Source organism: Puma concolor, chromosome B1, assembly GCF_028749965.1.
Source record: "Puma concolor isolate L17-30 chromosome B1, mPumCon1.1.hap2, whole genome shotgun sequence".
Classification (NCBI taxonomy): Eukaryota; Metazoa; Chordata; class Mammalia; order Carnivora; family Felidae; genus Puma; species Puma concolor.
Window position 1 is genome coordinate 207,291,327 of NC_141670.1, and position 108,251 is coordinate 207,399,577.

The window sequence follows — 108,251 nt, forward strand, 5'->3', positions numbered from 1 at the left end:
GTTAGAAAGAGTCACGGCCAAAAGTAACGTTAACATGTGTGCGTCCCAAGCAACTAGAAGAAGAATGGTGAGGAAAAGTTTAAAGTCATAGAGGGGCAGGAAGAAGAAGCTCAAGACAGGAATCAATCATGTGCAAAAGCACCGACAAATTTAACAGCAGGTCCTTTGAGAAACTTCATAGAATCGATCAGTCTGCCAGACGAAGGCAGTGAGGCTGCGTGTGAGTGTAGGCGTGCAGCCCCCGGGGTCACTCACGACAGGATCCGACGAGCAGCTTCACACTGAAGACGCAGAAGAGATGAAAAGCCACTCGCCAAAACCGACACGGGATGTGAACGGTCCGGATAGCTCTGTGACCTTGAAGAAATTGCATCGTAGGTACTTCCTCGAAGAAAGTTACAAATCTAGGAAGATGGCTTCCTTCGTTAGCGTCGAGAAGTAACTGCTCTCGCACAGACTTGCCAGGACGTTGGGGACGCCCCTCCCAACGCAGTTGATGAGGTTGGCTCTCACTCCAAAGACCCCGACTGGAATCGCCCCGAAGAGTGCTCCCCACTGGGGTGAACTTGCTCAGCAGGGCGGCGTGCGGTGCCGTCCCCCCGGGACCGCGTCCCCCTGGGACCGGGGCGCGGCTGTGTCTGCTCCGAGACCCGGGCGCCATTCCCCAGCCGCAGAAGTAATGTCTGCTCAGGGCTCGAGCCGGGTACTCTCTGGGCGTTGTCCCCGGCCCTGGAGAGCGGACTGTCCCAGGGAAGCTTCCCTGCTGACGTCGTGGTACAAAGATCTGACCTTTTAGCTCCAGGAGACAGTTTTGAAGGTCTGTGCCAGCTCTGAGCGCCCGTGGGCCCGCTGTGCGGAAACACCCGTTTCCCAGGAAGGCTGAGTCGGACGCTGAGCCAGCGTTCCTGCCCCGGCGGCGTCCCCAGCGCAGACGCGGATGTGCGGTGACCGACGTGAGCAGGAGCGTGTGCAGTGGCTTCCGTCATGGGGATCGTGACGACCAGAGACTGGAGACATCCTCTCCTCGGATGCTCTTTCACAACGAAACACGCCGCAGCAATGGAAGGGACCGGAATATGAGCCCCCAACAGCACGAGGAGGGGCCAGCTGCGGCGTGTGTGCTCACGGTGCCCTCATGCGGAGCGCACGTGGGCAAGACCGCTCTGTGGTGTTTGCATCCGGACGAGGGGTCTAGTCACCGGCCTTTAAAGTGAGCCCCCTGTCCCCATCTCCTTGCCTTTAGCCCTGTCCCTGGTCACAGGAGGGTGTAGGTGCCGGCCCCTGAGGACAGCACCCCACCTCTGCACAGGTCACTGGAGGTGTGGCCAGTGGCCCAGGCTCTCAGGGCCAACCCCGTGGGTGGTCCCTGCCTCGCTGTGCTTGGGTCCACTGCCCCTGGCCTCGCCCAGCAGGTGGATGCTGCCCAGCCCATCTCTGTCCCAAGGGCCCGTCCTGTGAGGCCTCCTCAGGCCGCCTCGGAAGAGACACGCTGCTGCCTCACCTAGCTGTCCCCCCCCCCCCCCCCCCGCCCATTGGCTCCAGGGCCCAGACCGGGAGCCCAAGGTCCCCAGACCCCATGTTCCCCACACCCCCACCAGGTCCTGTGGATCCCTTGCCCGAGCCCACGGCATCCGCTCAGGCCCCCACCCCCCCAGCTGCCAGAGGAGCCTTGGCCCCGCGGGCGCACAGGTGGCCCAGCCCTCAGCGGGAAGTGGGGGGGCCTTCTGGATGCGTTTGGAGGAAACGGCTGCCAGTTAGCTGGTGCCGGGCTGTGCGTGTGGGCGGAGGGGCAGTGAGGATGACTCCCTGGCAGGGTCTGGGGTGCGAGCCCGAGGAGGGGTTCTGCGGGGGCTGCAGAGGGCACGGGCCTGGGGCGGGCACGGCGGCCCTGGGGCAGGGCCTGGCCTGGGGGCGGGAGGCAGAGGGCACGTGCCCTGGATGGTCAGTTCCGGGCCCTTCCGTTCCGTTTCCGTGAGGTGCGGCACGTGGCCTGCCCCGACCAGAACCAGGACGCCTGCTGCGCTCGCCGGCCACAAGCCTGAAGCACGGGCACACCGGCCTCCCCGGCGAACCCCGAAACCCCGAACAGCCACAGATCGTGTCGTGGGGGTGGGGGGGAGATTAACAGCATAAAGGAGGTCTTCTCCAAATTAGCACAGAAGTTCATTACAGTTCCGGCCAAAATTCCACCTACTTGTTGTTTAGGGAGAAAGTGGGTGCCAGCAGGGGCGGGGCAGAGGGAGAGGGAGAGAGAGAATCCCAGGCAAGCTCCGCACTCAGCACAGAGCCTGACATGGGGCTCAAACCCACGACCCCGGGGCCCTGACCTGAGCCAAAATCAAAAGCCAGATGCTCAACCGACTGAGCCACCCGGGTGCCCCTCCTCCTGTTTATTTTTAACAAATTTAACCACCTTATCCCCAAACGTCTGTGGGACAGCAGTGATCTGGGGTTTGGGATTGTAACACCGCCTTCCAAAAGTTCGTGTCCACCATTTCTTTTGGGAAAACTCCCTTAATCCAGTGAAGGCCTTTTTCGTAAACACGGAGAGCCCTCTCTGCATTTCTTTCTGCTAGCGAGAACAGGCGCTGACGAGGCCTTTTGTAAAGTGGCACAACGGGAACTTTCGGAGAGTGGGGGACACGCCTCACTCTGGGTGGCCTCAGCGTACAGGGGTCTTCTCGGGGACGCTGTGACAGCAGAGCGCGAGCTGCCGTGACCTCGGATGGGTCTGCAAGGAAGAGAGAGCCCAGAGCGGGTGTGGCGGCTGTGTGCACACACGTGGGCGTGCACACTCAAGATGTGATCCGGGGGCCCGAGTCCGTGCAGAAGGACGGACCTGTAGCGGGTGAAACGGCGCGGCTCCCGGGGCAGAAGGGCAGCTCCCCGTGGCCAGGGCGCAGAGAGCGGCGTCTCCGTTAGGACCGTTGAGGACAAACCACGCAGCAGAAAACCCAGATTTCCGGACCCCGGGACGGGCTCCCGTCTAGGAAGGGCTGAGGGACAGGGCACACCCCGCTAGAGGTGAGGTCTGCCGCCAGAGGGTAGAGGTGGCCGGCGGGGTGGGGGAGGTGGGGTGGGGGGGCGGCGGGGGAGGGGTCAGACCACACATCGGCTCCACCCAGGCCGCCGGCCACAGCTGCCGTCTGATGCGGCGGCTGGAAGGGGAGGGCTGGGGTGCTGCCCTGGGGGCTCAAGACGGTGGGTGGGCACCCTGCGAGGGGTCTGTGGATGCCGGCTGGGCCCTTGGCAGGACGTGGGGGCACGTCGTCCTGGGGGTGGCCTGCGCCAGGGCCAGGGCAGGGGGTGATCTCAGGCCTCACGCGGGCCGCCCACCCCTGCCCCTGCCTCCCCTCGCTTCAGGCCCAGAGGAGGCAGGAAGGGGAGGGCCGGGTCCACATCTGCCGCGGTGTCGGCCGCGTTGCCCCCAGCTGCTCCCGGCCAGCGCCAGCTGGGTTTGCAGAATTGATTTTTTAGCAAAAAACAACATGAAGGAGAAAAGCTGAGACTGGGGCCAGCTGCGGGGCTGTTCCGGGCTCTGTGCCCTGGCGGCCGGTGCTCTCTGCGTGAGGAGAGGCATGTGGCCCTCGGGGCCAGGGCTCGTGCCAAACACCCGGAGGAGGAGCCGGGGTCGCCGTGACCGGCGCCCCATGCCCGTGCCCCTGCAGACTCCCCGCGGCACAGAGCGTGCAGACAAGCCTGGGCCGCGGGCACGGAGTCCCTGCCACCCCACGGGGCAGCCCCGGCAGGCCCACTCCGGCCCGGCCAGCTTGCCCACCCGCTGCCACTACGGTCCGCCGTCCGGGGACAGCCGGGGGGCTTCGTGCGCCCAACTGAGACGTCTCTGACAGTCACCCCCCACCTCGGCACGGAAATGCCGCAGGGGTGACGTCTCGAGACCCCCGGGCAGCCACCGCCAGCAGCCGACGGCCCCTGGTCTCCTCTCCACGTGCTCTTACGCACAGGAGCCTGGGCTTCCGGCACCCTCCCCGCCCCCGAGGGCAGCACTGGGGGTCTGTGCAGGATCCCACTATGGGGACCAGTCACTGCTCATTCACCCGGGCCCTCCTCGCCCCTTCCGCGGCCCAGCCTGTGGCCTGTCCTTGGGCGGGGGTCTTGGGGGAACAGATTCTTTCTCAAGTGGATTCCCGGGAGTGGAACTGCTAAGTCAAGATGTGTACATGTGTAATTGGGGGAGACGGTCCCAAATTGCATGCTGTACGGATTAACCAGCTCCCCACAGTGTATAAGAATGCCTGTTTCGGGGTGCCCGGGTGGCTCAGTTGGTTGAGCGTCCAACTTTGGCTCAGGTCATGATCTCTCGGTTCATGAGTTCGAGCCCTACTTTGGGCTCTATGCTGACAGCTCAGCAGGCTGGAACCTGCTTCCGATTCTGGGTCTCCCTCTCTCTCTTCTTGTGCTCTGTGTCTCTCTCTCTCTCTCTCAAAAATAAATAGACGTTAAAACTAATAAGGGGCACCTCAGCCACTCGGTTAAGTGTCTCACTTCGGCTCGGGTCATGATCTCATGGTTCGTGGGTTTGAGCCCATGTTGGGCTCCGTGCTGACAGCCTGGAGCCTGTTAGGATTCTCTCTCTCCCTCTCTTCCTGTCCCTCCCCCACCTGCACACACACTCATTCTCTCTCTCTCTCTCTCAAAATAAATAAACACTTAACAAAGTGCTGTTTCCCCAAAGCTACCCAGGCATTATGAGTTCTTACACTTCATAATCCACGGCAAGTGAGATATCGTGCCTTTGTGCAGTTGTATTTGCTTTTCTCCTAGTACTCGTGAGATTGCACACTGCTCGTGTCTGCACGTCCTATGAATTCTCTGTTCAAACTCTATTTTCTATTTGGAAAGTTACAACTGGTCTTTTTCTTATCGATTTGCAAGAGCTCTTTATATATTGAGGAAATTAGACTTTTATCTATAACATGAGTTGTAAATACAGTTTCCTCATTTATTGTTTATTTAATTGTTCACATGCACATTTATGATCTTTCTTTGCCACTAGATGGACAGCCGCCAGGAGGGCAAGGAATGTCCAATTGCCCCAGCACAGTGTCTCCTTCACCCAGGAGCCTGCCCTGGGCTCTCAGCTAATTCTGTGTCTCCAGGGCACAGGCAGTTCCATGGCAGCCGGGTCAACTCTGGGCTCCTGTCCAGCCAGTGCCCCCTCCCCTAGGTAGACAGTACTACCTGGCTGTCCCAGGGTGTCCTCCCCAAACCCACATACACGCAGTGTCCCCATGTGAAAGCAACTATCCCCCCCCGCCCCCGCCCCCTGTCGCTTGTCTCCTCATGGCCCTGTTCCAGGAGGTGGTCCCTCCCCACTCCTCCCCCTCACCTGCCTCTGGCGCGGGGCTGACCACGCACCCAGTGCCACAGCTCAGTGGGAGCCAGAACAGGAGCTGGTCCTGCCCCCTCCCGCCCTCCCGCCCAGGCACAGGAAGGCCGGGGCTGGGTGGGCAGGGGGCAAGCAGAGGGGGTCCCGTGGTGGGGGCCGGGCTCAGCCCTTGAGGAGGGAGAGACTCCATCCTGTTGGTGGGACTCAAGGGTTCCGGGAGCTAGACCCCAAAGCATCTATCCCTGCCTTCTGCAAGTTTCCAGCCTTGGTGTCCCCATCAAGGAAGGGAGCAGTCATTGCCCCCAGGGCCACTGCCATCTGCTCCGTGCACCAGCCCCTGTCGCTGCCCTGGGGGCCTGGTAACCGGTTGCGGGGGCGTCAGCAGCAGCCCACGCTCTGGACCGGGGGCCAGCTTCCCAATAAAAGTGGAGTGTTTTTAACAGATGGGAGATTCTGGAAATTGCTAAGGAAAAAATAGTCCTTGGGCCCAGCCAGGCTTGGCCAGGAAGACCAGCGAGGGGGAAGTAGCCCTCAGCGCCCTCGCCTCACCAGCGAAGGGGGGCAGGCCCTGGTGGCCTCGGCGGGGAGAGAGGTGGCCAGGCCCCTGGCCGAGGCCACTTTGTGGGCACTGGCTTTCTTTGGAGTGGAATGCGGGTCCTGGAAGCTGCAGTCCCTGGCCCCCGGCCCTACCAGAGCTGGTGGGGGTGGGGCGGGGACGTGCCCCGAGGCCGCGGGGGCCGCTCACGTCGCTGGCCCCCCGGGCCTCCTTAGGAGAGCCCGAGGTAGCAGGTCTGGTCCACTCTCCGATGTGCTTACGGCTCAGGGCCCACCCACCCCAGCTCTGTGGCCACTCAGGCCACGGCAGCCTCTGCCCGTCATCCTCACTGCCCGCCAGGCACCTCTCTGCCCCTCACCTGGCCTCTCCTTCAACTTCACCTGCCCTCCCCCGCCCAGCAGTGATTCCAGCCCCTCATACACACGTACCCGAGGTCGGGCTTGGCAGGATGTGGGGGGGGGGGCTCTTCTGCCCCCCGACGGAGACCCCCTAGGCAGGCCCACTCCCCCCCAGAGGACCCGTCCCCCTCGTCTCTCCCAGAGCTGGGCCAAGCGCCGAGCCCCGAGGGGCTCCTATTCCGAGGGCGCCGTGAATGCGTGCTGGCCTCATTGCCACTACTGGGGGTCCGGAGGGGCAAGACCTCTCCTGCTCGGGGGGCCTGCTGCCCTGCTGGCACCAGGGTACCCTCTCCCCGAGGAGGCTTGCTGGGTCCCCGTGTCCTGGCTGAGCCCAGCGCCCTGTGCAGAGGGGTGTGGAGGCTACCCCGGGGCTGGGGTGTCTGCTATGGGTCAGCCCCTGTGCTCTGTCACCACACCCACTTCCCTGCACAGCGGCTGTGGTCCCCGTGTCGGGGTCGGCGGGGGTGACGCTCGGGTCTCTCTGGTCACTGCTGTGGTCACTCTTGGTGGCGAAAGTGAATGGGTGGGTGAGTGTGGCCGGCAGTCGGTGGGGGCGGGGGCGGCCACCTGACCCACGGGCCACACACCGGCCAAGTAGCAGCCCTGCACGGGGCTGGTGGTCCGACCAGGGGTGCAAGGGCCTGGGTGGCGTGGATACGCTGGGGGGTCTGCAGCCAGGACCCTCCACGGGAAAGTGGGTGGCCAGTGCTTGTCCCCGCCCGGGCTGGGCTCTTTCTGGCTCCAGAGGCCTGGCCAGACCAGCCCCCAGCCCAACACACCCTGCGAGGCGGCCGAGGCTGGGCTGCTGCCCAGCTCACGTGGAGGGGCATGGGGACGTGGGAGCGAGGCGTCCTCAGGGCCCTGTGATGGCCGTGGGCAGGGCAGGGTCACCCTGCTGACCCCCGGCTCAGGGGATCCAGGAGGAAGGACCACCACACCCAAACGAGAACCGCATGCTGGGGGCCTGGGCTGGTCAGCAGGGCAGGGCCTGGCCCCGGCCCCCACTCTCTTTGTTCCCAGACCTTCCTTGGCTGGGGTGTCCCCGAGAGAGCTCAAGGTAGGAGGTCGCGGACCAGGTCCTGGCCCCTGGGGCCTGGAACCTAGGAGACCCCCAATCCCTGCTGGCCACCGAGCCCGGAGCCTCCCCACCCGTGGGCACATTTCGTAAAGACAGGGAGGTGCGCCCTGGGGTGCGGCTCCGAGGAGGGCCAATTTGGGGGCACCTCCCAGGTGATGCCAGCACAGGCCCCAGGCCTCCTGTGGCCACAGCTGCGTTTGGTGCCCCAGTCCCCCACGTACGGAGGCGTGTCTGTGTGTCCCCCCGGGACCAGGCCCAGAGCCCGGCCTGGCAGCACTGGAGGGCACGGGGGCGCCCGGCCGCGTCTCCTCAGGGACAGGGGACCTGCCTCGGCCACAGGATCGGGCCAGGCCTCACCCGGCCAGGAGCCCCAGAGAGAGCCCAGGACACATGCTGAGCTGTGACTTTGTGCCTAGAAACAGCCAGAAAGGGGGGCGCCTGGGGGGCTCCGTCGGTAGAGCGTCCGACTTCGGCCCGGATCACGATCTCACGGTTTGTGGGTTCGGGGCCCGCGTCGGGCTCTGTGCTGACGACTCAGACACTTCAGGTTCTGTGTCTCCCTCTCTCTCTGCCCCTCCCCAGCTTGGGCTCACGCTCGCTTGCTCTCTCTCTCTCTCTCTCAAAAATGAATAAACATTAAAAATATATTTTTATTTTTTTCTTCAACGTTTTTTTTTTTTTTTTTTTTTTTTTATTTATTTTTGGGACAGAGAGAGACAGAGCATGAACAGGGGAGGGGCAGAGAGAGAGGGAGACACAGAATCGGAAACAGGCTCCAGGCTCCGAGCCATCAGCCCAGAGCCCGACGCGGGGCTCGAACTCACGGACCGCGAGATCGTGACCTGGCTGAAGTCGGACGCTTAACTGACTGCGCCACCCAGGCGCCCCTAAAAATATATTTTTAAAAGAAAGAAAGAAAGAGTCAGAAGCCACAGGTGAGTGCAGGGAGGCAGCTGTGCACAAAATTTATGTTCAGAAACCAACATCTTTCAAATTCAAGCCGTTTCCAAGAAGAGATGATAAAGAGAAGGCAGTGTTTGTAACAGAAGTAAAAGTTATAAATTATCTAGGCACAAGCTTCGCCTACTTCCTGTGTACATGGAACCATCCTGAGAAGCTCCTGAGGGACATCTTCTAGCACCTTCCAGAAAGGCACTTTCCGGAAGAGGAGTGAGCCTCACAGTGATGTCACCTCGTCCTGAGCTAATCTGAGCGAGACAGTCCCTGGAAAGCACCTGAGAATTTCTCTGCAACCAGGTCAGTTGATTATAAGGTTACTATTGAACAAACGTGGACAAACAGTAACTAAGAAAGTTCTGGAGTAGAAGAGCACCAAGGAAGCCACGTGTTCCTGAAGCTAACCGGAGTTCATGGCCGTGGCCACGTCTCGGTCAGCGGGAGGCAGGGCACGAGATGGCGGCTGGCCAGGGGCAGGAGCAGGGCCGGGCGGTGGCACGCGGGAGAGCGAGAACGGTTCCACAAAAAACCACGGCTGAGTCGAAGAACGAGCAAAGCAGCTGAACAGACGCTTTTCCGAGTAATTCCCACAAAGGGCAACGGGCCCGTGACGTGTGCCAACATCACGAGCGCTCGGGGAGGTGTAAACCCCAGCGAGGGGCGCCTCCTGGCCACCGGGCCACAATAGCCACGTGGCGTGACCGCTACCCCCACAACGGCCCGGATGGCGTCACCCGACGACCGATAAACACACGGCGTCCGCTCGTGCGACGGGCTCCCGTCCCGCCGTGGAAGGAACTCGGCACCGGCATGTTCGTGAACGTGGATGAAGCTTGAAAACACGTGAAGTAAAAGGAAAAAACCACAGGCCACCTAGCACGTGACTCTGTCTACGTGACGTGTCTGGAACGGGAGAGTCCCAGGCACAGGAGGCAGCCGAGTGGTGGCCAGGGGCTGGGAGGGGGACACGTGGGACAGGAGGGGCCGCTAACGGGGGCAGGACCCCTTTGGGAGTGGTGGAATGTTCTGGAAGTAGACATGATGGTTGCACAACCTCGTGAATAAACTAAAAACCACCGAATTATACACTCGAAAAGGTGAATTTCATGTCAAGTGAATTGTATCTCGATAAGGCCTTTTTTCAAGAAATGTCCTTGCTCCATCCGTGGGGGCCTGTATGGAGAGGGCAGCACGGGCAGGATGGAAGATGTGTGAGTCTCACGTGTGGCAGACCCTCCCCTGGTGTCACAGGGCAGGGCAGCTCCCCCGGGAATACGAGGTTCTGACCTTCCTCTGACCTCTCCTCTAAGGGACGCCGAGCTCCCATGCGGCTTTGCAGGGCTGACCCCCAGAACGCCCTGTCCCTGCACGACCCCTGGACTGCTGAGCACCGTTGGAAGAACACAGCCCCGCCCAGGCCTTCGCTGGGGCCCGTGGAGGGGGCGCTTTGGGCTGGAAAGGGCCAAGCCAGGACGTCCAGTGGAGTAGTCAGGGACCCCTGCTCACCCCGGCTTGAGTCAGTGCTGCCCCTCACCCGGCGGGAGCCCCACCCTTTGCGCCTAGACCGCATCCCAAGTGAAGGGGGGGGGGGGCTGGGGGAACAGGGGAATCACCAGCAGGGACTGGGTCCCAGCTGGACCGGAGGCAGGGGTGCCCTGGGCAGGGTCCAGCCACGAAGCCTCCCGGGGCAGATCTCACAGGGGTGGGGGCTCAGCCCCGGGCTTGCACAGAAGGAAATGGAGAACCAGGGAGGGGCCGGGCCACACAGGAACCTCTGAATCATCCAGAACGTTCTGGCCTGTAGATGGGCTGCTGCAACCCACCAGGAAGCTGGGATGCTTGGGCTGGGGGTGAAGCAGCACCCCGGGGGGCCCGGTCAGTGGACTCGGGGGGGTCCGTTCATGAGTAAGGACTCGAGCTGCATCCTGCCGGGGGGGCGGTGCCGAGGGTCCCCAGTGGGCGGGTCCCCACACGCCTCCACAGCAGGTGCCAGCCCGAGCCCGGGGGTGTGACGTCCACGCAGGTAGAAGGCCCCCTCCCAGCCCCGGCCCTGCCCGCCTTCCCCGCGGGTCTGGAGCCGGAGCCCGTCTCAAGCGGGGGTGGCGCGGTGGCCACAGGGGGTGTCCGCACCTGGCCTGCAGTTGGGCGGCCTCGGGCTTCCCGCTGGAAAACAAGGGCAGCGAGCGCCAGGCGGCCGGCGCTGCCCTGATGGGGAACAGCTGTCAGCTGCGGGGCCGCCAGCGGAAACCACATTCCCCAAGCCGTTAGCTCATGGTTTACATTCTCGGCAGGCGGGTGATATGTCATGGGAGCCGGACGGATGCTGGTGCGGGGCCAGCTGGCCGCCCAGAACCTCCCGTTCAGGCCCCGGGGTCCCGGCCTGCGTGGCCCGGCCGCTTCCTCTCAGGCCCGGCCCCTCCTCCCGGGCGGGGTCCCGCGGCTCGTGGCCCCAGCCCTCCTGGGACCCCCCCCTCCGCCCCCAGGAGCCCCACCCCGGGTCCCGGAGGCCGCTCCTCGCCCTGCTGCTCCCGGCATCGTTCCTTGATGACTTACGCCGCCGTTGTCCCCAGGCCCCAGTGACGTTAAGCCCGCTCTGCTCTGTCACTCGGGACCTCCTCACGTGCTCCGGAATCCAGTTCTGGGCTCTGTTTGGGGGCACGGATGATTTACTGTCTGTGTCGATAGCACACAGGTTGGGTTTTGGTGGTTTTCGGGGATGTTCTGATACCTGCAAATGCCACTCAGCTGAGCAGACACTTGTCACACGTCAAATCCCTCGCCGTAACAACTCTCAAGTAACGGATGTGGAAACCGAGGCACGGCGGGGGCTAAGTCACCACCGAAACCACAGGGCTGGCAACAGGCAGAGCCAGGATGGGGACCAGGGTCCTTCTTTCGGCCCACGTACATACCCTTCTGGGGAAACTTCAAGGTGGCTTCATCCCACGTGTCTCCGACTGTTATCCCAGAGCCGCTGGGGTTCGCCGCGTCTACCCTGCCGCTCACGGCTCGCTCTGCACTGAGCGGTTCTGCTCCCGTCAGCTCCTGGACACTTTCCGTCGGGCCCAGATCGCCGCTGCCCACCAGGCTGGCCCTGTGTGCGACAGGGTGCACCCCCGGTGCGGTGAGAGCGCCTCCCTGCTGTGCCTGGGCCACAGCCCGTCATGCGGGGACCACGAGAGTGCACGCGGGGAGACGTGGGTGGCTCCCAAGATGCTGCCTTGCGAAAGGTGGCGGCCGCAAGTCCACGCTCCCGCCTCGGCGGGCCCGGGCCGCCCGGCCTGGAGGTGGAAGCCGCGGGTGGCCCACCGCCCAACCCAGGCATCGCTCCAGCCCTTCACCTCGGCCACAGTTCCTGCTGGGACCAAGTGTCCCCGTGCTTCCGTTCTTAGGTGCTCATTGCCAAGAAGCGAGAAGTCACTTGCTTTCGTATATTTATCTCGTATCAGATTTTCTTTTTTTTTTTTTAATTTTTTTTTTCAACATTTATTTATTTTTGGGACAGAGAGAGACAGAGCATGAACGGGGGAGGGGCAGAGAGAGAGGGAGACACAGAATCGGAAACAGGCTCCAGGCTCCGAGCCATCAGCCCAGAGCCCGACGTGGGGCTCGAACTCACGGACCGCGAGATCGTGACCTGGCTGAAGTCGGACGCTTAACCGACCGCGCCACCCAGGCGCCCCTAGCTGTGGGTTTTTCATATATGGTCTTTACTATGTTGAGGTGTGTTCTCTTTATACCTACTTTGTTGAGTTTTTAATGAATGGATGTTGTATTTTGTCAAATGCTTTTTTGGCATCTATCGATATGATCTTATGTTTTTTATCCTTTCTTTTGTTAATGTGATGTATCATGTTGATTGATTTGAGAATTTTTTTTTTTTTAACGTTTTTATTTATTTTTGGGACAGAGAGAGACAGAGCATGAACGAAGGAGGGGCAGAGAGAGAGGGAGACACAGAATCGGAAACAGGCTCCAGGCTCCGAGCCATCAGCCCAGAGCCTGACGCGGGGCTCGAACTCCCGGACCGCGAGATCGTGACCTGGCTGAAGTCGGACGCTTAACCGACTGCGCCACCCAGGCGCCCCTCGTATCAGATTTTCTTACTGATTTTTAAGTTTTTGAACTACGGTACAATAGGGGCCGTCCCTCAGTCGTATCTCATCTATTTTTTTCTGATGCTTACATCATTTATTTGATTTTCTTATCTCACTGCAGTTGCTAGAACCTCTGAGAAAATGTTGAATAGTGACGGCAGGGGCAAGAGACACTGTTCATACCTGCATTTGTTCAAAGTTTTGTGTTTTCCATGCAGATTGATCTCAGCCACTATCGTGTGCAAAGCCTTTTTCGTTTTCTTTTTTAATGTTTTGTCTTTATTTTGAGAGAGAGAGACAGAGCGTGAGTAGGGCAGGGGCAGAGAGAGGGGGAGACACAGAATCCGAAGCAGGCTCCGGGCTCCGAGCTGTCAGCACAGAGCCCGACGCGGGGCTCGAACTCACAAACCGTGAGAGCGTGACCTGAGCCGAAGTTGGACGCTTAACCGACTGAGCCCCCCAGGTGCCCCCAAAGTCTTTTTCTATTTTCTATTATGAATAATAATTATTATTATCATGATATTATAGTGAATTATACAGATTTAATAATATCATGATAGGGCACCTGGGTGGCTCAGTCAGTTAAGCATCTGACTTTGGCTCTGGTCATAATCTTGTGGTCTGTGAGTTCGAGCCCCACGTCGGGCTCTGTGCTGACACCTCGGAGCCCGGAGCCTGTTTCGGATTCTGTCTCCCTCTCTCTCTGCCCCTCCCCTGCTCACACTCTCTCTGTCTCTGTCTCTTCCTCAAAAGTAAATAAACATTAAAAAATTTGTTTCTAAATAGTATCATGATAGATTATTATATAGATTGATACCCTATAGTATTAATGATTGCTGGATTTTGTCATATTTCCTTTCAGTACTTATCGATCTGGTTCTATGAATTTTCTGTGCTATTTTGTCAATAAAATTATTTAACTCAATCATTGAGCCACCCTTAGAAGCCTGGCCTAGATCTGCTAAGTTACAGTATGTAATTCTGCAGATAATTTATTGGATTCTTTTTGTTATTCTCTTACTTAGATTTTTTTTTCTCATCATTTATAAGTGATATGCGTCTGTAGTTTTCTTTTTCTTTTTTTTTAACATCAGGTTTTTGTATTAAATTATACTGGTTTTATGAGATGAATTACAGAGTTTTCCATCCTTTTATGTGTCTTGGAAAAGTTAAAATAACACTGGAATGACTTTTCCTCTGACTTACGGTTAGCGCATACTCAGCCGTGAACGTCTGTCCCTGGTGCTTTCCTTCAGTCTTCATTTTTAAACCACCTCTCCACTGTCTTACATTCGTCTGTCCGTGTTTCCCCCTATTCTAAGTTATTTTGATAATTGGTATTCACTAGAAAATCACCTGTTTGCTCTAGCCGCGCCCCTCCACCGTCCTTCCCGCCTCCCTCCCCGGCTCTCCTTCCCACTCCCAGTTGCGCGTGGGTTTCTACATCTCAACGTACACGAATATTCTAGACAGAGACTGTCATCCTCAATCAGGCTTTTAGGCAGCACTAGCGGGTTCTAGTTTATTTTCTATTGGGGGAAGAAAAAGCACTTTATCATCTCTCCTTTTTACTGATTTCTGTTCTACTTAATTAATTTGTTTTTCTCCCCGTAATTGCCTCTTTTGACTTTTTAAGATGTACTTTGTTGTTTTCATTGTGATTTCCTAAAATGGGCACAAGATCCCTCACTCGTATTCTTTCCTCTGAGCATCTGAGTGATGTGTCCGCTGGGCCTCTGGGCTCTGCTGAGATGTGTTTACATTTTCATAGCTTTCCCGAGACCTTGCATGTTCAGATTCGATTTCCTGTTTTATCTGAGGGTTCCCTGGGAATGTGTTTCTTGGTTTCCGAGGGGTTGAAATTGGGAGTACGTACGTGACTTTTTGTTATTCGCTTTAAATTTTGTTAGATTATCATAAGATCGTTTTCATTGGTCTACTTTTTCTTTTTTTTTTTTTAATTTTTTTTTTCAACGTTTTTTATTTATTTTTGGGACAGAGAGAGACAGAGCATGAACGGGGGAGGGGCAGAGAGAGAGGGAGACACAGAATCGGAAACAGGCTCCAGGCTCCGAGCCATCAGCCCAGAGCCCGACGCGGGGCTCGAACTCACGGACCGCGAGATCGTGACCTGGCTGAAGTCGGACGCTTAACCGACTGCGCCACCCAGGCGCCCCTCATTGGTCTACTTTTTCATTCATCAAGGTTTTCTGTGCGTGTGAGGACATAATGTCATGGGAAGTACTTACTCTGCCCTCCGAGGACGGTGGAGATCATTACCTACGTCCACCTCCGTTTGCATCTTTCAGCCGTTACTAAAGTGATGATGAAGGGAGCCGGGGAGAGTTGCTGTGTCCGCACCCTCGATCCTTCTTTCACCCTTCGGGTTGGCTTTAGGGGTTTGGATCCTATCGGTTGGCACATACAGTTGACGACTTGAACTTCGATCCTTCCCGATACGTGCTCGCTTACTTAACGCATACGTCACCGTGTGCCAGCGTTTGCACTCAGGATCTTGTCCTCTTAGCTCTGTCTTGACATCAGTCTTGTATCCTCTGTTCTCGGTCGAGGTCAGTTTTCTGGTCTTTTTCTGGCGTTCTCCTTGAATAGGGTATATGGACGACATACGCACTGACACTTTCACGCTCACGGTGACTGCTTCTGGGCTAGTATGAGAGGCCGGGGGTGGAGTCCTTCTCTCTCCGTGACCCATGGATGACACTTCACCGTCCTCTGCTTCCAACGTCGCAGATGAGAACACCAGGCCTTGTTAATATTTTCTCTCTTGAAGTAACATGTTCTTCGTGTCAGTAAACGTGCAACTCTCCCCACCCCGCCTGTCCCATCCGCCCACAAGGTTTCGGGGCTTCACGGGTTTGTGAGGGTGAGGGGCAAGGGCGGTCAGGGGCCTCAGCGGACTGCGTGGGTGACCGGAGGCCTTAGGCCCCCCTGGTGTGCTCCCCACGCACTCCTGAGGTCTTGGTCAGGAGCGTTTTACTAGAACACAGCCATGCACACTCTCCCGGTGTAACAGCAGAGGTGAGAGGTAAGCCGGACCCCCCACGCCGCTTTACAGACCGGCAGACCCTGTGCTACCGGGCCCCACGAGGCCAAAGGACCTCCCTGAGGTCACTCAGCAGGCGGGAAAAGGAGCTGGAATCCCCCCGGCCCCTCGGAGCCCAAGCACTGGCCTCCTTCCGTTGCTGGTACCAGGGAAGAGAAGGCGGAGGGCCCGTCTGGGTGGAGGGGAGTGGCTTAGCTGGGGGCCCTCCAGCCTCCCGAGGACCCACACGGTGCCCGGCCCTGCTGAACCCAAGGGTGGGTATTCCCGTCCGGGCACCTGCTTCCCCAGGGTGGGCTGCCCCCTGGGACGCCGGACCCAGGGGCTGAGCCGGAACACTCACCACCTGTCACACTCCCAGACCCATGGGCCCTGACCGGTGGCTGCGGTCACGACATCTGGGGCCTCAGGTGTTCTGATGGCCAGCGCCTCCTCTTGGAGGCGGGAAGGGCCCAGAGACGGGAGAAGGGAGGCAGGACCGGGTGGGTTGCCGGCCGAGAAGCCACGGAAGCGAGGCCGTGGCCTCCCTCATTTCAGACGGTGACCGGGGCTTGCCCCCGAGGGGCCTGTGCCCCGCTGGGCGTCTCCTGCAGGCGGCTGGCTCGGGGGACTCGTGGCCCGGGGCTCGACGTACGGTCAACACGCACGACCCCTGACGTGACCCTGAGGACACACACCCTCCTCCTGCGGGATTCCCGCCCAGACCAGCCCCGGGAAGAGGGTCGGCAGACACACCCACACGTGGGGCACCACGTGGGGCACCGTACACGGAGCAGTGCCCTCCAACCGCACCCGCCCCTGCTCTCCCCTCCCACTTTCAGGTGGTCGGGGGGAAAGGGAGGGCTGATCGTTTCTTTGAGTAGTTGAGATCAGGGGCTCCGGGGTTTTCTAGGGGTTTAAGGTCTTTGGGAATCCCCAGGAGGCAGGGAGGCAGGCAGCTCGTGGAATGCAGCGCCCAGCAACCACGGGGGATCCTGGGCTCTCCCCTGCACACCTCCCGGCCCACCCCTGCACGCCTCCACCTCTGCACGTCGCCCGGCCCACCGCCAGGTGCGCTGTCCATGGTCTGAGCAGGAGGGAGGGTCCTGACATGGGGGCTGCGGCAGGCACAACTCCAGGGTGCCCCCCTGAATTGGGGGTACCTGGCCCCTCGCGAGCAGGGCCCCCGGAGTGTTGTGGAGTATCAGGGCCACCCACGGGCAGCTCCGGGGTGCTGCAGACTCTGGGAGGTGGTACAGACAGCGGGGGCGGGGTGAAGGCGCCAGGCTCCGGGCACCGGTGGGCGGGGGGGGGGGGGGGGGCCTGTAGGTCAGCTCGCTGGGTGCAGTCTATAGGGGCGTCCGCCAGGGGGTGGGCTCAGTCCAGCTGCCTCTGGGGGAGAAGCAGACCCAGGACAGTGCAGGGTCTTCCTTTCCTGACAGGCCATCCAACTCCCACACGCCGGTCCGACCCAGGAGTGAAGGCGTGCGGATGAGGGGCTGGACGGCCCGGCCCCCTCCGCTCCCGCCTGCCGAGCAGCATGAAGGTGGTGAGGGGGTAGGGGTGCCGCCGGGGGGGTGGGGGGGCGGTGGCTATGGGGCTGGCCCTGCCAAGCAGCCCCCAGTCTGTGATTTCCTTCCATTGGTCCTGGTCCCAGGCCAGCTGAGCAAACGCTGACCCACATTTCCACTGAGCCCGGGCGGAAAGTAGGCCACCAGCGAGGCTGGAGCCGGGGCGGCCAGCCGCAAGGCTCAGGGCCGCCAGCGCCTGCTCAGAATTTCCAGGCCCGGAAGACGGAGAGGAAGGCCTTCCCCTGGTCCGTGGGGACTGCTGGCCTCACCGGGCTGGGGGGCGGGCAGAGCCCTGGTTCACTGGCTCTGTCGAGGAGTCTGACCCTCGGCCTGCACCTCCCACGCTCCCAGGGTGGGGGACAGCCTGGGCAGGGGACAGAGACAGAGCTGCCGGACTGGGTGACACAGCCCCTTCCCACGGGTGCTGGCTGTGCCTCTGTAAGGGGCCCCCTCCCTGGGACCCCTTCACTCCCTACCACCCTGGCGGGGGCAAAGCTGCACCACCTTCCTAACCGGACACAACACCACAGACCCCAGAAAGAGCCAGTCCCTGTCTTGGGGGGACGGCGGAGGCAGGCCAGAGGGGCAGGACTTGGGAGGGGTCTTGTCCTTCCGTGGGCCCTGCCCCCCATGCTCAAAGCCCAGGCTGCCTGGAGCCCTGACTCTTTGGCCCCTAGATCCCCGCTCGGGAGGCTGTGCTAGACCCCCTGTGGTGCTCAGCACCGTGGCAGGTGAGGGCCCAGAACCACGGCTGGGCCACCAGGGCCTCGCGGTCCCACTCACCAGACCCAAGATGGGGCCACAGGGACCGGGGGGTCCTGGGGAAAGGGCCAGGTGAGGGCACTCTCTCTGCTCCAGGGGTGCGGGACCTCACGGGGCCTCTTGCTTTGCCTGGGTGCACCCCTTTGTTGGACACCCCTTTTTCTGTGCACCGTCTGCTGAGTGACCCCAGGGGCGTCCTTGGAAGGTGCTTTTCCTGAGGAAGTGGATCCTCGCCTTATAGCCTATCAGAGTGTGGCCTCCCGTCCGGGGTCAGCAAACGGCGTCCCCAGCGCTGTGAAGAGAGAACACAAACCCACTGGGAAGGAGAAAACTGAAGGCCAAGGCAGACATCCCCGAGTCCGAACCCACTCCCCGGGTCCACAGCCAGCCTGGCCACCGGCGAGGCCTGACTCAGAGCTTGGACAGGGCTGCGTTCACAGCACCGCGGCTTGGCTGGCCTGTGGGGTCATGAGGAAAGGGGTGACCTCAGTGCTAAGGCATGTGGGGGCCGGAGGGCCATCTGGTGAGCCTGGTCCCATCCCACACCCTGCGGAGGGAGAAACTGAGGCCCCAAGGAGGTGTGGCCCGCACGGGGTCAGGACACGGGGAGCCACGGGAGGGCCCGGTAAACAGCTTTGCCCAGACTCCGGCTCCAGGCTTCCTCAGCCCGCCTGCCCGCCTCCCCCCGCCCCCCGCCACCCTGCGCACCTTGTGCCTCCTCCCCTGCCCACCCACCACGGCCCCGGGCCTCCTCCCTGGTGCTGGGCTCCTGCTGCCCCATCGGAGCCCAGGAAACCTGGAAAGGGGACCGTGCGGTGTGAGGCCCACGGGCCCAGAGGGAAGGGGCCGCTGTCTCGGGGGCCCCTGCACCCTCCTAACCTCCACTGGGAATGTGAGCTGGGCAGGTGGGCGCACGGGGCCTCGGCAGCCCCTCTGGGCAGCTCACACAGCACACGCCTCTCACCGTGCTTGGCCTCGGCCGGCGGGATGGGACATCCTGCCACCCTCCGGGCCCTCCCTGAGGATTTCAGAGCCAGTCCCCGAAGCCCAGCGTGTGGGACAGGGTCCCGCCGAGTGTGGGAGAGGTGGCCCGTGTGCCCCTGGGAAGAGGTGCCCTGGGTGGGTGTCAGGCGAGGGCCCAGGACACACCCCCCCCCCCCCCCCCCGCCCCCAGTGCGGGATCTTTCGGCGAGGAGATCCCTCAGCGCGGCCTGCGTCCACAGCCAGGCCGGGGCTGTGGGGGGCACACGTGCACGGGGACCCGACATGGAGGGGCAGCCCCAGCCCTCTGGGAAAACTTGCTGACAAACCTTCACTTGCTCTCTCAGCCCCCCAACCCGGGGCGAATCTGGAGCGGTTTCCCCAGAAGCAGGCGAACATGGGCCCCGTCAGCTAGTTACAAGGCAAGGTCACTTGAAGCCCAGCTGATCGGTGGCTTGCATGGGGACCGGGGGCTGTGAACAAACGGGGGCTCTTGAGCCCCTGGGTGTGGGCGCAGCAGCCCCCGGGGCCGGCACGTCCCTGCAGGGACCCGGGGGCTCCCGTGGGGCACCGGCGTGGCTCGCCCGGCCCCAGGGTGTGAGCTCGGCACCCACACCTGCCCCGTGAGCTGCTGCGAAGGCCCGAGGGTACCCCCCCGACCCCGTCCGGCCCCACGTCCTGTGGAGCCACGCCACTCCCCTGAGCAGGTGGGGTCTGGTCACCTTCCCGGGAACCTGGGCGGCCCCGTGACTGGCGAGGCAGGTCAGGAACAACCAGGCAGCCTCACTGGCTCGCCCTCCGGGTGCTGCCCGGGGGACCCGCCGCCACGCCGGGAGCAAGTGCAGGCCACGCGCAGGGGCCCCGCCCCGCGCGAACCCCTGGCACTGAGTGAAGGGGCCTCCGGTGACTCTGGGCACAGCCTGCCGGCCACCCAGCGGCACCGGGGGGACCCGGGACCGGCTGCCTCCGGGCCTGCGCCTGGTGCGGCTTCTCTGGCTTCCGAGGCACCGGGTCTCGGGTGCCGGGTCAGGTGCTGAAAGGTAACCGCAGCGGAATCCACACAGGGTCCCGGGTGCTGCCTGCCGGCCGGCGGCTGGGCCTCCTTCCGGCACCCACGTCCCCGGTCGCACCGCGTCCCAGGGAGCTCCGGGACAGAGGCTTAGGCCAACTTTCTTCCTGTTACTGATTTCAAATTCATTCCGCTTTGCTGGGAGGACCTACGTGCGTGGTTTCCATCGCTTGAAATTTGTTGGACTAGTTTTATCACACAGTCCATCGTGGCGACGTCCCTCCCCTGGGCCCCCAAGAGCGGGCGGCGTGTTCCACAGACGTCCGCGAGATCCTGCCGGTTCGCAGCGTCATTCCAGCATTCTCTTTCCTTCTGACTGTTCTCCTTCTTCTGTTTCCTGTCTTGCTACCCTGCCCATTATTAAAACGAGCTACTGAAACAGAAAGTCTCCGACTACGTTCGACCCTCGAGCAACACAGGTTCGCACGCTGTGCGTCCACTTCTACGTGGATTCTTTTTACAGATACGGGACGGCACTGTCCGCGTATTTTCTTCTCCTTGTGGTTTTCTTCGTAACCCGTTTGCTCGAGCTCACACTGTTGTAAGAAAACAGCGCGTAGCACGTTTAACGACACGCAAAACGTGTGCTTCTCGCCTGTTACGTCAACTGCAGGCTGTTGGTCGTTAAGTTCCGGCGGGGAGGGGGGTGCAGGACCATGTGTGGGTTTTCAGTGCTGCGCCTGTGTGCTCGTGAGGGGCCTAGCTCCCTTTGGATTTGCCCTTCGTCGTTCCAAAGTGTCCCCCGTCCCCAGTCGCAGTTTCGTCCTAAGGTCTCTGCAGCCCGTGTGTTTGCCGTTCGCACGGGGCCTTCCACCCTCACGCTTCAACACGTTCTCGTGTCTGCGCCTGACGCCTGTGTCCTGCAGGCCGTGGGCGGGGAGGCCGCGCCTCACTCTCGTGCGCTCTGCCACCGGCCGCCTTTCCACCGGAGGGTTCAGTCGACACTCAGTTTGTATTGAATCTTTAACTCATAGGGTAGGACTTGCTCTGCGTTTTACCCGTTTTCTATACGTATGAGATCTTTTTTGTTCCGCCGTCCTTTCATATGGACTTCTTTTGTACTAAACAGGTGTCTTTTAGGGTCCCATTTTAGTTCCTCATTTCTTTTACTGAGTTTTTATTTTATTTCATTTTTTTTTTTATTTGAGAGAGAATGCGTGCATGTGAGCGAGGGAGGGGCAGGAGGAGAGGGAGAGAGAGAACCCCAAGCGGGTGCCATGCTCGGCGCTGAGCCCAACGTGGGGCTTGACCCCACCATCCCGAGATCGTGACCTGAGCCGAAATCAAAAGTCGGATGCTCAACCGACTGAACCTCAGGCGCCCCTCTTTCACTGTGTTTTTAAAATTTATTTTCTTAGTGGTTTCCCTAGGAACTATCATGGATATCTTAATTTATAACAAACCCATTCCTGACCACTTTAATCTCAATAGTGCACCAGAAACTGTGCTTGTACACGGCGCTGTTCCCTCCTCCCTTAGTGCTATCATCGTCGTATAAATCACACGCGTACACATCATTTGCCCATCAAGGAATGTAGCTGTTTTAACCGTTGACCTCTGCAGTTGTCCGCGAAATCAGATAGGAGGAAGGGAAGCCCTATAGACTATAATTATACCGTCTTCTGTCCTGCCCTCGGCCGCCGTCCGTCCAGGCATGCGTATGAGCCACAGTCCGCACCCCTTTCGTTTTGGTCTGACTCCTCTAGTATTTCTGGAGGCCAGGTTTCCTGGTGACGAATTCTGGTTTTATTTACCCAGGAATGTCTTCATTTCTCCTTCATTTAAAAAAAAAATTAACATTTATTTATTTTTGAGTGACAGAGAGAGACAGAGCACGAGCAGGGGAGGGGCAGAGAGAGAGGGAGACACAGAATCCAAAGCAGGCTCCGGGCTCTGAGCCGTCAGCGCGGAGCCCGACGCGGGGCTCGAACTCACGGACCACGGAGATCATGACCTGATCCGAGGTCGGACACTTGACCCACTGAGCCGCCCAGGCGCCCCTCTCCTTGATGTTGGAAATGCAGTCTTCACGCGTAGACCCCTTGGTTGCCACCGTTTTCTTTCAGCACCTTGAGCGGGCCATCCTGCTGCCTCTGATCTCTGCAGTTGCTGTTTGGAAAGGAGTCAGCTGGGAACCCGCCTGGGGACCCCTCCTAGGTGGGACGCGCTTCTCTCTTGCTGCCTTCGAGGTTCCCTGTCTCTGGCTCACGGCGGCGGTTTGATTAGGACGCACCTGGGTGTGCAGCTCTCAACACCCCCCCCCCCCACAGTCAGTGGGCTCTTGGCCGCACCCCCCCCACCGGAGTCAGAGAGCTCTTGGCTGCGCCTTCCCTCTCCGCCCCCCCCCCCCAGAGTCAGCGGGTTCTTGGCCGCACCCCTCCCCCCAGAGTCAGCGGGTTCTTGGCTGCCCACATCACTGTCTTCATCAGCGTGGGGAAGTCTGGTTGTTACTTCCTCCAGTCCTGCTTCTGCCCGCGTCTCCCTTCTCTCCCGGGACTTGGGTCATGCACAGCGGGCATGTTTGCTGGGTCTCTGAGCCTCTGTTCAGCTTTCTTCACTGTTTCTCAGGTTGGGCAATCCCGGTCGACCTATTTCTTCTGGCTGATTCTTTATGCCGCCTGCTCACCCGCCGTGGACCAGCTCCGGCAAATTCTCGGTCCGGTCCGTGCCCTTCTCAGCTCCAGAACGTGGATTTGGTTCTAAGTTCTGTTCGTTCCCGGGAATCTCCGTTTGGTGAAACAGCGTTCTCAAACTTTACTTCTCCAGGCATCATTCAGTTCTTTGAACGCACCGAAGGCTGTCTACGCTCGTGTCTGGCAAGTCCAGCCCTGGGATTCGTCAGGGACGCTTTCCATTAACCGCCTTCCCCCCAGCGTACGGGCCATGGTTTCACGTGTCTTCTCATGTCTCATAAATTTTTGATGAAAGCTGAACATTTCAAATAATATAATGTGGCGATCGTGAAGTCGAACTCTAGCCGCTCCTCAGAGTTTGTTGCCTGTTTAGTGACTTTTCTGAATTAATTCTGTAAAATCTGTATTTTTGCCACACGTGGCCACTAAGTCGCTGCTTCATTAGCTTAGCGGCCAGGTAATAACTGGACAGAGACTCCGTTAACTGTCCGGGACCGTGCTGTCGTGTTGCATCCTGTTCTGTGCGGTGCTGGCCGTGGTGGCCCTCAGTGCGACGGGTGACTACTTATGCGGACCCTCGAGGCTGCTCACAGGTCTGGGGCCTTCTCAGGCCCTTCCTGATCATGTCCCACCCTAGGAATCTGTGTGGCCTTCTAGATCCCTGGGGATGCACTGGCGTTTTCCATAGCTCCCTGGGGACATCCCATCTCTCAGATGTTCCTCTTCTGCGTTTTGCTTAGTGTCCTGTTATCCACCGCCCCAGGCAAATGCAAAGTTCTTTAATTGCCTGGACTTGTCTTCAACCTTCACCTCTGGGGAAAAGACTTTTCTTACTGGGTCAGCTCTGAGTCGAGTTAGATGCAGACAGCCCTGTGGGGTCTCCCTGGAAACCAACAGGCAGGTGCGATGACACTTTTCTAGGAACGCCGCCTTGAAAGGGCTCCACCCGGGGGGCTGGGTTTCACCACGAGCGAGCGTGGGCTGTTCATTTTCAGGCTACTCGAGCTGAAGTGGGGGGCGGGCAAGTTAAAACACCTCAGCCTGGTGAAGACACAGGAAACTGGGAGCCTGTGCACCGTCGGTGGGGATGGAAACTGGTGCAGCCGCCGTGGAAAACAGCGTGAGGGCTCCTCAAAATATTAAACACAGAATCGCCGCATGACCCAGCGATTCCATTTCCGGGCATACCGCACCCAACAGAACTGAGAGCAGGGTCTCGAAGAGGTGTCTGCACCCCACGGTCGGGTCAGCAGCCACGGCCCCGGCCCCTCAAGAAAGCGGGCCTGCAGGTGTCACCGTGAAGTCCCCAGGGACCCCTGGGCACGCTGGCCTCCTGCAAGTCAGGCTTGGTCACCAGGGGTCTGGTTTGCAGGGCCCCCACCAGACAAGGCCCCCTCTGGCTCTGCGAGAGGGAAGAGCAGGCCCGGGGGCTGTGGGTGTGGGGCTCAGCTGCCGAGCACCTACCCCTTCCGGGGCCTTCTGCAAAGCTCAACCCAGGACCCAGGATTCCCAGAGAGATTCGGGCTGTGCGTACAGGAAGTGCTTGGAGAAATCTGGATCCAGAACGGAGCTCAGCGGGAGGAGGGAGGCTGGTGGGCTCAGGTCCCCAGGCGGGTGGGGCGTGGGACGGGCCACGGGTCAGCGGCGCGGCCCTGGAAGTCACTCCTCGAAGCTCAGCGACTGCCTTCCTCGCTGCTCTGGAAGCCAGGCCCTGCGGTGCATCCCCGCCTGCTTGCATCAGTCAGACTTTCCCTGCAGGGGCCCTGATTAAACACAAAGCCGGGATGTGACGGGGTGAGACAGAGCTCCACTGGGCCGGGAAGCCAGGAGGTGTCCCCTGGGACTTACACACAGGGAGGAGTCTTTCAGGTAGTGGGAGCTGCCAGTGCAAAGGCCCTGAGGCGGAATGAGCTGGGAGTGTCCAGCACGGTGGGGAGAACCCCTGGACTACCGGGCCGTTGCCGGGATATTCGGCCATCCAGGACCGAGGCAGCCATCGGAAAGGATGTGTGTTCAGAGTCTGTGGTGTCTGGCCGGAACAAGGCCCTTGGTAACTGTCTGGTGAGCGGGCAAACGAGCAAACAAATGTGTGCCTGTGTGACTGGCGGGATCCCCCTGGGGAGCCAGACACCAGCTCCCGGTCTGTGTGCTCGGGTGGAGACAGCCCGTCCCCGGGTGGGGTTCCAGGCGGGCCTGCGCCACACCCGGCAAAGGCCCTGAAAGAGTCCTTGTTGCATCAGGCGTCGAGAGCTCCTCAGCCAGAATCCAATTGGAAAGCTGACGAAGCCCGCGGGGGCATCCCGGGCTCTGGGACCCTGTGGCAGGGCCACAGCTCGGTGGGGGACAGAGGATGATGAGGACACCGAGCTTGCCCAGCCCTCCGCTGCCAGCCGGGCCCGTCCTCGCGCAAACACAGACTTCTGGGAGCCCCTCACATCCCTCGAGGGCCAGTGGGAGCCGCACAAACCGCGGCCCCCACCCCGGCTGCAAAGGGCTTCACATCTGCCCCAAGTCAACCCTCAGCAGGGAGGTCCCCCTGGACTGTCCGTCCCGTGCTCTAGGCCAGCTTGAGCTACAACAGGCACCTGAGGTGGGGGTCAGGGGATAAGGTGAGCCTGCTGCAGCCATTTAGAGTGGAGGACAGACAGGCCTGGGGAGTCAGGTGCACAGAAGACCACCCCGCCCCTGGGGCAAGCGAGGGCGACCACAGAGAGCACAGGAGGTGCACACAAGGACCGGGAGGGGTTGAGCGGTGCAGACAAGGAGGGGGAGGGGTGCAGGCAGGGAGGGGAGGGGTGGAGACAGGGAGGGGAGGGGTGGAGACAGGGAGGGGAGGGGTGGAGACAGGGAGGATGGGGGTGCAGACAAGGAGGGTGGGGGGTGCAGACAGGGAGGGGAGTGGGGTGCACACAAGGAGGGGGAGGGGTGCAGACAGGGAGGGGAGGGGTGCACACAAGGAGGGGGAGGGGTGCAGACAGGGAGGGGAGGGGTGCAGACAGGGAGGGGAGGGGTGTAGACAGGGAGGGTGGGGGGTGCAGACAGGGAGGGGAGGGGTGCAGACAAGGAGGGGGAGGGGGGTGCAGACAAGGAGGGGGAGGGGTGCAGACAAGGAGGGGGAGGGGGGTGCAGACAAGGAGGGGGAGGGGTGCAGACAAGGAGGGGGAGGGGTGCAGACAAGGAGGGGGAGGGGTGCAGACAGGGAGGGGAGGGGTGCAGACAAGGAGGGGGAGGGGGGTGCAGACAAGGAGGGGGAGGGGTGCAGACAAGGAGGGGGAGGGGTGCAGACAAGGAGGGGGAGGGGTGCAGACAAGGAGGGGGAGGGGTGCAGACAGGGAGGGGAGGGGTGCAGACAGGGAGGGTGGGAGATGCAGACAAGGAGGGGGAGGGGTGCAGACAGGGAGGATGGGGGTGCAGACAAGGAGGGGGAGGGGTGCAGACAAGGGGGGGGAGGGGGGTGCAGACAAGGAGGGGGAGGGGTGCAGACAAGGAGGGGGAGGGGTGCAGACAAGGAGGGGGAGGGGTGCAGACAAGGAGGGTGGGGGGTGCAGACAGGGAAGGGAAGGTGTAGACAGGGAGGGGGAGGGGGGTGCAGACACAGAGGGGAGGGATGCAGACAAGAAGAGGGGGAGTGCAGACAGGGAGGGTCAAAGTGTGGAGACCTGACCAATAGCCATAGTCCTGAGCCCCACTGCCCTGAACCAGTTAAGGAGTGACTGACAGGGAAGGACCCTGCATTAGTGTCAACCAATTAACCAATCCCTCACCTAGTAACAGAATCGGATCTACAGAGGTATCCTGTCTGCCCCGCCCCCGCATCCTTGGGGAGTTGGGCTTTGTCATCAGAGTCATTTCTGTGCCCCCAGTACTGTGACGGTGGAGGTGCCCTTCCAGCGCTCACGAATGGATGACTCTTCCTTGGTAAGGGTGGGGTGGGGCTGCCTCAGCAGGGGTATCCGTCGAGGGGTCTGTAGGGGCATCTCCGGAGAAAAGGGACACAGGGTGCCCGGGTTTTCAGAGGAAGAGTCTGGCAGCAGAGGGCCCTGCAGCTGACTCCCTACAGGCCGGGTTCCCCCCCAGGCCCCACGGAGGCCAAGGGGCCTCAGGTCATCTATCCTCAGCCTTCTTCTATGCCCCTTCCCACATGTCCCATCGTGCTCTTGGGAGGCAGGCCACTGCAGAGGGAGGGAGGCCCTCCCAGCAAGCCAGCCGGGGCCCCGGAGCCCTCGGGTCGGGTCTCCCCGCTGCACATCCCCGGGGTGGGGCGGGGGATCCCTGGGTTGCAGAGGCCTTCCACGTGGCGCGGGGGTGCTGGGACAGGAGGGCAAGCCCGAGGCCACCGCCACCGCTGGACAGCGCGTGAGCAAACCACAGCAGGAGAGACGCGACCCTGCGCTGTCTGTGGCTTCCTCTCCTGGAACAGGCCGCTGCTTCTCAACCCGACCTTGGATTCGGTTCCGTCCCACAGGTGCAGGACCCTCCCGAGGCTACAGGGCCTGTCCTCGCCCAGCCGGGCTCTGCACAGAGCCACCCAGCACCGTGCGTCCGGTCAGCGGAGCGGGGACACGTGCAGCAGGCCAGCTGTCCTGCAGGAGAGCCAGGCGCAAGAGGGTCTGTGCCAACGGAGAACCAGGCTGCTCTTCGCAAGCAGGTTCTCCTTGTGGAAAGTAGAGTCGTTTTCCAGGAAACGTCATGCCCTTTACGTTAATGTACTTCATCTGTACTCGAATTAATGCAGACTGTGAACCTTTTGGATGAGTTCAAACGCGGTAAGCACGGACAGATACAACCCACGCAGAAAGCAGCTCTCTGGGTTCTCAGCATTTTTAAGAGCGGAGGGGGTCCCGAGACCAAACAGTCTGAAAACCAGAATTAGAATCTGTCTTTGGCCTGAGGACCTCCATTTTCCGTGGGCATCGGGCTGCCTCTCTGTGGCTGTGTTATTTACTTGAAATACAGGTTAGGTCATTCGTTTTTGTTTGCATTCTATTCTGGTTGATTCTATTTATTCCATCCCTCCCCACATGTGTGAAATATTAACAAGCTTCCAAAAAGCTCTCTGTTGGAGCTCAGACGCCCCCTGGGCGTCCCCGCAATGCTGGCTCCCCTTCTGCTCCCAGGCCCCTGACGAGGGCTCTACTTTCCTGACAGCGGGCAGTGACCACCTTCAGAGTCTGTTAGCCAGGCACCCCCGTGGGCCGCCTCCCTGCCCCAGCCAGTCTTTCTGGAAGTGGGACCACCCTTCCCACGGGGTTGACTCCCCTCTGGAGGGAGGGCATCAGGAGGCCCCCCGCCAGCGGCGTGGACAGCGGCCTCCTACTCTGACGGGCTGTGTTCACCAAAACGCAGCGCCCCAAGGCCAGGGATCCCCGAGCTGGGAGCCCCCACTTCTCCAGCCCCTCTCCGGCAGGCACGTGGACTAATGTGGGGCCAGGAATGCGGTCCCTCAGGTCCCCACCCTGCCCTGAGGGTGGCCACCCTCACGCTGGCCACCCCCGCCCCCCACCTCCACCTCCAGGGAGACACTAAGGAGGGTGTGTTGGGAAGGGGGAGCGGGAGGGAGAGGAGAGGAGGGCGGGGAGGCGGGAGGGAAAGACAAAGAAAGGGGTGCGGCAAGTGGCAGGCGCCCGCGGGAGGAGAGTGACCTCAGCGCCAGAGAAGCATCTGCTCAGCCTCAGAGCGAGGGCGGGCCGAGGTCGAGGCGCCCCCTCTCCCCTCTCCCCTCTCCGCGGCAGATCTCTCCGCGGCTCCGCAGCTGCGGTGCAGGGCCCGGGCCTCACCGGCCAGCCGGGCGCTGTCCTGCGTGTGAACTGCAGCTCGGGGCCCCTGCCGCGACCATCCGCTGCCCGCACCCCCGCCACCCGCCCTCCGGCCGCGCCTGCTGGGTGAGTACTGCGTGCGCGTGCGCCTCTGTCCCCATCCGGAGACGCCGGGCCTCCGGGCTCCTCCCCGGGTGCAGCAGCTAGCAGCACCCCAAGACGGAGGCGTGAGTTTGCTGTATAGTTCTGGGCGCAGCGAGCCCAAAGTTTCCCCTCCCGGCTCCCGGGACTCCCTCTGACGGCAGCCCTGAGGAGTGGCGCTCGGGGATCCCCGCGGCTGCAGAGCGGGCTGCTGGCGCAACCCAGCCCGGGCTCCAAACCTGCCAGGCGCCCGGCCTCCCGTAGGGGCGCCCGGAATCCGCCTGTAACCGGACACAGCTGCTTTCGGGGATGGGGTCTGAGCCTGAGCCCGAGCCCCGGGGTGGGGCAGCGGGCAGGGATACTGGGGGGGGGGGGGGGGACGGGGGGGGGGGGCGCTGCACTCCGGAGGTCCCTGCTCCCGGGACCAGCGGGACCGGAGTGCCGGGTTCTCCCTCCGCTCCTAGGTCATGGGAGCCCCAAGTCAGGCCACCACCTGGGGCAGGGCCCTCTGGGCTCTCCTCCTGGCCACACTGGGGTCCGCGGCGAGCCAGCCGCTGGGGGCGGAGTCTGTCTGCACAGCCCGACCGCTGGCCAAGTACAGCCTCACCTTCACGGGCAAGTGGAGCCAGACGGCCTTCCCCAAGCAGTACCCCCTGTTCCGGCCCCCCGCACAGTGGTCGTCCCTGCTGGGTAAGCGCAGCCCCCGCCGCCCGTTCCTGCCTGTCCAGCAGCGGCCCCCCTCCTGGAGGGGCCGGTCACACGACAGCTGCACCACACTTCGCAGCTGGGGGGGGGGGGGGCACTCCCATCCCATTGCCTTCAGCGCCGGGCCGACTGCTGGATGGCGGGGCCCGGGGGGGGCGGCAGGGGGGGCGGCCAGAGTGGCCCCTGCGCGGTGCCCCGGTGGCCCGGCGTCGGCTCACCCCGCCGGCCGCACGCGCAGGGGCGGCGCACAGCTCGGACTACAGCATGTGGAGAAAGAACCAGTACGTGAGCGACGGGCTGAGGGACTTCGCCGAGCGGGGCGAGGCCTGGGCGCTGATGCGGGAGCTGGAGGCGGCGGGAGAGAAGCTGCAGAGCGTGCACGAGGTGTTCTCGGCGCCCGCCGTGCCCAGCGGCACCGGGCACACGTCCGCCGAGCTGGAGGCCCACGCCAGGCACTCGCTGGTGAGCCGGCGGCCGCGGGGAGCGGGGGGGGGGGGGGGGGGCTCGCTGAGCGCCCGCCCCGCCCCCCAGGGTGTCCTTCGTGGCGGTGGGGGCTCGCTAAGCGCCCGCCCCGCCCCCCCAGGTGTCCTTCGTGGTCCCGGGGGGCCGGGGCGGGGCTGCGGGGGAGGGGGTCGCTAAGCGCCCTCCCCCGTCCCCCCCACCCCGCCCCTGCAGGTTTCCTTCGTGGTCCGAATCGTGCCCAGCCCCGACTGGTTCGTGGGCGTGGACAGTCTGGACCTGTGTGACGGGGACCGCTGGAGGGAGCAGGTCGAGGTCGACCTGTACCCCTACGACGCTGGCACGGACAGCGGCTTCACCTTCTCCTCCCCCAACTTCGCCACCATCCCGCAGGACACGGTGACGGAGGTGAGGAGGTGAGGGACGGGACGAGAGCCCTGCTGGCCCTGGACACCCCCCCCCCCCCCCACTAGAAGACGGCCCCGTCTGCAGGGGGCCCGCAGGTCGGGGAGGAGGGCCCAGCCCTTCCTGGTTGATTCCCAGCCTGCGGCCTCCCACCCCCCTTCCACACAGCCTGCGGCCTCGCACCCCCAGAGCCTGTGCCCCGCCCCCGGTCCACGCAGCCTGCGCCACCCCTCGGAGCCTACGCAGCCTGAGGCCACGCGCCCCGCCCCCAGGAGCCAGCGGCCTTCGGAGGGGGCGGGGTTTCCTGACCCCGCCCCACCCGACGCTCCAGCGCCTGGGCCCGCCCACTGCAAGCGTGTGCTGCGCGTTCTCCTGTGCTGAGACCCCTGCTCTCCCCACAGATAACGTCCTCCTCTCCCAGCCACCCGGCAAACTCCTTCTACTACCCCCGGCTGAAGTCCCTGCCCCCCATCGCCAGAGTGACCCTGGTGCGACTCCGGCAGAATCCCAGGACCTTCGTGCTGCCCCCCCCAGGCCCGCTGGGCGGGGGCAATGAGATCACGGACAGCCTCTCAGGTGAGCCTGCAGGTGCCCGGCCGGCGCGCCCGTGATCCCGGGTGCGAGTGCTCCGACTCCGGGGGGGGGGGCCCTGACGTCCCACTGGCTGCACAGGGCGGAAGCACCATTCAGGTGTGCGGGTCACGCAGGGACCGTGACCAGGCAGCCGCCAATATGGAGCCCCAAGCGTGAGGCCCTTAGGTCTCAGCTGCGGAATAACCCTTAATGGTGAGTGGCCACCGGGTACAAACAGCAAAGTGTCCTAAGGGGCTAGAAACCGCCCAAGAGTCACCATCTGTGACTCGGCAGCGACAACACCTCAACACGAGCTACTTCCCAAGGCCACGCCGGTCACCTGCACGCAACCCCTGGAGGGCCGGTAATCCAGGGACTAGGCCCCGCTGTGTGCCCAGCCCACAGGACACACCCCGGAAGTCCCAACTTGAGATGAGGCGACAGGATGGAGAAAGGTGCTGAATTGGAAGCCGGATTCCTGGGGGTGATGTGCCCTTAGCCAGGTGGGGCCAGGCCACCCATGGGGTGCACAGGGGTGCAGGGGACGGAGTCAGACCAGGTCACTGCTCAGATGGGCTTAGGGTGCCCCACTCTGAGTCATATGAGCCACTGTCTGTGAGCAAACTCAAACACCAGGGTTTGAGCACTCAGTGTAGGACGACGTGGGTCCCAGGGGTTCCGTGCATCGAGCACAAGATGACGTGGGTCTGGGGGCTCAGAGTGTCCAGTACAAGATTACAGGGGGTCAGAGCATTCAGTACAAGATAACAGATGGGGTTCTGGGGGTTCTGCGCATTTGGTGCAGGACAGTGGGGGTTCTGAGAGATTTGGGATTTAGTTGATTCAAACTCTAGACTAAAGATTTAACTCTTGCCCAACATTTGCAAGGGAAAGCCTTTGACACTCGTGACCGAGACCCCTGTCAGTGTTGTGCCTGTGTGTGGCCCATGTCACAGCTGACAGGGCAGGACATTCCACTAAAGGGATCTCTCTGCGCCCTCCCTGGCGAAGGGGATGGTGTGGGTGGTGAAGGGGAGCCCCCACCGCAGTCGCCTTCTGAAAGCCAGCACCGCGGGCAGCGGAGACCCCGGCCAGCCTGTGCTGCCTTCAGAACATCTCTCAACACGGGGTCCCCCCTGCCCCCAGGGGCCAGAGTTGGCCTCCCAGAGTCCCGGACAGTGGACGCAGAAATGCTCCCTCGAGGCATCTTTTTTTTCTTTTTTTAAAATTTTTTTTTCAACGTTTATTTATTTTTGGGACAGAGAGAGACAGAGCATGAATGGGGGAGGGGCAGAGAGAGAGGGAGACACAGAGTCGGAAACAGGCTCCAGGCTCCGAGCCATCAGCCCAGAGCCCGACGCGGGGCTCGAACTCACGGACCGCGAGATGGTGACCTGGCTGAAGTCGGACGCTTAACCGACTGCGCCACCCAGGCGCCCCCTACTCCCTCGAGGCATCTTAGTGGTTTTCCCTGGGCGGTGCGATCGGTGGGTTTGTAACCTGCTCTAAACCACGCCGATAAAATCGAGCACCCCTCACGACTCTGAAGGTGGGAGCTGGTCTTGTGCACCGAACACACGCCCGGGGGTCCCCTTCTGCCACAAAGCACCTCACACGCATGCTCACGGCCTCTCCTGTGCTCGGTCCAGGTCCAGAAACGCCGCTGGACTGCGAAGTCTCCTTGTGGTCGTCCTGGGGGCTGTGTGGGGGTCCCTGCGGGAAGCTGGGGGCCAAGAGCAGGACTCGCTACGTCCGCGTGCAGCCTGCCAACCACGGGACGCCCTGCCCCGAGCTGGAGGAGGAGGCGGAGTGCGTCCCCGACAACTGCGTCTGAGACCAGAGCCCCGGGCCCCTCGACCCCACGTGGTGGCCCAGCCTGGTTGTGCAGCGGGCCAGGCGGGGCTTCGTCCATCACCCCTCTGAGCTCCACCGCTGACACACGTGCCTCGGGCTGCTGGAGCAGGACGGCGAGAGAGGCGCCTCCTTTCCGCAAGCTTTCCTCTCTGGCGCCCGGTCCTGAGGTCCCCTCTCGTGGGTGAGTCTCTGCTGTAAACCGTGTCCTGCCCTGTTCACCATAGTTCAAGGCCATCTTGCACGCAGACGACTTGTACATGGTGCCCACTGGGCCACCTGCAGGAGAGCCACGCACCCCAGGCCCAGAGCCCCAAGCCACACGTGCATGACATACCTCGGACCTGCCCTCCCAGGCGCCCACACCCCTGCCTGCCCCTCTCAGCCAGGCTGCCTCGGCAGGCCACGCAGGTCAGGTGCATAAAGGAGAGCAGGCGCTGACCCCTCACCTTGGCGTTGTCGTATGACCGATCTCCCTGCACTTGAATAAAGACTGTTTCATGACCGCAGGGGCCCTCGTCTCACATTTCCGGGAAGGGCCCTGGGAAGGGCACCGTGAGCAGGTACGGGGCCGTGCTCCTGCCCCCAGAGTAGGGCCCCCCCACTCCCCGAGACTTCACAAGGGCAGCACTGCGTGCCCCTGCCGGCAGCTTGTCCCTGCCCCGGACACTCACCACCAAGGCCCATGGCCTCCCGGAGATGCCCTCAGGGCTCACTGGGCACCCTCCTGAACCCTCGACTGAGGTCGCACGTCCCAACCTCATCCTACTGGCACGGATCCTCGGTGGGTCCCTGAGCCCTGGGGCTGGGCTAGTCCCTCAAGGAACAGCCAGGAAATGGGGAAGGCCGGCTCTCCATTCCTTGGGACCAGAACATTTTTCCTCTTGCTTGGACACATGCGGAATCGGATCCAATAACCACCCACCTCCTCTCTTCTTCCCCCCTCCTGTCTATCCATCACTCTCCCTCCCTTCCTCCTACCTCCTGCCCACACCCCCCTCCTCCCCCTCCCTTCCCACCATCCTGTCTGTCCATCGCCCTCCCCCCTCCCCCCTCCCATCTACCTCCCTCCCCTCCTCCCCCCTCCCCCCTCCCATCCACCTCCCTCCCCTCCTCCCACCTCTCCCATCCACCTCCCTCTCCTCCTCCCCCCTCCCCCTCCCATCCCCCTCCCTCCCCTCCTCCCACCTCTCCCATCCACCTCCCTCCCCTCCTCCCACCTCCCCCCTCCCCTCCCGTCCACCTCCCTCCCCTCCTCCCCCCTCCCCCTCCCATCTACCTCCCTCCCCTCCTCCCCCCTCCCCCCATCCACCTCCCTCCCCTCCTCCCCCTCCCCCCTCCCATCCACCTCCCTCCCCTCCTCCCCCCTCCCCCCATCCACCTCCCTCCCCTCCTCCCCCCTCCCCCCTCCCATCTACCTCCCTCCCCTCCTCCCCCCTCCCCCTCCCGTCCACCTCCCTCCCCTCCTCCCACCTCTCCCATCCACCTCCCTCCCCTCCTCCCCCCTCCCCCTCCAGTCCACCTCCCTCCCCTCCTCCCACCTCTCCCATCCACCTCCCTCTCCTCCTCACCCCTCCCCCTCCCGTCCCCCTCCCTCCCCTCCTCCCACCTCTCCCATCCACCTCCCTCCCCTCCTCCCACCTCCCCCCTCCCGTCCCCCTCCCGTCCACCTCCCTCCCCTCCTCCCACCTCTCCCATCCACCTCCCTCCCCTCCTCCCCCCTCCCCCTTCCTGTCCACCTCCCTCCCCTCCTCCCCCTCCCCCCTCCCGTCCACCTCCCTCCCCTCCTCCCCCTCCCCCCTCCCGTCCACCTCCCTCCCGTCCACCTCCCTCCCCTCCTCCCCCTCCCCCCTCCCATCCACCTCCCTCCCCTCCTCCCTCTCCCCCTCCCGTCCACCTCCCTCCCCTCCTCCCACCTCTCCCATCCACCTCCCTCCCCCCTCCCCCCTCCCATCCACCCCCCTCCCCCCTCCCATCCACCCCCCTCCCCTCCTCCCCCCTCCCCCCTCCTGTCCACCTCCCTCCCCTCCTCCCACCTCCCCCTCCCTCCCCTCCTCCCCCCTCCCCCTCCCGTCCACCTCCCTCCCCTCCTCCCACCTCCCCCTCCCCCTCCCTCCCCCCTCCTCCCCCCTCCCCCTCCCGTCCACCTCCCTCCCCTCCTCCCCCCTCCCATCCACCTCCCTCCCCTCCTCCCCCCTCCCCCCATCCACCTCCCTCCCCTCCTCCCCCCTCCCCCATCCCGTCCACCTCCCTCCCCTCCTCCCACCTCCCCACTCTTGTCCCTGCCCCCTCAATGCTCCTGCCAGTTCTTGGTCACTACACTTCCATGTAGAAACCCTTCTCACCTCTGTCTCTCCATTTTATCAAGATCACACCTTCCGGCTGCCACCTCCCCTGTCCACTCTGTCTCAGTGGCAGTCTTGGACCCCCACATGCCCAGACCTCCCGCTGACGAGCCACCCACACCCCATAGGAGTACCTAGTGTGGGACACCACACCCAGCCTTGCACTCACTCGGTGCCAACCCTGCAAACGCTCTCCTCTTGTCCCCTACTCGGTCACGCTTGGCAGCCGAGGTCTCTCTCCCATCCCGAGGGTGTTTCTCGTGGCCTCCCCTCCTCACTGAGACCTCCTGCTCCTGTGTGCCCTGCGTAGCCACATGCCTAGACAGGATTCTCCCCGTTTCCCGCTCCCAGCGTTCCTTCCGCATGGGAGACCCCCTCCGCTGCTGGCGTGGGCTCCATGTCTACCGTGCTATGGCACCCGGGGTCCACGCTCCATGCTCTCTGTCCTTGCCCTTTAACTGACAGGAGGTCTGATGGCCCCCCCAGCCCCTCCCCCCCCCGGCCGGCAATGCCCCGTCCCCTTCTCTCTGATGGCCGTCCCCTACTCCCTGACACCCCTGTCTGTGAGCTTGACCCAGACCCCTCCACCCTCTACTGTTGCTTCCCTCCTTGGACCCATCCTTCTCTCCAGAACAGATTTAGATCCAAACGGTCACCTTGACCCTTGACCTAGGGGAGGAAGCAGTGAAAGCAGTTGCCCGTGACCCATTTCTCCCCCAGCGGGGTGTAGATTCTCAGCCAATACCTCAGACGCTTGCTGATGCCTCAGTGTCCTGCTGAATAGACTGGGGGCATCCGCTAAGAGGGGAGACTTGCCTGTGAAATGTTCTCAGCAGATGTTCTCCGTGGACCTCTGGACACGTGATCTTGGGGCACAACCGAGATACTTCATGATCCAGCGCTTTCCAGGGGTGGGGTACCAGCCTGCGCGCCCCACCGAGAGCCCGGGAAGGACCTGGACCGCGCAAGGAGGTCCGACCTTCTGGGGGCTGCGCCTGAGCCGCTCACGTGCTCGGCTCCCTGCGTCTCAGCCGAGCGTCTGCCCTTGGGTAGGAGCTGGCACTAGGGCTCCCTGAAATAGGCTGCGGTAGAGGGCAGGCCCACGGTGGCAGCCCGCACAGCTCGGGCACACAGCACAGATGGCCAATACCTGCTGGACGAACGAAGAACGCAATTCACTTTGTCTGTTTGGCAAGAGTCCCGATACCGAGCACCTAAAAATACTAGAGCAAATGGGACACCTCTTCGATGTAGGCAACACGTGTGCATAACGGGCTGACGAGGTGGTGGAAAGCAGGGGGTCTCTTGGAGGCCGAGGTAAGGAGTGGCAGGAGCCAGGCCGCACCTGGGACCACGCGGCTGGCCCTCCGCCCCTTTAGGCCGGGGCGTCGGAGGCTCTGCCGGTCACCTGCCCAGAGCAGGCACGAGCAAACAGGCAACCTCACGAGGGCACAGCCTCCCTTGCACTTGACTGCTGACGGAGAAGAAAAAAGTTACCTCTGACAATTCCTAAACATAAGCCCAAAGTCACACCGGCATGAGGTCTGAGATTTCAGTGGAAATCTGAAAAACCCACAATCACAAGTTTTGCTTCAAGAGTCCTGGCCTTGGGGACACCCTGGGGCACTCGGAAGGCGGCAGCATAAATCTTCCCTGGACGCCTCACTGTGGACTCAGGACTCAGAGAATTCCCACAGTAACATGAACTCACAATCAAAACTCACCAATCACCTGAGAAAAACCAGCATGACCCCTAAATCAGAGGAAACCGCAAACTACAAAATCAGAACCACAAAGCCATTGATGGGATTATCATGAACGGGACATGATTAAGCATGCTGACCGTGTTCTCCAGACCCGCACTCAAAACTCAAAAGTATACCGTAGACCCAAGCCCCTCGCACGATTACAGAATTAAATCTGCAACGGTGGACTGAAACTCCAGCTAAATGACAAAGCCACGTGCCATTTGCAGGAGGCGGAAGGCCCCGCCGGGACACTAAAGGGGGGCAGACGCCGCTAGAGTTCCCCGTGGCGCCCTGGGGCGGGGGGCTGGCCGGGGCCCCTCGGGTGATGCGTGTCGTTCTTTGGGGTCCGAACATCTGCTGCCCCGAGATGCTCCAGATTCTAGCGCACAAGTCAGCATGGAGAAGCCTCTGCAGAAGCCCCCTGCCGACACACCGCGGACAGCCACCCCGGGGACTCGAGGCGGGCAGATGATGGAAAATAAGCCGGTAAATAAATCCTACGTTAGAAGGTGCTCTGTGCAAGGAGGCCGTGGCCAGAAAGAACACTGCTGCTGGTGGTGGGGTGCCCTTCCAGGAAGGTGTTCAGAGGCACCCTCACTCACGAGCCCCCCTGTGAGCAGAGCCCTGGCGCAGGAGGAAGGCTCGCGGTGTCCCGAGCAGGGACTAGTTAGAGGCCAAGGCCCTGCTGTGTCGGGGAGGCAGCCGGGAGGCACGTGTGGCCCGCACGGGGAGTGGCAGTCCCGCAGGAGGGCCCGGTCGGCCGGGCAGCGGGTGACTTCTGCTCCTCGTGAGGTGAAGAGAGGAGGGAGCATCCATCGCGGGAGGGCTCTGAGCAGAAAATAACTCATCGGCGTACGTTGCGTGGGGTCGTCCGGTTGTTCCGAGAGCAGCGCGTAGGGGCAGGGGCAGGATAAGGAAGAGTGAGAGACCGCCGCACTAACCCTGAGGAGAGCGAGGCCGGGGTCGCAGGGACGTGGTCAAAGTGGTAAGAGGGGGATGAAGTCCAGGTTCGTTTTTTTTTTTTTTTTTTTTTTTTCAACGTTTTTTTTTTATTTATTTTTGGGACAGAGAGAGACAGAGCATGAACGGGGGAGGGGCAGAGAGAGAGGGAGACACAGAATCGGAAGCAGGCTCCAGGCTCTGAGCCATCAGCCCAGAGCCCGATGCGGGGCTCGAACTCACGGACCGCGAGATCGTGACCTGGCTGAAGTCGGACGCTTAACCGACTGCGCCACCCAGGCGCCCCAAGGTTCGTTTTGATGTAAAGGCAGCAGATGCTCAGCAAGCAGCACCTAATGGTGCTCCCGGGACTGTCCACGTGGACCCCTTCGTGGCCCGTGGTCCTGCTGGGTCAGCCCAGGGAGGGGAGGGGCCGAGGGAGGGAGGGTCCTCTGCTGAGGCTCCTGTGGCGTCTGCGCTGCTGTCTCGTGCTGGAAGATGAGGTGGCCGGAAGCGTGCGCTCTGGGCTCCCAGGGGACGGCTGGCGCGGGGCCCCGGGGAGTCAGGGCACAGAGCCCGCACGTCCAGGAGAGGGGAGGACCACGAGAACGGTCCACTGTGCTCGGCAACCACAGGCCGGCGATGGGGCCGGGGCTGAGCACTCAAGAGGGTGAGGCCCTGAGAAGGGCCGGGAGGGGTCTTCCCGCAGAGAGGGTGGGCTGAGAACTGAAGTCCAACTTCAGACTGCCCAGGCACTCCTGGGGGGGGGGGTCGTCGTCCTCCCACACATACTACTGCACCCTGGCCGCACCCTGAATCCCCCGTGACCTCCATCTGAGACAGGGCTCCCCTTCCCTCCTCCCGCTGCCACAAAGAAGCAAACGAAACAATCAAACAATCGAAACAATCGAACTGGTCCTGGGACCAAGAGGAGCTGGCCGAGTGAGGGCGTGAAGAGCTGGGAAAGGCAGGGCCCGGGGCAGAGTCAGGAGACAGCCGCCCCGGAAGTGCAGAGCAGAACGGAAGTGCAGAGCAGGCCCTCAAGGTCAGCGCGGCCCTCCTCCCTCCGCATAAGGGAGCACAGAAGCAGATCTCTCTGCAGGAAGCTTCCCAGCTCCCCGGAGGGTCTCAGGCCTCCCACAAATCAAATCAAGCCGCGAGGGCAACACTTTTCACTATTGAAAACAGAAAAAAGGCCCCAAGGGGCTCATTCGCCCAAGGTCCTAGATCATGAAAGTGCCAGAAACGGCCAAGAGAAATGACCCACCAGCGAGGGATGATTAGGCACAAACATCCGTCTGGAAAGAAGCCCAGCGCGGGACACAGGTGCAAGGGCTCCAGATCTCGCGAGCTGGGGGTGCGGCCCCAGACGTCACCCAGCGTGCAGCACACAGTCAAAGAGACGGAAAATTGCAAAAAGATACGGAAGATACAACGAGAGGCTCTAAATGTTTTACATGAGACGCTCTGAAGGATGTAACAGGGATTCTGGAGAAGAGATCGTGGTCAAAGAGAAAGTCAGGCAAAAGTTTCAGAAGTCACTAAAAAAGTGTCTCCGGAGCCAGAAAGCACAATATATCCCCAAAGGGACAAACGAAAGCAGCCCAAGTTCGTGTCACACGAAACCGCTGAGCCCCAGACGCAGGCCCAGCACGAGAGGACGGTGCACCTGGAAAGAAGCATCTGGTAGAAATGACAGAAACTTCTGAACAGCAGCAAAGGGAGTCAGAAGGCAGTCAAATAATACTTGCAGCCTGTTGAGAGAAACACGGAAGAGGAACCCCAGAGTTGGGAGCTCAACACCCCCTTGAAGGATGAAGGCTTTTGTGCGTCCTCAAATTAACAAGACGTGGAATCCCAAGGGAACAGCGCTGAAGGGGCCTCCCCGATGCTTCCCCACAGAAGTATCTCCCGCCCCTCTGAGGCCGCGTGTGCGCGGTGCCGTCCGGAGGACACGCGCCCTGGACCTCGTGCCCTCGCGTCAAAGGACTAGCGTTGTCCTGCCCGGGGCACAGGCACCACGAGACAAGGGAGGATGGCAGCGTGGCACAGGCTGCAGGGGAGAAGGCTGGGATGGGAAACTGTGGCTAATTGTGGCCATTTTCAGCTCTTAGCACAGTAGCAGCTACCTATACCCACCCCCAACCGAGACGGGCAAACAGACCGTGTCCTTGAAATACTGGGGACTTGTTCTCTGATGGCTGACAGCTGCTTCTAATAACAGAGAGGCAGACACAGAGGCGGGGACCACTGTTGACGCCCCCGCCCCCTACCCCCCGTGTCGCAAGACCCTCCCGTCCAGCAGAGGAACTTTCAGGGGATATAAAAGGTGAGCACCCATGTCTCCCAAGTCCCCTTTTATTTTTCACTTTTTCCTGTTTGGGGAGCTAAATATTAAAGGTAAGTACATTCAAAAGCAAATGCACGTATAAGGGAAATTAGGAAGTTACCCTGCATGTCCAGGGAAAGTCTCAAAAAGACCCAGGAAGACCTCAAGTTACCCTCAGGCTGCTCCTCAGCACAGAGACGGCCTACAGCAATCCAAGTAAAAACGTAAATCTTGGCGAAGGGGGAGATCTGATTTCAGTTACCACATTATCAGATGCAAATGTCCAGTGTTCAACTAAAAATCCCAAGGCATACAAAGATGCAGGAAAGCATGGCCCATTCAAAGGAAAAAAGTAAATCAACGAGAACTGCCTCTTGATAAAGGTGTAACAGCAGATACGGTAGACACAGACTTTAAAAAAACGACTTTAAAGTTGCTCAGAGAACTAGGTAGGACCTCCTCCTTATCCGTAATTACTTAAATGTAAGTGGGTTAAAATCTCCGGTTAAAAGACAGAGACTGGAAGGATGGATAAAAACACAAGATCCAAACACAGGTTGCCTACAGGAGACTCACTTGAGATCCAACGGCACAAACAGGTTGAAAGTAAAAGAATGGAAAACACAGTCCAGGCAAATGGTCACCGAAGGAGAACAGGGAGACACCAGACAAAACAGACTTAAATTCAAAATGGTTACAAGAGACAAAGGACGGTGCATGTTGATGAAATCCCGACACAAGAAAACATAACAATTACAAACATGTACACACCTAACGACAGACCATCAAAATATATGGAGCGAAAACTGACGGAACGGAGGGAGAAATAGTCCGGCAGTGGTGGTGACCTGAACCCCCCACTCTCACTGGTGGATAAACAACAGACCGAAGAGGAGTCCAGGAAAGAGGACGTGACCCAAGCCACCAGCCAGACGCAACAGACACACAGAGCCCGCCCAGCCACGAGCGCACACGTTCTCCTCGCGCACACGGCCGTCTTCCAGGACAGACCGTGTGTCAGAGCGCGTGGTGAATCTCGGCAGGTTTTAAAAGACGTGTCTTCTGTGACCGCAACAGGATGGAGTTAGGAGTCCATAAGAAGGAAAACGGGAACACTCACAAATTTGTGGAAATTAAGTAACAACACTCTTAAATCAATTGATCAAAGAAGAAATCACAAGAAAATTAGAAAATACTTAGGAACAAGTGAAGATGAAAACACAACAAAACAAAACTTAGGGAAGACAGTGGAGGTGATGCTGAAGTTAGGGGAGATGTATAGCTACAAACACACTTAAAACAGAGAAGATTTCAAATCAGGAACCGAAGTTTACTACTTAATGAACTAGGAGGAGAAGAGCAGACTACACCCAAAGCCATCAGAAGGAAGGAAATAATAAAGGTGAGAGCGTACATAAACAAGACAGACAATGGAAAAACAACAGGGAAAGTCCATGAAACCAAAAGCTGCCTCTTTGACAAGACCAACAAAGTTGGCAAACCTCTAGCTATACATGGACTGAGAGACAAAGAGAGAAGTCTCAGATTACCAAAACCAGAAACGAAGCAGGAACATTATCACCGATTCTACAGAAATCGGAAGGATGGTAAGAAAGTATTGTGGACAGTTGTCCACCAACAAATCAGATCCCTTTAGATGAAACGGACAAATTCCTGGAAACACAGAACCTGCTGAGACTAAGTCACAGGGACACAGGAAGTCTGAATAGACCTACGGCTGGTATGGAGACTGAATCACTAATCAAAAATCTCCCAGCAGAGGAAAGCCCAGGACCTGTCGGCTTCGCAGGTGAATTCTGTCAAATATTTAAAGAAGAATTGACACCAGTCCTTCCCAGACTTTTCCAAAACAATTTGGAACACTTTCCAACTCATCCTACGAGGCCAGAATTACCCTGTTACCAAAGCCAGACAGGAACACTGTGAGAAAACTACAGACCAACATCCCTTATGAACATTGATGCAAAATCCTCAACAAAATACAAGCAAACAGAATTCAGCAATATATTGAAAGGACTTCACACCATGACCAAGTGGGATTTACTCCTGGGATGGAAGGAGGGTCAACATGTGAAAATTGATCAGTGTAATACGTCACCTCAACAGAGTGGAGGGGGTAACCACGTGATCATCTCAGCTGATGTAGACAAAGCATTTGACAAAAGTTCATGATAAAAACACTCAGAAAACTAGGAATAGAAGTAAACTGTCCCACATCATTGGAGCCATATATCAAAACCCACAGGAAGCATCCTACTCATGGTGAGAGTTAAAGCTTTTCCTCTAAGATCAGGAATAAGGTAGGGATGCCTGCTTTTACCGCTTCCGTTCAACACGGTCCTGGGAGCTCCGGTCAGAGCAGAAAAAAGCCGTCATCCACACTGGGAAGGCAGAAGTGAAGTCATCTGTCGTATAATTTTCTATGTGTGAGTCCCAAAGATGACACACAAGCACAACGTTCAGGACTAAGTATGACTGCAGCAAACGGGTGGGACGCAGAGTCAACACGCAAAAATCAGCTGCGTTTCTGCACGTGAACAATGGACGATCTGAAAGGAAATCACAGAACCAGTTTCATTTACAGTAGCATCAAAGAGAAGAACGTGCCTGGGAATTACTTCAGCCCCGGCAGTGAAGCACTCACACGGTGAAGGCTACGAAGGGTGCAGCGAGAGGATTCAAGAAGACAAGTGCGGGGGCGCCTGGGTGGCTCAGTCGGTTGAGTGTCCGACTTCGGCTCAGCTCATGATCTCACGGTCGGTGAGTTCGAGCCCGGCGTCGGGCTCTGTGCCGACAGCTCGGAGCCTGGAGCCTGCTTCGGATTCTGTGTCTCCCTCTCTCTGCCCCTTCCCTGCTCATGCTCTGTCTCTCAAACATGAATAAACATTAAAAAAAAAAAAAAGCCTCACCATGCAGACGAGGCCCCACAGCGGCAGTATGGGGCCCAGAATCCAGAACCCAGAGGCGCCCGTCCCAGCGGCCCTGGGAGATTCATGTGCGTGTGGGGTGTGTGCTGTGCTGAGTCAATCCTACACCTGGCATGTAGGTCGCTCTGAGCCATGCAACCTTGTTTCTAGTGAATTATTGGGAGAAAAATGGCTGGCTGAGAGGAAGGGGGACCCAAGAGAACAAAAGATTTAAGAGACATGATCAAGTACGATGTGTGGATCCTGTTTAGACGCTGGTTCAAACAGATCAACGGCAAAGAGACCCTCCCAATCAGGGGAACGGACTATGATCTGGGTGCTGGATGGCAGGAAGGACTCGTATCAATTTTGTTAGGTCATCACAACTGTGCTCACAACAGCGTGGTGCTTTATGGCTTTTCAGTCTTTACAGGTCAGAGGTGCATCGAAGTCCTGATGGGTAAAAATGACGTCTGGTCAGGAATGTGCTTTAAAATAGTCCAGGAAATGGGGCACCCAGGTGGCTCAGTCGGTTAAGCATCCAACTCTCGACTTTGGCTCAGGTCATGATCTCACAGTCCGTGGGCTTGAGCCCCGCATCGGGCTCTGCGCCCCTGCAATGCCATGTGGAGCCTGCCTGGGAGTCTCCCTCTCTCTCTGTTCCTCCCCCACTTGTGCTGTCTGTCTGTCAAAATAAATAGATAAGCTTAAAAAGAAAAAGTTCAGGGACTGGGTGGCTCAGTCGGTTAGGTGTCTGACTTCGGCTCAGGTCACGTTCTCTAGGTTTGTGAGTTCAGGCCCTGCATCGGGCTCTGTGCTGACAGCTCGGAGCCTGGAGCCTGCTTCGGGTTCTGTGTCTCCCTCTCTCTGCTCCTCCCCCACACACACTTGTTATTGTTATTTTTTTAACTTCTTTTCTTTAAAAAAATTTTTTAAATGTTTATTTATTTTTGAAAGAGAGAGAGACAGAGACAGAGACAGAGCATGAGCAGGGCAGGGGCGGAGAGAGAGGGAGACACAGAAATGGAAGCAGGCTCCAGCATCTGAACTGTCAGCACAGCCCCCGACGCGGGGCTTGAACTCATGAACCGTGAGATCACGACCTAAGCCGAAGTCGGCTGCTTAACCGACTGAGCCACCCAGGCACCCAACTTTTTTTCTTTTAACATTTACTTATTTTTGAGACAGAGAGACAGAGTGCGAGCAGGGGAGGGGCAGAGAGAGAGGGAGACACAGAATCCGAAGAAGGCTCCAGGCTCCGAGCTGTCGGCACAGAGCCCGATGCGGGGCTCGAATCCACGAACCGCGAGGTCGTGACCTGAGCCGAAGTCAGACGTCTAACCGACCGAGCCACCCAGGTACCCCTGTTTTTTTTCAAAGAGGGTGTACAAAACCCGTGAAACCCCCGTCAGCTCTGTGGGCCAGTTACCTGTCCCCCCACGGTGTCAAATTGCCGGTGTCCATAGCGGCTCCGAGCTCTGTGAGCTCCGCAGAGTGTCACCACTGGGGGGAGCTGGGTGACGGGGACAGATTTTATTTCAACATAAAAGGTTTAAGAAGAAATCATTGTTTACCAGAGCTGGAAGGACCTGAGGGGCCACACTGGGGGATCGCAGCTCAGACTCACAGCCAGTCCTCAGTTAAACCGGGCTCTCACCTCCTCCTCGTCCACACCCACCGCCCCTCCCCTGCACCCCTGCCCTCGGTTCTCACCCCCTGGCACAAAGCTCACATCCCCCTCCCCCGCCTCCTGCCAAACCGCGGACAACCAGGGACCAGGGACAGGACCGCGAGGGCGGGGCTGTTCCCGGTGGTGCTTCAGGGTTTCGACCGTGCTGGTCCCTTGGCCCTGCGTTGTCTTTCGTCCCCTCGTCACATTTCAAAGTCCTCAAAAAGAGATCAGAAGGAGTTGTGAGGCCACCGTGCCTGGAAAGGCCCCAGGTTCAGACATCATTTTATCTTGTTCCCTGGGAATTGCTGCCGTCACCCGCCCAAGGGCAGCCGCCACATGTTACTTCTCACAGAAATCAATTGACAGAACTGTCCAATGGAAGACGAGCGCCCACTGAGCAGCGCGCTTGTGATCGAGCCGTTTCAAGGAGAGCGCTACCCAGAGATGCCGACGTTAACATTTATTTTCGGTTTGTGCCTTTCACTCTCGACGGCTTTTTACTTCCACGCAGGGGAACGAGAGGAGAAGTGCATAATAGAAGACATTCCCAGTGACACCCTGCTGACAGGTGGGTAGCTCCACTCAGCGTGTCGCCTTACGGGACCGTGCTGGTTTCTTGGTGCGTGAGCTGTCTGGCGGGGAGTAGCACGCTGTGTGGTTTCCTCTCGAGAGAGTGTATCGAGGTTGGCGAACCTGACCCGAAAGCAGCCTTGGGAGTGAACTGCATAATCCATAGACCGGGAAACAAAGACATAGCACCACAGAATCCGAGCCTGATTGGTCTTTCCGGTCGTCGGGTTTCGTGAAGGAAAAGAATTTCTGGTGCCATTAATCATGCTAATCGTGGCCGAATTCTCAAAGGTAAGTGATGTCTCCGGCTTGGTGCAGCGAAATAGCATGAAACAGCACACGTTAATGTGTCTCTGAGCCTCGGCCCCGGAGGCTCACGGTGTCCCGCGGGGAGTGGTGCTGGAGGGGGGGCAGGGGTTCGCAGATCTGAGACGCTTTCCAAGCAAAGCGTCCATAAAGCCGGCCATGGGCACGGAGATTTCTGCACGTTCCCCACACCGCCTCCAAGCTCGTCTCCGTTCAGCTGAGCTGCCCTGGCCTGCTGAGAAAGAAACAGGTGCCCAGGGCCGCAGAATCGCATGGTAAATACAGTACCTCCAACGTTCAGGTAAGATTGGCATCAGGTTCCCTGATTTTCACGCCGAAAGGGAGAACACAGCAGAATCTCCGTAAGTGCAGATCACGATTCCCGTCTCACGCTGAATAGTGTCAAATGCTCCTCTCCACTCACCCCCTGATGGGGGAGCCCCCGCTGCTGTGGCAACTCCGAGGAGTGGCGTTTGGGACCGTGTGGCGTGAGCAGGGCCGCCCAGATCCAAGGCCGTGTGCCCTTGGCCAAGCTACGGAAGCTGTCTGCTCCCTTTGCCAAAGGGGATAAAAATAATCATGACACCTGTTTCTTCCTGTGATGGCGACTGAATTAATATTTGTAGCGCTCTTAGAATGCAGCCAGGCACACAGAACATACGGTGCTTGCTCACGCCCCCGACCCCGGCTCGTCTCCCAGGGGACACGTGACTCGGGTGCCGAGCTCCGTGGCCGGCGGCCATTTTCCTAGTAATCTGTGAATTTCAACCTGCATTTGAAGGGGGCAGAGGAGGAGTAAGAGGGACGGGAGCAGCCCGCCCACCCTCCCTGCTACCTTGCGGCCCACCAGCTGGATGGGCGTGTCCCGGGCACACCCGTGGCGGGAGCCTGAGAATCACCTGACCCGCCGGAGGGGTCTGAGGCGGGAAGGCGAATGCAGCCAGAGGGTGGTGTATACGTGGAGGTCTCGTGCCGGCCCCCGGAGGCCTGAGTCAGGAGCCTCTTTGGCTCCCCGTCCAAACTGTCCTGCTCTGGTCCTTTCCAATTCTGACTGCCCCTCGCCCTGCCTCCCCAAGCCTCCATCTGTGTTCTGCCTCCTCTGTGGTCTTCCTAGCCATCGCCCCCGTGCAGTTATTTAGGGCCAGAGCTCAGCCACCTACAGTCTCCTTTAACTACAGGGAAATTGTGGAAATGCGTCAGGACACATGTTTTTAAATATTTTTAAAAAGAGGATATGGCCTTGAGGAGCCTGGCTGGCTCAGTTGGTGGAGTGTGCAAATCTTGATCTTGGGGTCGTGAGTTCATGCCCCATGTGGGGGGTGTAGATTACTTAAATAAATTAAAAAATTAAAAAAAATTTTAAATGCCACCAATTATAAAACACCATTATTAAAAAAGAGAGAGGGGCGCCTGGGTGGCTCGTCGGTTAAGCATCAGACTTCGGCTCAGGTCACGATCTCACAGTTTGTGGGTTCGAGCCCCGCGTCGGGCTCTGTGCTGACAGCTCAGAGCCTGGATCCTGCTTTGGATTCTGTGTCTCCCTCTCTCTCTGCCCCTCCCCCATTCACACTCTGTGTCTCGCTCTCAAAAAATAAATAAAACATTAAAAAAGAGAGAGAGAGAATATAGTCCTTAAGTCCCATAATATGCTAATGGACAAAAAAAATAGTTGATTAATCCCCCACCTCAAAAAAGGCAAGAAAGAAAGGATGAGGAACAAGGAACAAACAGGATAAATGGAAAACAATTAGCAATATAGTAGGCGTAAACCCAACTACATTTTACATTACGTTAAGTGCAAACGGACAAAACTCTCCACCTAAAAGACAAAGGTCATCAGGCTGGATTTAAAAACAAAACAAAACAACTATATACTGTTCCCAAATGAAACACTTGAATTTTTTTCTTTCTTTCTTTTTTTTTTTTTAAGTTTATGTATTTATTTTGAGAGCGAGAGAGAGAGCCAGCATGAAAAGGGCAGAGAGAGAGGGAGAGAGAGAGAATCCCAAGCAGGCTCCACACTGTCAGGGCAAGCCCGATACGGGGCTCTAACTCACAAACTGTGAGATCGTGACCTAAGCTGAAATCAAGAGTCAGACGCTCAACCGACTGAGCCACGCAGGCTCCCCCAAAAGGAAATACTTTAAGTATAAGGAGAGCTTGAAAGTAAAAGAATGGAAAAAGACATACATGTAAGTATGAACCAAAAGAAAGTGCAAAGTAGACTTTAAGAAACCAGGTATTACTGGAATCAAAGAGACATACAAATCAACAATATTGGGTTTGATAACAGAAAGATATTTTGCAGGTTTCCTACCTGACTGTTCTGAGTTTCTTCTAAAAGAATTTTGAGCATGATGAGCCATAGGTTAAGTCTCTATTCTTGTTATTGTTTTTCCTTTATTTAAAAAAAAATTTTCCTTTAACTATGATTGTATCTGTAATCATCAGCCCATTACTCTGATGTGCCAAATAATGTAATAGCATATCCCAAAATACAATTCCTAAACATTTCATTAAAAATTCCTTTTTATGGGGAGCGCCTGGGTGGCTCAGTCGGTTGAGCATCTGACTTCTGCCCAGGTCACGATCCTGTGCTTCATGGGTTCGAGCCCCGCATTGGGCTCTATGCTGACAGCTCAGAGCCTGGAGCCTGCTTCGGATTCTGTGTCTCCCTCTCTCTCTGCCCCTCCCCCACTCTGCCTCTCTGTCTCCCCAAAATAGATAAACATTAAAAAAAATTCTTTTAATTCCTTTTTATGGGGCACCTGGGTGGCTCAGTCAGTTAAGCATATGACTCTTGATTTTGGCTCAGGTCAGGATCTCGGTTTGTGAGATCGAGCGCTGCATCGGGCTCATGCTGTCAGTGCAGAGCCTGCTTGGGTCTCTCCCTCTCTCTCTCTGCCCCTCTTCCCTGCTCGTGCGTGCGCTCTCTCTCTCTCTCAAAATAAAGAAATAAACTTCCAAAAATCCCTTTTATGAGGAAATTTCATTGCACCCTCTGTGCTTTCTTGTTCATTGTGTGTTGCAGCCCCTATATGTACAGCCAGGACCTTGGCTCAGGTCACCTGCTTACAGCGTGAATCCCTTCCTGACCGCTGTGGGCCGGGTTCCCTGAGTTCTGGGTGCCTGTGCTGCCTGAGCCAGAAAACGACTCTGTTTCCACTGCCTGCCTCACTGAACTGCTACCTAGTCTCCAGTGTCCACGAAGTGAGTCCCTGACGCTCACTCAGGGCGTCCATGGTTGTGAGTGCACGTGCCAAACGCTGCTTGGTTAAGAGGTGCCAACCCAGAATGTGCTTATATTTCATTTTTAGGCGACCATTAAAATGAAAACAAACATGTTAAGGCTTTCCAGGGTCTGTGGGGCTCTGAGGCCACGTCTGAGATCCCCGGTCCAGGAGAGCACACACCAGTGACGTCTCCTTCTGTCTTCACCTCTGAGGTACAATGGAATCCAACGAAACACACCCATCTAGAAAGTCTGAGAGAGATGACCTCGGGGCCGGTCATCCAAATCCACCGGAAGGAGTGTTTTTGCTTGTCGGGACTACAAATAAATAGCCTGCGGTGGGTCTGAGGAATCGACCTTCCCCGGGTGGAGGCAGCTCGGGGCGCCTCGTAAGGCAGAGCCCGGCCTCTGGTGTCAAAGAGGTATGCTTTGCAACCACCTTCGTTGCCCAATAGCTTGGTGCCTTGGAGCTCTGTGTCCTTATCTGTAAACCAGAGCTCACACCTGGCGTGGCCCGCGACCAGACGCAGGTGTTCACCAGTGTTAGCCCCCACCCTTCCGGGCTCTGGCTCCGACCTTATCAACTTGGCCTCCGGGGCTCTGTCCTAAACTGCCAGAACGGGTGCGGCCCTGACTGGCTCAACATCCCCCCGCCCGGCCCCCGCCCCCGAAAGGAAGGACACTGCCTGAGAAGCAGCGGAGAGGGAGGGAGCTCTGGCAGAGGCAGGGGCTGGGGAGGGGGGGAAGCTGTGTGTTACCACTGCTGACCTGATGAGTTTTACTTGCTGGTCCTTGGAGACATTTTTCAAACAAGGCTGTTAGTCCCTCGTGAAAAGCAGGCCCTGAGAGAGAGAGAGATGCACCTTGGAGCACAGTGATCATAGTGTGGGAGACCGTTCTTTTTTCTTTTCTTTTTTTTAAGAGAGACAGGGATGGGCTGAGAGAGGGAGAGAGAAAATCTGAAGCAGGCTCCAGGCTCCACCCCGTCAGCACAGAGCGTGACATGGGGCTCGAATCCACAAACCGTGAGATCATGACCTGGGCTGAAATTAAGAGTCAGACACTCAACCGACAGGCCAGCCAGGCGCCCCAGAGACTGTTCCCTTAAAAGAAAACAATTAGAATTCAGAACCAATAGAAATTTTGCTCCTGGTCGCTCCCTTTCAAAAGGTCCCTAGATGGGGCATCTGGCTGGCTGAGGTCCTGGTCTCATAGTTTGTGAGATGGAGCCCCCCTGCGGGCTTGCACTGACCGTGCAGGGCCTGCTTGCGATTCTCCTCTCTCTCTGCCCCTCCCCTGCTTGGGCACACTCGTATTCTCTCTCTAAAAAAAAGGTCCCTGGATAGGATTCAGTTTGCCCAAATACCCAGGGTTTTTGCATTTTCTTCGGGGCGTTAGAGATGGGACACAGGACAAGCGACCAAGTTCCGCGAGTGCTTTTGTTCGCCCTCCCCTGGGGCAGCTGCGTTTGCGTCTGCATCTTCGTGGAGGCCACGCCCACCGCAGGGCTGGGTCAGGTCAGGTCCCCCCCCCCCCCCCCCCCGAAGCTGACCCGAGCCAGGAGAGGGGGGTGAGGGGGCCGGAGCGGCCCCAACATGTGGTCCACGTGCGCCTGCGAGTCATGGCAGCTGTCCCCCCTCCCCCCACCGGCAAGGACCCAGGCTTCTGGCCCCAGATGTCACTAATGCCACCTGACACGGTGCCGCAAGCTCTTTGCGAGCCCGCCGCCGGTTTGGGAGAAACGTCTGTGCTTCCAATCACTTCTCCGTAGTGAAAACACGCCGATTCCCGAGGATAAACGTGGAGGAGGAGGTGTCCACCACCTGGCAAACCGACGTGGACGACGGGCTCACGTTAGCGGGACAGAGAAACGGGCGAGAGCCCAGCAGACACCTCGTGACAGGGGAGACCCAAAGAGCCGGCAAGTGGCGGACAGGCGCTCGCCCTGCTCGTCGGTGGGAAACACAGAGCAAAGCCCAGCGAGATGCCACCACCCCCAGCAAGCGGCCGAGTGTTCACGTGTCCGGCAGGCGCAGAGCCTCACACACGGGGCACGAGCTTCGCCACCGCCGAGGCCACGGGACGCTCCCCACAGGGCTGCACACCTGTGTCCACGTGCCGCCAAACTTACGCGGCGCCGCTCGTAAGGGCCCCAAGCCGGACCCTGCTCACGTGCCCGCCGACAGACAGGTGCCACGTGGCCGCTTCGCCGGCAGCAACGCCGGACGGTCCGTCCTGCCCATGACGGCGCAGACGGACCCGCTGACGCGTGTGGACACCAGAGCGCGTCCACAGCCCGTGCGTCTGTACAAGTCAGAATGCGGTCGCCCTTAAGAGTTAGGTAGTGAGCGGGGGCGTTTGGGAAGCCGACGGTTTCTGACCAGGGTGATGCAGGTGTGAGCTGCCCGCTGACGGTGTGCGTGTCACGAGGACCTCCGTCGGCCGCACCCACCTCACCGCGCTCCCCCTACATGGAGTCTGCATGCGGCTGACCGGTGTGTAGGGAAACAAAGAGTCCTCGGGGAACCCGGAACGTTCTGGAAGACATCGCTCCATGTTCAGAGCTACTCCTGAGGGCGCTGGCTCTCTGTGCCAGGTTGCACCAGGGGTCGACCAGACGACCGGGTCGCTGACCACCGCGCTACAGGGCCTCCTGTGCCTCCATTCTTCCGCTCATGCTCAGCACTGACAAACAACACTGGGCCTTTCTTCAGCTCTCTGTGTAGACTTCACTTTAGGTAACAGCAGAATAGTTAGGTCTACCGGAAGACGGTCACATAACTGGGTGGGAAAATCAGGTCACAGGTAGTATCTACAGGTTGCCTTCACTTCTTACAAAATATGCAACACACATTTACAGGAGAGAGACCAGAAGGGCAATACTGATCACCAAAACCTTCTCGAGGGGACTTTTGCTTTTTAAACTTCCTACAGTGAATGCACCTGACTAGTCTCGTACCAATCCAATGGCCCTTGGTCGCAGCCGAAGAAGACTCACAGTCTGGGGTGGAAGGCACAGACACATCAGGGGTCACAGGGCGGGGCCGAGTGCCTGGACAGGGTGTGCACGGGTCCCCGGGGGACTGGAGAGCTGCGTGTACACGACCCGGGAAGGGACTCTGCCTGCCGGGCACCCGGCGGCTCCCAACCAGGGCTCCCTGGAGGGAACACCCTGGAAGGGCGCCTAGGAAGCGAGGTCGGCCGGGAGCTCTGTGTGAACCACACCTGAGCTTTAACACGCACGCACATGCACACGCACGCACACACGCCACACTTGCCGTGCACACATGTGCACACACACCACACGCACGCACACAGAGACCAAGGCCGCGGAGTGAGTGGTGTGGTTTGAAGCGGGGGGCCAAGGCCCTCGATTTGGAACTCAAGCTGAGTTTTCATCCTGGCTTGGCCTGTTATCATCTGGATGGTTTCAGATGAGCCATTCGCCTCTTCAGCCTCAGGCTCCACACCTGTGCAAGTGGGTGTCATTACCAACACTGCAGGGTCGGAGGGTTCAGCGGGAGGCGAGAGAAGTCAGTGCCCACGAAGCCCAATAACAACGGCAGAAATAAGTCATCGAGTGCTTACACAGCGCTCACGCGGCCTAAATTCTGCACCGAGCAACTTGCAAATGCCAACTCATTTAACTCCTCACCCCCTTCGGGATACACCTGTTATTATGCGGTTTCACTCAAGGGTAGACTGAGGCATAGAGCGGGGCAGTGCCCTGCCCGTGTCCCAGCTCCTAGCCAGGACTCCCCGCCGCTCAATCGACGTGCGGTGAGAAGCGTGACCGGGCAGCCTGTCCCCGTCCACACTTGTGCCTTTGTCCCATGTTCCATCCCGCGGTGGTGACCTCCCTCCACCTCCGCCGGCCCCTGAACAATGCTTCTCCACTGCCATCTGGTGGCTTCCCAGGGGCATGACACCTCCCGCCTGCCCTCCTCCCACCTTGGGGGCCTCAGATCGAGGTGAAGCGGACGGAAACCACTCCCACTCATTCGGACAACTCAGGCCAGGATCACTGGTGTCGGGACGCTGAGCCCCACTGGTACTCATTCGTTCAAAATCTTCATTGAACGTGTCACAGAACCTCATGGAGCCTCTACCATAGAGCCGAACACTGCTCTCGGCTAATGGCCGGGCCCAAGAGGCCCACGCAAGACGAACACAGCATGTTCACCGAGTTCTAGCACCTTACAGAACGTACGCCTGACCGCTAGACCAGTTGGCAGGCTGACCGGAATGGCCCAGTGTGGGCAAGGGTAGGAATGGCGACACGAGCAAACTCCCAGAGAAAGTGGGGGGGGGGGGGAGGGGCTTGGCTAAGCGGGGACACCCCAACCGCTCCGAGACACCGGCAGCAAGGGTGAGTTCCGGAGGGGTTAAGACACTTGGTGGTGGCCAGACAGAGACGCTGACTATTCCCATCGGAGAGGCCGGGGTGGGCGTGCCGGAAGTGGGCCGGGAGGAAGACGAGGCTCATCTCACAGAATGGGAAGCTCGTGAAACAGATTTCCAGGTGGTCTCACATTTGGAAAGTGATCCGTCTGCCTGGCCGTGTGCTCGCCACCACCCCCCCCCCCCCCCCCCCCCCCCGAACACTCAGCTGCTTCCGCAGAGGTGCCTGTCTGATCGGGCTCTGGGCTTTCTTGCTCCAGTACTTGAGGAGAAGGGCCTACTGTGCCCTTGCCGGGGGGGCGTGCACTGGGTGTCCGGCGGGTCCTGGCGGCTGGCGGTCCTTCCAGCTTCCACCTCCTTGCAGGTTTCTCTCCATTACTGACCAGCGTGGTCCAACTCCAGCCTGTGTGGCCTCCTTTCGGTTGTTTTCCTTCGTGGGCTCTCACACTCTGCTTATGCCTTGAGGGTGACGTCTTCTTAGTGACTTGACCCCTTCTCATTATGTAATGTCCCTCTTTGCCCGTGGTAATTTTCATTGCTCTGAAGTCCACTTTACTGGATACTTACAGAGCCACCCACGCTTTTTTATTAACATCAGAATGATTTACCCTTTTTATCCGTTTACCTTTAACCTACATACAGCGTTATATCAAAGTGATTTCCTCATACGCTGCGTACTAGTTGGGTCATTAAAGAAAACCTATTCTGCCAATCTTGGTCTAATCTGTTTTGACCATCTATCTCTAACGTAATTATTACATGCAATGTATACTGTCTGGATTCCGATCTGCTATTTTACTGTTTTCTGTTTGCTCCCTTTGCTTTTTGTTCCTGTTTTCCATTTCCTACCTTTCTGCGGGTCACTTCAGTGTTTTAGAATAACCCGTTTTTGCTTTATCTATAGTATTTTTCACTATACCTCTTTGTATAGTTTTAGTAGTGTTTGCTCTAGGGATTGCAGTGCACATACTTAACTTATCACAGTCCATGAGGATCGATATTTTGCATTTTTTCAAGAGGAACGTACAAACCTTATGACCATGGAAGTGCCTTTGCCCTCCCCACCCTTTATAATATAGTTGTCTTAAATGTAACCTCTACATACTTTGAGAATCACATCAGACAATATTATGTATACTGTTTGCTTTCAACTGTCAAACAATTTTAAAAATAGAGAATGCTCTGTCATCATTTCCCTAGTTACTCTGTCATTCTCTCTTCCCTCCTGGTGTTCCAAATTTCCTTATTATTCTCTTTCTGTTTGAAGAACTTCCTTTAGCGAAGTTTTTTTTTTTTAACTTTTTAATGTATATTTATTTTGAGAGAGAGAAAGAGACAGAGGGCAAACAGAGGAAAGGCAGAGAGAGAGGGAGACCCAGAATCTGAAGCAGGCTCCAGGCTCTGAGCTGTCAGCACAGAGCCCGATGCGGGGCTCAAACCCACGAACTGTGAGATCATGACTTGAGCCGAAGTCGGACGCTTAACCAACTGAACCACCCAGGCGCCCCTAGAAATTATTTTAAGGCAGGTTTTCTGGTGAAAAATTCTCTTAGTTTTCCTTGACCTAAGAATATTTCGCCTTCATTCTGAAGGGTATTTCCGCTGGATATAGAGTGTGGTTTGACAATTGTTTTCTTTCAACACTTGAAAATGTGCTACTTCCTTCCGGCCTCCATGTTTCTGATGCGAAGTATACTGTCATTCAAACTGTTGTTCCGTTATCAGTCATGCATGGTTTCTATTTTCCATATATATTTTTGTCTTGTGAAAATGAGTAAAAGGAAGCCTCGTTTAGAATGGAGTCGGGTGGCCCCAGGGGAGCTCTCAGCCCTACCACTCCGGGTCAATTGCAGACCCAACAGGAACTGATGCACCTTGCGGGGGGGGGCGGGGGGGGGGGGTTCCACTGTAGCTACTACTTGCCCAGCCCATCAGGAGGAAGGAAGGTTTCCTCCTCCCCCAGCAACAGTTCCAGCCAATGAGAGACTCCACAGCCCAACCAATGAGAGACAATTACAGCCCAGCCAATGAGAGACTGCCAGGGGTCAGCCAATGAAAAGCACTACACTTCCAGCTCCCATCTTCCTCCAATGGACTTTCTGTTTACAACAGCCCTCCTACCCCCTTTCCTCTGTAAGAGAGCGTCCTCTGCTTTGTTCTCTCACTGTGCCTTTTGCCGCGTTAATTCTATTATGTGACCCGCGGAACCTCATAGGCAGATGAAGAGATCCGTCTGTGCATCTCGCGCCTCCCTGCAGCCCTCAGACAGGGTGGGCATCTCCCCAGGACCCCACCCCAGCCCTCGCGTGAAGCATCCAGTGGGGAGGGGTGCAGCTTCCTTCACGGTACTCATCTGGGGCAGGGCAGGTGTACCCAAAGGGGCTCCATCCTGCAGGCCCTTCCAGATCCTCTGGCTAAAGAAACCAGGTTTTTCTTGAGCAAGCTTTCTCTTTCCCCTCTCTCTCTTTCCCTCCCTTTGAGTTTGGTCTGCAGTTGCAGATTGCTGTAGCACCCAGGCCAGGGCAGGTCAGCTGGAGGACACTCACTGCTGAGTTGCGCTTTGAGTCTTGAGGCTCTCAACCAATCACCTTTTTCCTACCTTTCGGAGTCTTCTGATTGTTGTTTTACACATTTTGCCCAACGTTTTTGGTTGTCATTAGCAGAAGGAATAGGGTGGAATGGGCTTACTCCATCTTTTGTAGAATCATCAGTGATCCTTAACAACTTTTTTTTAATGTTTATTTATTTTCGAGAGAGAGAGAAAGAGAGACAAAGCATGATCAGGGAGGGGCAGAGAGAGAGGGAGACAGATTCCGGAGCAGGCTCCAGGCTCTGAGCTGTCCGCACAGAGCCTGATGCAGGGCTCGAACCCATGGACCATGAGATCATGACCTGAGCTGAAGTCAGCTGCTTAACTGACTGAGCCACCCAGGCGTCCCCATCAATGATACTTTTAAAAAGATCTCCTGGAGGTGGGCCCTTGAATCAGCATACAATGTGCATTTGATACAGTTTTTTAAATGTCTGGAGGGACAAAGGACCAGTACAGTGAAAAGGTGCCTAGGACCAAGTGCAGGCAGGGCTTGAGACTTTGCTGTGGATCTTCCCATGCCAGGAGGTGGTCTCTTCCGGTGTTCCCCCCAGAGTGCCCCACTTTGCAGGGGCTGCTCCCTACAGTCGACGTTCCCGTCAGGCGACGTTCCCGCTGGGGACCTGTGCCCTCGCCATCCAGGGAGGCCATGTGGCCCTGCGCCTGTAGTTCTGGGCTTTGGAATCACAGTACCTTGACTCTAATTCTGCCTCTACAACTCACTAGCTATACGACTTTCTGTCTTGGAGATTCAGTTTCCAACTTGTAGACTAGGGGACAGTATGCAGAATCCACCACTCACACCTGATCCAAGTCACCCCGATTCCCTGCTTCCACTCTGGATCCTTCAGTCTTTTCTCCACATGACAAATATTTTAATTTTTTTTTAATGTTTATTTTTGAGAGAGACAGAGAGAGACTGAGTGTGAGCAGGGGAGGGGCAGAGAGAGAGGCAGGCACAGAGTCTGAAGCAGGCTCCAGGCTCCGAGCTGTCAGCACCAGCCTGACGTGGGACTCGAACCCACGAATCGGGAGATCATGACCTGAGCCGAAGTCGGATGCTTAACCGACTGAGCCACCCAGGCGCCCCCCCGCGACAAATAGTTTAAAGTGAAAGCCACTTGATTTCACTCCTCCAAATAACTACTTCCCCGATCCCAACAACGGATGTGCAGGCTCTCTGTGATCCTGCCCCTGCCGTACTCTCAACCTCATCTCCTAGTGTTCTCTGCCTGCTGTCCTCACCCCAGCAGCCCTGCTGTTCCTTGGTACCCCAGGCATGCTCCCACCCCAGGACCTCTGCATACACTCCTGCAAGGAACAGTCTTTCCCCCAGATGGAGGCAGCATCGTGTGGCAGTAGGGGAGAGACACTGCATGGCCTGGGTTTCAGTCCTGACTCTGCCACTTGCTAGGTGTGTGGCCTTAGCAAATTACTTTTTCTGTTTTGGTTTCATCATATGTAAACTTGTCATAAAAATAGTATCGCCTGTTGTCATGAAAATTCAGACTACATGTGTAAATTCTCTAGAATGCTTGGCAAATACTTAGAACTGAATGTGATGTAGAGACAGAAACATGTTTATAAGGATACTCAGTACGAAATTATATACATCGTTTACTCCCCTAGTCCTTTGGTTCTTCACTCAAACTTCAGGGGGCACCCCGACTGCCCCGTCGAATTCTCCAAGTCCCTTATCCCTGTCACCTGCTTTTTCTTACAGCGTCCTTGTATATTGTATACTTATTTCCCTGTTGTGTTTCTCTCTGTACGAGAGCTCCGTGGAAACAAAGATAGTGTCTATTTTGTTCACGTCTGTCCTCACTCCCGGAACGGTGCTGTCACTGGGGAAGGGGCTCATTGTATATTTATCAGTTGACTTGGTGAAGGAATAGAAATGCCTCCTCGAAGCACATTTCAAGAATCGATGGGGCGGCACATTAAGCGCTCAGCACAGTGCCTGGCACACACAAGGACTATTAGCTATTTTTCAATGTTTTTCAATAAACGTGAACTCCTTTCATTGGCATTGTACCTGGCAAGGGCTGAAGGGGAAAGGTAAGCCATATGACGCTTTCGTGCCCCAAAGGAGAAAGTGGGAGGCTCTCTCAGGGACGCAGACCCGAGCAGGAGCCTTGACAGCAGGGGAAGGAAGGACTCGACAGGACACGCCTAGGCCTCAGCAAAGGAATTGTGCTGGGTGACAGACACAGCTACTGGAACTCGAGGCAGAACTTTGTCACGGCTCTTTATTTTTTCAACAGCCCTCGCAGCTCTGAGACTTAGGAGGGACTTTGCTTATCCCCTTTTTCCGAGGGAGCTGAGTGCAGAGCGGTGAAGTCACGTGTGAACACGAGCCCACGCCTTCCTCTCTCCTCCGGGGCCTTCCCGCTCGGCCACGGGACCTAATCACCAGGACCTAAGCTCTTTACGCTAACGGTGTTTTCTATTCAGATCAACTGAAAAGAAAATTCATTTATCAGTTAATGTTACGTAAATATTTCTTACCCCTATCTTGTAATGAACATCTCGCGTTTGTGAAACAGGGACTTTCAGGATCCAGCAATGGGACACACGCAGACACGACTTCCTGGAGTCGGCTCCGGGTCTGGGAATGTTTGTGACTGTTACAACCTACAATGATGAGGTAAAGCATTCTTTGGTGTTTTGTCACTAAAAGTTTCCATTTGCGAAAAACTCTTATGCCATGTATCCCCACAAACTTGAAACGCGTCCGCATAGGCACTCATCAACCAGAGTTTACAATTTTTCATGTGTACAGCCCCGAAGAGAGGCGCTGCACAAAGACGTGGCAAGTGCCCGCCTCCGGGGAGCCTGTAGTCTGGCTGAAGAGCAGAGACCTTAACGCAAAACATTTTAAAATAATAGAAATGCTAGGCCTCGTGCGCATCATCTTGAGGTCTGCTGGTCGTGCTGGGAAGATGGGACCCCCAGGGCCGAGGCATCCCTGTGGTTTTGTCAGGACCACAGCCTCACCCACGCAGGAGGGCCACAGAGGCGCCCCCGCCCTCCTCCCTGGCAGGCACTTTCTTTAGTTACGTGGCAGCCTCTGGTCTGTTTGGTCCCCTTGGGGTTAACGGGAGTAGAAAAGGCACCATGGTCGAGTGGGAAGGATGTGAATTTTGGAGTCAGAGCCAAGTTCAAGTAGAGACCGTCAAGCTGAATCTTCAGCGGGTTGACTGCTCCAGTCCTGTCTTGTCGTCTGTGCGTTGGATGTAACGGAGACCTCCAGTCCCCACCACACCAGCTCAAGACACTCTGACTTGCTCGGTCCACGAATTCAAACGCAGTTGCAAGAACTACTTCCCTTTGGACGTGGAGCTGCCCTGGGATGTGCTCGTGGTGGAGCAAAGCCTCACAGAGCAGAACAGGCATTTCCTCTGGGGGGGAGAGGACAGAAAGCTCCTGTTCTCATTACACTGGATGGTTGCCTGGTCCCAGCGCAGGAGATATTTTGACATCCCTGCTCCTGTGGAGACTCCACTCCAGCTGAACTGTTGGCACACTTGACCCTGGCCTGGTACAGCACCTTCTCCTGGTGCGCCCGGCACCGGCCTAATGGTGGTTCTGCCGGGGTCACTTTCCTGACTGCTGTCTGCACAGCTACCTCCCCTCCCTACCCTTATGCTGAGACCCAACTCTTCTTTGTCCTTTTATGAACTATCTGGGAATGTCTCTATGGCTTATTAAGTGCGGAATTGAAATTTTAGTTGAGCTAAAAACTGTCACAGAAATCCCAATTACTGTTTCTAAGACAGAGAAGATTCATTCTTCAAAAGCATAGTTGCCCAAAACAATACCCCCTTCTAAATTTTTCAAATTGTATTTATTTTGAGAGAGACAGTGTGAGTGGGGAGGGGCAGAGAGAGGGAGAGAGAGAATCCCAAGCAGGCTCCACACTGTCAGCACAGAGCCCAACTTGGGGCTTGAACCCACGAACCACAAGGTCATGACCTGAGCAGAAACTGAGAGTCGGTGACTTAACTGACCGAGCCACCCAGGCATCCCCTGAAACAATACGTCCTTCTAGAAGGGATGAAAAATATTTTCATTCATTCTGCATTCAACAAATATTTATCATGGTCCTAATACATACCCCGCCCTCTTCTTGGCCTAAAAGAGACCAAGTTCTCACCCCATAGGCCTGATTTTCAAGAAAACTCTATTCGAAGGAAGAAGAAACAGCCCTAGTTTCAACATTTCTTACAAGATCCCCTTTTAAGGTCCTTATCAGCACCTTCACAAAGCTTCTGACCATTGTTACCTGATCAGTGTGTCTAGGAGCACAGGGCACTCTAAGTTGCCCCCCTTGGTCGTCTCCCCGTTCCTACAGCGTGTGATTGACAGCCCAAGGGAATAACACGACTGGTAGGGCAGGCAGTAACAACATCTGTGTCCCATACAAACACATGCATTTTGTATCCCATTGTCCATTATTTCCCTAACAGTCGGTGATGTTGAGCATCTTTTCATGCGCTTTTTGGACTTTTTTTCTTTTAGCACTTTGAGATTATCAATCCACTGCCTTCTGGTCTCCAAAGTTTCTGATGAGAAGTCTGCTGATAATCTTTTTTTTTTTTTTTTTTTTTTAAGTCTGCTGATAATCTTATTGAAGATCCCTTCAATGACCATTATGCAGATTCCTGATCTTGGGAGGACAAGGTCATTCGGCCACCCTGGCTTCCTTCCACACGCTACGTGCAAGCTGTTCTAGCAACACACGCACAGCTGCCTGCCATGTGGCTGGGCTACAGATGCGGATGAGGGCGCGCACGGGGATGGGATGGGTAGCTACTACTGTGCTAAGAGCTGACACTGACCAAAATTAACCACAGTCCACCACCCAAGGCTTCCCCTGGAAGCTGCAATCTTTCCATAGACTCCATAGTTCCAAAATAGTTACATCAGGCAGATTCCAACAGTGTGATTGTTGTCTAGATGGCAAGACAGACTCCTGGTGCTGCCTACTCCACCATCTTCCCACAATCCTCTTCTGGTTCAAAATATTTTGAAATTTCTTTTAGGATTTCTTCCTTGCCCCATGTGTTAATTTAAAATGTGCTTAATCTCTAAATGCGTGTTTTATTTCTGAATATTTTGGCATCTTCCAACTATCTTTGTTACTGATTTCTACTTTAACTCCATTGTGTTTTGAGGGTAGACTTTGTATGGTTTCTATTACCATTATTATTTATTGAAATGTAGTTGATGATCTCTACTATTTTAAATGGATTCAGGTGTGTTTTGTGGCCCAGAATGTGGGCTGTCTTGGTGAGTGTGGCCTTGAGAATTTGCATATTCTGCAGTTGGTGGATGAAGTCGGCTACAGACATCCGCTAGGTGCCGTTGACTGATGGTGCTGTTGAGTTCAACGATGTCCTTCCTGACCTGCTGCTGGATCTGCCCGCTCCTGACAGAGGGGTGGGTGTCAGAGCCTCCCGACTACGGGCGGGTTCTCCTCTTCCTCCTGCAGTCCTGTCGGTTTTTGTCGTGCGTAGCTGGGCGCTGTGTTGTTAGGTGCTCACCCTTTAAGGGTTGTTTTGTCTTCTTGGATAATTGACCTCTTTGTCATTATGTAAAGCTCTGTTATGTAATTATCCCCGATAGCCTTCCTTGATCTGAAGTCTGCTGTATCCAAATATGAGTACTCCAGCTTTTTTGTAAGGTTAGCTTAAAGTTAGCATATACATCTTTCTCCATCCCTTAACTTTTTTAAAACGTTATTTATTTTGAGAGAGAGAGACAGAGAGAACAAGTGGGGAAGGGGCGGAGAGAGATGGAGAGAGAATCTCAAGCAGGCTCCACACCATCGCCACACAGCCGGATATGGGACTCAAACTCACAAACCAAGAGATCAAGACCTGAGCTGAAACCAAGAGTCGGACACTTAACTGACTGAGCCACCCAGGTGCCCCCTCCATCCTGTAACTTTTAATCTACATGTGTCTTTATATTTAAAGCAGGTTTCTTATACACAACATACAGTTTTGGTTTTGATCCACTCTGACAATCCCTGTCTTTGAATTGGTACATGTAGACCACTGACATTCAAAGTGATTACTGGTATCACTGGATGAACGTCCACCGTGTTTGTTCCCATTTCCTATTCACTGCCCTGTTCTTTGTTCCTATTTTTGTCTCCCACTTTTTCTATCTTTTGTGGGTTTTATTTGAGAGAAAGAGAGAGAGAACACAGGGCAGAAGGACAGAGGGGGAGAGAGAGAATCTCAAGCAGGCTCCTCGCTCAGCATAGAGACCTCCATGGGGCTCTATCCCAGGACCCTGGGATCATGACCTGAGCTGAAATCAAGAGTCAGATGCTCAAGTGACTGAACTACCCAGGAGCTCCAATCTTTCACGACTTTGAGTATTTTATGTGATTCCATTTTGTCTCTTTTCTTAGCATATCAATTATACTTTTTGAGCTTTTTTTTTAAATGGTTGCCCTAGAATTTGCAATATATATTTGCAACCAACACAAGTCCACTTTCAAGTACCACCACACCTCTTCATGGGGGGTGCACATGCCTTAGAGTGATCAAGCATTCCGGATTCCTCCCTCCTGTCCCTTTCCGTCATGCCGTCCTCCATTTCACTTACACGTGAACTATAACCAAATGCATTGTTGTCATTATTTGAACAAACTAGTATCTATTAGATCAGTTAAGGAAAATAAGTTTTTACTTTACCTTAACTTAGCCCTTCTCTGATCTCTTCCTTTATGGAGATCTGAGTTTCTGAACCGTATCATTTTCCTTCTTCTTTGAGAACTTACCAGTTCTTGCAAGGTAGGTCTAGCAATGACAAACTCCCTCAGATTTTCTTTGAGGAAATCTTTATTTCTACTTCACTGTTGAAAGGGAATTGTGCAGGATACAGAATTCTAGGCTGGTGGGTTTCTTCGCTCAATGCGTTAAATATTTCATTCCATGCTTTTCTTGCTTGTGTGGTTTCTGGAGACGTCGGATGTAACTCTTACCTTTGCTCCTTTACAGTGAAGGTGTTTTTCTCCTCTGGCTTCAAGATGTTTTTATCACTGATATCGGCAGTTTTATGATATGCCTGGGTGTAGGGTCTTTCTCTGGTTTGGTTTGTTTGGCATTGATCCTCTTTGGTATTCTCCGAGTTTTCTGGCTCTGTGGCTTGGTGTCCGACACTAACCAGGGGGAAATTCTGTCATTATTGTTTCAGGGATTTCTTCCATTTCCTCCTCTTTCTTCTCCTTCCAGTATGGCCATTACGTGAATGTTACACCTTTAACAATCGTTCCCACAGTGCTGGGATATTACGTTCCATTTTTTTCAGTCTTTTTTTCCTCTTTGCTTTTTCAGTTTTAGAAATTCCCATGGACATATCCTTATGCTGGGAGATTCTTTCCTCAGCCGTGTCCAGTCTAATAAGGCCATCAAAAGCATCCTCACTCTCTGTTACAGCATCTAAAAAGTTTCTTAGAACTTCCGCCTCTCTGCTTACATTGCCCTTTTGTTCTTGGCATGCTGCCTGCTCCCTCCGTGAGAGCCCTTTGCAGATTAACCACAGTTTTTCCAAATGCCTGGCGTCTACTCATTCCAGTATCCCTGAAATGTCTGAGTCTGGTTCAGATGCCTGCTCTGTCTCTTCAAACTATGTTTTTTGCCATCTAGTAGTAGTCCTTGAAATTTGTGGTTGATGAAAACTGGACATCATGTACCAGGTAAAAGGAACCCAGTACTGGTGCCCACGGTTTCTGCTCCGGTAAGTTGCGATTCTTTGTATTTACTGGTCTCTCCAGTGTTGGGGGCAGTGGTTTACCCTGTGACCTCAATTCTCTGACAGATCTAAAAAGAACTGCTTTTCTTTTTGTTCATCTTTTTACTTATTAGGACAGAGTGGCAACTTCCAAGCTCCTTGATGACAGACTAGAAGTCCTATACCTGTTCTTATAAAATGACAAACAATATAGAAATTAGCTAAACAGTAAATCAAATTTGCCCAACAAAAATAACCAACTAACAGGTCGGTGTGTATTCTTCTAAAAATACAGTCTTCTTCTAAGCTTCTGGAAACATACATACATGCGTTTTGCAAATGCTCTTTTTAAGAAACATATTGTCAAATTGGCTTACATACAACACCCAGTGCTCATCCCAACAAGTGCCCTCCTCCGTGCCCATCACACACTTTCCCCCTTCCCCTTCCCTCACCCACCATCAACCCTCAGTTTGTTCTCTGTAGTTAAGAGTCTCTTATGGTTTGCTTCCCTCCCTCTCTGTTTGTAACTATTTTTTCCCCTTCCCTTCCCCCATGGTCTTAAGTTTCTCAGGATCCACATATGAGTGAAAACATATGGTATCTGTCTTTCTCTGACTTATTTCACTGAGCATAATACCCTCCAGTTCCATCCACGTTGCCGCAAATGGCAGGATTCCATTCTTTCTCATTGCCAAGTAGTATTCCATTGTATATATAAACCACATCTTCTTTATCCATTTGTCAGTTTATGTACATTTATGCTCCTTCCATAATTTGGCTATTGTTGAAAGTGCCGCTATAAACATTGGGGTACAAGTGCCCCTCTGCATCAGCACTCCTATATCCTTGGGTAAATTCCTAGCAGTACTATTGCTGGGTCATAGGGTAGTTCTATTTTTAATTTTTTGAGGAACCTCCACACTGTTTTCCAGAGTGGCTGCACCAGTTTGCATTCCTACCAACAGTACAAGAAGGTTCCCATTTCTCCATGTCCTCGCCCGCATCTATAGTCTCCTGATTCGTTCATTTTAGTCACTCTGACCAGTGTGAGGTGGTATCTCAGTGTGGCTTTGACTTGTATTTCCCTGATGATGAGTGACGTTGAGCACTGTTTCATGTGTCTGTTGGCCATCTGGATGTCTTCTCTGGAAAGGTGTCTATTCATGTCTTCTGCCCATTTCTTCACTGGATTATTTGTTTTTCGGGTGTGGAGTTTGGTGAGTTCTTTATGGATTTTGGATACTAGTCCGATATGTCATTTGCAAATATCTTTTCCCATTCCATCGGTTGCCTTTTAGTTTTGGTGATTGTTTCCTTTGCAGTGCAGAAGCTTTTTATCTTCATGAGGTCCCAATAGTTCACTTTTGCTTTTAATTTCCTTGCCTTTGGAGATGTGTCGAGTAAGAAATTGCTGTGGCTGAGGTCAGAGAGGTTTTTTTCCTGCTTTCTGCTCTAGGGTTTTGATGGTTTCCTGTCTCACATTCAGGTCTTTCATCCATTTTGAGTTTATTTCTGTGTACGTTGTAAGAAAGTGGTCAAGTTTCATTCTCCTACATGTTGCTGTCCAGTTCTCCCAGCACCATTTGCTAAAGAGACTTTTCTCCATTGGATACTCTTGCCTGTTTTGTCAAAGATTAGTTGGCCATACATTTGTGGGTCCATTGCTGGGTTCTCATATTCTATTCCGTTGGTCTATGTGTCTTTGTGCCAATACCATACTGTCTTGATGATTACAGCTTACAAATGCTTTTTTAATTAATTTACTGATTTTGACAGAGAAAGAGTGAGATAGAGTGCGAGTCGGGGAGGGGCAGAGAGAGAGGGAGACAGGGAATCTCAGGCAGGCTCCGTGCTGTCAGCACAGAGCCTGATGCGGGGCTTTAACCAACGAACCGTGAGATCATAACCTGAGCCAAAATCAAGAGTTGGACACTTAACTGACTGAGCCACCCAGGGGCCCCTACAAATGATTTTTTAAATAAAAAATAGGATCCTATACAGACTGCTCCACCACAGGATATCATGGACACCTTTAGTACAGGTATGGGTATAGTACTCTCTTTTTTGGCCATGTAATATGCCTTTATTTGGCTTTGTCTGAATTTAATCAATCCCCTACTAAAAAGTATTAAAGTAATTTTAAGAAAGCAAGGTTACCATTGCAAATAACACCACACTGAATATCCTTTTACATATAATTTTTTCCACTTGTTCATTTCCATAGAATAAGTTTCCATAGGTAAAACCACTGAGTTGATGGTTATATACATTTTAAGTTTTAATACATATTGCTGACCTGCTCTACAAAATGGCTGTTCAACTTACATTCCCAAATCAGTGTTTAGAGACAGTATTTCTCAATACTATCCCCGGATACTTTTATTTAAATCTTTGACAATCGGATAGCGAATAAGGGATATCTTACTGTGTGTTTGTGTGTGTTGTTTTTCCCAACAAGGCTAAATAATTTTCACATTCATCAACCACTTCATTTCTTCTTTAGGAATAGCACAATTTTTACTACATGATAGAGGGGAGATTTATTTTTAAGAAGGGAAAGTAGAGAATAATAAACTTAAACTATGGATATCCTCAATCCTAGGTGTTATTGTCCAAGTTATATGGCCCACAAGGAACATTCTATTTTACTTCACATTCACCTGGCGAACACATCATTTGCTTGGAATCTAACTCTACAAGGCTTGTGTCATTTGGAGGGAGTAAGCTGGTGAGTACATGCCTCCCGTGTCCGTGCTGATGAACAGGGCGTCAGTGCTACTCAGGCGTGACGCTGGTATGCAGAACCATCACTCCCGACTGGCTAGAGCCTTATGAAAGTCCTGGGACCACATCTCAGTGCAGCAACCACAGAAGGGGCTGCACCGCTTGGAAGGGGTTCAAAGGAGAGCCACGGTGTTGATTAAAGGGCTTGAAAAACAAGAACTGTGAGGGACGGTTAAAAGAACTGTGATCATTCAGGCCTGAAAACAAGCGAAGGCCGGACGGTAAATTAACAACGCAATTGCAATAAATACAACTCTTACATGTCAGATGGTGACTGGTTATTTTCTAAAGGTGCTGAGTGCAGATGAAGAGAATCTGTATGTTAGCATCAGAAATTAAGCTTCACGTAAAGAAAAATTTCCTGCAAGTCATCAAATTCCCTCGGCACCAAAGGCGTTTGCCTAATGGTAAATCTGACGTTCAGGAGAGTGTGAGTACTCTCTCTGGGTCGTGGGTCACCATCTAATGCGTTAATATCACCAAGAAAGACTACTGAGTACGGCAGGGGATTGAGAGCCAGTGAGAGACTAGAAAGAAGCGGGGCCTGCTCTAGAAGGGGCAGGGGGGTGGGGGGCGGAGGGAGCCAGGAGAGGAGTCGGGGAGACACAGGCAGACGCGGAGGGGAGCTGTTTTAAGCATGTTTCTTCCTTGTCACTGTTTGTACAGCGGATTCACTTAGAGATCCGAGTTGGACAACACGACCTTGATGCAGCCGCTGCTCAAGCGAAGGACAAAGTTAATGAAGTTAGCTTCAAGCTGGAACGTCTAATTGAGCAAATTGAGCAAATAGTCAAAGAACAAAACTATCAAAGGGTCAGTCTGCCCATTCGACTTACTCTCTCTCTTCCTGCCAGGAACGCAGCTCTGGAGACAAAGCCCCCAAACTGCAGAGAGAACAGACTGCCTGCTCCCCGTCTCTCTCCCCGAGCTAGCACGGTGGGGACACTCAGGGTGAAGGGCAAGAGTGAGCTGTCACTACCTTTTCACTGTCTGCTGGACGGTGAGCTCCTCTAGGAAGGGGGACTGCGGCCCATCCGCTCTTGGGGTGGGAGCCGACAGAGCGAATAAATACATGCTCCCCAACACCCCCCACGTACATGGAGAGGCGCGGTGTGCCTGCTCTGCAAATGACAGTTCTGTTCTTGTGACACTGTGTGTTTCCGGGTCCCTGTGCTCAGTGGACTCTGCTCACACGTGGGGCCAGATCTGCCCCCTGCTCACCTTGTGTCGTCTCCAGACACCAGTTTCCTTGCCTGGAAAATAAGAGGAGGACAGGCGTGCTTGACAGAGTGCCCAGCTTAACGTGAAGCAAGGACGCGGATGATGAAAACCTGTCACTTTGCTCAATGCTGGGAAATAAATGTAAAAGATAATGGATCAAATAGCAGACACTCTACATCAAAATACAAAAACATGCTTTATAAGGTTGATTCTTAGTCCTTGTGTTAAGCCAACAACATGCCCCAGCTTAATCAGATACTGCACTCTGGTATGAGATACTAACTGGGAAATATTAAACATCTTCAAAGCATATAGCACCTTCCCCTCAAATTCATACATTAAATACTTTAAGAAACTAAACCTGCCTATTTCTCTTCTACATAGGACCGTGAAGAAAATTTTCGAATGACCAGCGAAGATACAAATAGCAATGTGTTATGGTGGGCTTTTGCACAAACATTAATCTTCATCGCAATTGGAATTTTCCAAATGAAACACCTTAAAGACTTCTTTATAGCTAAGAAACTTGTTTAAGATGTTAACAAAGAAAACTACTTGCTAACTTGCATAATGTTTGGTTAATAAATCAATATGTATTCATAACCGAGTATTGCCTTTATGATTTCAAAGATTATCAGATTGAAATTCATGTTACAGCATTGTAGCAATAAAATATTACTTTAACAATGTAGCTTCTGAGTTTGATAGAGTAAGCACACCACCCAGTTATTTTAACTTGGTACAGATCAGCACTGTCCAACAGAAAGAAAATGTGAGCTACATATGTAAATTTTAAGTCTTCTGGTTCCCACATTAAAAAAAAAATGGGGTTTTTTTGAAAGGTAAAATTAACCCGTGACATATATTTAACCCAAAACATCAAAAATATTACCATTTTAATATGTAAACAGTACAAAATTATTGAGGTAGTTCACGTTTCTTTTTTTTAATTTATTTTTTAATTTATTTTAATTTTTTAAATATTTATTTCTTTTAAGGGAGGCAGAGACAGAGTGTGAGCAGGGGAGGGACAGAGAGAGGAGACACAGAATCTGAAGCAGGTTCCAGGCTCTGAGCTGTCAGCACAGAACCCGATGGGGGGCTTGAACTCACCGACCACGAGATCGCCACCTGAACTGAAGCTGGACGCTCAGCCACCGGCACCCCATGTTCCTTTTTTGAAATGAACTCTTGGCGACCCAAGTGTATTTTACACTCAAAGCACGTCCCAATCTGGACCACTCACTTTCAGGGGCTCAATGGTCACATGACATTCATAGCTACAGTGCTGGACAAGGGAGTCCATCCTTCCCCGATTACTGCATTCCACTCCGAAAGCCACCCTGAGCCTCTGCTTTTTTCTAGTTCCCTGAAAGATGGCAACTTCCCTCCACACAAGCAAATGGCCCAGAGTTCTCTGAACCGAGTTCTCGTCCCTGGTCCCCAGTCGGCCCACCTCCACACGTGGAAGGAAGCTCTGCTCTTCCGAGCCGTGGAGGAGATGCGGCATCATCCGGGGAGTTCAATCGTGATACAGAACTATTTTCTTTAGCTTTTAACTCTGAAATAATCATAAGCTCACCGGAAGCTGCAAAAATAGTACAAGGAACCCCTTCCCCCAGCTGCACCATCTATGCTCTTTCAAAAGGAATAACCTGCCCCAGGAGGGCCGCGACGCCAACCCCACCAAATGGTCCCACCCTGGGCCCCGGCCGCAGTCACACCCCGTCCTGGTTCACTCGGTCCGCCTGTGGCCCCGCACCTCCGTCTGCCCAGGACCCCTGGTCCCTCTGGTCAGCCCGGTGTCCCTAACCCGCCCACCCTCCGCCCCCGGCCCCCTCCCCGCACCAGGCAGGGTGCCGCGTGCGCACACGGTCTCCCAGCCATCACTGCCGTTCCGCCGGTCCCGCTCCCCTCCCCTCCCCGCCTTGGCCTCCCCTGCCCGTGCTCTGCGCCTGCGCCTTCCCGGCACGCCCATGTGGGCGCCAACCGGGGACACCAGCACCGTCTCCGGGCCTGGACTAGGACACACGGCTCCACAGAAGACTTGGCAAGGAGTGCAGTGATGGAATGAGGGAGGCCAGGCCCCGGTGTGCACGTTCCTCCTCTCCACGTCCAGCCAAGACAGCCTGCGAGGAGAAGAATCTATCTAACCCCACCTCCCTCCCTTCCCCGGGTTGGTATGTTCCAGCACGGGTTTTGGCGGGAGCGACACGGCTCTCTGGTGCGCAGGCGCCGGGTTACAAGTTCGCGTTTGCGCAGGTGCAGAGTCGCCACCCTCTGCCCGCGGCGGGAGGCGGCGTGTGGGCCTCTTGCGGGCCTGGGCTTCTGCGCGGCGGCGGCGCGGACGCCGTGTTCGACATGGCCAGCTGGGTGTTCTGTAATCGCTGCTTCCAGCCGCCGCACCAGACGTCGTGCTTCAGCCTGACCAACTGCGGCCACGTGTACTGCGACGTCTGCCTGGACAAAGGTGAGGCGGGCGGGCCCTGGGGTCGGGCAGTACCGGGCGGCGGGGCGGGGCCGAGGGCGCCGGGTTCCTTCCCGAACCTCGGGTGCAGAGGCAGCAGGACGTCCTGCTGGGTGGGCGGCCGGAGGGATGGTGGAAAACGTGCTGGCCGAGATCGCAGGTGTCAGCCCTGGGAGTATGGCTCTCCCTGCCCCTTCAGAAGGCGGGTTAAACTAGGCCCTGTGTCCAGGATGCCTTTAAACACCAGCGCAGGGCCCCAGAAGGCGCGTCCTCACCTGGCATCAAGCGAGGGTGGAGCCAGAGCCTGCGGGGCAGGGGGCGGGAAGGTGAGAGACAGCCCGGACGCTTGGGAGCTCCCAGGCAGAGGTGACGCCGAGTGCAGAGATCCTAGGGTAGAAGGAAGTGTGGACGGGCTGGAGGAGCCGAGGGTGCTGGTGAAGTCGGCTGAAGCATGCTGCAGGGGATCCCCCCTGTTCTCCGGGCAGTAGGAAACCACTGGTTTTAAGCAGGGTGGTGATGTGATCAGAGGTATCTTTCTTTTTATGAGATTTTTTTAAGTTTATCTATTTTGAGATAGAAAGCAAGCGGGGCAGGGGCAGAGGGGACAGGGAGAGAGGGAGAGAGAGAATCCCAAGCAGGCTCCGTGCTGTCTGCACAGAGCCAAGAGATCGTGACCTGAGCCGACTTCAAGGGTCCGACACTCAACCAACTGAACCACCCAGGTGTCTCTTTCTATGAAAATTTTAAGTTGAAGACAAAGAGTGGCGCCTGGGTGGTTCAGTCGGTTGAGCGTCTGACTTTGGCTCAGGTCATGATCTCGCAGTCTGTGGGTTCAAGCCCCGCATCGGGCTCTGTGCTGACAGCTCAGAGCCTGGAGCCCGCTTCGGATTCAGTGTCTCCCTCGTTCTCCGCCCCTCCCCCACTCGCTCTGTCTCTCTCTCAAAAATAAATTTAAAAATTTTAAAAATTAAAAAATAAATAAACATTGAAAAAAAAAAGAGAAGAAATCACAAAGAAAAAGATAGATTTGACCTAAAAGAAAAAAAAATGTGAAACCTCTGTATGCCCTACATGCCAAAAAATACACAAAGTTAAAGGGCAAATTGCACACTCATGAAAATAACTATCTTATTAATGACCAAGTTAATTGTCTCCCTATGTAAAGAGCTCAATATAAATGATTAAGAAAAATACCGTCCCAATAAAAAAGTTAGCCAGGAATATAAACTGATAATTCACAGGAGAGAAAGACAAATAGGGGTGCCTGGGTGGCTCAGTCGGTTGACCGTCCGACTTCGGCTCAGGTCATGATCTCGTGGTTTGTGGGTTCAAGCCCCGCGTCAGGCTCTGTGCTGACAGCTCAGAGCCTGGAGCCCGCTTCCGATTCTGTGTCTCCCTCGTTCTCTGTTTCTCCTCCACTCGCGTGTTTTCTCTCTGTCTCTCAAAAATAAATAAACATTAAAAATATTTAAATTGAAGTACAAAGAAAAAGTCACGAATGCAAAGCACAAGACTTTTTACAGGGTGAATTTACCTGTGAAACCAGCTCCCAGATTGAGAGAACATCACCACCCTCTCAGAAGCCACATCAGAGAGAACCACTAACCCGATGTCTATCTTGTGGACCGCCTTGGGTGTATATCTGCAGTGGGGTTGCTGAGTCTCACGCGTGTGTTTGAAAAGTCTCTGGCAGCTGGGTGAAAAGGTAGTTTGGTGGGAGACAGGAACTGGGCAAGAGGCTGTGCGGTTGAGCGATGATGGGGCCGTGGGCCTAGAGAGATGCAGCACAGTGGAGTCTGGGGAGCGGCCTGGCCTCTGACTGGAGGATTGGGGGTTGGGTTAGCAGCACCGAGCACAGAGAGAAAACAGCAGCTCCCAGGGTGAGGTTCAGGGGCTCACGTTGGACGCTGAGATTCCGGTGAGAGCCATCCGAGGCGGGGAGACTGGGAGGGATTGAGTATTTGGGGCTCGGGGTCAGGACAGCCAGGAACACGTCGGGGAATTAGCATGTATGTAGTCATCGAAGATACTGGAGTGAGGAGAGTGTGGAGGGCAGAGGGAACCAGGGCATGGTATCACCTGGGAGGAGCGTTTCTTGAAGACGATGGGTGAAGGTAGGAGGAGGCTGTGGAAGAAAAGAAAGCAGAGTATTTGGGACCTGGCGTCCCAGGGCAGAGTGGAACCTCCCCCTGGATTTAGTGGCGTGGGTGAACTTGGGTGAAAACAGCGGAGACCAGTGCATGCTCTCAGCCTTGGGGGACTGGTTCAGGCAGGGCGATTCCCAGCGGACCTCTAGCTCTTGAAGCCTAAGGCCAAAGCACATTCCAGTAGCCCTAGGTCATTCCTCCAAAAAGCCACAGGTGCTGGGACATAGAACAAAACAAAAAAGACAGCAGAAAGGCTTGAGGGCTCTGGGTGGAGCACTGACCATAGCTTCCCAGCTGTTTGGTGACCGTTACTCAGAGATAAGCCCTCCTTAAGCTTTGGTGTATATCCTCCCAGACTCTTTCCTATGGATACAGGTTTTTAACACAAAAATGGGAGGTGCCTGAGTGGTTCAGTGGGTTATGCGTCAGACTTCGGCTTAGGTCATGATCTCGAGGCTTGCGAATTTGAGCCCCACATCGGGCTCTCTGCTGTCATCCTGGAGACCGCTGCAGATTCTCTTCTCTGTCCCCCCACCTCTCAAAAATAAACGTTAAAAAAATTTTTAATGGTATTGCGTGTATACCGTTTAGTTATCTGCATTTATGAACAGGACATGGATATTTTTTCATGTTCTACTAGGTCTGTATCATCCTTTTTAAGGTTGCACAGTATATCTTTTAGTTGCCATACCAAGACCTATTTAACTGATTCCCTGGTAAAAGACGTGTGTTTTTTCTAATGTTTTGCTGGTAAACAGCACTTGTTCACTTGTGTGGTTTTCTCCTTTGCGTGTGTGTAAGCGTGGAAGTGCCTCACTGGGCCGTGCCCGTCATAGCCAACACCTAGGACCAACCCGCCCAGAAGGCGTGGCTGCGCCACGTCCCCAGCACCGATGGCCTGGATTTTCTTTTCATACATTACTGGTGGTCTATGCTTTGGCCAGCGGCCCTCACACCTTTTACTGGAGTGCTTAATGGGTTAGTGAGCTCTGTTTGCATATTAAGTATGAATGTCAGTTTTCCTGTCCATTAGCTGCAGACAAGTTCCTCTCTGTGTCCGGTCTGTTGCCGCCCCCGCTCTCAACACAACTCGCAGAGCTTTCGGAGTCAGCTCTGTTAATCTTTGACTCCACGGCTTCAGGCTGCAGCGATGCTCAAGGGGAAGTTCTGTGCTCCAGAATCCGCAGTAGAGACGAGGGGCGGGAACGTACCGCCAGGCGTGGATGTTTTCAGGAGAGGGCGACTTGAACGTGTTTGTAGGGAGAGAGGAAGGGGGTAGCTCTGGAGGCCACTGGAAGGGAGCCCGCTCTTTCTGTACCAGGACCGTCGTCCCACGTGCTGGGGGTGGGACGGGACAGAGGAAGAAGGCAGAGTGAGCTGGGTTGTTCTGTGGTGGGTTACTGGAGGAGAGGCAGGGGATCGAGGGAGGTCAGCACGCGGTCTGGGGCTGGTCCGAACACCCCCCCACAGGGAGTTGGGGGGACACTCAAGAAAAATGGATGGGCGCCGGCAGTGTTGCAGGTTCATCCAGGTTGGAACCCACGTCTCTGAATCCACTTCCCAGTTAAGTGATTTTTTTTGCCCGGTTCTTAGCTACACTGGACCAGAAGCGGGAGAGAAAGAGAGCCCGGGTTTGGGCTGGGTGTGCTGCTCGGAAGGGTGAGGAGCGCGGTACTGACTGGCCGGCTCCGGGCTCCGGGCCGCTCTGTGGGAAAGTGAGACTCTGACCTGTGGGGTCGGGGCCGAGCCCGGGACGAGGGGCCCTGCTGCCGCCAGTGACGTGGGTACAGGCGTAGGAAGGAGTCTGAGTTTGCCCACGACAGCGGCCGCTCCGGGGGCCCAGGGCGTAGTCACGGGAGAAGGGGCCCCTGTGGGGGCGGGCCAGGAAGTGCCGGACTTAGCGCGGGCTTCCCAGTGAGGACGAGCGTGGCGGAAACCAGCATGCTGCGGCAGGTGCGGGGCACTGGGGGCCCCCGGACAGGAGCAGGTGAGTCAGCCGACGCCAGCAGGTGGGAGGTACGAGGCCTGCGTCCAGGCGCCGCCGTGCAGGTGGCAGGAGCTCGGCAAACGCAGAGTCCTTTCCCGGTGAGCGGTCCCTGGTGTCGCAGAGGTGAGGCTGCGGGAGCAGAGCAAAACTCGGACTTCATGTGTTGGGTGGGATGCAAGGAGCTACTTTCATTTTGAGTCCTGACCGTTGTTAATTAAGATATCGCTGCAAAACCGAACTGTGAGAGAGTTCTGAGACACATTTAGCTGCAGTATTGTTGATCTTCACAGTCACCAATTTGGGGCAGTTCTACAAGGCAGGAAGAGGTGGATCGTTCGCTGCATAAACGGTGTCCCAACTCTGGCCACGTGCAGTGTCATGATGGAGTGTGGAAGTGTGGATGCTACGTTGTGAAGAAAACTGTAATTTGAATCTGCATCTCCACGCGTTCAGAAGCAATACTCACTGTGATATAGTAAAGTTTGCTTTTCTTTTACAGGTAGAAAGGGCGAGTGCTTGATTTGTAAAGTGCCTTGTCGCACACTTTTACTTTCAGAACACGTAAGTTCAAATATGTATTATCTGAATGTTGATCGGTATTTTTTTAGAGTATTATGTTATTATTTTTTTTAACGTTTATTTACTTTTGAGACAGAGACAGAGCATGAACGGGGGAGGGTCAGAGAGAGGGAGACACAGAATCTGAAACAGGCTCCAGGCTCTGAGCTGTCAGCACAGAGCCCGATGCGGGGCTCGAACTCACGGACCGCGAGATCGTGACCTGAGCCGAAGTCGGCCGCTTAACCGACTGAGCCACCCAGGCGCCCCGATCAGTATTTTTTTTTTTTAATATTGAGATTCAACATTTAGTCATTTGGAGTGTCTGAAAAATTTTTTCATTTTGCTAGGTTAATTAGAAGATCTTCCAGGATTTCTGAGTAAAGTACAACCAGGGTTTGGTTTTGAATGCCTCGGATAACCTTCTTTTGTAGACTGGCCCTGTTTGTAGTTTGCCGTGCTGTGTTCCGGGAGGAGAAGATGAGGTGAATGGGGTCTCCGGTACAGTACAGACCCCTGAAGAAGGCGACAGAGTCTGGCTTTCCCTGGGGCTCATACCTAATGAAGAGGGTTGGAGGAACGTCAGTTCAGAGTTGATGACTGTCACCGTAGGCTTGAAACAATGACTTTTGTTTTCCCTTGAAAATACATCAGTTTAACTTGTTTGGTTTAAACTTAGTTGTAAATAATCATTGTCTTTATACTTAGGTTCTAAGAGATGTGTGTGATCGGATGTTTTAATCTATAACAAAATTGGTTTTTTTTCTGATTATAAATACAATACGATGTCACAAAAAACTGAAATGATACAGTAAATCATAATGGGGAAGTACAAGTCCCCCAGATCCCGTTTCCCACAGATGTCAGCAAGTGGGAACATAGTTCCTGCTGTGTGTTACTGGGATTTATCTTCTTACATAATGGTGTCTGCTCAGTTGACTTTACACTTCTGGCACGCCCACCCTCTCCAAAAACACCGCATACTGTTTCAGTATTTTCCTATTGGCAAACCTATTTCAGCAGTTTCCTAGTGGGGGGTTTTAGTTTTTCACTGTTGCAGTCTTACAGCCAACATTTTTTTACCATGTCTCTGCATATCTGTAGGAATGTTTCTGTAGCATAAATTCCTAGGAGTGGAAAAATAAGGCCAAAGATTTAAGTGTTTGGTAGAAAGTGCCTTATTTCCTTTAAGAAATGTTGCCTCAACGTGGTTTTGATATGTGTTTCCCTGATGCCAAGTGATGTTGAACATCTTTTCATGCGTCTGTTGGCCATCTGGATGTCTTCTTTGGAGAAGTGTCTGTTCATGTCTTTGGCCCATTTCTTCAGTGGATTATTTGTTTTTCGGGTGTTGAGCTTGATAAGTTCTTTATAGATTTTGGATCCTAACCCTTTATCTGATATGTTGTTTGCAAATATCTTCTCCCATTCTGTCGGTTGCCTTTTAGTTTTGCTGATTGTTTCCTTCGCTGTGCAGAAGATTTTTATCTTGATGAGGTCCCAGTAGTTCATTTTTGCTTCTGTTTCCCTTGCCTCCGGAGACGTGTTGAGTGAGAAGTTGCTGCAGCCGAGGTCAAAGAGGTTGTTGCCTGCTTTCTCCTCGAGGATTTTGATGGCCTCCTGTCTTACATTTAGGTCTCTCATCCATTTTGAGTTTATTTTTCTGTCTGGTGTAAGAAAGTGGTCCAGGTTCATTGCTCTGCATGTCGCGGTCCAGTTCTACCGGCACCATTTGCCAAAGACACTGTCTTTTTTTCCATTGGATAATTTTTTCTGCTCTGTCAAAGATAAGTTGGCCACACATTTGTGGGTCCAGTTCTGGGTTTTTTAACATCGGTCAGAGTGGCTAAAACTAACAACTCAGGCAACAACAGATGTTGGTGAAGATGTGGAGAGAGAGGATCTCTTTTGCGCTGCCGGTGGGAATGCAAACCGGTGCAGCCGCTCTGGAAAACAGTATGGAGGTTCCTCAAAAATTTAAAAATAGAACTACCCTACGACCCAGCACTTGCACTACTAGGAATTTATCCAGAGGATGCAGGAGTGCTCGTTCATAGGGGCACATGTACCCCAATGTTTATAGCAACCCTTTCAACAATAGCCAAATTTTGGAAAGAGCCCAAATGTCCCTCGACGGATGAATAGATAAAGAAGATGTGCCTGAAATCATTGTTGCACCATATGCTAACTAACTTGGATGTAAAATAAAAAAATAAGTAAAAAAGAAAAAATATATTACATATAATGTATATATGTATATACACGTATACATATATACATATGTATATATATGTATATATATATATAACAGAATACTACCTGGCAATGAGAAAGAATGAAATGAACTCTTGCCATTTGCAACAACGTGGATGGAACTAGAGAGTATTATGCTAAGTGGAGTAAGTCAGAGAAAGACACATCATACGTTTTCATTCATATGTGGAATTTGAGTAACTTAACAGGGGTCCATGGGGGAAGGGAAGGGAAAAAAGTAGCTACAGACAGAGAGGGAAGCAAACTGTAACAGACTCTTAAATACAGAGCACAAACTGAGGGTTGATGAGGGGCGGAGGAGAGGGGGAAATGATGATGGGCATTGAGGAGGGCATCTGTTGGGTTGAGCACTATGTGTTGTATGGAAGCGATGAATCACAGGAATCCGCTCCAGAAGCCAAGAGCACACTGTATACGCTGTATGTTAGCCAACGTGACAATAAGTTATATCTTTTAAAAAAAGGAAAAAAAGAGACAAAAGAGGCTTTCAAGGAACTTTGAAAAGGAGATAAGCATATAAACAAATGATTATTAAAATGAACAATTAAAAGTAAGAACACGAAGGGGTGCCTGGTGGCTCAGTCAGTTAAATGTCCGACTTCAGCTTGGGTCACCATCTGGCGGTCCTTCAGTTCGAGCCCCGCGTCGGGTTCTGTGCCGACAGCTCGACGCCTGGAGCCTGCTTCGGATTTTGTGTCTCCCTCTCTCTGCCTCTCCTCCGCTCATTCTCTCTCTCTCTCTCAAAAATAAACAAACATTAAAAAAAATGTTTTTAAAGTAAGAACGTGGGGGGAGGGGGAAAGAAATGTACGGCTTTAGGCCCTCAGCTGTGCTTCCAGGCTCTGCTGACTGGTGCAGCTGGTCGGGCCTGCGGCCGAGGGAGGGACGCCCCCGCCTCTCTCTGCCTTCTTGGTTTGCACGCTCAGTTTATGTGTGCTCTGTCTTGTTTTCTGATAAATGTATTTCAGACTGTCCATTTCCTTCTGTTGACTGCTGTTCTGCATCACTTTGAGCATTGGTTTTATCATTTCTAAATAGTCTTATTTCTCTTAACTTCTTTTTCAACTCAGGAATTACTTGGGAGAATATTCCTTAATTTCTGAGAGATTAGATCTTATTTCCTCCACCGTTTTTGTAGAAAACTTTTAATTTTATGCCTTTGTGATCAGAGAATATGACCATGTGGTTTCTTTTTTTAATTGTCAAGATTTTCACTGTGTCTTCGTACGTGGCAGTTGTTAATGTTCTACAGATGCTTGAAGATGTACGTATTTGTTTATTCTCTGTGCACACGCGTGAGTGAAGTTGTTCGCGGCACCCATGATGCTCCTGGCCGCTCTCTCCTGCACGCCCGCGTTGCATTCTGGGGCCGCCTCCAGCAGTCTCTCAGGGGCCCTCCTTTCTCCTCTGCCACCATGACGCCTAAGAGCCATTCTTCCTGCCCTCCCTCCTGCTTCCTGGAATCTTTTCTCCCCCACAGCCAGAGGGGTCTGCGCACATGGGTCATGTGTCCCGGCCTTCTCGGAGTGAAACCCAAGTCCCCTCATGCCCGTGGCTCTGGGTCCTGACCTCTGGTGGACACCTGGTCCCCTGGCCGGTGACTCCAACCTGCCACTGCTCCTGGGGCCAGGCTGCTTCCACCTCCTCCTTCCCCCACTGCCTTTAGGTCTCTGCCTATGGTTCTGTGTGACTGCGGTTTCTTTGACCTGTGGCAGGAAGGACACTTATAATCATGGCACGGTGTGTGTGCATTTGGGTGCGCATGAGTCCATGCGTGTGCATGTACGTGGACAACGTTTCACAGGACAACACGAACCCTTGTAAACGCAGTGCCCCTGGTGGTTTCTGCTCTGACTGGCTTTCTTTTGTCAGAGCCAGACACAGTGCATGGACCAGGCCAAGCTGATCTTCTGCGACCTGCTGTGTGAAAGCTGCCCACGCCTCTTACTCTGCCCGCACCTGCTCCTTTGGCTTCACACACAGGACACCACCTGCTTTGTATTTGTTGACTTGTTTGTTACCGGAAAGGGCCTCATCTGTCAGGTGGCGGGGAGACTGAAGCTGGGGAGCCCGCGGGGACCTGGAAGAGGCAGCCGGGCCCGCAGGACAGAGCCTGTGATGAACGCACAACAGAAGGATATATGGGCCGGAAGGGGTTGCACTTGGGCTGGAATTGGCTGGTTCTCCAGTGGAGATGGAAAGGAGCCCCTGCAGTGGGGAGGCCCCGAGCCCTGGAGAAGCCACCAGCGTCTGGACTCCAAGTGTGAGGACGTGGGACCTGGGGCCATGAGTGTGCAGGGCACTCTTCCACATGCCCACTTAAGGCCCTGGGGAGAAGTGGGCAGAGTCAGGGGCTGGAGGTAGCTAGACCAGAGGCTCCCCTAGACAGCAGAGGCCTGGCTAAGGAAGATGCATGTGTGGCCCCAGGGCAGGAACCCCAGGACACCCACCCACAGGGTCTCCGTGATGGCTGTGTCCTCTTGCCTTCCCCTGACCTCTGAGGGGTGGATTCAGCCGTCCTGCCCCAGGCCCCAGGTCGGAGGCTGCTCGTGGTGAGGATGAGCCTGGTTCCTGGGCCGCAGCCCAAATCGGGACTTGGAGGACGTGACCACGTGCCGGCAAGGACCTGGGTTTAGGACATTTGGGGGGTGTCCCACAGGGTTTCGGGGGATGACCTTCCTGTATGGCGGAAGAGAGAAGTGGACAGCAGCCACTGGAGCAGCACGCTGGCCTGGCTGGGGGCTGTCTCTGGCCCTGCTCTCCTTGCTGGGCCCCCAGCTAGACTCAGTCTCCCCGCCAGCCTCCCGTGAACAATGCCTCCCCAGGCCTGGCCCCCAAAGCAGTCTCTTGGACACCCCCCCCCCACACACACACACACTCTGCTAAGTGGATGCTGGTGACCCAGCAGAGGAGGGCTGCTGGTTTCCGAGCGGAAGGCCGTCCACTGAGCACAGGCCTCCACTAATGCGCAGGCAAGAAATAGGTGTCCCTCTTAAGTTAGCGCCTTCATGTAATTTTGGAACCAGCTTGTTAATTTCCACACAAAGCCCTGTTGGGTTTGCACTTCACTGATGACACAGGTAAACTGACATCCCTACAGTGGGGCCTCTAGGCCACAAGTGTGGCACGCCTCCATTTGTTTAGATGCGCTCCGGCTTCAGTGGCAGTTTTCTGTACAGAGGCTGGTGCCGCCGTTAGCGTCACCCTCGCGTATTGATGATTTGGGATAATTTCATCTCCTAAGTGCTTCTCGTTGGTGTGTAAAAATGGGTTGGTTTTGTTTATTAACCTTTATCTGGTGACCGTGCTAAATTCATTTGATAATGCTGTTGGCCGATGTGAAGATCCGTCTAGACTGTCTCTGTGCACAATCGTGTCATCTCCAAATGTTTAATTTCTGTGTCATTCCCCCCTTTCTTTCCTTGTACCTTCTCACTGTGTAAGCAACAAGGGGACACAGTGGTGATGGCAGGAGTCCTTTGTCTCTTTCTGATTTCAGGGTCAAGCTTCCAGTGGGTCACCATGGAGTATTCATGTGAGCTCTGGGTTTCTTACTAAGGGGTTATCATTTTACTTTTCTTCTTTATTTTGGTGATGTGGTGAATCGCATTTATTTTTAGAATTTTAAACTCACAGTAGAATTTCAAATACTGCAACTTGGTTGTGATGCGGTATAGCTTGTATGTGTAGATGAATTTGGGTTTTGTGCACCTGCGTTCATGTGAGAACTGACCTGTGATTTTCCTTTCTTACATGCCCTTTTCAAGTTTTGGTGAATCAGGGTTTTGCTGGCTTCATAAAAGGAGTTGGATATTCTTTCATTTCCTCTTTTCTGGAAGATTTTTTTTTTTTTAAGATTGGGGTTAGTCAGAGAATGGTAAAATTCATGTGTGACACTCTCTGATCCTAGAAGGCTGAGGAGGTTTTTAACTAGGGTTTAATTTTTTTTTTTTTTAATGCTTGTTTATTTTTTAGAGACAGAGCACGTGCGGGGAAGGGGTAGAGAGAGACAGAGGGAGACAGAGAATCCAAAGCAGGCTTCTCGCTGACAGCAGTAAGCCCTACGTGGGGCTCAAACTCACGAACCATGAGATCATGACCTGAGCCAAAGTTGGACACTCAGCTAACTGAGCTACCCAGGTGCCCCACTAGGGTTTAATTTTTTAATTAGACATGGAACTTTTCAGAGTTCCTAATTCTTGGGTCAGCTTAAGTAAGTCTTTTTCTAGGAATTTGTGCACTTCCTCTGAATTTTGAAATTTCTCATCATCCGCATGTCTGTAGCCATCTGTATTTTCAGTGTCTGTGAGATCTGTAGTGATGTCCTTTTTTTGTTGCCTTGTCTCTTTTTTTTCTTCAACAGTCTTACCTGGTTTTATTGTCAGTAAGTTAGTGTTCTCAGGTGTTTTGGCTCTGTTTGTCGTCACTTTGCATTTCTCAACTTTTGTTTTCTTTATTGTTTCCTTTTTCTTTTCTCTTTGGATTAAATTTGTTCTTTAAGATAATTGCTTACAGGAACCTCTAGCCTCTCCCTTCTGATATCTACATTGCAGGGTTGTGGCACCCTTCTGTTCATCCTTGCCTGCGTTTCTGCAATTGGCTGTGTTACATTTTTGTTATCTTTCACTTCAGAATACTTTGAAATTTTTTCTGATTACTCATGTGACCTGTGTGTTTTCTGAAACTCTATTGATTAATTTAGAAATATTTGGGGATTTTTAGTTGTTATTTTTACTTTTATTCAAGTTTAATACAGAAGAATGCACAAGTATGGGTACATGGCTATGGGAATTGTTTGTGACCTGAGCGTCAGACCAAGACAGCATTTGTTTCCATGACCCCAGAGACTACGGTATGCCCTTGACCTTCTGCAGTCTAATGTGAAGTAGTCTTCCTGCCAATGCAGGGGTCTCAGACACTTCTGTCACCTTTGTCCCACCTTCCCCTCATGCTGTCGGTGTGTGGTTCAGTTCTGTCTGCACAGAGCCCCATGGGATGACGAGTGTGCGGTCACCATTCTGATCTTGGGTCACCCCACAGTCCCCTTCCCTCGTGCTCCTCACTTGTTCCTGTACCCACTTGTTCCCACCGAGGAACCCTTTCCTACCTGAAGGCCGTGGCTTCTGTTGGTGACAAATTCTCTGTTTTTTGTTTGTCTGTAAAGGACCTCTGTTTTTGTCTCCATTTGGAAGCATATTTTCACTGGGCTTAGAATTCTTTAATGGAAATTCATGTTTTTTGGCGCTTTGACCATACTCCTCCATTTTTGTCTTTTTCCGCACCCGGCTCTCCTGTGTGTGATGCGGTTGTCTGCGTAGTCGTCCTGCCTGTCTTCGCAGAGTTTCCACGGCCCGTGCAGTGAGGTCGTTCCTTAGCCTGGAGAGCCCTCGGCTGCTCTGTCTCCACACCCTCCCCTGCCCCTCGGGGCCTCTGTCACGTGTAGAATGATTGACTCCCGTCACAGAAGGTAGTAGACCCTGACAGATGAGTGACAGACAGCCTTTCCAGGTGCTTTCACTTCTGGCCCACGGAGCCGTTCATCTTGTTCTGGGTCGTCTCTGTATGTGTCTTTACATAACAGGCGTGGCCCCCACTTGCCGAGCACCAGGCCCGGCCACGCTCTGTTGGGGGCGCCGCTCCCCTTTTGTTTGCCTGCGTTCCACGTGACCTTCGGGAGGGCACCGTTTCTGCTTACCTCGCTCGGGGGACGGAAGCTCAGACGTGTTGGGCCGTGTGCCAGGGCGGCAGGTCCAGCTGGTGCAGAGCAGGGTTCGCACATACCTGAAGGCCCCGGCCCCTCCCCGTTGGCCGTGCTGCCCTGCCTTGCGGTGGTCCGTCCAGGCAGCACTGTGCGGGCTCCCCCGCTGTCGACCTGACGCCCAGGAGTGGATCCCGGGGCTGCTTCACCACACCGGCCCCCTGACCCTCCAGAGCCAGACCTGCTCCCACCCCGCTGCTGGCTCCCCCAGAAGGCCCTGGCCCTTTGGGGAGCATTTTCCCGTTTCTGCTGCTCATCTGAGTTCAGCTTCACTGTCGTCTTGCTGGGGCTCGGGGGCACATCCCGAAGCTCGTGACTTGCCCACAGCCCAGACCAAAGACCAGACGGGGAGGATGCACGAGGCCCCTCCTGCACCTCTTCGCTCTGGTGCGTGTGTGTCCTTATCCGGGTGCTCCTGCACGCTTCGTGCTGTCCTGTCCGTTTAGCGGCGGCCGCTCTCTGACTCCTGTCACAGGACGGCCGTTGCTGACGTGGGGGGTGGGGTGGGGGACAGGGCACGTCTGCACTAGCGTCGTAAGTCGGCAGAGACGGTTTCTTCAGCCCTCGCTCTCCTGAGTCTCTCGAGTTTGCTTTCTCGGTAACTCAGCACGTACTTGTGCCGACTTGGCCGCGATCGTCGGCTTTCCCCTTCTTCCGAGCTCCACGCGTTTCCTCTGCTTGGCTTTCACCCCTGCCTCCTTCAACCTTTGGGGGAACCCGTCCAAGTAGGGGTGTCTCACGCCTCACAGAGGTGGACGTGCGGCCCGGGGGCTCAGCCGGCCGCTGGCCAGTCTGCCCCCCGGTGGGTGCCCGGAGCCCCTTAGCGCTGGAGGCGTGGCGCTGCCCCTCATCTGCCACAGCCACCGGCAGCTGGGACGTGGGTGTCCCTCCCGGGGCCCCTGGAGATGGCTTGTGAGGTGTCGATCGACTGTGTCACGTGTGGCTGACTTTAGACCCGGAGGTGCGGTTTTCTCACCAGTGCCGCACGCCCGTGTTAGAGGCGGTAACAGGGACCCTGCTTTCCTTCTCTTTCAGACGGATGCGGATATCCGGGCGCTGTTCATGGGTATAGACGACCTGTGTAGGAAGTACTCAAAGGAGACCTTCCGGGTGAGTCCTGCACGGGGTACTTCTTGCTCAGCATAACCCCCGTCAGGCTGTGGCTACCTCATGAGGCTGTCCTTTCTGAGGGTCACAGCGCACTCGGCCACGCTGTGCTGTCCTCCTCCCGCCCCCCCCCCCCCCACCACGTGTGCCTCACATCTCCCTCCAGGGTTGTGAACCCCTGCTCACCCCACGTCCCACCCCAGAGGTCTGACTTCCCAGACATCACTGGACCATGTGCGGGCCACCGTTCTGTCCGGGAAGCTGCCTGAGAGAAGGGAGCCCCCCAGCCCCCAGCCATCCTGCTTCTCCCCCTTCTGTCAGTGTGTAGCCCCTGCTGTGGGCCACCTCCCACCTACCCTCTGGGGAAAGGGGCCAAGTGGGACAGCAGCCAGGAGCCGCCTCTAGCCAAGACCTTTCCCGTGGGGCAGCGGGCCAAGGGAGAGCGGTCCCACCCTGACCTTCTGGGCCCGTTGCACGTCTGGAGGCTGTGGTCCAGCAGCCCCACCGAGACCTCCTCTTCTCTGCAAGGCCCTTTCTAGCTATGACACGGCCTGAAGCCACCACGGTATCATGGCCGTCCCATCTACATTTAGCGCTGAAGGCCTGGGTGGCGCCCCAGGACAACACAGCGGCACAAGGCAGGGGCCAAGCGGGGGCCCGGATGTCTCCATCGCCACGTCCACAGTGGGAGCTTTCATGGGTGGGCCAGGTCCCCTGAGGCCCGGAAACTGTCCACGTTCTCAAGCTTGGCGACCCTTCCACCCATGACGTTCAGAACCACTGGCAGTCCTGTGCCCTGATGTGGTGTTCCCAGACAGCTCTGCAGACACTTACGCTGTCCCAGACCGTGCACCCGCACAGGGGTGGGGACAGAGGCTGTGGAGGCAGCTGCCAAGTGACATCCTTTTCGCCTCTGGGTCTTCTCTCCCACGGTCACGAGCCCATCTGTCATGGCGCAGAGTGGAGTTTCCAGAGGCCACACGACGGGATGTTGCGTTGTTACCCATGTTAACAAACTGGGTTTATCGTTCTGAAATGAATTGCTATGTGTCATCCGTTTCTCTCAATATCCGTTTCTAGTAGGGTAAGCACTGACAGATAAAACCCACGTAGACGGAACCCTCAGGGTCTCCAGTAAGTTGAAGAACATAAAGCCAGCCCTCGGGCCCTGGCACGTGTGAGACTGTCAGAATCACGGCAGGTCCTTCCACTGAAGCCATCGGGAGGTCACCCTTCCTGATCCAGTTGGGAAGACATAGAAAAATCTTCCTTTTCCTGTCCCCTCCCCGGGACTCCTTCTCATCTCCCCTCCTCTCCCCTGAGCCAGGGCTGGTCCGTGCTGGCCGGAGTGTGGACACCGGCTGCTCCTCCGGGAGGGGGACAGAAATGAGCCAGCAGACCTGATCCCCCTGCACAGAGGCTGGGGCTCTACCCGAGGGGACCGCCCCCCAAATGGGCCATCCCACACCTCCTGCCAGTCACGGAACAGCAAAGGAGAGGCGTGCGCGGTCAGCTCCCGGCCTGGCCTTCCTCAGCCTGGCGCGTCACAAACTGAAGAGGCCGTGCCCTCTCCGTCCAGGAGGGCGTTCTCTACTGGATGAGGGCTCACGGCCCTTTTAGATCTTGCCTTGTTGGTGTCGCCTACCCCCATCAAGTCCACAGCGGCTCAGCCTGAGGGGCCCAGCACGCGGTCACTCGGGCCGACGCCCTGGGGACCTGGAGGCTGGCCCCCTGCCTGGCACAGGTGGGCGGCACACAGACGGGGGTCTGCGTGGCCGTGGACTCGCACCAGGCCCCTCGGGGCTCGGCGTTCTGTCCACAAGCCCGTCTCCCAGGCTCAGCCCTGCCTGTGGCCCCGTCCTTGCCGTGTGCTGCCACAGAGGCCTGTGTGCGTGTGCCCTCCCCGTTCTGGTTTGAGAACAGCCTGCCGGAGTGAAGATAGCGTGGGCCCGCCCACAGGCCCTGCCAAGCCCGGTACCTCCGGGGTGAAGGCCCCGCGTGCCAGCGTGCCCGCAGTCCTGCTCCCCGACACGCCACGTGGCCGTCCTGTGGTCGTGCTCAGGCGCTCCTGCTCTCTGTTTCTCAGGGTCTACACCAAGACACGAGGTCTAGGGGTCAGGGTGTGACGTTCTCTTCCTGCCACACGCGTAGAACCCGTTGAGGAATGAGACCAAGCAAACAGACAGGGAGTCTTGTCTTGCTGAAGACGACTGTGGAGGGTGGCTTCAGATCTGCCAAAACCACTCCCCGCTGTGCACAGGCCCCCACCTCACATCTAGACCCGGGCCGGCCCTGCTTCGCCGCCCATGCTACCTTGCCCGGAGGTGAGGCCCGCCTCCCGGAAGCCAGACCTGAGGAGCCACGAGGCCTGAGAGCTGTCATCAAGGAGGTTTCTGGGACGGGCCCCTGGTGGCGCCCCCACCGCAGACTAGTGCCTCCGGCAGAGCCCGTGTCTGTCAGCCCTCATCCTGCGGAGCGACGGCCCCGGCAGTGTGTTCTCTGGACCCCGAAGGGTGCGGAACCCTTCGGAAGATGCGGGGGCTTGGCAGAAGAATAGGAGGGTGTCTGTCACTCCTGACTGCGGTCCCGTCTTCTGGAGGTGGCCTGGCCCGCAGACGAGGTCTCTGGACCAGCTGTGGGCTGGCCGGCCCTTCCTGTCCGTGCACTTGGCGGAGTCCCGGGGAAGGACCTACGGGATGCTGACCTTGCGTCCCACCTGGCCCTGCGCCCAGCCCTGCACGAGCCACGCGGAGGCCTTGCCCCGGGGCAGCAGAATTGGGTTTTAGCAGTCACGGCCTAGTGTTTCAAGAGGGAAGGCATCACGTCTGGAGACCTCTCTCCTGGGCTGGCTCTTTTCTCCCCTGAGTAAATCACAGGTCATGGTTTCTGATTTACGCTGGTGCCTTTGGGAGCCCGCTACAGACGTGGACGTCGGGGCTCCCACAAATGGAAGACCAGAGATGGTGCCGGACCAGGTGCGGTGGGCCCTGGGGGACCAGACAGGGTCCGTGGACTCTCACGCTCTCTCCGCTCCGCCGGGCACCATTGCCTGCGTCGGCTTCTCCCTCCCAGGCCGGCCGCGGCCACCTAGCACTTCCGGGGTCACCCCAACCCTGTTGGTGCTGTTGGGTCAGGAGGCCGTCCTGTGACCCGGCTGCTGCTCCCAAAGGGGCAGAACACTGTGATTGGCCCGCCGGTCGCGTCCCGTCCCGCGGCCAGGCCCTCAACACCGCTGAAGCTGCCAGCGAGGGAGGCAGCCCGAGCTTCCCGCGGAGCACGTGGCCTGGGCTCGCGTTTGCGCCGGGCACACGCCACTGCTCGCGCGTCCTGCGCGGCGGTCCTGAGCTCTGCTTCGGGCGCAGGGTGGCAGCCAGCGGAGCCCACGCCTGGGCCAGCGGGCAGGTGGGGGGACGGGGCGCAGGGAGACGGGCACGCCGGTGCTCGCACTGACGCTTCCTCCCAACCTCTGGCCGCCGGGATAGCGTGTGCGGTGGCGGCCCTGTGCCGGCGCCAGCAGCTGACGCGTACTGTCTTCTCAGGTTTCAGAATTTCAAGAAAAGCACAGAAGGAGACTGTTGGCCTTCTATAGAGAAAAGGTAAGTCTGGTGACGTGCCGCCTCGTTCCGAGGCTGCGTCTCAAGGCGGCGGGCCGCTGGGCTGGCGCCTGCCCTGCCCACCCTCAACCTGGTGTGGGGATCCCGCCTGTGGACAGCACGTGGCTGCCTGGGGGCCCCAGCCGTGGTGGCCAGGACAGTTTCACCTTGGAATGCCAACACTGACCCGCTGACATCCCCAAACTCGTGAGGCACCTCTCCGTCCACAGCAACTGTGAAGTTGCACTGGCCAGTCCTTGTAAACGACATTCGAGGGGCCTGTTTGTTTGCCCTGCAAGCAACTCCTCTAGCCCTGTGAGCACTAATATCTAGCCCTGTGAGCATTCCCGTCTAGCCCTGTGAACACTAATGTCTAGCCCTATGAGCACTCCCCTCTAGCCCTGTGAGCACTCCCCTCTAGCCCTGTGAGCACTCCCCTCTAGCCTTGTGAGTACTCGCCTTTAATGAAAGGAAAGCAAAGCTTTAGTGAGAGCAGCGTTAATCGAGCTTCTGACTCAGAGCAGTGCCTTCTCGAGTGTAGACAGAGGGTCCGGGAGCACCTGGGTGAGGCTGCCTCGTGCTGGCATCCCAGTGCTGGTCCCCGGGGCCCCTGGTGGCCTGCTGTCAGTGCACGTTCACTCAAGCAGCAAGAGGACGGCTCCCATGCCTCCCACATTCTGATTTGTGGTTTAAGACGTTCAGAGGGTCAGCACATGCTCTCAACACTGTTGGCCTATACCACCTGGTGACCAGAACTCTGGTTGTGTTTAGATCTCAAAGCTGGAAGAGTCCCTTCGGAAGTCAGTGCTGCGGTTGGAACAGCTGCAGGGGTGAGTTCTCTCCAGAGTGCGAACAGGGCAGCCGACCGTGCTGTGCCCTTGGCCATCTGTCTGAGACCTTGTTGTAACGAAGGGGGCCGGAGAAAGAGCACTTGCCTTTACTACAAGCTTCTGTCAGAGCAGCAGTTCAGCAGGAGGTGAAGGGAGGCCAAGGGAGACAGAAGGGAAAATGTGAAAACCCCCCAGGGGCTCCCCGAGATCCCTGAGGCAGAGGCGCCCCACGGCCAGGCCCTGTCGGGGCCCCGTGCGCATCTGTCAGGAACCGTGGGGTCTGTGACAGGTGACCACGCGCAGCGCGTGTGCCCCACGTGTGGAGGCCGTGGTGTGCCCTGGGGCAGTGGCCACGGGGGTTTCCCGCTGTCCACAGTGCCTTCTGTTCTGAGACGGGGCGAGGTCTCGTGAGCTGTGCTAATGTGGTGACTCTTCCCAGCTTGGTGGGCCGAACGTCAGGGTAAAGGTTGCAGAGCCAGCGGCCCTGGGGACTGGCGTCCATCCGGCTGGTCACGTGTGCGGGGATGACCCACGCGCTGTAAGTGGGCACTTGCTGCCCTGTCGCGTTGGGCCTCTGGAAGTCTCTCCGCCACCTTGGGGCCCCGTCTGGGGTGAAGGGGCCCCCAAGCCGACACCAGTGTGAGGGTGTGCTCAGGGGTCCTGCCCCATTCCCAAGAGATCACAGCAGGAGACTCGGAGAGCCTGAGGGATGTGGGGGTGCGCGGCCCTGCTCAGTTCGGGGAGGGGAGGGGAGGGGACGGGAGGGGAGCGGCACGGCGGAGAGTGCCAGGCGCCTGCGCGGGGTCTCCGATCCATCCCTCTGGGTGAATAGTTGGCTTGCTTTCTGGGGAATCGTGTCTTTCGTGAGTTCTGGCCACTCACAGCCGCCACCTTTCCACATCCTGCTCTTTTCCCGCGTCCTCGTGCCCCGTTGCTCTGAGCCTGGCAGGCCTGTGCACAGAGCTGCTCCCAGGTGGCTTCTGTCCCTGCAGCCTCCCTGTGCTTTCCTGGGCCCCCAGTCCCGGTGCTCTGCTCAGCTGCCTGCGGCACACCTTTTCCACCTCAGGTCCATTTAGGCTGTTCAGCTTTCCATTTCTAGAACGTTCCTGGTCATCTTTAGCACCGTGGTGTTAGCTTATCTTTGTCGCCACCTTCTGTTTAGGCGCGTCCCAGGTGGTGTTTCTCCCCCACCTGACTCCTCGGAGTCCAGATCTGCCTGTTCTGCCCGGCCTGGGCCAGGGGGGTTCGTCCCGTCCCTCGGGCTGGCTCCGCACACGTTCCCCGGGGAGGGCGCCCCTCCCAGACGGCATCTGCCAGTCCCCCCGCCCCCCCCCCCCTCCGCCAGAGCAGGAGGAGCCCAGGTGGGGCAGCATGGTGCACACTCACCCGCGGGGCAGGGGGGGGGGGCGCGCTGGTACTGGTGGCTCTCTGTTACCTTCATGTCCTGGGGCGGGGGGGTGGCACAGAGCACACTGGTTTCACAGAGGCCGCGGGCAGGAGCGAGGGCCTCAGAGGTTCGAGGTCCCCACACCGCAGAGGCGGATGGCTGCCTGCCCCCGACCCATAGTCAAGCACCTGCTTGTTCGCAGCACCGGGCGCAGCCAATAGAGCAAGCCACAGGCCACTTGCCTGTCCTCGGGGGGCTCCTCAGGGCTGTGTGTGTGGGGGGGGGTGGGGGGAAGCTGGCGAGGGTTGGGGGCCAGGGCACCGGTGGGGCATCTGGCTGTGTTTGTCGGCTTACGATTGTAACCGGGATGGGTTACATTGAAGTAAACGTTTGCGGCTGATTAGCACCCCCTCTCTATCTGTGTAGTGTGAGATTGTCACAGCAGACAGCTTTCAGCACAATAAAAACTCCAGTTTCGAGTAAGTGACACGGGGCCTGAGCTGGGAGGGATGTGAAGAGGCAGCCGGGCCGGCGAACGCGGCCTGACGCTCAGACCCCTGCTGCAGCTCCTTCGGCACGGCCAGGCGGACACCTCCGGCCCCCTGACTCGTCAGCCTCCAACAGGTGTGTGTGCGGCGGGGCGGCCCCAGTGTCCCTGACCGTCACTGGCCGGCTCCGGCGGGTCGCACAGCCCGTCCTCTGACGCGCCTCCGGTCCTCCCCTCCTCCCTCCACCCTGCACGTCTCCTCACTGCCACCCCAACCCCGCCAGTCAGCAGTGGACAGGCAGGGACCCTGAGTCGAGTGCAGGACGTGGCACCTCGCCCCTCCCTCTGGCTCCTGCCTGCCCCGCGGGACGCAGCCTCACAATCAGGTGTGTGGTCCTGGCTGGCCAGTCACAACTCTGTCCCCACAGTCTTAGCGATTGGTCGGGGGGCATCCTGCGACCACACCGCGCCAACGGGTGTCAACCCTGGGACTGACCCGTGACCGGGATGGCCAGGCCAGGGGAGGCGGCTCGGAGACTAATCCAGCACAGACAAAACTAGGACGAGAGACCGCAGCTGGGCGGGTGGCTCCCCCCAGACCCCGACCCACCCTGGCTGAGGGGAGCTGCGCCCCTCACCTTGGCTTTGTCCGGCAGGCCCGCCCTGCAGGAGCTCAGTAGCTCACTTTCCCGCCCTTTCTTGTCCTCTGTCTTCTGCTCTTTCTCCTACGAGGCTGCCCGAGTGGTGCGTCCCTGTCAGACTCGGGCTCAGTCAGAACGAACACTTGTTGAGTGTTCATCGTGTGAAGCGTGTGGGTCGGGCAGTAAGCGTTAAGGAAAGGAAAAAGGATGTTTACTCCTGTCGACGCCTTGCAGGAGCTCAGGCCCGATTAGAGGAGCGAGGACGAGGGCCGGGAGGGGGCTATGGAGTGGGCGGGCCGGGGCCCAGGCCACAAGGCTTCCGTGGGCGTGGGCGCTGGCCAGTGAGGCAGGCGGGCCAACAGCGCGGGGCCTGGAGGTGAGCGTAGGTCCCGTGGCAAGAGTCTCGGTTGGTGGTGTTGCATCGCTGACGAGCCCCTGGCCCCTGTCCCCTTGTCATTTAACAGGGTGGAGTCCATGCAGGTCGACCTCACTCCTTCCCCAGCGAGAAAAGTAAGTACACCCACTCCCTGGGTCCCGCCTCGTCCTGCATACGGTGTCTGTGGTTTTCGCAGCTCCAGGAAGCACAAGCGTTCAAGGCCCCAGGGACAGATCACAGCGGGGTCTCTTCATCCTGTGCTGGGCAGGGATGTGGTTCGCGAAGCAGGTCCTGGGTGACGGTTTCGAGCACACTCCCTTCTGTGAGCGGCAGGTGGGGAAGAAGGAAGGGAGGCTGAGTGAAGTCAGGATAAACCCGGTCCGGCCAAGAAAGGCAGAGGCTTGGAGACCCCGAGGCCCCTGAATAGAGGCAGGGCTCCCACTTGGAGAGAGGGGCAAGGCCAGAGGAGACACGGCCGGAAGTTCCGGCCATCGGTGCCTGGCCCGGATGGAGCGCGGCCTGGGACTCCCCCACCCCCCACCCAAGGCCAGACGCCAGGAGGCTCAGGATAGAGGATGGGGAAGCGGGTCCCCAGAGGGAGCGACCTGGTGCACACGGACTCGGTGTTGGTGACTCACACACCGCCTGGTGCTGCCTGTCCGCGAACACCCGGTACGTGGGAGCTCGGTCTCCCGGTCGCCCCGGGACACGCACGCAGGCGTTCAGGTTGGTTAGTGAGGAGTAGTGCTCATTTCCACGGGGGCCGTCCTGCAAGCAGATTAAGGAGGAATCTGGATTCCAGGATAAGCAGGTAGGAACGCAGAGCCGTTCAGAGCTGGGGTGGAGGGGACGCCCTAGTCCCTGGTGGCTGTGCTGGCGTGCGCCTCCCCTCCGTGCCCGGTTCTCCGCCCCACCCTCCTGTCTCACCATCCCCGTCGCATCTGAGAGGGAGCCTGCGGGTGCACCTCCTCCCTGGCCCGTGGATCCCGGCCCCCACGCACCACCTGCTGGCCTTGGCGCCCCGCAGGCTGGACTCAGCCTCACCCACGTGTGGCCTTGTTTTGGAGATTAGAGACTGGCATCCTGAGTTGATCCCCCACGTCCCGGCCGTTACGGTTGAGGGACCAGAACACAGCCCACAGTCTCGAAGCCGCAGTGAGGTGCTGGACCGGGGGTAGCGCCTGCTGCCGTCCAGGGCAGGTTGGGAGTAGTTGAGGCTCTGCCCCAAAGGCCTCTGGGAGGTGAGGCTTCCAGGATGGAGGCGAACGGGCACGGCTGCCTGGCAGGTGGACTTTATCAACAGAATCGGGCTCTGGGCCGTGGTCTGCCCGCCTTGGACCAGAGCAGGACGCAAGTGCCCCTGAAACTTGTCCACCCCCTCGCCCGGCCCCCGGACGCCATCAGTCCTGGAGTGGGGGCAGGGTGATGGCTGTGTCCTGAGAACCCCACCCCGGGCCCAGAGACCCCTGGGTGGCACAGCCGGCCCGGGGCAGGGCGCGGAGGGGAGCACAGGACTCCGGCCCCGGTGTGGGGCTGCCCCGAGGGTTATTGTCTGGTGGTTCAGGAGAGGTCCCCGCCCCTGCGGGCTCATCCAGGGTGAGTGGCCACGGCTGCAGGGGAAGCAGGGTGAGGGCACTGCGGCCGGCCGGTCGAGAAGGTGCCATGCCCACCACAGGACACCTGGCACAAGCAGCCTGGGGTCAGCCGTCTGGGCCGTAGAGGGCCTTGTCCCCCTCCCACCTGCTGCCCTGGCCAACCCCGGGGTCCTGGGAGAGCAGGTGAGAGACGCACAGCCTGCAGGTGCACAGGGCGCCGATGGCGTGTCAGACGCGGACACCGGCCTGCAGCTTCCTACCCGGGACGGTCGGCCGGTGTGGACAGGGAAATGACAACTCACAGGTATCCAGTGAAGGCCTGCTCTACGGCACGTGTTAACGAGGGGGGCCGGTAAAGCGCGAGAACCGACTTGAGGGAGAGCCCGAAGAGAAACACGTCAGCCACCGGGAACGCAGAAACACAGTGCTGACAGACACAGAACCGGCAGCTTCCGCGCGGCATCCCGGGATGCGCCGAAACCACCAGCAGGACGCGGGGCTGCTCTACGGGGGGCAGCCTCAGGACACGGACCGCAGACACCCTGGAGGGGAGGTTTGGACTCAGAGTTTTCCATACTCTCCTGACACCCGGGAAGTGCTAGATCTTTCTAGAGTATTTGCTCTCTGGCAGGAAGAACTCTCCGTGAGCAAGTTGTGAATAGAGGGAGAGCCTCGAAGCTGCACCTACGGGAACCCCCGTGGGAGCCCCCGTGGGAGCGCTTATGGAAGTGCCCGTGGGAGCCCCCGTGGGAGCACCTGCAGCACGTGGAACACACCCCTCCTCGCAGACATCTGCCGCTTGCGGTCTCTGTGGTCCACGCCGCAAAGCGCAGCCTGGCGTGGTCCGCCTCCGTGGGGCGTCTCGGCTTCCTTGTGCCGCCTGGGGTGGGTCTGCCCTGCTCTGCTCAGTGGGGCCCTCGCGAACACCCATCCTAGGCCGCGGCTCCCAGTCGTGCTCCAGAGCACGGGTCCTCACCGGGACCCAGGGCGCCCGCCGCAGCCCGTGCTCAGCCCTGTGCCCGCACGGCCCGGCCGGCCGTGTCTCCAGGTCCTTTTTCTTCACCTGTTACTGGATCCTCCCTGACACAGGAGCCTCGAGAGCTGACCCAGCAAATAGAAACCCTTGCTGGTAGAAGCCAAGGTGAGAAGAGACCAGTTACCCGATTCTAACTCAGCGGAGTGACTTTCGCCGTCGCGCCGTGCCGAGTTCTCCTGTTGGAGTTGCGAACGCTCTGCCCGCTGTTGAGAGCTGGCGTGCAGGGGGCACATGTGGCAACGATGTGCAGAGCAGGCCGGACGGAGGTGCGGTCGGGACCGTGAGAGGAGCAGGTGCAAAGGGCCGGCGGCAGGGGCGCACGGGACATCTGCGCACCCCGACTCAGCCCGTGGCTGTGGAGGGGGCACCCCGGGGTGGGGGAGGGGGGACGGGCCGATGGGAAGGACCAAGTGTGGCGGGACCAGAGCTCTAGTCCGTGGGAGGACAGCTGCCGAGCCCACCACTGTCACATGACGCGTGGCCGGGAGGGATGCTTCACCCGGAAGCTGTCAAGCTGTCGGGGGCGTGAACAGGCAGTTGATGGACACGCCCTCCAGGCGGGGCAGCGCTGTCTGAAGTGTCTCCGCCTAAGCGCACTCACTGGTCCTTCCTGGTTGAGGCTTGCTGGTGGGCGTGAGCCAGGGGCTGGGGTCGCAGAGGGGACCCTGCAGGGGGCCGCAGGGGTGGGTGTGCCGGGGTGGGAACTGGGAAGATGGGCGCAGGGGATGGTGGCCGGGTCTGGAGACAGACCGGTGGGAGCCGGGCTTGTCAGGGGCCACGGGAGTGAGACCAGGACGGCCATGGCAAACGAAGGGAGCGCTTGGCCTGCACGCCTGGCATCGCCTCTGTGGTCGGAGGAGGCCCCCCATCACTAGTGACAGTGCCAGCGTGCCATCCTCAGGGGATCGGGGGGGGGGGCGCCCCTGGGGAACACAACCGGGTCGGCCAGAGCTGGCTCCCTGCGAGCGAGAACACCCCGTCAACACCGGAGCGCAGGGTGACGAGATCATGAGCCCAAAATGAGGATCTGTGTGGGATTTCAACATTCCTGATCTCAGCCAAGGACTTTACGTTTCCTCTCTTCTGAGATTCTTGGAAGCGCTTGGTGCAGCAACCCCCCGTCCCCCCCGCTGCTGCGAGCCCCCTGGGGCTGGGGAGCGGAGGGGGGCACCCTGCCCTTGTGGGCCTGGAGCCGGTGGTTCGCGGTAAATGGGGTGGGTCTGGCCCTTGGAACAGGCAGCTCCAGGAACTGACTTGTTTTCTTTCTACACGCTTAGCCTGAGGTCACGGCTGGCCCGGCAAGAATCTCTCTGATCAGCCCGCCTCATGATGGACGCATGGGTAAGCGGGGGTCCCTGTCCCCTGCCCCAAATGGACGGGGGTCCCTGTCCCCTGCCCCAAACGGACATGCCACGGAACTGCCTGCCACAGAAGGGAACCCAGTGGAACCCACCCAGGGCAGCGCTGTCCTGCCACGAAGTCAGCGTGGGCAGTGACCTGTTCCCCAAAACGGTGTGGCTGCTGGGCCCGTTGGGGACCTTTCACGAGTACTCTTGTCCCAGCAAGATGTCTCTGTCTCGGCAAGATGGTCCCTTCCTGGCGGGTGTGGGAGTCACGAGTGGGTTTCCAGAGCAAGTGCCCGTGCCCACCGCAGGCTCAGGCCCCTTCCCAGCGGGAGCAGGGTGAGCCCCCCCCCCGCCCCGCCCGGCCCCTCTGCTGTCGCCTTCATGCCCTCAGCAAGCCCCCGAGCTTAGGCCCGTGAGGGAGACCCTCACATTCGTGATGTGTGACCCCGTTTGCTTCTCTGCTCTCCGCCTCACCTTTGCTTCTTGCTGGAGGGGATATTCTAGCAACTGCCGCGGAGGAGGGCCCACAGGCAGGCTACGTGGTCGCATCTGGCGCCTCTTGCTGCCACCCACGCAGCCGAGTGGGCTTAGGGCCCCCAGCACCTGCTCCGGGGGCCTCCCCGCGGCACTTTCACGCCTGAGCGGCACCCCATCCTGGGTGTCCACCCTGCCCACAGCCTCTTGTCCCCCTTCCCTGCCCTTAGTCCCCCTCCCTGCCTTTGGCCCCCTTCCCTGCCCCTAGCTCCCCTCAGGCCTGTTGTGCCAGCTTCTAGAGAATCCGGCTCGCGATGCGGCTCCCCTCTCCCTCCCCCCACCCCCCACCACCATGGATGGAGTTTCCCAGTTGAGCCAGTTCCCCCGGATCGAGCTCCTTGTCACACCCCAGTGAGAACTCGTGACACACGTTGATGCCGTGTTTCCGTGGTGTCCGAGGTCGCGGTCCCCTTAGGTGTCGGCTCTTGCCTCGCCACTCACCTTTGTGGGGAGCAGGGCAGGGCCTGCAGGCCCTGGCACGTGCGCTGTTCCCACGTGGTTGTGGGGGTCTCATCTGCCTTCACAGGACTCCGGCGTGGAGGCCGCACGAATGGGAGCTTCCTGCCCCGCTTCCCTTCCGTACAGAAGCCTGGGGTCTGCCCGCCCAGCCTGGCTGCGCCCTTCCCCCCTCTTGCCCCTCACTGTCCGGGCAGGGGCTTGTGGGACCCCGGACCTCACTGGGTCCTCTCCCTGGCGCATGTTTCCAAAGGGAACACAGTGAACATCCTAAATGCTTCCAGATGTATCGATCAGAATCGAGAAGTGACACAGGGGAGGGGGGCCTGCCTCGTGCGTGTCCTGTCCCATGCGCCTGGAAGGGACAGGTCCTCATGCTGTGACTGTGATCCTGAGTGTCCTCATTTTAGCCATTTCTTGTTTTTGACTGTGAATTATCTCTTTTTCCCTTTTGTCCTTCACGTGTATGAAATCCTCAAGATGAAGGATAGCCATCTTTTATCCAATTTGCTGTTTAATTTTACATTTGATTTTTTTAGATTTTAGATGGTTAACATTTTTTTATTATTTTTTTAAATTTACATCCAAGTTAGTTAGCATACAGTGCAATAATGAGTTCAGTAGATTCCACTGGTTCATCCCCTACATATGACACCCAGTGCTCATCCCAGCAGGTGTCCTCTTAATGCCCCTTGCCCAGTTAGCCCATCTCCCCTCCCACAACCCCTCCAGCAACTATGTTCTCTGTATTTAAGTCCCTTATGTTTTGTCCCCCTCCCTGTTTTTATATTATTTTTGCTTCCCTTCCCTTATGTTCATCTGTTCTGTATCTTAAATTCCTCACATGAGTGAAGTCCTAGGATATTTGTCTTTCTCTGACTAATTTCACTTAGCATAATAACCCTCCAGTTCCATCCACGTAGTTGCAAATGGCAAGATTTCCTTCTTTTTGATTGCCAAGTAATACTCCATTGTGTGTGTGTGTGTGTGTGTGTGTGTGTGTATACCACATCTTCTTTATTCATTCATCCATCGACGGACATTTGGGCTCTTTCCATACTTTGGCTGTTGTCGATAGTGCTGCTATAAACATGGTGCATGTGTCCCTTCGAAACACACACCTGTATCCCTTGGATAAGTGCCTAGTAGTGCAATTTCTGGGTCGTAGGGTAGTTGTATTTTTAATTTTCTAAGGAACCTCCATACCGTTTTCCAGAGTGGCTGCACCGGTTTGCATTCCCACCAACAGTGCAAAAGAGATCCTCTCTCTCCACATCCTCACAACATCTGTTGTTGCCTGAGTTGTTAATGTTAGCCATTCTGACGGGTGTGAGGTGGTATCTCATTGTGGTTTCAATTTGTATTTCCCTGATGAGTGATGTTGAGCATCTTTTCACGCGTCTGTTGGCCATCTGGATGTCTTCTTTGGAGAAGTGTCTGTTCATGTCTTTTGCCCATTTCTTCACTGGATTATCTGGTTTTGGGGTGTTGAGTTTGATAAGTTCTTTGTAGATTTTGGATCCTAACCATTTATCTCATATGTTGTTTGCAGATATCTTCTCCCATTCTGTCAGTTGCCTTTTAGTTTTGCTGATTGTTTCCTTCGCTGTGCAGAAGCTTTTTATTTTGATGAGGTCCCAGTAGTTCATTTTTGCTTTTGTTTCCCTTGCCTCTGGAGACGTGTTGAGTGAGAAGTTGATGCAGCCAAGATCAAAGAGGCTTTTTCCTGCTTTCTCCTCGAGGGTTTTGATGGCTTCCTGTCTTACATTTAGGTCTTTCATCCATTTTGAGTTTCTTTTTGTGTCTGGTGTAAGAAAGTGGTCCAGGTTCATTCTTCTGCATGTTGCTGTCCAGTTTTCCCAGCACCACTTGCTGAAGACACTGTCTTTATTCCATTGGATATTCTTTTCTGCTTTGTCCAAGATTAGCTTGCCATACGTGTGTGGGTCCATTTCTGGGTTCTCTGTTCTGTTCCATTGATCTGAGTGTCTGTTTTTGTGCCATAAATGCTTAACATTTTTATGTTCTCAAATCTGTTAATTTTTGTTTGTTTCCAGATTTCTGTTTGGACAGATTTTTTCCATACCTATATCATTTTATTCTAGTTCTTAATATTTATCTTTCTCCAAAATCTTTACAGTGTATTTTGAGATATATTGTAATATGAGTGTCCCAACCTGGTATTTTTATAATTTGTTTTGAAAATATTTCCGAAATAACACACAGAAAAATGGTAAGAAAAGTATGAGAAACTCCCTGTTCCCCTTACCCAGATTCCCCAACAGTTAAGATTTTGCCACATTTGCTGCCTACCCTTTATAGTCTGTGTTTCTTTGAACCACTGAGGGCATGTTGCAGGCATGGCGCCCCAGCCCCCCCACAAAGGACAGGGGTGCTCACAGCACCAGCACAGCCTGCAGGCAGCTCAGCGTCAGCATGGTTCTGCCCTTGACCATTGAGAAGCCTTGTTTGCTCTCGGGCTCAGAGTCCCCTGTGAGGATACCCTGCATCTCATACAGCCGCTGTGTCTCAGTCACTTTCCTTGTCTTTTCTGTCTTCAGCAGTTTTAAGAGTTGTAGACCTTCAATTCTAACAGAGGCTGACAGACCCCCCAGGCCTGGGTCAGCCAAGAATTCTGTATCTAATAGAATTCTCCTTTAAAAGTTTACACAAAACAGGGGTGCCTGGTGGCCCAGTTGGTGAAGCTTCTGACTGTTGATTTCGGCTCAGGTCATGATCTCACGGTTCCTGAGATTGAGGCCCACATCGGGCTCTGCACTGACAGCTTGAAGCCTGCTTGGGATTCTCTCTCTGTGCCCCTCCCCCACGCTCACTCTCTCTCAAATAAACATTAAAAAAATCGAGTTGAGACAAAATAAACACATTACAGAGTAACTCAAACAAGGGTCGCTAGCAGACCTGCCCTACAGGAAATCCAATGGGAGGCACTGAGCGGAGGATACACACTGACGGGACTGGAGGGAACAGGGTCTCATTCTCTGGTATTTTGCAGACCTGAGTTGGTGGAAGTGGCAAGTGTAACACAACAAACCAGCACCTGGGGCGGTGCACACAGAGCAGGGGACAGGGCCGCGTCAGAGCAGAGGTGACACAGCCCAGCAGAATGAAGTCAGCCTTACCTGGAAGTCGATTTGTTTCAAGTAAACACAAACAAACATGACTTCAAAGATACAGTTAAGTCGAGAGGAATTCAAATATTGCATTAAAAGGCATTTGTTTGCCACAAAAGAAGGCGAGGCAGACTAGAAGGGAAAAGACACATGAGACCGTAGACGATAAATAGCAGAATAGGTACAAACCAGATCCTATCAGTGCTTCCCTTCATCACGAACACCAAAGACCGATGAAAAGGCAGAGCTCGTCAGACCGGGTGGAGAAGCTGTAGCCACGCGCTGTCCACCGGAGGCCTGTAATCCAGCAGCACAAGGAAGCGGAGGACAGGGTGGAAACCGCACCATGTGGACAGTAAGCAGATGAGCTGGAGCTGCGGTGTGAATAACGAACAAAGTGGTTTTGGACGAAGGACGTTTCTGGAGATGAGCGACGTCTCAGCGGTACGCACGCAACAACAGAGGCGATTAACGAAGCAAAAGCAGACGAGAAGGAAAGGAATAGACTCGGTCTTAGAGATCTCAGTGCTCTCTTCTCAGAGGTTGATGGGGCAGCTAGACCAGGAAGGTAAAAGGAAACAAATAGCATCGTGGCCACACACAGATCTGATCCATCGGGGCCGACATTAAATGTGAACGCGCTAAACACCCCAGTGGAAGAGCGGAGATTGTCAGACGGCACAAGAGCTACCCTGACAGAAGGCACACTTGTAGATTCAAGGAGACAAATAGAGAAATTATGGGAAAAGGCATAGCAAGTACAGAGCTAGGGAGGCTATTTTCACATCAGACAAAGCAGGTTTTTTAAGATAAATATTACCAGAGACCAGGAAGGGCATTTCATGATGATTAAAGGGTCAACACACCAGGAAGACGTAATAATTATTAGTGTAGACACACCAAAATGGAAAGTACATAAGGTCAAAACTGACAAAAGCAGAGATGGTTAATTCAACAGTTGAGATTTGGGTATTTCAGCTCCCCGCTCCAGTAACGTGAATGGCACTGCCCCCCACCTGACAACAGCACAGCGTGCGTTCCTTGCCAGGGCAAAGGGGGACTCTGCAGGGTAGGCCACATACCAGGATACAAAACAAGTCCCAACACCTTTAAAGGGATCATGATCACGTAAAGTGTATTTTCAGACTACAGTGGAATTAAATTGGAAGTCAGCAGAAGGGAAATCTGATAATAAAACAAGTATTAACACAATTATAGCTTTTAATGGATCAAGGAGAAAAAATCGCTAGTAACACCAGAAAATGAATGAAAGAAAATACAACATGTCAAAATATACGAGATGCAGGTGAAGCAGTGCTTAGAGGGAAATGTATAGCTTTAAATGCTTGTGTGAGAGGGGCGCCTGGGTGGCTCAGTCAGTTGAGCGTCTGACTTCGGCTTGGGTCATGATCTCACAGTTCGTGAGTTTGAGCCCCGTGTCGGGCTCTGTGCTGACAGCTCAGAGCCTGGAGCCTGTTTCAGATTCTGTGTCTCCCTCTCTCTCTCTGCCCCTCTCCCACTTGCTCTGTCTCTCTCAAAAATAAGTTAAAAAAAAAACATTAAAAAAAATAAATGCATGAGAAAGGAAGGAGACCTAAAACCAGTGAGCTTCCACCTTAGGGAGTTAACTACAACGAAATAAATTTGAAATATATAAAATAGAAAACTCAGAGAAAAGTCGGTGGAGCTTAAAGCTTGTCCTTTGAAAAGATGAACAAAATTGGTAAACTTTTTACCTACAGTGACCAAGAAAGCACAAATTACCAGTATCAGGAGTACCACTATACGCCCTACAGATATTAAAAGGGTTATAAGAATATTGTGAATACTTCTATACTACCAAAGTAGATGACTTACGTGAAATGAATAAATTCCTATCAAGACATTATCAAAACTACCTCAAGAAGAAATAGTAAATCTGGATGGACCTCCATCAAGAAGTTGAATTAGTAATTTTAATATCTTTCCATAAAGAAAAGCCCTTTTCCCAATAGCTTTATGGGTGAATTTTATGTGACATTTAATGAGCTAATGTCCTATATGAGTTCTTTTAGAAAGTAGGAGGGGACTGAACACTTTCTAGTTTTCATAAGGTCAGCAATATCTTAAAGCCAATGACAGCACAAGAAAAATAATTGAGCAGTATTCCTTATGAATATGGATACAAAATTCTTCAAAAACATATGAGGCAATCAAATCTAGCAACCTAGGAAAAGGATTGTATGCCATCACCAAGTGGGATTTATCCTATGAACTCAAGGTTATTTGACATCTGAAGATCGACTAATTAGTATACTAGTAGAAGTAAAGGACCTAAAAAACATTAGAGCTTTTCAACAGATAATTTGACAAAATTCTACAATCATTCACTGTAGAAACTCTCAAGAAACATGTAATAAAAGGCAACCTCGGGGCGCCTGGGTGGCGCAGTCGGTTGGGCGTCCGACTTCAGCCAGGTCACGATCTCGCGGTCCGGGAGTTCGAGCCCCGCATCAGGCTCTGGGCTGATGGCTCAGAGCCTGGAGCCTGTTTCCGATTCTGTGTCTCCCTCTCTCTCTGCCCCTCCCCCATTCGTGCTCTGTCTCTCTCTGTCCCAAAAATAAATAAACGTTGAAAAAAAAAAAATTAAAAAAAAAAAAAATAAAAGGCAACCTCTTCGCCAGGTAAAGGGCATCTGCAGAAAGCCCAGAGCTGACCAGGTACTGTTGAGAAGGATCATGCTGTACTCTGAGACCGGGGACATGGTGAGATGCCTCTGGTCCACAGCCCCTCTCCTGTCCGACATCCACTGAGGGCTCCAGCCGGTGCAGGGAAGCCAGAGAAGGAAGTGAAAGGCACATCGATTGGGTGAGAATGAGTAGAGTGTCTTTATTGTAGACGGTGTGCCCTTGTGTGCAGAAAATCATGAGGGATCTTTAAGAATACTAGGAATCATAAACAAGGTTGGTAAGATTGTAGGATACAAGATCCATACGTAAAAGTCAGTTGTAATTCTGCATATAAAAAGTCCAAAATTGAAGTTAATTGGTCAGTCCTGTCAAAGTATTCTGCACTTTGTATTCTCTTCCACTAATCAAAATACTGTGTTCCTGGAGATGCCTGGCTGGCTTAGTTGGTGGAGCATGTGACTCATGATCTCACGGTCATGAGTTTGACCCCACGTTGGGTATAGAGATTACTTAAAAATTTCAAAAATACCATCTTTTTTAAGTTTTTTTTTTTTAATTTTTTTTAAACATTTATTTATTTTTGAGACAGAGAGAGACAGAGCATGAACGGGGAAGGGGCAGAGAGAGAGGGAGACACAGAATCGGAAGCAGGCTCCAGGCTCTGAGCCATCAGCCCAGAGCCTGACGCGGGCCTCGAACTCACAGACCGTGAGATCGTGACCTGAACCGAAGTCGGACGCTCAACCGACTGAGCCACCCAGGCGCCCCTTAATGTTTATTTTTGAGAGAGACAGAGCGTGAACGGAGGAGGGGCAGAGAGAGGGAGACACAGGATCTGAAACAGGCTCCAGTCTCCCAGCTGTCAGCACAGAGCCCGACGCGGGGCTCGAACTCATGGACCGCAAGATCATGACCCGAGCCAAAGTCGGATGCTCAACCGACTCAGCCACCCAGGCGCCCCCAAAATACCATCTTCTTACTCTTGCTTTACCGTAAATTTTGAAATCAGTGGGAGCCGTCTGACTTTGTTCTTAATTTACCCAAATAATCTTGGCTGTTCTAGGTCCTTTGCGTTTTTACATTAATCGTAAGATCCATTTGTCAAATTCTACCAAAAAATCCTGCTAAGATTTTGATAGCAGTTACATTGCATCTGCAAATCAGTTTGGGGGAGAACTGATATCTTAAGAGTTTTGGGTCTCGGGATCCGTTGATGACGTCTCCTTGCTTCTCGCATCTCTGATTTACCCAAGGGATCTTTTGCGGTTTTCAGCGTACAGGTCACATTTCTACTGATACATTCCTGCCTCAGTAATTATGTTTGATGGTGGGATTTTCTTCATTTAATTTTTAGGTTGGTGACGGTTTGCATAGCGTATCTTTTCCCATTTTAAAATGTTCAGCCTATTTGTGTCTGAATGCGAAGTGTGCCTGTTGCAGACAGTATGAGATGTTTTCCTTCTTGCCTGGTTTCATTCTTAAAATCCCTGCCTCTTGACTGGACTGCTTGGTCCACTGATAGTTAACATAGTTATTAGTATGTTTGCATATATGTCTGCCATTTTGTTATTATTTTATGTATGTCTTGGGATTTGTTATCTGTATCTCCTTAACTGCCTTTTTCGCATTAAATATTTTTAGTGTATGATTTTGCTATGGGCTGGATCGTTTACCCTCAAAATTCACATTAAAGCCCTAACCCCCTGCCACATGACTGTATTTGGAGACTGAGCCTCTAAGAGGTAAATGAGGTCCTTGGGTGGGACCCCAGTCTGATATGGTTGGTGTCTTTATAAGAAGAGACACCAGAAAAAGGGGGAAAAAGCACGTTGTATTTATGTCAACAAAACCGTAAAACAGCAACAAAGAAAGGAGACACCGGGGAGCTCACTGGCTCCCTGCCCCAGAGGTCGGTGAGGGCACACAGAGAAGGTGCCAGCGGGGAACCGGGGACAGGCCCTCCTGGACGCCAGCCAGCCTCCAGGACCGTGTCCGCTGGTAAAGCCCGGCCCCGGCCTGGGGTGCTGTGTCAGGGTGGCCGAGCCCACTGAATCGACACACGTTCGATTCTGCGGTTGATATTCCGGCAACGTGTTGTTATTTTCCGTGATTGCCTGGGAATTAGGCCGCGCACCCATCGCAACGTACTTGACGTGAAAGCTGACTTACCTGTGGTGAGATTCAGCAACACTGCCCCCCGACACCCCTCCCCGCTGCGTGCCATCTCGTTGACGTATAACGACGTGTGCTGTGGGGACGCATACGGCATCCACAGGTGTTACCCAGGAACACGGCACGCGAATGATTTTAAACTCCCATTTCTTGAAGGTCTTGAGACAAAGGCACACGTACACACCCTTTACTTGACCACCTCCGGGGCTTCGTTACCGGCCGCTCTCTTTCCCTTCGGCCTGAAGCGCGCTGTCGTCGTAGGGCAGGGCAGCTGGCGGTGGGTTCCCCCGGTCTCTGTCCACGTCTGAGTGGCTTCGCTTCGTGTGCATCTCGGAGGCTCGCTTCCCTGGACGTGGCTCCGTGGGCCACCGCTTCCAGCCCGTGGAGGTTCCTGCTGCCACCCGGTGAGAAGTCGGCCCTGAGTCATGCTGCCCTGGGCCGCCCTGGTTTCCTCCTCGAGCGGGGAGCCCTCCGGCCTTGTCGTCTTAAGACGATCTCGTCTCTCGTGCGGGAGCCGGCTCGGCACCGCCCGCCCCTGGCTGTCCCCAACTCGCCGTGCCACCACCCGGTCCACGCGTGGCTGGCGGCTGCCCCCGTGGGCTGGCCGTGCCGGGGTTCACGTCTGTGTCCGGCTGGTCCCGGCTTCTGCGCGGCCTGGGCCCCTTCCCCACGAGCGCGCTTGACGGAGCGGGGAGCTCCCCCCTGCCCCGGGCACAGCCGCCCTGCTCCCCGCCGCCCGGGACCCCTCCCCCTCAGTGACCTCCCACCAGCACCTGCCTCGGTGGCACGTTGGTGCCTCGTTCAGGAAACAGCGCGGTCTCGTCCGTCTGCCGCCACAGGCCGATGAGGTTTTCCGTATTCTGGATAAGGGAACTTGTCCTTTCTAAACGGCCAATTTCTCGTTTGCCAATGGAAATCTTTCTAACCTCATTGAACGGCATGGCTTTCTGGAACAGGAGCTACGGGCCTTGACTTGCTGCCCGTCTTGTCGGTCGGGGAGCCTCGGTCTGAGCGCCCGGTCCCAGCGGGGCTGAAGCAGGGGATACGCCCCAGCGCCCGAGTGCTCGGTCGTGCCCTGCTCTGGAGTTCCCGCGTGGCCGGGGTTCCCGCTCAGACCCCGTGTGTCACAAGGTTCCCACCTGCCACGTGCGGGGCGTCAACCCCAAACCCCTGTGAGTTCACCTCCAGGGGCCTCGGTTCCCTCATCTCTGTTGATAACCGTCATCGCCACGAGTCCCGCAAAGAGTAACTAAGACTCCCTCTCCGTGGGCTGTAGCGTGTTGAGCACGTAACCTGCCATTACCGTTTTGTTGCGCCGGGGTTAAAATGTCCCGGGACTTGTGTGATGAGATGTGTGGCCAGCCCACCAGGAGACAAGGTTTTCCTCACAGCCCCGGCAGCCGGAGGCGGGCACGCCCCACAGGGGCCCTCGGGCAGAGGGAGCAGGGAGGCTGGTCTTCATGGGAGGGAGTGGTGGGCAGTGAGGACAGCTTGGGACTGGCTACTTGGGATCATTTCAGCAGTTTTGGGGATAGGGGTAGGGCAGAGCGGGGAGGTGATGGGGAGCACCTCTGGGCACTCAGATTTCATGTCACAGGCCAGCTCACAGACGAATCGTTACTCTTTGGAAGTCAGCTAGCCCTGGGAGGGGTGGTCTTCCCAGAATAAGCAAGGCCCCGTGGTGTCAAACCATCATAAAACACAGGAGATAAGTAACGAGTCATTTTGCGTCTCTGGTCTCAGCCATTGTGCTGCGGCATGGCCGGTGGGCAGAGACACGAGGTCCCTGTTGGCCACTGGGTGCCGTGCGGCCCTGGGAAAGGCGCTGCCCCTCTCTGATCCGGGTTCTTCAATGTGAAAGGAAACACGGGGAGCCTAAATGCTGTCTTCCCTGCTCTCCCTGCCATTCTTCTGTTAAAATTCTCCAAGATTTGGATGCAAAGGAATTCGGGTATTAAACAGTAGTAGTCTTCAGATTTGCTCTCTGCTGTGACTAATGCGTGCCAGGGGCTGTTTGCGTCTTTCAAAGAAGCTTCTTATTAGCACGGAGGATGTCAGCAGAAATTCGGGAGCCTGGCGGTGTGGGCGGAGACCAGAGCCAGTGCTGGGGCTAAGGGACTCAGAGCCAGAAGCTGGTGAAAGTGCCTTTCCCTGCCAGTGGTTCTGAGCGACAGGAGCAGGGACAGAGTAGGACAGAGAGCAGGTCTCTGCACATGTCTTGAGCCGTCTGCATCCCGGGTGCCCTCCCCAGCCCAGCCTGCGGCCCAGAGCTCGGTGTCGGGCGGAAGCTCTGCGGGGCTGGCGGTCCAGTCCGGGTGTGCCCTGGGCAGCTGCCGGGCACGGGGGCCACAGCACTGGATCCCAGGAGTTCCGTTCCAGTCCTGTGGGTGCGTCCGCCCGGTCGGGAAGGGTGTGGGTGCGGGAGGTCGGGGACGTGGCAGGGGGCGGCCGAGGGCAGAGGGACGGGCCTCTGTGTTTGTCTTCACCTTTTGCTCCTGTCCACCGCAGGCAGCGTCGCCCGCCACGGCCCTCAGCCCCTCGGCCCGACGCCAAGTCACAGGGAGCTGCCCCAGGCCCTCAGGTAGTGTCCCCGCCCCAGGTGTCCACCACCTGACTCACTGTAGTTCATGCCGCTGACCTTTGTGTACTGCTTCTTAAACCCCTCTCTGCGTGTGTTCCGAGCAGGGTTATGTCGTGTAGACCGCTTCATGCTTTGCTTTTTAAAACCGAAGAACTGGAAAGCTCCGAGGGGCATGGTCGATGCGGTGGGGTGGGGGGGAGGGGGGCGGGGGGGCCGGGGAGGCCCTGTCGCTGAGGATTCTGTGTCTGTCGGGTTTACTCCTAGGGTCCCACCGCTGCCTGTCCCCGGCAAGGGGCTGTCCCAGGTGCCCGCGCCCCAGGCCCCAGGCCGAGCAGGAAGAGGGGGCTCGCCCAGCCTGGGGGGCTCCCAGGCAGCGGCCCCCAGGCAGCCCATCAGCATCTCCGCACTGCTGCAGAGACAGCACGCAGGCAAGTGTGCCCTGCTCCGAGGGCAGCTGCTTCTCCCGCACGCGCGCGTGTGTGGCAGAAGCAGACGCGACGCGTTGCGCGTTCCTGATGGTCGTGCCGCGGCGCTTTGGTGAGTGGCTGAGACGTGAGTGGCGGTCCCGGGCGTGTCCACCTTGGGTCACGGCTGTCCATGCTCCCGCAGGGTCTGCTGGCCTCGAGGGAGTCCCACACGGAAGGTGAACGAGCTCCCGTCCCCGGCCTGGCCCTCCGGGCCCCCTCGGCTCTGGCGTGTGTGCGTTAGGCAGTAAACATGCTCGTGCGCGCGTCGGCGTGGAATGAAGTAACGCCGTTGAATAAAGCATTTTTCTGATGACCTGGGATGGCGTCGTGTGATGTGTTTAGAACTTCTGGGGCACATCGGTGGCTCGGTCGGTTGAGCGTCCGGCCTCAGCTCGGGTCGTGATCTCACAGTCCGGGTTCGGGCCCCGCGTCGGGTTCTGTGCTGACCGCTCAGAGCCTGGAGCCTGCTTCGCATTCTGTGTCTCCCTCTCTCTCTGCCCCTCCCCCGCTCACGCTCTGTCTCTCTCTCTCTCAAAAATAAATAAAACTTAATAATAAAAAAAAATTGTTTAATAATTTTCACTGAAAAGGCAAAACTAAATGAGATATCTGAATAATAGTGCCATCCCTGCCGCGAACAAAGACGGCAGCCGTGCCCCGCACACGCGGCCTGGGGGGCAGCGCCTGGCGCCTCCAGTGTGCGGCCATCTGCCCCACGGGGCTCTATCACGCGGGACAGCAGTGCGGAGCGGCCCCCTCACGGCCACCGGAGGCCTGGTCACCTGTCTGAGGGGACACCACCCAGGATGTGCTGTGGGGAGGGGGCGAGGGGGGGCTGGCACTCGGCCCCCAGGGAAGGTCCTTGAGCGCCAGTGGTAGTAAGGTGCCCAGAAACCCGCGTATTTGCAAGTGCAGACCGGGCCTCGGGCCCATCTCTGGACTGAGCTCTTACCTCTACAGGTGGGACAAACCTCTTCGATGCACTTCAGGGCTTCCGTGCAGGGGTGGGTGTGACACTGTGAGAGCAGGCCTCTCAGGTGGCAGCACCGGCCCCGCTTTTATAATGTATTCTGTTCAAATGTGCCCGTGAAGGCTATTTGCATGTTATTCCCAAATCCCTCGACACGGTGCGCCCAGTAGGGTTGCGTGTTATTCCCAACCCCCTCGACACGGTGCGCCCAGTAGGGTTGCGTGTTATTCCCAACCCCCTCGACACGGTGCTCCCAGTAGGGTTGCATATTGTACCCAACCCCCTCGACACGGTGCGCCCAGTAAGGTTGCGTGTTATTCCCAACCCCCTCGACACGGTGCGCCCAGTAGGGTTGCGTGTTGTACCCAACCCCCTCGACCCGGTGCGCTCAGTAGGGTTGCGTGTTATTCCCAACCCCCTCGACCCGGTGCGCTCAGTAGGGTTGCGTGTTATTCCCAACCCCCTCGACACGGTGCGCCCAGTA

At 56.0% G+C, this 108,251-nt stretch overlaps 3 protein-coding genes across 4 annotated transcripts; all 3 read left to right on the forward strand.

Moving 5' to 3' along the window:
• Positions 1–28,134: 28,134 nt before the first annotated feature.
• Positions 28,135–32,891, forward strand: SPON2 (spondin 2). Its single transcript, XM_086705658.1, has 6 exons — positions 28,135–28,374; positions 28,854–29,079; positions 29,333–29,556; positions 29,770–29,961; positions 30,360–30,534; positions 32,181–32,891. The coding sequence occupies exons 2-6, from the start codon at positions 28,857–28,859 to the stop codon at positions 32,363–32,365; spliced, it is 999 nt and encodes a 332-aa protein (XP_086561784.1). The 5' UTR covers positions 28,135–28,374; positions 28,854–28,856; the 3' UTR covers positions 32,366–32,891.
• Positions 32,892–44,710: 11,819 nt separating this feature from the next.
• Positions 44,711–67,805, forward strand: LOC112858965 (transmembrane emp24 domain-containing protein 11). Its single transcript, XM_025922309.2, has 5 exons — positions 44,711–44,910; positions 57,988–58,088; positions 65,796–65,921; positions 66,644–66,790; positions 67,583–67,805. The coding sequence occupies exons 1-5, from the start codon at positions 44,718–44,720 to the stop codon at positions 67,730–67,732; spliced, it is 717 nt and encodes a 238-aa protein (XP_025778094.1). The 5' UTR covers positions 44,711–44,717; the 3' UTR covers positions 67,733–67,805.
• A 1,672-nt stretch (positions 67,806–69,477) lies between these two features.
• Positions 69,478–107,115, forward strand: RNF212 (ring finger protein 212). 2 transcript variants are annotated; one of them, XM_025922357.2, is made up of 12 exons: positions 69,478–69,668; positions 74,299–74,360; positions 83,425–83,499; positions 87,036–87,092; positions 87,861–87,919; positions 89,733–89,785; positions 89,873–89,930; positions 90,899–90,944; positions 94,719–94,782; positions 106,258–106,330; positions 106,595–106,758; positions 106,940–107,115. In XM_025922357.2, the coding sequence occupies exons 1-12, from the start codon at positions 69,560–69,562 to the stop codon at positions 106,975–106,977; spliced, it is 858 nt and encodes a 285-aa protein (XP_025778142.1). In that variant the 5' UTR covers positions 69,478–69,559; the 3' UTR covers positions 106,978–107,115. The 2 variants fall into 2 exon arrangements, with proteins under 2 accessions (XP_025778142.1, XP_086561786.1); XM_086705660.1 differs by lacking the exons at positions 106,258–106,330; positions 106,595–106,758; positions 106,940–107,115 and adding an exon at positions 103,906–104,490.
• Positions 107,116–108,251: the final 1,136 nt, after the last annotated feature.

Bases quoted from the DNA above. Each gene is read 5' to 3' on its own strand.
- SPON2 (XM_086705658.1), top strand. From the start codon at position 28,857: ATGGGAGCCCCAAGTCAGGCCACCACCTGGGGCAGGGCCCTCTGGGCT. The intron at 29,080-29,332 runs GTAAGCGCAGCC...CCGCACGCGCAG, and splicing joins ACAGTGGTCGTCCCTGCTGG to GGGCGGCGCACAGCTCGGAC. The intron at 29,962-30,359 runs GTGAGGAGGTGA...CTCTCCCCACAG, and splicing joins CGCAGGACACGGTGACGGAG to ATAACGTCCTCCTCTCCCAG.
- LOC112858965 (XM_025922309.2), top strand. From the start codon at position 44,718: ATGGAAGACGAGCGCCCACTGAGCAGCGCGCTTGTGATCGAGCCGTTT. The intron at 65,922-66,643 runs GTGAGTACATGC...CTGTTTGTACAG, and splicing joins CATTTGGAGGGAGTAAGCTG to CGGATTCACTTAGAGATCCG. The intron at 66,791-67,582 runs GTCAGTCTGCCC...TCTTCTACATAG, and splicing joins AAGAACAAAACTATCAAAGG to GACCGTGAAGAAAATTTTCG.
- RNF212 (XM_025922357.2), top strand. From the start codon at position 69,560: ATGGCCAGCTGGGTGTTCTGTAATCGCTGCTTCCAGCCGCCGCACCAG. The intron at 83,500-87,035 runs GTGAGTCCTGCA...CTGTCTTCTCAG, and splicing joins ACTCAAAGGAGACCTTCCGG to GTTTCAGAATTTCAAGAAAA. The intron at 89,931-90,898 runs GTGTGTGTGCGG...GTCATTTAACAG, and splicing joins GACTCGTCAGCCTCCAACAG to GGTGGAGTCCATGCAGGTCG.